This window comes from Neolamprologus multifasciatus, chromosome 14 (assembly GCF_963576455.1).
Source record: "Neolamprologus multifasciatus chromosome 14, fNeoMul1.2, whole genome shotgun sequence".
NCBI lineage: Eukaryota > Metazoa > Chordata > Actinopteri > Cichliformes > Cichlidae > Neolamprologus > Neolamprologus multifasciatus.
Genome location: NC_140452.1, coordinates 30,068,302 through 30,209,502, shown reverse-complemented (window position 1 = coordinate 30,209,502; position 141,201 = coordinate 30,068,302). Strand labels below are relative to the sequence as shown.

Below are 141,201 nucleotides of genomic sequence, written 5' to 3'. Positions count from 1 at the left end.
AACTGTGAAATTTGAGCACATTAGCCCTGTACTGAACTCTCTTCATTGGCTACCTTGTCAGGTTCGAGCAGATTTTAAAGGTCCTGCTGCTCACCCACAAGGCTTTAAACGGACTGGCACCTTCATACCTCTCCGACCTTTTACATCTATACGTTCCATCCCGTGCTCTCAGGTCTCAGGACTCTGACCTTCTAAAGGTTCCTAGAGCCAGAAAAAAGACAATTGGAGAGCGTGCTTTTTCTTTACGTGCCCCGTTTCTGTGGAACACCCTCCCTCAAGATATTAGGCAGGCATGCTCTGTGGAGGTTTTTAAAACTAAGCTGAAGACACATTGGTTCACCCTATCTTACATCTTTTAGTTTTTAAATTTTTACTGTTTTTAACTTGTACTGTGTCTTTTACCTGTATTGCTATGTATCGCTTTTATTTTTTTATTTTAGTTGTACAGCACTTTGTTTGAAAGCGTTTTACAAATAAAGTTATTATTATTATTATTTATAAAGTTTTGGTATTTTATAAGAATGTCATGTTTCTGCATCATCTCTCTCCTGTTAGAGCCTCTTACCCAAACAGCCTGTTTAATGCTCTGATATCTTCACATTATAAGTAAATTATATTGCCCAGTTTTCTGTCCAATAAAAGAATATTTCCTGCATCAGTTTGACTTCCATTGTATGTGAAACGTACAAGGATCAAATCTTTTTAGTTTATTTTTGGGATATTGCCCTTAAATATAACTAAAGCTTTCAGCCAGTGTTCATACAATACTAATAATTGTCTGTTAGACAGTCACAAGTTATAAATGATATGAAACAGAAATATATATATATACTTTGAATTTTAACTGAAATGTAATATTTGAGACAACTGAGTTACATTTCACAACTGAGGATTCTTTTGTTTTCAAATAATGGTGTGTATATGTAGTAAAATGTCAATAATGTAAATCCTATTATATCTGTACCATCAAAATTCATTTCAACAGCTACACTAGCAAACTAGTTTACTAGCTAAACTTAGCATAATTGGCTATGGGGACTCAGGGCATGGCATTTATTAATAATTACATTTCATTATCTATATCTTTACCACACATTTGCCACACAGGTGTAGATAGTGTAGGTGGAGTAAATGCCTAAATTGTACTGATTAGAATATCCTGGACATTCAATGCTAAGATTCAGCATACTGAATTACATAGTGAAGCTGAAGGATGAACGCTAACTTTTTTCCACTCAATCAAAGTTAACATGAGGGTTCCCGATATCCCGGTTAAGGACAAGTCACGTGTAATCACATGGCAGGATGCTGTAAAAGGACCAAACTTCTGTCAGGAGAAGAATGTAAAGATACTGGAATCTAAAGGGTTAAACCCCACAAAATATAATTAAAAATTGATATGAATATTTTAGGCAGAAGTAGTTTTAAAAGACTGACTCATTTAAAATGGAAAACAATAATAATTAAGATTTTTATAGCACTTTTTGGAGAGGGACTGTTTTGGGGCTTAGGGACACGAGTGTGAGTTGTTGTTGTTTTTTTATTTGCCCCTGTAAAAAAAAAAAAAAAAAAAGATGGATCAAAATGAATGTTAGTGCCAATCTTTGACCCATCTAAAGACCTAATTATAATAACAATCAAATATTTTGTTAAATCTATTTTATGGAAAATATTTAAGTTTTTCGTTTTTTTCTGTTAAAAAACCTGTGCAGTTATGTAAAGATACTGGGATCTAAAGGGTTAACCCCAAGGAAATATAATTAAAAATTGATATGAATATTTTAGGCAGAAGTAGTTTTAAAAGACTGACTCATTTAAAGTGGAAAACAATATAAATATATAACATTTTTATAGCACTTTTTGGAGAGGGACTGTTTTGGGGCTTAGGGACACGAGTGTGAGTTGTTGTTGTTTTTTTATTTGCCCCTGTAAAAAAAAAAAAAAAAGATGGATCAAAATGAATGTTAGTGCCAATCTTTGACCCATCTAAAGACCTAATTATAATAACAATCAAATATTTTATTAAATCTATTTTATGGAAAATATTTAAGTTTTTCGGTTTTTTCTGTTAAAAAACCTGTGCAGTTATGTAAAGATACTGGGATCTAAAGGGTTAACCCCCACGAAATATAATTAAAAATTGATATGAATATTTTAGGCAGAAGTAGTTTTAAAAGACTGACTCATTTAAAGTGGAAAACAATATTAATATATAACATTTTTATAGCACTTTTTGGAGAGGGATCGTTTTGGGGCTTAGGGACACGAGTGTGAGTTGTTGTTGTTTTTTTATTTGCCCCTGTAAAAAAAAAAAAAAAAAGATGGATCAAAATGAATGTTAGTGCCAATCTTTCACCCATCTAAAGACCTAATTATAATAACAATCAAATATTTTTTGAAATGTATTTTATGGAAAATATTTAAGTTTTTTGGGTTTTTTCTGTTAAAAAGCCTGTGCGGTTATGTAAAGATACTGGGATCTAAAGGGTTAAACCCCAACTGCACATTCCCTTGGGTTCCTTCCATAAAGGCTTTTTACATCCATGTCATGTAATTATCAGCAGATTGTTAAGTAAAAAACTATGATCATATTAATGCACACAAACATCTCTAGACACATATGCTAATGCATTATATTGCCGGAAAAAAATTAAGCTAACTGCACAGTGTTGCCTTGAGGCATGAATGAAAATTAACAGTTTTACTGTATAAATAAATTTTAAAAAGTAGAACAAACAATCAAATATACTTCTTAACATATTCATGCACATGCAAGTATTTTTATATACATTTATTTCACTATAAACATGTAAAATAGTGACGGAGATGTCTCTCATGTAATGCAGCTTACAGAACGAAGTCTCCCCTCCCCCAAATGAAAGTCACACCACCCCCCCATCATTTTATTGGAAAGAGATGTGCCTGGTACCATTATTTGGAAAAAAAAAAGAAGGTTTTTTTTTTTTTTTGAAGGGCCAGTGTGTGAGGCATGAAAATGTGGTTTGTTGCCTCAAGACAACGCTATGGAGTAGAGGCATAACATTTTTATAGCACTTTCTGGGGCAGGACCATTTTCATTTTATTTAGTTTCATGCTTTTTTTTTTTTTAAACACTATGAAAAACACTGTTTTTCATACTTGTGTTGAAAAAGTTTTGTAGATTTTCGGGAGGGTACTGGAATTCAGGATTCTCCTGGAAAAATCAAGAGGGTTGGCATATATGTTTGGGTGCAGTGTATTTTTTGCATTCAAGTACAATAGAATAACTTTAGTGTTTGGGTTGTTTTTTTTTAAAAAAAAATAGTATAAAAATGCAGCAAGATATTAAAAAAACAGTTTTATTGATTATAAAATAGACTAGATTCATATCAGTATTGGCAGATATACAAATTTAAGATATCAGTATCATAAAAAAGTGGAGTTGCACTATTTCTAATTTGTAATTTGAGAATAGGTTTGGAATTCAGGTTTTTATTGAGACTTGAATTCTTTTTTTTTTGTAAAATTCCTTTTCGATTTGACGTATTTATTGATGGATTATTAATTCACTTTGAAAAATGTATTTGGTATATATGTATTATTTCTATACATTTTACATCAGATAACCACTTAGGTTGCAAGATTCAGATAATTATTTATTAAAAGCTAAGTATTTTAAATGACTTAGACTCGCCTGTGTTACCAGCTGTCAGCTACGTAGAGAAGGATCCTGGTGTGATTTGTCTCTCAGAAACAGTTCATAACTTCCCTTCAACTCATTCATATGACCTAAAAGGTAAACCTGTTTCTCCATCACCTGTTCAGCTCAGCTGAACTTTTCCTCTTTCAGGCGCAAAGTGGGCAATAAACAAACAAGAGAGATGGGTTTTCTTTATTTTGTGCCAAATTAGTTCCAAATCAATAAATGAGTGGTAGAAGCTATGGTTCACAGATGGAAAATGTAAAACACTCCCTTGCCACTCTATTAAGAACATGTTGTTTTTTGGTCAATGTGACGGACCAAAAAGCAACGCAGTTATTGTATCCAATTGATTCCTATGAGTGACCGTGGAGAGGAAAAACTCCCTGGCAGAACCAGGCTCCAGGAGTGCAGCCATCTGCCTCGACTGGTTGGTGGATAAGTGAGTGTTTTTTGTGCATATTACATATTTATTTACTGTGCAAATAATTAAATGACATATTTACTTACCTGAAGCAGATGTGATGTGCATAATTGGCTAAGTGGACTCAGGGCACGGCATTTAATAATAATTACATTTCATTATCTATATCTTTACCACACATTTGCCACACAGGTGTAGATACTGTAGGTGGAGTGAATGCCTAAATTGTACTGATTAGAATATCCTGGACATTCAATGCTAAGATTCAGCATACTGAATTACATAGTGAAGCTGAAGGATGAACGCTAACTTTTTTCCACTCAATCAAAGTTAACGTGAGGGTTCCCAATATCCCGAATAAGGACAAGTCACGTGCAATCACATGGCAGGATGCTGTAAAAGGACCAAACTTCTGTCAGGAGAACAACTGAGATAATCCATCAACAATATAAGGGTTAGTCATTAATGCATCGCCTGGGCTGTAGTTACATCGTAAGGTTTGGGGACATTTATGGTGGCCCTGAGAGGCCAAACGGACTGCAACTTCAGAAAACACTTGCAAAAAGAAAAATGCTGCAAAAAGAAAAATGCTGCAAAAAGAGAAACACTTGCAAAAAGAAAAATGCTGCAAAAAGAAAAAACACTTGCAAAAACAAAAATGCTGCAAAAAGAAAAACGCTTGCAAAAAGAAAAAACACTTGCAAAAAGAAAAATGGTGCAAAAATAAAAACACTTGCAAAAAGAAAAATGGTGCAAAAAGAAAAAACACTTGCAAAAAGAAAAATGGTGCAAAAAGAAAAACACTTGCAAAAAGAAAAATGGTGCAAAAAGAAAAACACTTGCAAAAAGAAAAACGCTGCAAAAAGAAAAACGCTGCAAAAGCACACACAACACAACGGAAATAGGAAAAAAGACAACGGAAATGTTTCTGGGGAGACAATAACCGGACGGACCAGTTGCACGAACCAAAACATGCTAACAAGTGCACTGGGACTGGGAGACACATCAACGAAGTGGAAGCGGAGCGGCCAAAGAGTAAACTTTCAAAAGTAAGTTCTGAATATTATGTCACTTATTTATGTGCAAATGTTTAATAATGAGGAACATTAAAACATTACTGTTGGCCACATGCCGGCAAAGTTATGTGACATTAGCGATGTTTGTACTTTCAGCGTTTACTTTGTTTTAAAGTCTTTACTTTATACGCCGTTCGATAGTCGACCTTAATCTTACAGAGAATGTGATGATTTTGTGGATAATTAAAGTCAGTCATATATCCACAAACACAACAGGCTGAAAGTCAGTAATGCTGCTCGGTTTGCAGTCCTGAATATCACGGCACAAGCAGGATTCACTGCACTGTTAATGTTAGCTAAGTTATATTGCTGCCTCTGTTCGGTGGTGTTGAGCCAAATGGACTTTAACGTGTGTTTGAACGAGCTGATGGTTCACTCATTGTAGCGACTTCCACAGTCGCTAGAGGCCGGGGATGGAGCCCGCCTATTTGCCTGACGCGCTGTCACCTTTATGCAATAATGCCAGAGATGGAATTGTTTGCTTGTTTATTAAAGTGTTTACAGAGTAATGTCATCTCGAGATTTGGACTCTTACAACGTCACAGGCTCTAATGTAACAAGACGAAACATGTTGTGCAGCGGTCAACAAAAACTATGGTTACCCAGCCCTCCTCTCTGTCAAAATCAAAACCAGTGAATGACAGACTGACAACGCCCTCTTAATGTCACCGCTAGCACCCACGTGACTCCCATTACACATCACCATAGCAACCAAACAAATGAAAACCCAGTGATCATCAAAAAATTCAATACATTTAATTATGGCTCCTACACTCATTAAGCTGAAAGAAAGATGCTTTAATCACAGCAGTCACACATGTGTCCACTGTACCAGCTGGGAACTCTTCTTGTTTAGCACTCGTAATAACACTAAATCCTTCTGTTTGTAGCAGTGTATACACCTGAGACTGTCACCTGTTTCTTTCTCTCTGATTGTGGAATAAAAGTATGAACATGTATTTATAAGTTACACTTGTGTTTGAATCCTGCAGCTTATCACACATTTGATTTCCATGTATGACGACTGCAAGTGTCCAGAGTGAGGACAGACTGAGGGACCCACTGCTGCACATCACCTGTGAGGCTTTCCACCCCAGATGATCCACCAGGACAAACTCAGCAGTGTGTGAGGAAGAGGAGGAGGAAGAGCCAGCAGCAGCTGACAGATGGAGAGAATAGACAGACTGTTCCCTGTTTGTGAAGGACTGCTAGGAAAGTTTAACATAACTAACTGTCTGTCCTGAATCAGTCTTATTAGGTAATGTTCAAATAATTTGATCATCCCAGTCTTTTTAGTGTGGGAGAAAGTACTCAGGGCCTTCAAGTTACACACTATGAAAGGCAGCAACAAGTTTAATGTTCAGAAACCTAAAGTATGTATCAGCAGCAGAATGGAGCTAAAAAATAATTGTAAAGGTAAGTTAATCTATAGTGTTACATCATATTCTATAAGGATGTTATGTGTTTGTATACTTTCTGCCCAGTTTGACCCATTTAACAGAAGTCAGCCTGTTTAAGGCTCTGATATCTATTCTGTATGACTTAAAGCAGTTATGACATGGTCTGATTTTCTCACCCAATAAAGGAATATTTCATATATCAGTCTACTCTTCATTCTATCAGAAACAGTTATCACAGCTCGTACATTTGCTTCTTCCACACATATATAAGCATTGAGCCAAATTTAGTAATGCCAACATATTAAAAGAACAATATTTGTCTCTTATATATATAATACATCTATATATACACTGTCACAGGTACTTGTCTTTAAGTGAAGATTTAAGGTGATAGGAAATATAAATAAATGCAACTTGAATCTTTACTGAAGCTCAGTGTTTGACACAGTTCACTCACATGTGCTGTACCAGTGTACCTGCACATGTGATGTGACAATAGAAGTGATTTGATTTGAGAGTTCAAACTCATTGCTGTAATAACTTATGATTAATATAATATTGGCCATATTATATTTACATTACCAAAGTGAGATGACTTTAGTCTCATGAACAACATTAGCTAATTGTTATTTACTAGCTAATCTTAAATGACTGTTGAGTACAGAAATGAAGCCATTTCTGTAAAGGTAAATGGACTGGTTCTTATATAGCACTTTTCTACTCTGTCCGAGCACTCAAAGCGCTTTATACAGCTAATTCATTCACCCAATCACACTCCTTCACACAAGCACTTCTAAGTTTAAGTGCTAAGTATCTAACATTCATACACATTCACACTCCGATGGATGCATCAGAGAGCAACATGGGGTTAGTATCTTGCCCAAGGAATGCATGCCAATCCCAGGCTGCTCCAGTCTGCATATTTGGCATGCAGACTGGAGCAGCCTGGGATTGAACCACCGACCTTCTGGTTAGTGGCTGATCCGCTCTGCCACCTGAGCTACAGCCACCCCATCTGTACTGAAGTACAATCATGTTTTACAGTCCTGTGGTCTCAGCCTCAGATACTTATCAAATCACACAAAGCTCATGTAGAAACAAATGTACAAAATATGTTCTCCTTCATTTCTGTCAAACAAAGCTGTATGAAACGTTTCCAGCTGTTAGTATCATGGTTGCTAGGCAACCTGGGCAGCGCGACGGAGGCTAGACCGTCCCATTTCACAAGCCTCGCACTTCCGGCCTCAGCGGTCTTTGAGTAATGCGGCCCTTGAGGACCGTTCAGGCTGCGTACTTTAAGGCTGCAGACCCTGAATTGGGAAACAGTCCCTGAATTGCTGTATCCCAATTCAGGGCATGCCCGATGGCCAGTCCAGCTATGAGCTATAACTATAACAGCTATAACATGAGCAACTTCTTTCTATTTTACATGTCATTAACACTCACATATTAAACAGCTTTATACTTTCCAAACCTCAATGACACTTTAGCAATAAAACATCTTTGTATCATAAACTTTATATAAAATAGTAAAGTGTGCGGGAGTACCAACCTTCATAATGAAAAGAAAATAAATCTATATGAATGACCTTCCTACAAGACAATGCTCTGGGCGCTACGACCCACAATAACAAAACATTAACGCGACGTTTCTGCTAGCGGCCTGCGCAGCCAGACCCCGCTGTCTCAGACTGATGCGGGTCAAACGTGCGTCTGTGCCCATAAGTGTTACAGGTACTGTCTTACTTCTTTACAACTTAGCATGGAGATAAAACATTGCTATGTAACAAACAGTGGTAGTATTTTTTACCAGGTACTAACCTGCAAATACAGGTAAAGTTCAGGAGCAATGAAGACAGTGCACTCGGTTTGCCTCTCAGATTGCATCGGAATAGTGGGCGGAAGTCCATCCCCCTAAAGCAACTGGGTTGCACCTGCCTTAAAATAACAGTTCCACCTGAGGTGTTGCTCCATTTTTTTGTACCTTCTGTACAGTTCATGTGACAAAATAATATACAGGTTAAATTGGTCATGTTACCAAAGTCATTTTGAATATTAATAGCCACAGAAAATAACTGATAAACAAATTAAATAAATTAAATTAAATGATTAACACAAACGTGGCCATGCATTTTGGGTGTGCCACAATTACCTAATAAGACTGATTCAGGACAGACAGTTAGTTATGTTAAACTTTCCTAGCAGTCCTTCACAAACAGGGAACAGTCTGTCTATTCTCTCCATCTGTCAGCTGCTGCTGGCTCTTCCTCCTCCTCTTCCTCACACACTGCTGAGTTTGTCCTGGTGGATCATCGGGGGTGGAAAGCCTCACAGATGATGTGCAGCAGTGGGTCCCTCAGTCTGTCCTCACTCTGGACACTTGCAGTCGTCACACATGGAAATCAAATGTGTGATAAGCTGCAGGATTCAAACACAAGTGTAACTTATAAATACATGTTCATACTTTTATTCCACAATCAGAGAGAAAGAAACAGGTGACAGTCTCAGGTGTATACACTGCTACAAACAGAAGGATTTAGTGTTATTACGAGTGCTAAACAAGAAGAGTTCCCAGCTGGTACAGTGGACACATGTGTGACTGCTGTGATTAAAGCATCTTTCTTTCAGCTTAATGAGTGTAGGAGCCATAATTAAATGTATTGAATTTTTTGATGATCACTGGGTTTTCATTTGTTTGGTTGCTATGGTGATGTGTAATGGGAGTCACGTGGGTGCTAGCGGTGACATTTCTGTCCAAAGTTTAGTCTTCAGCAAGTGAAACGCATGCTCAATCAGGTTAAGATCAGGTGACTGACTTGGTAAACGGACGTTGCTTTGAAGTGCATGTCTAAGAAACTGGCTCCCTGATTCTCAGGTCCTTCTTAGATTGAAAACATCATCAGTCCTGTTGCTGTACGGTCAAAGTTGCCTGCTGCCGTGATCCATTCCACTTTCCATGCTTTTCAGTTTAAGCCAGTCTCTTCTAGTCCTCTGTCCTGTTTAATCTTTTCTTGTGTGTTGAAAATAAACATTTTAATATTCTTATTGCTTGTCTGGGTCTGCTTTCTGGGTCCAGCTTGAGCCTTGGTTATGATAAATACCATATGTCAAGGGAAGTGTTTGTACTCCTGGTGCTTCATGGAACCTGACATGACAGAAGGTTTATCCTGTGTGGGATAAAAGGTTCAGTTGAGTGATAGCTCTTGGATAGAAGCTGTTCTTTCATCTGGCAGTGGGTGAATTCAGTAACCTGTGCCGTTTGCCTAGAGGGGGGCAGAGGGAAGAGACCAGTGGATGTCCTCCAGAGGCGGCAGAGGCTGGCCAGTGATGTCCTGAGCAGTTTTTATCACCCTCTGGAGAGTTTCTCTGTCTGCTGCTGAGCTGTTCCCAAACCAGACAGTTATACAGTACAACAGGATGCTTTATATTGAGAGTAGAAATGCTCTAATAGATTTGCAGACAGGTGGGGCTTCTTCAGTATTCTGAGGAAATAAAGTCCCTGTTGTGCCTGTTTTATAATAGGAGCACCATTCGTTGTCCATTTAAGGACCTCATTGATGGCAACTCCCAGAAATATAAAGCAAGCACCCCCTCATCCTCCTCACCTCCAGATTCCAGTGGCCTGAGCGCCCCTCTCTGTCGCTTGAAATCAATGACTTCTTTTGGTTTTTTAATATTTAGGGAAAGGTTTTTATAAGAGCACCAATCAGATACTGACTTGATGTCAGATGTTTTATATTATTATTTTGTGGACATCAGATATCTGATATCAGCAGAGATGGAAAGTAGAAACCTAAAGACATTGAAGGTTAAGCAGTGATTCTTTTTTACTGTTTAAAATCAAAACTTTGTGAGTTTTTATTTCAAATAATAGCTGATGAGCTTCATCTCCATATTTTACCAGTTGGTGATGGTAATTCATCATCATTTGAATGTACTAATAACAGAGTTGCAGCAACTGAAGATACATAATTTAAACAATTATTCACCACACATTTATTTAACTCAGCTTTTTAACTAAGCATTACTCCATTACCAATTGATTAAATTGTATATTCTAACTGAGGAAACTTAACTTTTATACTTCTTTAATTGGCGATTCTGTTCTGAGACATGTGAAGTTAGAGACACCAGCAACCATGGTCAATTGTCTTCCAGGGGCCAGAGAAGGTGACATTGAGGAAAATTTAAAACTGCTGGCTAAGGGTAAACTTAAATTGTCATGTTTCGGCTGTGTACAGGCAGGAGAAGGACCCAAACGCAAAACTCACGACAACAAAATTAAACTCAAAAAGCTGCTTTATTGCAGAATGGCATGGAAAACTAAACTAAACTGGGACACGGATAAACTGACACGCAAGGAAACACAGCCATGAGGGAGACTACGACACTGACAAAGAGAAACACAGGGCTTAAATACACTGAGGGATAACGAGGGAATGAGAGACAGAAGGAGAGCACAGCTGGAAGTAATCAGGCTGGACGGAAAGGGAAGCAAAACTAGAAACACTGACATGAGACACGGACCTTCAAAGTAAAACAGGAAACACACTGACTGAACTCTAGACATGTGAACTTAACAGCAACTGGGGAGACAGAACATAGGAACCTGAAACATGGTACAAAAAGGTCACAGTAGACACAACATGGAACACACAAATTACAAAGCCAAAGAACTAAACCTATGATAACCATAACTGAAACCTAAGGAAACAAGAAACAGTACAACAAAGGACTCAAATCATAAACCATAATATAAAAACACAAGATGTCTTCAAAATAAAATAGGGAACATAATGAAACGCAGACATGACTACATGAACTTGACAACATAACAGACATGAAACACATGAAGGGCAAGGGAGACTTAACAGGGGTTGGAAGACACAAGGGGAATCTAATAACAAAGAACTAGAAAAACTCATGAGCTTAATTATATAAACATCCAAATAAACTAAACTCAAAACACTGGGTCACAAGACCCAGGATCGTGACATAAATTCAGTAAAATTATAATTCACATCGGCACTAATGATACCCGGTTACGTCAATTGGAGGTCACCAAAATGAATACTGAATCGGTGTGTAACTTTGGAAACAATATTGGAGTCTGTAGTTTTCACCGGTCCCCTCCCCAGTCAGACCAGGAGTGACATATTTAGCCGCATGTTCTCCTTGCTGGCTGTCTGAGTGGTGTCCAAAAAACAATGTGGGCTTCATAGATAATTGGGAAACTTTCCAGAGGAAACCCGGTCTTGTTAGGAGAGACAACATTCCTTAGATGGAGCAGCTCTTATTTCTAGAAAATTATTTCTAGATAAAATTTATTAAACACATATTAAAAACATGACTATCCAGAGTTGGGACCAAGAAGCAGACTTGCAGTCTTACATGCCTCTCTTCTCTCCTCCCAGCAAAACACCGACTTAAATGAGTCAAAACCCTGGAGTCATACTAATTATCAGAATCCTTGAATCACAGGCCGAGTGCTATGAGATTGACTCTAAGATCACAACCTGATTAAAAACAGAATCTAACATAAACATTCTTGAGATTACGGGATGGCAAAAAATGTACTTTAAAACAAGATCTTCTTGTTTCATCGGGACAGTAAAGTCCCATAAGAAAGAATAGGCGTATCTGTGTAAGAACAGGTATCACTGCTATGGAGTTTAATGTTTTACATGCAGACTCAGGGCTGCTAGTCTCCTCTCGGCATTTAAACATTGGTGATTTAGAAACTCACAGTTCAACAGCACAACACTGTGTTTCCTTTTTACATCAAACATTTCTTTCAGCCATCTGTTTTTATCAGTGGATACATGACTAACTTTTATTCAATAGCCACAAATTACACAAATCCAAGATTAAATCTTTTATTTATCAAAGATATGTGATTACACATTCATACAAGGAGCTAAGTTTCTATAAAAAATAAACAGTGTAAGAAAAACATTATAAAATAATAATAAATGTTTTATAAAAATCATATTCTTTGATGATCACATTACATGTGTCACATCTGTTTTTTGTTTTTTTCATTTTGGACTGAACATGGTAACGCCTGGACCTAAAATATCAGGGCTGATTTTTTTGTCCCTTCCAGGCCGGCAGCCCTCCGTTAAGAAACCATGTTCTGATCTCATTTCCACATTGATACAACCGTGATGAGTTCATTTTATTGCGCTTTCATTGAATCCCTTTGATCTTTATTTAAGGTCATTGGTTGGATACTTATCTGTAAAAAACAGAAACTCACTCGATCAAATTGTTAAGTGGTTGAGCAGGCTTATCCACAGCTGAGCCGAGCATCCCTGTACACCAGACAGTTACAGCAGTTTGCTGGTTTAATTTGTCTTGATGGCTCACACCTGTTGCATAGTGAGTTTCAGTTTCTACCTTCTGGGCAAAGGTTTCTGGTTTCAAAATGTAAAACATGGAGGTTTAAAAATAGCTTTTTTGTAGCAGCCATTACTCAGATGAACAAGTTATAGTTTGTTTGTGGTTGTATTAAGAGTATGTGATGGATGGCTCATGACTGCACAACAAATCTAGCTATGCATTCCCTCTGCTGGACTTGATTTCACTCGCTGTGAGACATGGTTGATGATGAGGTCTCATTTGTTAGTGGAAATTATGTCCAGCTGTTTACTTACATGACATGAATTAAAAAATGAAAGATATGCATTGGAATAGGAAAAAACTTTGCTTTACTATGACTTTGAATTTAAGCTGCATATTTTCCTCAACCATGATTAAAAAAAAATGTGTTGAAAGACAGAACTGGCCAGGTGTGTCGGTCTTTTTAAATATTTTAAAATTAAATTTTTATTTTTTTTTCATGGTGACTCATTAGAAGGAATGACGGGTCCAAAGTCATGTGTGTTTTTATTTGTTTAATATTTGATGCTTTCAAGCAAACAGAAACATTAAAGTTAGAATACAAAAGCAATAATCTCTGGTCCTCCTACAAAGCTGACTTTGGACACATGCAGCATAAAATAAGGCACATTAGATAATAAAGTTGGACAATGCAAAGATTAATGTGGATGAAGTATGAAGTAAATCTGCTTCTGTGTATGAATCGTAAAGAAGTTGTCAATTTAATAAAAACCTCAGAGCCCAAGGGCAGTTTTTTGCACACTGCAACCCAACAATATATTTCCAGCTTCCACACACTCTGTCACAGACGGTGCTGAAAAAAAAAGCAACACACAAAATAAAATATTCAATTAGCATCTTAATAACTGACCGACTGTAGCAACTCAGTATAGCCATCACAAACTGAATGCTTATTTTTGTGTTTACTACCTTTTTGTGCACTGAGCCATGATACAGCCTTTGCAGCCAGAAGCTCCCACTCGTCCTTTGCATCCATCTTGAAACCATGAAGCCAGATCAGAGCCAGAATGGTGGCCCACACTTCACTGCTGGCCTAGTGTATAGAATCAGCAGTCATGTAGTTAAACATTAAATTAAGTGAGGCAGCATGCAGATGTTCGTTAACATGAGTGTGTAATTTTGAAAATTCACTTTTGAAACCATTTTAATGAATATGTTACAAACACCCACTATTACTGTGTTATTATTTATTTAATAGCCCACCTTTTCAGGCTTTGACTTTTCCACCTCCTCGTTGGACTTTCCCAGTGCAGCAGCAGAGCTGGATCAAGCAGCCAGCAGCCAGACGCCTTCTGGAGGGAGACTAACAGCAGCAAAGGGTCTCTGGGTGGCTTCTTAACAGGTGGAAATTCTTCATCCGACAGTGCTAAAGGGGAAATTTAAATACAAGTACATTCATAAAGTTTTTTATGCTGATCACTCTCCTTCTATTTAGTTAATAAAATCATCTTAATTGGGGGGAATTAACAGAGCACTATTTTAGAAAAAGAGTTTAGTTAATTAAGAAAATAGTTCCATTGATTCGGTTAGCATCCACATGTTGTAATCTTTTTTTCCTCACACACAAGGTGTTGAATAATCGAGCTCCACCTTATCTTAAAGACTTTATAGTATTGTATCAGCCGCTCTCTGACTGAGCTGTACTTGTGTTTAACTCCTGTGGAACCAGCTCCCAGTTTGGATTTGGGTGACAGATACCGTCTGTACTTTTAAGACTATGTTAAAAACTAGGGGTGGGTTTTTATAATCGATTTATCGATTAAAATCGATTCTGGCTTGAATAACGTGAAATCGATTCATTAAAATCCTGAATTGATTTTTTAATATAAATTTATTTTGCCCGAAATGCCAGAATCTCTGGTGAAACCTCAAAATTTCAACAACCACCAAACAGAATCAGTGAGATGTCGCCTTTCTCACCTGACGGCACTGACACGGTCGGGGCTGAAAGCCGACAGCTCGCTGATTTTGATCTGTCGGCGGGTCCACGCTTTGTGTTCACGCCCTTTATGCACTGATTCTAAAGCTGTTAGTTTGATGTCTCTCCAAACAATATTGACCGAACCAGCAGCAAAAGAAGATCCAAACTACGCTTCACATAAACATCGTCATGAATTCACTCTGACTTTTACTGTTTTGCTTCAACCACGATGCACAGCTCTCTCTCTCTCTCTCTCTCTATACTTCTAGAACAGTTTCCCGTCTAAAAATATGTTTTCTTGATTATTCGCTTGCTTGTTACACACAAGTCTACCGTTGTTTACAGCACTGTCGGCCAACGTTTTGTTTTTTTTTTCGTTTTATATACTTCCGAAAAGAAAACCTAATTTCTGCCGTTCAACAGGCTTCTGAACAAATATAAACTTTTTAAAATTATGCAAAATGCAAAACGCTTAGCCGTGTCTCTAATAAAACCGCTGTAACTTGAGAGGTAATGTTCATGTGTTGATTAACGGTTTTCTTTCGTTTTTGATGTACTGCAGAATATTTTTATAAAATCCCAGGCCAGGAAAACCACCTTCATGTTTTTCTGTGTTTTATCCTCAGCTACTTTGACACAAAGGCATCTGCTGTGATGCTCACACCTTTGATAAAGTCTTGCGTGTGTCAGCTTCCTTTTTATAGATACAAAAATATGTAAATGTACTGATCTGAATTATAATATTTCTGACTGTCAAAATTTCCCAGATTCAAATCAAATTGAATCGAATCGAATTGAATCGAATTAAATCGAATTAAATTGAATCGTGAATCGAATCGATTCGGGACCTTGTGAATCGGAATTGATTCGATTCTAGAAATCAGTGATGATACCCAGCCCTAGTTGGAAGGTGGTTCAACACTTTCACTGATTTAGTTGAAGCATTTCTGGTCCAAGTATTCTGAAGTTGTCCTACCCTGAGGTTGGTATCGAGGGTTGAGCACAGCAGGCAGACAGAACCTCAGACCATCATCAGCCTGCACAGCCAGCTCAGTGACGTACTCCAACCTGATGGAGGCGCTCTCTCCTGGAGGCAGACTGCCCACACGCAGAGAGAATATATCTGGACTCTCATCACTCTCCTCCAATAGGAAGGCCTGCTGACCGGAGCTCAGAGCATCATCATACTCCTCACGAGCCTGAAGCACAGGTGACACATGTCAGTGACATTCACTGTGTTTACTTTGAAGCTCACTTATAATCAGGTTATATTTACTGTCCAGCTCACCTTCTGTTTCTCCTTCAGCTCAGCTACAATCTGTGTCTGTCCAATCTGAGCACTGAAATGACAGACAGCAGCATCTCCAGGCAGAGGGAAGACAAAAACAGCCTCTAATGGTTTGTCCTCCTTGTTCTCATAGTTCAGAGTGGAGACCACTGTAGCCACATGGTCCCTCACCTCCAGCTCCACCTCAATGCTCTTCAGAGGAACTGATAGAAAAATAATATTAGAATAAACACAAACCATACATCAGGGTATTATTATGTGCCATTACAACAACAACAAAATCTACATTTGAAGTTGTTTTACTTTAACTTCTTTTCCATCAGTACCTGGTTCCTTCTGAAGAGTTAGCAGACCACAGCAATCCATTATCTTACCTGTAAAACAAGAACACTTAATACTGAAAATATACATTTTACACTTTACAAATACTGAACATTCAAAACATATAGTCCCCGTCAGAGATAACGGGTATGTCGACCATGGGAATAAACGTTCTCCTTTAACTACTTTCTTTTTTAGGCTCTGTGCCTTAAAAAAAACATTCATCAAATAAAGGAATCACTGTAAACATTCGCTTCTGCTCGATTTTTAACCGAAACTCGTAACACAAATTGCTCCTGACCGATTTATGTTTTGAGTACAAGTTACTTTGGTGATGTAAGCAGCTAAAAGGGGAGTCACTGTCGGGAACAGCTCGCTGACGCATTAATCAGGTTTTTTTGTAGAGGCCTCGGGTTTTGTTGCAGTCTTGTTTATTATTATAACCAGCCAAGCGTCCCTCTGACCGTGACTTTCACTTTCACATTAAAACACGCCGTCTGTTGTATAACCCTGTGGACTTTCTCTACTGCATGACAGTAGACACACATAAACAGTTAGTGCGGAACGTCTGTGTGACAGCACCCACATGACAGCGATAAGCTTTCAGGTTTTCCTGTCAGTCCAGCTGCTTAACCCTTTAAGACCTACCATAGAACCAAGTCCGCCAGAGCTTATATTATATTTTTACATGCTGTAGTGCCATTTTTGGGAGCATTTCAAGTTGCTATACATCAATACAACCATTACAGCCTATATTTTAATAATATGTAGGAATTAAGTGCATAGTGATTACATAAATTGCAAAAAAGTGCAATAAACTACAAAAAAATTGAAAATCGTTTTTGTTTTTTTAACATATATTTCTAGTTAGAGAAATTTAAGAGGCTTATCCCTCAAAACTGTAAATACAAAAAAGTTGCACAAAATAGTTTCCCACCACAGGAAATTTATTTTGAGTGCCTTCATAGTTTTATTTTTGAAATACACCAATTTTTATACACTGCAGGAAAAACGAAAATAAATATTATAGTGCAAATTTGCAAAAAAGCAGCATATGCATCAAAATAAACTATTTCCAGCAGTGCAATATGAGTCCTAAGTATCCCAGAAACCACACAGAAAGTCATAAAGTCAAACGTAACTTTTAAAAACACCAGTATAGGCTCATTGAGGCCCGGACCGTAAAAAACTACATTTCCGCGAAAGTGACGTCACTTCCGGTTTCGGGCAGGTCATGGCGGACATGCGATAGTTCGCCCTGCCGTCTAATCCAATGTAGGAAGTGTTACAAACAGCTGATCAGATCGGCAAAGCGTGTTTCTGGAATATTATGTTTTTGTTGCTGCAAGCGCTTTTTATGCAGTTTTTGCAAAGCTATATGTGGAAGGAAACTGTGACTTAGGACAAGCTGATGGCATAAGATGTAAGTACAACTCCTCAGGTTTCATATGCAAAAAAAAATATTGCACTAGCTCACGTGGTTGCAGAGCTACCGGGATTTAAAAATAGTTACGCAAAACAGAGCGTGCCCGCTCCTACCGGTTTTAAAGGGTTAAATAACGGACAGACTTACCTCAAAGAATGTACTGATGTTTCCGGTACAGTTTTACTGCAGCCCCCTCCTCTAAATACGTGAAGAATGGTGTTAAAACACGTAATGTTTTCGCTAACAACACTGACCTAACTGAAACAAGACTGCTACCGGGTATGCTCGATTTTCTTGTATGACAGCACCCAGTGGCGTAGTGATGTGTCGGTCGCGAACGAAACGGCCACTGGGTGGAAGAAGTCCAGACGCTTTTCTTTGCAAGCTCCTTTGACTACGATGACCTGGATGACTGAGAACCTTCACAGACATATTCCATGTAGAATACAATTTGTTAATAATAAATTAAACATTTAATTAATTAAACATTTGATGTAATGTATATCTTGTAAATTATTTGTTTTACACTATTTTACAAGGCAGAATCAGCTCACTTTAGTGAAGACAATTAGGACAGGAGAAAAAAATTCTTAAGTAATGTCAGGAAGCTGGTACTTCATTTTAAAACTAACTGCTATTTTTATTTATTTAGAGAATTAAAAGCCAACTCCAGACCACTCCTTGTCCTGATTTGTGAGGGACTGACGAAGAGTTGGTAAGGAGAGGAATCAGAACAGGAGTGCCTCCCCCTGCCCCCAAACACATAATCAGGTAATGTAACTTTGGTAATTTGAGATTAATTCAGGTTTCTTTTGAATTGTTGACACTGTCCTCTCCTCTCTTCTCATTCTAGTTTTTGTATGCAGTGCCAGTTCTGCTCTTTTGTCTGTTCAAGCCAAGAAGTACTCTTAAGACATCACCAGCTGCAACATAGAAGAGGATTTCATTTGCCCTGTGTTTACAGTGACTGCGTCTGTTCGTTTAGGACACGAGGGGCATTGAAGTCTCACCTCAGCAGATCACACAACAGGGCTAAGAAAAGGCAGGAGATCTCAACATTTTTTTTGTGATTTTTGTGAATTTAATGAACTGTTCACAGCATACATTTATTTCACATATTTTAAGGCACTTAAAAAACCATCAGGCTGTATCCTGTCCTTTCCAAAAATGTGACTATGTTACCAACAATTTATCAACCCTTACGTCACACACAAGCAGAAAGCACAAAAACTCAAAAGATACAGAGACATTATCAAGTGGTTCAGGTGTAGCAGCAAGTGATAAAGAGGACAATGAGTTTGTAGATTACCAATGTCTTGAACATAAAATAGCTAGACTTTTTCTATGCATGCAAATATTGTTACATGTTTCTGAAAGTGCTTTGCAGGGAATTATTGAGGAAATTTGTGACATTTTAAAATTTTCATTTCAAAGAATCAAAGAGGTGCTTGCTGAACAGAACATTGAGGCAGATGATAATGTAATTAAAAATATAAATGATGCACTTTTCAAAACCAACCCATTAATTATCTCAACAGAACCAAAAGGTGCATTATCTACTGATTACAAGAGAACTATTTATTTCAAGAATAATTTTCATGTAATTGAGCCTAAAGAGTACACCTACAAAGCGAGAACTAGAAATACATTTGTTTATGTCTCAGTAAACCAGGTCTTGGAGAACTTATTGAAAGAGAAAAGTTTCATTGAAAAGTTAGCATTTGATAAAGAAATTAGTGAAGGTTACAGATCATTTAGAGATGGGCAGTATTTCAAAAACAACAAGCTTTTAGGATTGCAAGATACTTGCATTAGTTTAGCTTTGTATTTTGACGACTTTGAAATATGCAACCCTTTAGGAACATCTCGAAAAATTCATAAAATAACTGCAATAAATAACTGACTCTGGGAAAGTGTCATTTGTTGCGACAAAGCTCTCCTCTTGGTTTATGGAACATTACAGATTATATCAGCTTGACAGCAGCTACAAAGATCTGGAAATACTTGACCCAGAAGATTTGAATGATTACCACCCTTTAGCTGAATACTGCGTAGCTGGACAACTGATGGTGACACCTGTTACGTGCCTCCTGCATTGAAAGTGATGGTATGTATTATTCTTAAATAGTTTTCCGTTGATTACTTTGAATTCGTTAATTATTTAGACTTGCGCCCTTTTTTTTTTGGTTTGTCTTCACAGGCACTGTTACTGCGAGTCCACGTCAGTCCAAAACTTATCAGAAAAATCCAACTGTCCACTGTTCCAGAATCTGTGAAGCAGCTTCAAGATGAACTACAAGCAAAGCTTGGACTTGAAGGTGACTTTGCAATACAATATGAAGACCCAGATTTTGGGAACGCACTTTGCAACCTGATGGATATTAATGAGCTACCTGCTGGACGGGCAGTGTTGCACCTCATTTGGGAGGAAAATGCATCAGCCTCGCCACCACAGACTCCATCTGATCATAGCGCTATCTCATCTATTGATACAGCCAGTGTGAGTTCAGCATCTTCTTTCAGCCCATCCTCATCCACCCAGACCTACATGCGTAGCACTTCACAGTGGCCAAATCCATTTCCTATCCCAACCTTTTCCTATGATGTAGCGTTAAAACTTCGCAAGGGCAATGAGGTATATGAGAAAGCAGGGGCAAATTTAAGTGTAACAAGAGACATCAAGATGGAAATTCTAGACAAGCTGGCACAAGAAATGTTTGCAATCAAAGCCTACCCTGACCGTTCCAAGCTAAGTCAAGCTGGATGTAGTGAAGTTGCAGTCAATCGAAAAAGAAAAGGGGAAGAAGATGACAGTGGCTCAAATAGATTTTCCTTAAAGAAACCAAAGCGAGGTGAAGTCAACTTTATCCCTGATGTCCCAGAAAACTACAATGATGAGTCTCTTGAAAATGAAAGATGCATTTTGGAAGATGAAATGAAGAAGAGGGATAAGAACATGGCACTCATCACCCAAAAGATGGACGTCACATTCTCTCTCAGGAGGAAAGAAGTTGTGGAGATGCAGCCCTTGGTCAAGGAAATGCAGCTCAGATGGCCAGCTCTCTTCTTGAAAGAACAGGTAAGATAATCTCTTAAATATTTAAAGGAAAACTTCCGGGTTTTTTTGTTTGTTTTTTTTCAGTGTGGTCTTATTTCTAGAATGGAAAACGTTGATTTATTCACCCAGACAAATTTCAAGGCATTTGGAGTTGTTAGAAAGAAATTTTAATCCCAATGTTACGAGTCAGTCGTTTTGCAGGAGAGAGCTGAGCCACGGTTATGGGGAAAGGATTCACTGAGACAACTAAGAAATGCCTGAATTAAGCCAAAAACCACTCTGGAGGGTTTTTAATTTAAGGAAATCACTTTAAAATGTGTTTAAAAGCTCCAAAAAGTTGATTTTTACATGATATAGGACCTTTAAAATTTCTTCTGAACAACTCCAAATGCCTTGAAACTTGTCTGGGTGAGTAAATGAACGTGAGCTCCATTTCTTGTGCCCTTGAGAAGCATCTGTTTGTATCACTCCAATATCTTGTAGAAAAGGTTGAAGGCTACCGTTGAGCTAACAATGCTAATGGTAAAATATAAAAAAATAGTTGGCTCTAAAAATATGAAGCTAATTTTGGTATTACCAACAACTCTATTGAAGTGAAATCTATTTACTTGTCAACTTACTGTGTATAATAACGGATTGCTTTTATTTTCCTCTTCTCTGGGCACCCAAAGCGCTTTACAATTCCACTACTCACTCACTCTCATATTAACACATCGGTGCAGGGAAACCACAGTTGTAGCCACAGCTGCCCTGGGGCAGACTGACAGAAGCGACGCTGCCATATCGCGCCATTGGCCCCTCTGGCCAACACCAGTAAGCGGTAGGGTAAAGGGTCTTGCCCAAGGACACAACGACCAGGACAGAGAGAGCTGGGGGATAGAACCAGCATCCTTCCGGTTACAGATGAGCTTCCCAACCCCCTGAACCACGGTCACCGCAATGAGTTGTCTTCACTGGGCATCTAAAATCTTTTGGTGGTGACCCTTGGCAGGCAACAGCCATGAAACTCACAGAACAGGATTGAGAAAGTCACTTGCATGTTATGAAAGTATCCAAATTTGACCACAGGATGTTATTCTTACTTCATTCTTACATAACTATAAAATTAATAAAATTTTTGCATTGAATTTAAAATACAATTTATTGATTTATTTATTTTCTGCAATGCATCCTGTAACAATTGAAACCATTATTTTGTCTTATCAACATTTGATTAGGTATTCTATAGACTTACTGTAAAATCTGCCGATCAGATTTTTCTTTTTTTTTTTTAAATGCGTCAGTTATCATTTGTACCACCACTAAATCCAATCAAGGCCTGACCAATAGATCAACCGAGACTAACTAAATGTTTTGAAATTAAGCTGTTTAACCAAATTTGAAAACAATGTGATTTTTATATAATGTACCTTTTAAAAGTTTTCTTCTATATTTTTTTTTTTTGTTGTTGTTGCTTTGTAGATTTGTGCGGAATTCTTACGCATTACCACCAAGGATCTCATGGGGACCTTCATGACTGCCCTTGACACTTACTCACTTCGGCTGATTAAGCTGTATCGAATTAGAAAAGCTGCTTTCCGCAATGACATGGATTCCCTGTTGCAGAAGTTTGATGAACAGGTAATATATAAAATGTATTTGTGTCTGGTTTATGAGGAACCTAAAGTTCCCACTGTAACAAAAGATACTTTAGTAAATATTTACTAAATTGATGTAAAAAAAATTTCAAAAAGTGTGTCCTGAATGGGATTATAAGCTAACAAGCAGCGCTGTGTGTTTGGCAGATGGCAGGTCATGACAGACAGTTCAATTCTCATCCCACTCATGGCACTTTGTTATAAATGTTGTAATAAGTGTGCTACATTTGTTGCACATCAAAATTACTTAAAAAAACCCTGACAAAACCATGAGCAATTATCTGGAATAACTCATTTCAACATCTTATTTCTTAAGGCTGTATTTTTAGCAACAACACTTAATGTGTTTTAAAAACAAAATGGTAGGTTTATAAATGAGACTGAGTCTTATTTGATTTCCTTGTTTTAGGTCTCAAACATAGTCCAGCATCGACGAACCATCAGTTTGGAAGGGTTACCGATATTTGTTCGCGACGACGAGACCAAACTCTTCTTAACATGTCTGGTGAGCATGCAAATCTACTCAATCTTCAGTTTTGGTTTTCAGAGACTTATATGTACTGTTTTTTTTTATTTTGCATAGGATACAGATCCAGTTGAGAGGGCAACCCGAGGTGTTACGGTGGGCATCCTCACTGTTCTGGAGGACTACGTGGGACCCAACTTGCAGTCCACAGTGGTCAACACTGCCATTGTTTTGGAAGAGGACATTATTCTTGATGATCTGCCAGACCTTCCCACTGCCTTTGCCTACCTGTTTGGCCTACTTTATGGGCTCAACATGGAGTTTCCCAAAGAACTCAAGTACACATTTGAAGCTGTGCAACACATTTTTATGGAGTTGACATCTACCTGTTCCCAGAGGGTTAGAAGCTTCAAAAGCAAGCTCTTAACCAAAGTCTAACCTATTTGACAACATGTTCAACTCAAATGCAACTTGTGTCAAACAGAATGCAGCAATTTGTTTTGATTTACAGTTTTTGGGTTTTGTGGTAAGTTGCTCTGAAAAAGGTTAATTTCTGGCTTTAAGAAAACGGTAAGGTGCAGAAAGTTCTGAATCAATCTCTTCTGTTCTAACTTTACTTAATGTAGCTTGCATGACTGACTGCAGATTTCATGTATAACAAGTTTTTAAAAAATGTTGAAAGTGTTTATTCTAACTTGAACTGTTTTAAACATTTTTTATAATCTGGTTTTAGGTACATTTGTACTAGTTTTATAACAAATGTGGCGCAATACTGAAATTTGTGTTGATACCATTACTATTAAAAGACAAGTGGTGGAAAAATTTGTTTGAAAGTTGTTTGCTGTATGGAAACCAGATAGAAGTTGTTCACATCCTGCCATCTGATGTTTTGAATCTGTTTGTTAGTGACTATATCAAGATAGGTTTGATATTCTGCCTGACAATACCACACCTTTAAGTTGAATGAGTAACATTTGTTACAAAAATTTGACTTTTTTGTGTTTTTGGAAGGACTTTATTTGTGGCTGAATGTTGTCAGTATGTTAAAAATGGCTGATCTCAAAAGTCAACATTGTCAGTGGTGCAGTTGTGTTTGAACACAAAGTTATTTGAAAGTCAACTCTGTAAACATTCATTGGTACAACAGGGAGCACCTCATGGAAACTATAAAAGATACTTTTTCTAAACTTTAGGAAATCGATTGGCAAAACAAACAAAAAAATGTTGTGTAAACTTTAGGAAATGCGTTGCCAAAACTAAAACTAATACCTTGTGTAAACTTTACAAAATACGTTGTCAAAACTAAAACTAATACCTTGTGTAAACTTTAGGAAATACATTGCCAAAACAATAAAATATGAGTTAAGAAAAAGAACAATTATTAATTTTGTAAACACAAAAACATTCGTTGAAGCAACTTTGCTCCTAAACTTGAAATTATAAGTTATCCATCAGAACCTAAAAACATAAATGCAGTGGGTTGCCTTGAGTTTTTAAGTTTTCGCAACGTTTTTTTTTTTTACAGTGTTGGTAAGTAACCTGCTCTACCTCCTGAGCTACAGCCCCCCCCCCCCCCCCCCCCCCCCATCTGCTTTGAAATTGTATTTATTAAGTGATGTTTTACCAGGTTCCATCTGGACACTGCGTAGACCACAGGACACCATCTTTGTACCTATTCACAGCTAAATCTGAGATTTAATTTGAACATGATCGTTATACTGACATGTAACTTTCATTAAAATATAGCCAGCCTGAATACAAAATAAAGTGATTAAGATATATCTGAAAGACTTAACCTGAGGTCATTTTCAAAATATCAGAATAAAAACAAAAGAAAAGAAAAGCAATCATCCTTAAAGATATAAATGGAAATATTATAATTTGAAAAAAACTTTGAAAGATATTTTTGTTATCTTTTTTTTTTCAGATATTACTCTGACGGGGAATAAAATGGAAAAGACCCACCATGTGGAGACACTACGATCTATGAAGAAGGCTAATTTCGATCAAAGATTCTGATGCGTCATCTTAACCTTCATAAAACACATGGAATAAATTCCTACCTCTTAAAACACTGACGTTGGTCCAGTAAATACTTTCCTCCTGCTGTTTGTGACGTAAACGCGCTCGTTTCTAAAACAGTCGCAGTAAAAGGTCCAGCCGAAGACAGAGATGTCCACTTGTGCTCCGCAGACAGCTGTGTAAAAAAACACAGCGCTGAGGGCGGGGACAGTCACGTGGGTGAGGCTTCAGCAGCCAGCCGAAGCAAACAAGTGCATCTACCAGCTGCTGCTCAGCGCAGTTAATATCAATTAAAGTCAGTGAGCAGAGAGGAAGCAACAGCCACATAACAGCAACACAGTGCGGTGTTAGAAAAAGTCACTGTGTTTTGCACGAAGTTTTTTATGTACTGCATGAAAACCCCTAATTTGTTTCAAATACCAAATTCAAGTTTACAATAAACACAAAAATCAGAAATCAAAAACATGAAATTAAAGAAAATTAAATTAGGATGGATATTATGGCACAACACTAAATTCAAAGCAGTATGAAGTAGTTGTGGGCGATATAAACAATATACAATAGAAACGATATAAATTTGGCCAACGATAGAGATTTTGCTCTATCACGATAGCGCATGTTGATGACGTCATCAAGCGGCGCCTGTTTTGGTCGAAAGCCTCACAGCGGCTACAGCCATTATCATCTGCAAATTATGCCGGGCGACAGTCATAGCAAAGAGATGATTTTGAAATATGGGGAAAGCCAAAAACTCCGCTTCACTTCCGTAACATTGATTCATTAATGTTGAATTTTCTCGTAGCTGTTCTATTCCCATATTGTTGCAGTACATTAATAACTACCTTGGATATTGGAGGAATAATCTCAGTTGTTCTCCTGACTGAAATTTGGCCCGTGTATAGCATCCTGCTATGCGATTGCATTTGTCTCTAACCACCAGAATCCCTCACGTTAACTTTCATCAGTGGAAAAACAGTTGGAGTTCATCCTCCAGCTTCACAGTGCTAATGTTATGCTAACATAGCTGTGTTGCTAGCAATCGCGTAGCACAACATTACCAGGTAGTCCAACTTCAGTAACCCTGCAAATGCCACTGCTGTTTAGTTTCTGTCTTAATTTATGTCGGGAGTGGTAGCAAAGCTGTACGTTTTAATTAGTTTCAAAAATCTCTCAGTCAGAACATGGTGTAGTGTTTAGGAGGAAACTAGCGAGCTAACTTCCTGTTAACTTCTAACTCCGTTAAATTTAATAACTTCTGTTTTCATGGATGCCTGGTTGTTAATCTTAATTATTACACCTGGTAAAGCAACAACACTGATGATTTTATTAAAGATGAAAGAATTTAGACTGTTTTTAACTCTCAGTGTTCGTTTGACTTTGGGACCTGAAGCGGAAGGAGTTTTGGACCCAATTACTCCGCAAAGCTCCTCACTACGGCAGCCGTAATGCTCTGACAATCCATCAAAACATCTTTTAACGGATTTCTGCACGCCCAAATCGGTCGAGGTCAGTAAGCACAACCAGAATTCATACATAAGGCACACTCGATTTTTGAGAAAATTAAAGGATTTTAAGTGTGCCTTATAGTGTGGAAAATACGTTATACAGAAGGAAATAATATATCGCGATATATCGTTACCGCACGTGCTTCAAATTATATCACGATATGGATTTCAGGCCATATCGCCCAGCCCTAGTATGAAGTCAGTAAACCAAACCCTCAGAGTTTCTCTTTTGATGCTGTAACCCAACAGGACTTTTCCAGCTTCCACACACTCTGTCACACACAGTGCTAAAAACACAGTTATTACAAGAAAGCATGTGGAAAAACAGCTGATCGTAGCCATGGCACACTGTTAAAATAAACACACTTTATCAGCTATTATCATGGTTTCTACCATTCTGAGCACGGACCCATGAGGCAGCCTTCACAGCCAGAAGCTCTTGAAGTCATGAAGCCGGATCAGATCCAGAATGGTGGCCCACACATCACCGGTAGCGTAAATCAACAAATTAAAGGAAATTAAATTAAACAGAAAAAACACAAAAACATCAGAAAGCTGCATACATTTATCACAGACATGAACGTCGTGATAGTTTGCGACCTTTTATGATTTGTTTGCACATTTCTTTTTCGAGGATCAAATGAATGTACAGCAGACATCAAGAATTTCATGGATAAGCTTCAATTTATCTTCAATTTTGTCCAATCTAATAACAATAATTGTTATGAGGGCTTCTATATCAACTCCAGAACACGGTAACTTATTTACTAAGATGCGTGTGAAAATGTCCCGATTAGACCTCAAAAGGTCCTCGAGGGTTATATTAACTGGAGCAGAACTGAATTTGAATTTAAGTGTCACGGCTAATGGAAAGTATGGACTCAAGCGCAGAGCTCTGGATACAAAGCAGACAGTGCGTTTATTTACAGTGCTCAAATACAGTCTTAAACAAAGAAGGGCGATTGTCCAAAGGTGATTTTCTCCCAATTCCCGAAGGTGGTGCACATGAGTTAGTGATGTGCGATACCACTGATTTCCTTTCTGATCCGATACCAAGTAATATTCAGGGTGGTATCAATGATACTGATCCGATACCGATACTTTGTACAAAAAATTGTATTTATTGAGTCTCAAATTATAGCGTCATAATGATTACAGGACATCAGATTACTTGTTCTTATCACTTAATAATGCAGAGTTCATCATATAGAAATAAAAAAAAACTGAAGTTGTGCGCTATTTGAACACCTTTCCTGCCTACAGCACTAAAGGACTCCGGGAGAGACGTCTGTCTCGCCCTAGCAGCACCTGTCCCTCTCCTCCTCTTCAGTTCACCTCAACATACGCTCGTCATATTCTGTGATATGATTTACTCTGAGGTGTTTGACAAGGTTAGTGATGTTGCCACAACCATACATGCCAACCCTCCCAATTTTTCCGGGAGAATACCGAATTTCAGTGCCCCTCCCGAAAATCTCCCGGAGCCACCATTCTCCCGAATTTTTCCCGATTTTCCACCCGGACAACAAAATTGAAAAACCATATTGCAGAATTCATAGCGCGGCCCAGCCAATTCCAGTTTCCAACAATGGCGGCAGCTACTTAGTTTTAATATTACTCTTATTTCTCTTTCTGGGTCGCAAAAAAACTTCTAACATATTTTCAGATGAGAATGTAGCTGTGTAAACTTCAAATATCTGAGCCGACCGACACATCGTTTTCAAACCCCCGCGGTCTTTCGCTACTCGGGTTAAACATAATATATAAGTCACTTTGATAACTTAAAAATGTTATTGTTTGGCTTTTTCAGTGTTTTATTTGTTCGTGACTAAATCGGTTTGGTTGAGATTAAAGTTATTAGATTAGATTAAATTAAATTTAACTTTATTAAGGTTCCGCCAGGGTTTTCACACAGCTGAATAAACGTCAAACAATAATTAAACAGAAGAGTTTACGTCAGTGCCTGGTTATATATTAGATAGCCAGCAGTGGTGTGCGATACTGCATATTTTGGTATCGATCCGATACCAAGTAAATGCGGGCCAGTATCGCCGATATCAATACCGATACTTTTCAATAAATAAGGTGGATACGTCATTGAATTGCTAAATCCAAATTAATTTTTATAACCTTAAGTGTTTTTTGTGATGGTTCCTTTTTTATTATTAAATAGTTAAAATCCAGGACATAATTAGGATAAAGTTTATAATTAAATAGAAAATGCTTTCTTATTGTGGCTGCTCTGCGATGCGCTGCAGGTGAGATGGACTCACCTGCACAGCATCTACAATCATGCCTCGCCGGCTTAAAACCTGTGCTGTGTTCTGTGTTGTTGTTGATTGTGATGTGTACAGCTGGTAGCAGGAGAGCTGCAGCAGAATGTACTGTTACAGCAGCCATGTGATTATTGTAAGAATAAATCATGCTGTGAAGCATGAAAATGCCATCAGGTCTGCCGTGGCGGTTTACTTATTTTATTTTTTTAATAACAATTTTACAATAAATTGTGCAAACCAGTAAACAAATCAAAACAAGTACTGTTGAGAAACAATAATACAAAATTTACAATTAAAGTTCTCAACAACAATAACAGCTGATAAAAATACAAATAATATGTAAACAACTTAACAACCCCCAACGTGTCTAAGTCACATCATGTGACAGCGCAACATGTCAACACAAGAGGGGGAAGAGGGAGCAAAGTGCGTCTGCTCTGCGCTGACACAGGAGCAGCGAGTCCAGCGACCTGGCTGTTTTGTCTTTGCCAAAAGCACAGCATTACAAACAAGAGTGGAACTTAAAGTAAAGAATCGATCTCACCAGCCTAGTATTGATTCGATACCGATGCCAACTTGGTATCGATATAATCGATATTTGGATCGATCTGCCCACCACTGATCACTACTCTTCAGTGAAAATCCGTGTGTGCTCCTTCCCGAGTGATAAAACCAGCGAGCCCTTTTCTCCGCTCTGTACTTCTCCACCTGAGGGACGAGCAACAACAACAGCTGATGAGAAGGCTAGCCTGGCTATGCTAAGTCACAGAATTGTGAGCACACTAAACTACCGAACTTCAAGTACAATCCAGCTTTGACTGCTGTCTGGACACACCGTTAAATAATAATAGTTTGTGTCATTGTCCAGATGTACATAAGCATGATTACTAGAGGTGGGAATCACCATACATCCCACGATACGATATTATCACAATACTTAACGCACGATACGATATTATTGCAATTTTTAAAAATATTTTGCGATATTCAGATTCTGTACATAAAGGTAAACTTTATCAATATTCATTTTATCTAATATCAAAGTCTCACACTCAGTCTTTCTCTCATTTCAGTCAGTTTTATTGTTAACAAACTTGAACGGTTTGTATTACAGTCTAGTCCAACTTAACTGAATGCAACCATCTGGTACAATTATAGCTATTCTGAACTATGCAATTTCTGAAAACTATGCAGCCCATTCAGCAACTGAAGAATTTGAAAGTAAATTAAAACCAAATATAATTTTACATTAAATAAAAAAGTTTTAAACTTAATTAAAATAAAACATGTCTTAAATTAAAATAAGTAAACTGTCATGGTTATTGCTGCCAAAAAAAAAAAGTTAAACATATTTGGACAGTGAAGGAATGTCAGGATTCTTGCTCAGAAAAAGGAGCTGATCAACATGCTCTGAAGTCAGAGTATGTTCCAGTCCACAAAAACTTTTTTTGTAACAAAATATCGATTTCTGCTGTCCCTGTATCGATACATTATTAGCAAACAAAATATCACGATACTACACAGTATCGATTTTTTCCCCCACCCCTAATGATTACACAGTTACACAATCATACCAAAGCTCTGTCCTGATAGTTTCCACTTTCTCTTTTGTATCAGACATACTGAGACAATATTTGGGATAAATAACCATGAAAACAAGTTATTTATTAAGTTTACACATCACATCATTCTAATCATTGAGCCTATTTGACTTTAATCGTCCACTTGATGGCGCAGTAGAGCCAATGAATCGTCACAATGCTTCGAACCATGAGTCGACCAGTTGGATGGAAAGCTTCAGTTCATCACAAGGCTTCATCTCACATCACTAATGAAAGCTCTTATAATTTGGCTGCTATTAGAGACCATTGATTTAGGCTCTCTTTGGTTACTACATGGATCTTTTTTCAGACAAATTAATGAAAAAAATATAATAAATGGAAAAACAGAGTACAAATGTTTACGATTAACTGGATATTACAGCGCGATTTCAGTGCATAAATACATAAATACAGGTCTGAGACGTAAGTGGTGCAATATTGATAGAGCTCACATGACTCCCTCCTGTTCGTATCCCAGAAATAAACCACGATTCTAGTGCCTCATATACTGCACAGGTCATCGGCACACCTGTGAGATTCAGGACGACATGCTAAGCAGTGCTGTGTCACCGTCAATAATACACCATATTAATGCAAGGTACAATTACAGCTGGGCTCCGCCACGTTTTATTTTAACAGAGGAAATAAATTATGCAGAGCTAGCTGAGTTGGTTGAAATTCAGTTGCTACTTTAAGAGAATTTCATACAAGAATAATTGAAGATGAAATAGGTTATTAAAGCTGTCATCATTGCTTCAGTGCCATATTCTAATGCTGTAACTCAGATTTGAAGAGGGGTTGTTTAGGTGGAGGCTAATCCACCACTTGGTTAAAACTCACAATGATAACATGATTGAAGATAGCGGTCTACAGAGGATTAAAATCAAAATCAAATGTGAAAACTTGCATCAGAGTTCAAATATGCCATTAACTCTGTTATCAAAGTTAGAGCTCTAACAATATAAATGATGCAGGTATAACAAACCTTACTTGATATTACTGATACACACCTGAACTAGATCATCCTCTCTTCAGCTGCACTCAGTTAATTCAACTCAAAAATGTCAAATTCCAGCCATTTCCACTTCCTACTGGTGTCCTCAGGGACCTCTACCATTTCTTATTTGGCTACTTCCAATTGGTCATCTCTCCTACACATTTAATATCAATTTTCTCTGTTATGTTGATGACACCAAACTCTACTCGTCTTTAATGTGAAATGTTTATGTGGGAAATAAACAAGTCAGCAGATGTAGATGATGGTTTTACCATTGTTGTTTTTAATGAACAGACACATGAAAACAGATAATTCTGCAGACACGTGTTACAGTGTTTAATCCAATGTTAAATACCAATTTGGATTCAAGGAAAATAATGATTTTATAACAAAGGGTCAGACTAAAGAAAGCAACACAGTATAGTGTAAGTCAGTATCATTCTGCTTAACAGTGCTGAAGGTGAGGTCACTTTAAGAAAACCCTCAGAGTCCCAGAGCTTCTTTCTTCACGCTGCAACCCAGCAGGACATTTCCAGCATCCACACACTCTGACACAAACGGTGCTAAAAACACAAAACACACAATGATTATAGAAATTGATATGGGGGAAAAGCTGACTATATCATTTTATTTTCATTGTGATGATTACTACCTTTGTGAGCTTGGAGCCATGAGGCAGCCTTCACAGCCAGAAGCTCCCACTCGTCCTTTGCATCCATCTTGAAACCATGAAGCCAGATCAGAGCCAGGATGGTGGCCCACACTTCACTGCTGGCCTAATTCATCAAGTGAAAGACAGTCAGATAAAACAGGAAACATGAAAATTATCATCTTAATTTCTGCAAATAATATAAATGTAAAATAAGACAGTGATATACTTTAAGAACCTCTGATGATGAAAATGATTTCTGCTGCTTTGTGGTTACTGGACAATATCAGACTTTAGTGCAGCTCAGTGGTTGCTCATCAGTGTGAGTGTCTGATATACAGATGCTTATTTTCATGCAGCAAGAAGGCCTTCAGTTAGTCTGACTTTATTCCCATTTGTTTTCTGTTGTGTTGTAATTCTAGTTTTCATTCAGATCATGCTATGGAATTTGTTATACAGTATTTTACATTTGTGTTACTATTTCAATAGCCAAAGCAACAGCCCACCTTTTCAGGCTTTGACTTTTCCACCTCCTCGTCGGTCTTTCTCAGTGCAGCAGCCAGAGCTGGATCAAGCAGCCAGCAGCCAGACGCCTCCTGCAGGGAGACTAACTGCAGCAAAGGGTCTCTGGGTGGCTGTTTGGGCACAGCAGCTGGAAAATCTAAGATGGAATAAAGACAAAACCTGATTATGGTGCTAGATGAGACAACATAAAGTGTATATGACTAACCAATCCACAAACCATTACACCCTAAACTGTTATATATAACATCTTATTTGATTCATTTGAATATCTGTCAAAAATGTAACGTTAAATATAATTACCAAAGCAATTCAATGTGACAAATTGTGTATTTACAACAGCCTTAAAACTGACAACAACCCAGCATTAGACTTTATGAATTGAACAGGTGGAAGTTAGTCGGATTTTAATGAATAACTTTTGAAAGTAATCAACCTGATCAGATGAATACTGACGAAATGATGTTATTTAAGGTCTTGTTCTCATGCTTTATAATAAAAATATGTGGCCAATATGCTAAATCCAAGAGGTCAGAAGACACTAAAGCAAAGAAAACTTAATAACAGTAAATCCTCGCTTTTATCTATTTTATTATTTTATTATTATTGTTTTATTATTAAGGGTCCTAAAAGAGTGTGCCGACCAGCTGGCTGGGGTCTTCACTAAGATCTTCAACACTTCACTGTCCCAGTCTGGCATCCCGCCGTGCCTAAAGTCAGCCACAATTGTCCCACTGCCAAAGCGTTCTAACATTAGCAGCCTCAACAACTACCGATCAGTTGCTCTAACACCTGTTATAATGAAGTGCTTTGAGAAACTGGTCCGACGTCACATCATGTCCTGCCTGTCTGCCACCCACACTCGACCCGCTCCAGTTCGCATACAGAGCTAACAGATCAACTGAAGATACCATTGCTACAACGCTCCACACCACCATCTCTCACCTGGAAGCGCAGGGCCGTTACGCCAGGCTGCTCTTTGTTGACTTTAGCTCTGCTTTCAATACGATACTCCCGGACAGACTAATAGTTAACAACCTGTGTGTAGATAACAACCTGGACCTCAATACCACCAAGACAAAAGTCGACTTCAGAAGGAGGAAGTCTGAGCTGCAGCCTGTCAGCATCAACGGGGAATGCGTGGAAAGGGTCTCCAGTTTCAAGTTTCTGGGTGTGCACATAGACACAGGCCCCCGATGGAGCTCTAACACCTCTGCGGTTTTAAAGAAGGTCCAACAGCGTCTCCACTTTCTGAGAATCCTCAGAAAAATGGACCTGAACAAGGAGCTGCTGACTGTCTTCTACCGCTGCTCCATTGAAAGTGTGCTGACATATTGCATCGGTGTGTGGTTCTCCAGCTGCACCACAGCACAGAGAAAGGCACTCCAGAGGGTCATTAATATGGCCCAAAAAAATCATTGGACATCCTTTTCCCTCCCTGAAGGACCTGTACAGCACTCGCTGTCTCAAGAGGGCACGCAGCATCCTACGGGACTGTAAACACCGAGGTGTGTTTAAGCTGCTGCCGTCGGGCAGGAGGTTCAGGCTGCTGAGGTCCCAGACAAACAGACTCAAGGACAGCTTTTACAACAGGGCAATAGCCCTGATTAATACAAATAGCTGACGTGATTGGCTACCTCCCTGGACTTTTTTGGGGGGGAGGTAACAACAGTAAAAGCAATAACAATAATAATATTTATATTTATAACAAGGTGCAATAATAATTAATGTGCAATAATAACAGTGTGCAATACACATACACTTCTTCTTCTTTTTTTATTACTAAGTTAATATACTGTGTTGTGTTGTTTGTGTTGCGTTGAGATGTGTTGTCTCGTGTCGTGTGTTGTGTTATATGTAGTGCCGACGTAGGACAGTTTTCCAATTTCATTGTACTACTATACTATGTATGACTGTGCAGTGACAATAAAGAGCTATCTTATTAGAATATTAGACTAATAAATTATTCAGCAGGAGAAAAGTGGACTTCTGTCAAAAAAGGCAATAAGTAGAATCAACTGCTACCAGCAGCAGCTTAACAGCTCAACATTGCTCATTTGCTGTTGTAGTTTACTGTATATGTCACGTATTCTCAAGATTGCTGTAACAATTTCTACATGCAGTAGCTAGAATATAGAATAATAATTTGCTCAACTTCAAAAATGTATTGATATATAGGGTGCCTTGTCCTTGATTTTTATATATTGTGACTGTCGTCTGTCTTAAACTACACTAATAACGGCTTATTACTGAAATCGCATCCATCTTTTTGCACTTTAATAAATATAGTGAGGTATTTTTCCCCAGAGGCACTGTATAATCACTCTGTGATTAAATCTGTCTCAGTTAAGGTAAATAACTGCAGAGAAAGCGTGGGGTTATTTCTGTAGACTCAACATTCCTTTGTCCAAATGGACTCTGCCGTATGTGTCCATGCAAGATGACTGCAGCATGGAAATACAAAAGATGTTTTGCTCTGAAATTCTCAGTCTTACACGAGGCACTCCTGTGGCTGGTTATTTAGGGGTTAAAATGACCATAGCTTACCCTGGCATTCCTCACAATATCTTCAAGGTAAAGTATGTTGACCAATATCAGTTAAGGTAAAGTATGCTGACCACGGAACAGTCGTGCATCTGGAGTGACAGTGGGCTGGAGAACAGCTAAAACCCATCTATCCATTCGCTTCCGCTTCTCCTTTTCAGGGTCGTGGGGGCACTGGAGCCTATCCCAGCTGTCATAGGGCGAGAGGCGGGGTACACCCTGGACAGGTCGCCAGTCTGTCGCAGGGCCAACACACAGGGACAGACAACCATTCACATTCACACTCACATTCACTCGCACATTCACACCTAGTGGCAATTTGGATTATCCAATTAACCTATCCCCACAAGCTGCATGTCTTTGGACGGTGGGAGGAAGCCGGAGTACCCGGAGGGAACCCACGCAAACACGGGGAGAACATGCAAACTCCACACAGAAAGACCCCGGCCTGATGTTGGAATTGAACTCAGGACCTTCTTGCTGTGCGGCAACAGTGCTAATCACCGTGCTGCCCCCCAGCTAAAACCCATCCACTCAAAAATCAAAACGATTGTGATGTTCTCAGTGCAGTCATCCAGGCGTGAGTTGCAGCACTTTTTGGGGATGGAAGGTTAGTGCAGAGGTTTCTGTAAAAATGTTTCCACTGTCGCTTACTGTATTTACACAAAACACACATCTTTGTTTCTTTTCTGTTTAGTGTTTCACTTACCTTGTGAAGCCATAGCACAGTGCTGGACTTCTGAGGAAAAACGTTCTAGATTAAAAAAAGAGAAGAAATAAAGACATTACAACAAATCTTTATTATTTTGAACTTGTATGATAGGTTTGTAGCTTAAACCTATTCGCTGGAACGTTAAGGACAATTTAATTACACAGCAAAGCAAGACACGAGTAGGCAAAGTTCTTTATGTTTCTCGTGCACGGGAGAGAACCGGACAAACGCCGTTCCTTCGCTTGACCCCAGCGTCTCTCATCTGCTCCCCCGTAACACTGCTCTTTCATTGAGGTTACATGAATATGCATAGGTGCATTAACATACGACGTATACATACACACAAAGAGTACCTTGCCTGTGCGTTGTGTAAGTATGTGTGTGTGTGTGTGTGTGTGTGTGTGTGTGTGTGTGTGTGTGTTCAGCCGTTCATCTAAACAAAAGGCACTTAGACTAAAACTGACATAGCTACGTTTATCCTACCATAAAACAATAAGAGAAGGTATGCCATCTCCCATGCTCCCATGCTCCCAGGATGTGGGTGTGAATGCCAGAACACTCAGGCCCACGAAGCCTTTGCAGACTCCTAGGGATCGCACATCCTATCACTACACAATCGATTATACACCTCTAAGCATATATGGTTAAATATTTCTAAGCATAAATGACAATCAACAATATAAACCTAACATTGTTAAAATGTAAAGTTTTTAAAAATGCAACTTTTTACACTCTGACTTAGAGCACATTACAAGTGTTTAAAATGAGTGAGTGATTTAAAATTATAATTAAAATCACAAAAAGATGCAACTTTGAATATTAATGTTGGAACTGTATCCTCACCCAGAAATTAAAATTCATGGTTTCAAAAAAAAAAAAAAAAAAAAAGAGTATACACACTTATATATATATATATACGCATACTCTTTTTTTAAAATTTATTTTCAGTCCACAAACCAACAGTCCACAAACCACATGCAGATTGGACCATGGCCTCAGATTTGGAGGTGCTAATCCTCATTCCCACCGCTTCACTCTTGGCTACGAACCGTTCCAGCGCGATCTGGAGGCCATCACCCAAGTGAAAGCCTTTCGCCACTTGGCTAAGCCTAGAAATTCTGTCCATAAAATTTACGAACAGAATCGGTGACAAAGGGAGTCCTGGTGGAGCCCATCACCCACCAGGAACGAGTCCGACTTATTACCGTCTATGAGGAGCAAGCTCTTGCAGCAGTTTCATATGGATCGAATGGACCGTAATAATGGGCCAGACACCCCATACTCCCAAAGCACCCCCCACAGGCACACGACACTCAGAGGGACACGGTCGAATGCCTTCTCCAAGTCCACAAAACCCATGCAGATTGGTTAGGCAAACTCCCATGCACACTCAAGTATCGTTGAGAGGATAAAGAGCACTGGTCCAGTGTTCTACAACCAGGACGAAAACCGCATTGTTCCATTGTTAAAACAGAAATGTGTTTGTTTGCGTCTGTGCTTTTGAAAATGCATGAAGATAAAGATATGTTGTTCTGCCATTTAATTTTTTACTTACTTTTATGCAGACGATCACCAACTGAAGTAAAAACAAAAAAGAAAGAAAGAAAAGGGAGTCAAAATATTTCATAAGAATTTGTTAAAGAGAACAATTAATGGACTGACTTTTTCTAATTTATTTGGATAAAATACAAATACTGCAAATAGTATTTAAAATGTCTGCTATCTTCCTCCATTCAGTCTGGTTGTTCTGTTTTCATGTCCTAACTCTTCAGTCATTATACAATTTGTTACTCTCACCTCCCTGACTTGTCTGCCAGTAGTTTCCTCACTACTCCTCGCCTGCATCCTGTTCTCTGATTGGTTGCTGAAGTATTTCTACCAGTTGCTCACCATCCTCGATTTGCACAATTGCCTATTTCCATTGTTTTCTAGTCTTAAGCTTTTTCCTCTTAGTTCTTTTCCAATTACTTGTCCATCCTGCGTCAAGCACTGTCTGCCATATGTTTGATTTAGCAGTTAAGACGAGATGATTTGAAAACAAAATATAAATGAAGCTACTGGATTCTGATTTTACTGCAGTACCTTACAGTTCATTATAAGTAGTCTTTCAAGTCTATGTGGTGTTCAATAATATTCTGAATATATCAAAATGTTGTAAAAGTTCAACCTTCTTCAGTCACCATGTGGTGTGAATGAGACACGGCGGGTCCAGGGATCATAGGTTTGAGCCATTTTATTCAATATTTGTCACACCACAACACACACCAACCCCTGAGTCCCCGTGTTTTTAACTAAGCGGGCGTGATTAAGGATGCCGTGCGGGTGCGTCCGCCCTCCGGGCACGGCACCGCAGACCACGCCCCACCACACACCACTTTAAGATACTCTCTGTTAATATGTTAATAATGGCAAACAGAAATACCAAAGAAGCATTTTACTTTCAACATTTCAAATAAGTCCAAAGAGAAATGTGTTGGTTTGTTTACATTTATTTTTAAACATATGTGCTGTTCTGCCATCCAGCTTTCACTTATACTTACCCCACTGACTAAACTTCTGGAAGGTACCAACTGTGAAGTCAAGAGTTTAAAAAAAATAAATTAGGGTTAAAACATTTAACAAGAATTTGCTAAAATAACAACAAAAGTACAGATTGTTAATATTACTGTGGTGATATATAAATACAACACAAATATTACAAACAGTATTTTAGGTTTATCTTAGCAGTCTAGTTTTTACATCCTGCGAGGACCTGTAACTCATTCAGAAATTATATTCCCAAATACATTAAGAAGGCAAGTGGAGATAATGTCCCCAACTAATAAAAGCAAAATAGTTTACATAAAATGTAAAACACAATTTCATTTATTTGGACTTTTGACATATCATAATCTTATTTGTGTTATTTTATAGCTCTGAAGTCCTGAATGTTGTAAATGTAGGAAGTAGTAAACACAGTCAAATCCTTCTATGAATAAGTGTAATCAAAGTTTTGACACATAAATTTTTCTTCTACTCCCACTTTTTGTTGCACACTCGTAGTATACAATAAATAATCTAAAATGCTGGATTCTGATATTATGTGGTGCCTCAAAACTCATAACAAAAATGTAAAATGTAAATATGTTCAATTAAATTATAAATGTTGCAAAATGTTGTACGAACCTGATTTTCTTCATTTACTGATGTAGCATACATCCTGTCTACCAAGGTAAGTACTGCAGCTACACTACATACAATATTTAATATATAAAACTTCAAGTTAAAACAGAAATATTTTGTTTCTGTGCCTTCATTTGCATAGCTGTGTATGTGTGTGTGTTGATTTGTCATTCAAATTTTACTTACTTATGGGCAATGGAGCGCTCTTCTTCATTACGCCTACAATGAAGTCAAGCCAAAAAAAAAAGAAAGAGTCAGATTTTTCTGGTATTTGAAGTATAACAGCACTAAGTTGATGTTATTTTGGTGATATGACACAAAGGCAAATATTACAATTGGGTTTTAGAGCTTCCTCTTTTCAGTCTGGTTGTTCTGTTTTCATCTCCTAACTCTTGTGTCATTTCAAGACTTTTTTCCTTTTACAGTTCTCTCATTTCTAATTGGTCACTGCAGTATTTACACCACTTGCTCATTACACTTTTTGGGGGTCAGATTTGTCAGATTACCTAGTTCTATTGTTCAACAGTATTTAGTTTTTTTTCCCCTCAGTTTCTTTTGATTCCTTGAATCATGTGTTTAGTAGTAAATCTCACGTTTTGTTTAACTGCCGTCCCTTTTAAGGAGTCATACTTTAGGATCCACTGAGCTGACTCAAGTATATTCTGCTCTTCACTATATCAAAAAATTTATATGCAAAATAAAACAAAAACCTGCTGACTGTAATAGTATAACACAGTACACTCTTATGCTTTTTTGCTCTTAGCATTTTCATTGTGCTGATTTCACTCACACTCAGAAAGATGTTTAAATCTGTTAAATCTCTGGGACACAAGCACACCTCCATGCACACACACAGTTTCCATCACCTTTCACTCAGCTTTTTACTTACATGCTTTATATGTAACATAGGATTCTGAACAGCAATCTAATGAAACTGTTAGATGAAAAAAGGAGATAAAATACGAGTTCAGGACAGGTTAGTATTTATAGAGTTGCCCTGGCAACAGACTTTTCCGGTGCAGCTCTGCACTATAGACATGCATAGATGTATCTTGTACTATCTTGAGCTTTTTAACTTTCTAATGCTACTGACATGTGCATTAGAAATGTGCTTTGAACCATCTCTGATGTTGTCCTAATCATGATAAAATTCCTTTTATTTATGATCAGCGATCTTTGTCTTCAGAGCTGTGGGGGACACTTTTAGTGTTTGCTTTAAAAAAAAAATAAAAAAAAACCTCACAGGGTGTTGGAAGATTTCTCTGCACAAGAGGTCCAAGAGGAGCATTGTTTTCAGCTTAATGAAGCTTTCATTTGCTGCATCGGTTCATTCTAGTTTGTTCAAATAAGCTCTCAAGTGGATCAACTACTCTTGCGCTGTTCGGCAAAAATTTGCTGAACCACGACCTAGGAAGGAGCAAAGTGCAGACATGTCCTTTGGTGCAGGAGCTTCAGAGATGGCAGTCAGGTGGACTGGGTGAGGACACAAGCCCTTCTTTGAAATGACGTCCCAGGAATGGAATATGCGTCTGCCCGAATGAACTTTTACTGGAATAGATCTGCGGACCAACATCCTTCAGAGGCCTGAGAAAAGCATGCAAACGTTCATTGTGTTCTTCTTTAATGCGTCCATTATTGCGCTTTTATTAGGTTCCCCCAGATCCACGCAAAGTCTCAAGTCGCCCTTATGTTTTCTTGCCACCACTAGAGGACTCAGCCATTCAGATGTGTCCACTGGTACAATTAATGCCTGCTTGGAGCAGGCTGACACCTCTTTGCATATGCTGAGTAGCAGATGCCTCAGTTTTACTTCATTGTTAACCTGAACTTTGTGAATGAACCCTTTAACACATCCAAGATGGTGGGCAGAAACAGAATCAATGTTGTTCACCATGCATGTCTGTTTATACTTTTCCATCTATAATATTAATTTTGAGTGCTTTATATGATCTTTAACTAGGTAGAATAATCCTGACACTTTTTTGTCAGCATTTGTCAGCACTCTCTTCTTCATCTGCCTAAATAAATACTGAGCCATATGCGATGGGTTATGGTACACATCCATTTTTAAAAGTCCCCCATTACTGATGGTGTGGCAGAGGTGTGGCCTGTGGCTCAGCTGCAGCTGCAGGGGAGGGGTGGGGCAGTGAGCTCAAGGGAGCGGTGCCAGGAAGGCTGGAGGGACAGGTGGTGATGATTGTCCTAACGAGGCTTTTCCTTTTTATAGTGAAGCCGGAGACCAGAGAAGCCAACTGGAAAGTTGGTGGACGGGCTGCCGAACAGTAAAAACGATATGTGTGCAACTTCAACAAACCCTCCTGAAAGTGGTCCCAGTAACAGTGTGTTGGGTCCCAGTCTTTACAGATGGAAATCTCAGTGTAAGGCTAGCTGCCCTAAGATTCGATTTTCAGCCAGGTGTCACCCACACACCTATACCAATGGCCCAGTGGTGTTCCAGGGTAGAATGACAGACACTTCTTTTACACTTCCTCAAGATAAAAATGGGCTGCAGTGGGTGAAAGTGGGAACCCATGTTTCTTCCTGTAGTACTGACCCTTGTATGCAAATCCATAATGACATCTTTCACCTTAAACAAAATCCAAGGAGTTCTGGATGTGGTGTGGCTGTGGTGTTTAGGGGTGACTAACAAGTTATTGAAGACCAAAGCCAGAAACTATGAGGCTGAGTTGATCATACAGATAGTGGGTCTTAAAGGTACATCATGTTTATGTGTCTTTTTTGAACCCTACAGACTTTGTGTAGCTTCTACTGGGTATCACCTGCGGTATGAGGTCAATGAGCTTTCTGGGATTTCTTTATCTGGATGATTAAGCATGCATCAAAATTCAAAATAATAAAAACCTAATTTAAAAAAAGACTGCTGAAAACACACTGCCCTTTTGTGTCTCTCTGCCCTTTACATTACCATTGTGGTGATGTCATTCACACCTATATGTACAATATAAATCTATTAAATCTCAGAGACACAAGCATGCCTCCATGCAAAAAATAGTTTCCACTGCCATTCATTCAGGTTTGTACTTACGTTTTCTATATGCTGATGATGATAACAAGCAATCCATTGCCACTATATAGGATGAAAAAGACACGATATCATAGATCGGCAGATGTGTGTTGTACTTCCATTCAGCTTTTTACTTTCTAATGCTCTGTGGAGAACACAGTAGCCCGTAGGCATCTACTGCTTCATTAACTTGTTCACCAATAAGTTGCGCTTTGGTGTTCCTTGGACTAACTCTGATATTCTCCTCATAGCATCATAATAGTATTCCTTTCGTTGATGCTCAGCTATTTTTAGCTTCAGATGTTGGTGACAGTTTTAGTTTTGCTTTTTAAAAAAATTAACTGGACGGGGTTTCTCATTGTTATTCTGATCCAGTAAAAGGACTAGCTGTTAGAATCCCTGACAATGAAAAAAACTCACGTGCTGTTGGAATATTTCTCTGCACAAGAGGTCCTTGGATCGTCTCTCCGTTGTCTATGTTGACAGCAATGAAGGCAGTGAAAGAACTGCTCACTCCTGATTGGACACTGAGCTGCACCACCTTCTCCTTCACTCCTCCACCTTGCTGTCCTCTGTGCTCTCTCTCCTCCATCTCCAGGGAACAAATCAGAGTGCGAGCACCCAACCTGTGGACTGTTAGTCTGCAGATAAGAAGGAAAACACACAGTGTTACTGTGTTATTATAGTATATTAGTTTACCAGTCATTTTACTGTTTTTAACACCACTGTGTCCTCTTCGGGGTCACACAGTGAGGAACATGTAAAAAGGCAGCATCTGATGCAGTCAAAGCAGTCCCTCAGTTGCAGTTTAGAGTCCAGACTGGAACAACTCAGTTTATCTTTCTTTATGGCTGATTAATAAGTGGGGACCAAGTGAATCGTACAGTGATCTGACAAAAAAAACAACAACGATTAGCTCCTCTGATAGTGCCGTATGTTTACATTTGTTCTCATCTTGTTGGATACTGGAAGTTATTCACTCAGTCAAAGGACATTTACTAAAATCTCCCCCCAAGAACAGTGGTTCCATTGGAGCATATGCTAGAATATCTATAACCATAAAGATATCTTGAAAAAGTTCAGAGTAAATATTTCAAGCCCTTTTTGCTTTAGCTTTGATGATTTTAGCTCATGAAAATCAGAAAACCAGCAGTTTGTGACACCCTGAACTCTCGCCTTCAGCCATGCACCAACTACATGAGGAGAGAGGTTAATCAGCAGAGCTGTGCTGCTCTTCACAAGTGGCACAGCACCTGAAACCATTCTGCTCCACCTCTCCATCCTACCAACCACACACCCCTGCTGCATTTAGTTTCAATTCATGGTCATGACCCACAGAGCACTGTGCTCTACATTAAACATGTTGTACCCAGCGTCCTCTGCAGGTCTGAGACTGAAGTGCAGCTGGTTCTCAGAGCGATGACCTGCCAGGCTGTACTTCAGCGTCACACAGCCCTCTGCTGCCTCTGAGCTCTGACACAGAATTACAGTGTTAGAAGTCACGTTAATTACTGTCATCAAATACCTAAACAACAACATGAGAGACTGCTGCTCCTACCTGTCCAGTGAGCTGGGCATTGTAGAGGAATTTCTTTCACTAAGGTATTAATCACATTATTTCATTGTTTTAACATGTCTGACACTCATACTTGAGACAAAATGGTAGGGGGTGTAGTCAGGATGTTGGGGAAACAGGAACTCCAGAGGACCAGTCTTTTGTCTCTTGAGGACTCTGGGAAGTAGCAAGGGAGTGTGAACTTTAAGGTGTGAAACAGCTGTGTACTGCCTTTTGTTCCTGGAGAAGGTATTTAACTGAGAGGTTGACTTTGGCTCAGTGAGACTCTGCTGACCCTGCCCCGTGGTCATGCAGGGGCTTCACAAGCTTGTTTGTATGTTCTTTGTGTGTGCTTGGAAATAAAAGAATGTTAGCTACCGCTCACTGCTCGTCTGCAGGCTTTATTTAAGTGGGAAACTTCCACAACAAAATGGCGCTGCGAGCAGGGTGGTCCGTGTGGTCGCTGAACAACGGTTCCGTGGATGGGCTGATCACCCCTGAGGGAAAAGGTACCTTTGTCCTACCAGCTGTTGAAGCGAAGGAAATGGAGGAGTCACGGAGCCGTGTGTTTCAGTCACCACCGAGATCATCGATTTTGAGGGGACTTCTGCAGATGGGTGAGTTGTAGCTAACTTTGTATACAGTTATGAGGAGTTTTTTGTCTGGCCGAGGGGGGGAACGCTGGCCGACCCCGGAGTTCGAGTCTCCGGGAGGAAAAACCTGGTGGTTTGAGGCCCCAGGCTTGTGTTGGGTACGGCTCATCACAAGGACAGTGGCTCGCGCACGTTGTTGGGGAGAAGCCGGCCCAGACCTGTGTTCGGTCCAAGTACGTCACAGGAACGGCGGTTCGGGTACACTGTCGGAATCCATCTCTGTGTACTATAGTGCACGGAGTGGCGGTGTTCGTTCCTTGGTCCGTAGAAGGCAAGGGCCTCACGGGGGATGCCTCGTGTAGTAAAATGGGATCTAGATCCAGTAGATCGGCAGACGTTCCACCAGGCGGCCAGAGACAAAACTCAATACGTGACTGTATGGTAAGAATTGAGTAAATGTGTAGTGTGTAAGATTGCAGAGAATGGTTGTGTGGGAAACGTTGATGTGTGTGTAAAAAACAGTGAAAAATTGGGTTACAAAATGTTGAAAATGGGGAACAAAAACAAAAAAAAAAAAAAGAGAGAGGAGTGTAGAAATGTGTGTAACAGTTGTTTCCAACTAGAGGGAGAAGGTGGTACTGCAGGCCACCAGCTCCCCTAGGGTGGACACACACGAAAAAATTTTTTTTAGCAGAATTGTTGATAAAATAAGCAAATAGGAAGAGGGTTTGGTGTTTTTCAACGTAGAACAACTACAATCTCTCTGGGTTTTTAAGAAAGGGGAATTCAGAACCAGAGAGGGAGATGTGTTGTTTTAAGCAATGAGAAGAATGATCAAAATGTCTCAGTGTGTCACTTGCAGGTGAAGAGCAGACCCGGATCAATTTTCCACGTGCAGCAGTCGGAAGAAAATTATAGGTTAACACCATTAGAAACACTCAAGCCAAGCTTTGGCTAAATTGTTTTACAGCTTAACTTCCACGTGTTTGTCACCCTGAGAACACAAGCTCCAAGAATCTCTCCCTGAAGACAAGAAATGCAGTTCCAGAACAACGAGATGGATCTCAAGAGCTCACAGCAGCATCCTGAGCAGTGAAGAAAAGGTCCAGCAGCAGCAGCTGTGCAAGACAGCGACAGCAAGGAGAAAAATGGCATCATCATGACTGGATGGATGGATGTGCATTTCCAACGAGCTGCACCTTCACTGTGTGTGAATGGACTTTTGAAAAGACTGCCTGAGTTGGACATTTGCCACTTTTGGCGCAAAAATGGCAAAATGAGACCGTGGAAAACAGGACAAAGCTGAAAGACAACTGACTCTCACTGGACTGCTGCAAGGGGGAGAGATGAGATGAGACCACAGTCAAAGGAGAAGGGGACAACATGGAGGAAGGCTGTTGTAGTGTGGGAATGAAATTTGGGTTTAGGAAAATTGGGAAGGAAAAAACGACTGCCTTGCGTGGAGAATTGAAAAGTGTCTGGAGCACCGCAAAGAGGAGAGGTACACAAAAAATAACACAAACAGAAAAATGCATTAATCCTACTAACACAAACACACATGCAATGAAGCTCATGAAGACCAAATAGCATTTTAAACATTTCTGTTACCATCATCTTGTCCGGTTAGCTTAGTAGGTTAAGAAGTGATACATAGACTAGTGAACTAGTATTATTTTTGGGGAAGGATGATTGAATCAGCGGTGAACAGAATGCTGCGGGAGGGTCAGATGAGTGGGGACTAATAGATTATTGAGTTTCTGGTTTCTGATGTGTGAGGGAGGTCTTATCATGACACACATCTGGGTACATGGGGAAAACAAAAACTCATTTTCTAATAGAATATTGCTGTTGTGTGAGGTGTGTGACTGGTGGATGAAAGTTTTGGAGATTTACTGATGCATTTTCCTTTGGTACCACTTTGAACCTGGCAATTAGTTGTTTTGATCTATCATTCTAGGAGAGTACGCTTAGACAACTTCTAAAAGAGGCCTTCATATTTTTTTGATTTTTAACAGTGCACTGAGATTTTTGTTTGGCAATTTTCTCTTTTTCAAGCAGGCCTGCAAGATCGGAATCGAAAGCGCTATACAACATGTTGATCAATCGCAAGTGAGCTTCTCCAAAATTAAAATGGGCTCGGGAGAAAGCCACTTATTTGGGACAATCAGAAAACAAGTCCCTGTCAAAAAGGATTCAGCGAGGTAATCCAGTCTAAATTCTTTTTTTTCCTTTTTGAAATGACGTCATTGCTGGCAGTAGAAACTTATTGCGACACAAGAGGTTCTGCTATCAGCAATAAACACGGGGATTGACTGGACTGACAAAAACCTGACTGACTTGACACCAATATGCAAGATTGCACCTCCACCCAGAGAGACAAAAGGGTGGATGTATGTATGTATGTTTCTTTTTACAGGAGCAGAAAGGTGACAGCAACATCCTGGGTTGCATGGGCTTTTGAGCCGTGCTGACTTAACCTTTTAATTGCCACTTTCTGTGTCTTTGTGAATTTACCAGCGGTGTGTTATTCATGACCTTGTATTGTTTACAGTGCAGAGGTCACTGTGAGAAAGTGTGCATACAGACGTGCTGCGCTAACATCTATATCACTTTTTTCCACAGCAGAGAGCATAATCATATGATCTAATCACATGATTTACAGCAGGACACACCACTGGCTAATGTTTTTTTCTTACAACAGGGCCTGGAGTGAAGCTACTCTAGGGGAGAAGCCCTGAAAATTTTTAAGAGACAATGCACAACTTTATTGTGTATGTCTAATTGTGCTAAGCTAACATAGGGCAAAAGAGGGTTTTCCGGGGAAGTTTTCATTTTTAAATTGCAGGAACCGTGACATGAGGGATATGGAAGGATTGACTGAGGCGCAGATGCAAACTGTGACTAGGAGAGAACGCTTCAAGTGGACCAGTGAGAAGCAGGGACCATCTGCAGGACAACAGACAAACGACAGTGGGCTTCCAAAGGATTATCACGAGGAGATTTTGAACAGCAAAATCTTAAAAATAAAATGAAAGAGTTTCGACGTTGACGCTGAGGAAGACAACTAAGGTGTACGACGTGCTCTGCCTTAAATCTACAGCTGCGTTGGAACAGAAATCGAGGGATGGAGAGAGCGTGCTAAGCTCCAAAAGTGACAGCGCAAGGAAGATCAGCGTTGGAGTTATGACTCTGTAAATGGCACAGACGCCAGGAGCCATGACTGTGACAGAGAATGACCACCTAATGCTGTTTCACTTTGCCATGCAAAGTACTTTGACACTCTGGAGAAGGCCTTTCCTCTGTATCATTGTTGTTTCCATTTGCATGTGAGAGCTTAGATTGTGGGGAAGATTAAAGATGAACAAAGGGTGGTGGGAGAACAGTGAAGTGAGGATACACAGTGTGAAACTCTTTTAAGTGTACAATAATGTTGATGTGATATACAGAATGTCAGGAAAGAAATTCTGGTTTTAATGTGATTCTTGATTTTAGAATCAAAGGGTGGGATTGTATAGGAATTTCTTTCACTAAGGTATTAATCACATTATTTCATTGTTTTAACATGTCTGACACTCATACTTGAGACAAAATGGTAGGGGGTGTAGTCAGGATGTTGGGGAAACAGGAACTCCAGAGGACCAGTCTTTTGTCTCTTGAGGACTCTGGGAAGTAGCAAGGGAGTGTGAACTTTAAGGTGTGAAACAGCTGTGTACTGCCTTTTGTTCCTGGAGAAGGTATTTAACTGAGAGGTTGACTTTGGCTCAGTGAGACTCTGCTGACCCTGCCCCGTGGTCATGCAGGGGCTTCACAAGCTTGTTTGTATGTTCTTTGTGTGTGCTTGGAAATAAAAGAATGTTAGCTACCGCTCACTGCTCGTCTGCAGGCTTTATTTAAGTGGGAAACTTCCACAACAGCATAAATCAGTGACCTCTGACCCTGGAAAAGTGTTGTGATCGGTGGAGAGAGGACAGTGACAGACACTTCCTTTGGTAAATCCCATGTGACTGAGATGTCGACCACAGTTGGCTGCAGAGCAAATCGCAGTGACTGCATCACCTGACAACAACAAGAATTAGAAAACAATTATGCATTTATGTTTATTTGAAATTATGTCTTCTGTCCAAATAATAACATCTAGAGATCACATGATACCACTTTTTAATGTCCAATACCGATTCCAATATCATAAATTTGGATATCTGCCGATACCAATATGAATCCGATACAGCGTATTTTGTAATCAATAAAACAGTTTTTTTTATAAATATCTTGCTGCATTTTGTATAAGTTCATACTCAAGTTTTAAAAAAACAAGAGACTGAAGCTATTCTGTTATACCTGTGTGCAAAAAATACACTGCACCGAAAATATTTCATAGTTCAGCAACACTGATCAATCTAATAAACTTAAACCTACACCATCCTCCCTATTCTGGTATTTTAAAGAGTACTTACCTACCTAACTAATAGGGTTGCCAACTCCCAGCAAAAAATATTAGGGAACCACCCCCTGCCCTTAATCGATGTAATAAACTTTAATTTAATGCAAGTGTAAAACAACTGCACAGAAATCAATTATTTTTCTACAATAATTAAATAGATTCAACATCTTTCTTCAACAGAATTGCAGACTGCACAGATGGTACCTTCCCAAAGGAAAAGGTAGTATAGCTTACTAGGGTATATTAGACTTAATAGTTACTATATACAATAATGGATTTCTATACATTTAATCAGATGACCACTTTTGTTGTAAGATTCAGATAATTATTTATTCAAAGTTTTTAAATGACATAACAAAGAAAAATATTTCTTTGTGCCCCCCTTCCCTTCAACTCATTCATGTCACCTAAAAGGTAAACCTGTTTCTCCATCACCTGTTCAGCTCTGATGATTCAGTAAGGACATCTCCTGGTTTCATCTTCATGTTTCCCTCTCACCAGATAACCAAACTTGTGGCTCAAGCAAACCTCAGCTGATACTAGAAAGTAATATTAAATAAATTCTAACAACAGCTTATTACGCTTAAACGTGCTGCTGTTGTTTATCCGCTGGTCTCCTCTTTCTAGCACAAAGTGGGCGATAAACAAACAAGAAAGACGGGACTTGCGGTAGAAAAGCCGATCAGCTGATCATTGATCAGTTTCATGTTTGAAGTAATAACAGGAGAGGAAGGGGGAGTGAATGAGAGAAGTAGATGCAACTGTGCAGCAAAGACAGAATAACTCCAGCTTTGTGTCTATTTTTTAATTCTAGCTGAAGTACGGGACAAATCGCTTCCTTTTCACCTCAATATGGAACCAGTCCAGCTGTGGCTCAATATATCAGTTGTTAAGTTTAACGTGAAAATACTATGCAAACATTCAGGGATGAACTTACACACTTGCTTTACTTCTCTGGGATACAGATTACATTTTTTATTTCTCTCCGATATCCAATCCAGTAATTTAGGTCAGTATCGGACCGATACCGATACGTAATATCGGATCAATCCATCTCTAATAACATCATATTGCCTTTTTAATAATTGTTATTATGACTTATTGTCTTACTTTTGGTTGCATCCTGTCAGCCCCTGTGATGAACTGAGCGTGACCTCTTCCTTCCTTGGCCATCCCATTGATGAGAGCAGAGCTGGCCCCTTCCCCAATCCCAAAAGAGAAACACCTGCAACACAACAGCTGTTTTTAAGACACACAGGTTCGGTACGCAGCACATGTCATCATCATTTTGCTGTTTCACCTGTGAGAACCTGAGTTCTTCTTCACCAGATCGATCACTTCTTTGGTGTTCCCCACCTCTCCATCAGTAAAGACAAACAGCTAGAGGGCAGAAATTAAATGTAAGGTCAAATTACACAAGCTAAAAGTAACACATATACACCAGTCAGACATGACATTATGACCACCTGCCTAATATAGTGCTGGTCCCTCTTTTTTCTACCATTATAGCCCTGACCCATCAAGGCATTGAGTCCACTAGATCCATGAAGGTGACTTGTGATATCTTTAAGATCCTTTAAGGAGGTCGCGCCTCTGTGGATCGGACTTGTTTGTCCCACAAATGCTCAATTGGATTGAGATCTGTCAAATTTGGAGACCATATTTCAACCATATTTGCTTTGTGGCAGACCAGGAACACCCAACAATGGCTGCAGATATCATGGTGAATACATAATCAGTGTTATTTAATTTACCTATCAGTTTATTAATATAAACTCACACACTGTGTGTGTGTGTGTGCGTGTGTGTGTTACCTGTCTGGGCTGATTTTGAATGCAGGGCTGGCTGTAAACATGTTTGAGGGGCTCCAGGATCTGTGTTCCTCCAAGATTAGCCTTCATCTCCTCAACTTTCTTCAGAGCCTCCTCCATGGTCTTCTGGCTGTACTCCACACTCTTACTGCCATGAGATACACATAAGTGTCACAGTACTGGCTCTCTGACCCAGTGTTTGTGTTTCAGCTCTTGGTTTAATATTCTTTGATTGTTATTCCTGGTTTTGGTTATCTTTCGTTTGTGCTTAGTGATCTTAGTTCTTCCTCACTTTGTATGTTTCTTGGTCTGTGTTTAGTCTCTGCCCCCATGTTTTCTCTGTGCCTGTCCTAGTCCCCAGTCGCATGTCTAATCACCCTTGTCTCCATGTTCCCTTTGTTACAGAGTCAGTCATGTCTCTGTGTGAAGCCCGTGTCTCTGAGTCTGTGTCTTTGCTTATGTGCCGTGTTTCCTCTTTCCTGCCGTGTTTAGTCCGTGTCCTATGTCAATGTATCCTGCTTTGCTTCCTGTGTCTTGTTATGTCGGATTAGCCCCAGCTGTGCTTCCCTCCTGTTTTCCCGTTCCCTTGTTACTCCCCGGTGTATATAAGCCCTGTATTTTTCTCTGTTAGTTGTCGTTTCCTCCGCATAAGCTGTGTGTCATGTTTGTTATGTCATGCACTCCCAGTTTAGGTCATTCTTCCTAGTTTGAGTTTTTGTTTTATTTCTAGTGCTCATATTTTGTGTTTCTCAGTTTGCTTTTTCCAGTGAATAAAAGCTGCTGCCTTCAAGTTAAATACTCCATCTTAGAGTCCTGCGTTTGGGTCCAACCTGCCACACAGCAAACCTTGACAATAAGTGATTGATGGCTGTTTAGCACTGCCAAATTCTACATTGTAATTTAATGAGTTTCACTCATGCATTTTCAAAACTGCCTGTGAGAACCATAACATAACAGCAGCTTACCTAAATGAGCTGTAAGTATTCTAGAAATGCATTATCTGGTGTAACTAGGGCAGATATCTTATTACACACTTTACACACAAGTGACATCATAGACTGAAGCACAGTTTTATGGACTGAATCACTCACGGGAAGATGTGTTCATAACTGGACCCAAAACTGTAAATGTTGAAATAGCAGCCCATTGGTAAGCTCTTCAACAGGAGGAGCAGAGTGTCCTTCAGGAAAGAGGGAGAAGATGGTGAGGCCACTGTGTGAGAGGAAAGGTTTTATAACTCTAACACCACATCATAAATACCCTGGCACTGCTGATCCGAGATTCCCGCTGCTCACTGTTATTGGTAGCACAGTCCATACTTCCAGATCGATCCACAAAGAACACAAACTCTCCACATGAAGCCATTGAAGACATCACAGACTGGGGGAACTCAGGGTACAGACTCACCATCACCATTGGATCACCCATCAGAGAGTCTGAAACACATGAAAGGACCGAAAAATGTCAAGTTTACAATTTGTTATATATTCCAACTGTTGGGGTACCTAACAGTGTTTTCAGTATTGCACCTTTATTTTGTGTTCTCGTCTTGGTTTACGACTGTGAGGGTTTTGGTTTCTGTTTTACATTTCTATTCCTCCAGTTCATCTTGGTTTGTGATTTTGTAGTCTTAAGCTTTGGTTCCAGACTCCCTCTGTTCTGTGTCCAGTCTGTGTCTGCCCACATCTATGTGTTCCCTCTGTTGCAGTGTCAGCTTGGTAGTCTGTAAGTTCAGTCAGGGTTTCCTGTTTTACTTTGAAGGTCCGTGTCTTATGTTAATGTGTCTGGTTTTGTCCCAGCTGTGTCTCTCCCTCCTGTCTTCCATTCCCTGATTGCCCCCTGTATTCAAGCCCTGTGTTTTCTCCATTATCTCATGCTGTGTGTTCCGTCCGTCCGTCTGCCTGCCAGTTTAGTTTCTGTTTCTGTATTCCCAGTTTAGCCAATTTTCTGTTTTTGTCATTTAGTAATAAATCTTTGTTTTTAAAGTCTGAACTTTTGGGTCCATCATTCCTCCTATCCTGCCTGCACACAGCCTTCACATGACACCACCATGTTTGTAGTTGTGGTTTATATTCACTTATCATGTAAATGATTGTCATTTGGCTTTTGACTTCTCTGGGGGGGTTTTGAGGGTAAAATGAGAATGCAGTCATCTTTGGTAACATTATTTTTGACTTTTTCTAATTCACACAGGGTCAAAATTATGCAAACAGGCTCAGATATGACCAGTTTAAGCATGATGTTCCCACCACAATGCTTGACAGCTGGTACATTGTTCTTATATTTGAAAGCCTCTCCTTCACTCCTGCAAATTTAAGTCAAATGTAAGGAGCTTTTTTTTTTTGTTCCAGAAATGTAAAGTTTATGTTACAATTGAAAATTAGTGATACTTGGGTTGTTCCTGCAGATCTCAACTAATTTCTTAAAATTAAGAGTTTGGCTCTTTCTTCGAACTTATTAAAGTGGTGACACATCCAAAAAAAACCTTTTACATACATGCAGTTGTTTGAACCTAGAATTTGCAGGTGTTTCGTTTATGCAAATCTAAAATTCTCCTCCTTAGATTTTCACTGACTTTCTTTGATTTTTTTCCCCATTGTTATGATTATTGGTCAGGCCAATGAGTGGTGTCGCAACAAATAACTTGATGAGAAAGAGTAACTACAGACGTGAACAAAATTGTTACTACCCTTTGGTCAATGAAAGAAAAACTCACAATGGTCACAGAAATAACTTATATCTGACAAAAGTAATAATAAATAAAAATTCTATAAATCCTAACCAATGAAAGTCAGACATTGCTTTTCAACCATGCTTCAGCTGAATTATTTACAAAAATGATGGTACCCACAACTTAATATTTTGTTGAACAACCTTTTGAGGCAATCACTGCAATCAAACGATTCCTGTAACTGTCAGTGAGACTTCTGCACCTCTCAGCAGGTATTTTGGCCCACTCCTCATTAGAGGTGGGAATCACCATACATCCCACGATACGATATTATCACAATACTTAACGCACGATAAGATATTATTGCAATTTTTAAAAATATTTTGCGATATTCAGATTCTGTACATAAAGGTAAACTTTATCAATATTCATTTTATCTAATATCAAAGTCTCACGCTCAGTCTTTCTCTCATTTCAGTCAGTTTTATTGTTGACAAACTTGAACGGTTTGTATTACAGTCTAGTCCAACTTAACTGAATGCAACCATCTGGTACAATTATAGCTATTCTGAACTATGCAATTTCTGAAAACTATGCAGCCCATTCAGCAACTGAAGAATTTGAAAGTAAATTAAAACCAAATATAATTTTACATTAAATAAAAAAGTTAATTAAAATAAAACATGCCTTAAATTAAAATAAGTAAACTGTCATGTTTATTGCTGCCAAAAAAAAAGGTTAAACACATTTGGACAGTGAAGGAATGTCAGGATTCTTGCTCAGAAAAAGGAGCTGATCAACATGCTCTGAAGTCAGAGTATGTTCCAGTCCACAAAAACTTTTTTTGTAACAAAATATCGATTTCTGCTGTCCCTGTATCGATACATTATTAGCAAACAAAATATCACGATACTACACAGTATCGATTTTTTCCCCCACCCCTACTCCTCATCAGCAAACGGCTCCAGTTGTTTCTGGTTTGAAGGGCGCCTTTTCCAGACGGCATGTTTCAGCTCCTTCCAAAGATGCTCAATAGGATTGAGGTCAGGGCTCATAGAAGGCAACTTTAAAATAGTCCAATGTTTTCCTCTTAGCCATTCTTGGGTGTTTTTAGCTGTGTCTTTTGGGTCATTGTCCTGTTGTAAGACCCATGACCTGTGACTGAGACCAAGCTTTCTGACACTGGCCAGCACATTTCTCCCTAGAATCCATTGGTAGTCTTGAGATATCATTGTACCCTGCACAGATTCAGGACACCCTGTGCCAGATGCAGCAAAGGAACCCCAGAACATAACCGAGCCTCCCCCATCTTTCACAGTTGGCACAGTGTTCTCTTCTTGATACGCTTCATTTTTCCGTCTGTGAACATAGAGCTGATGTGCCTTGGCAAAAAGTTACATTTTTGTCTCATCTATCCACAGGAAATTCTCCCAGAAACTTTGTGGCTTGTCAACATGTAGTTTGGCAGTTTGGTAGTTTTATGATTTGTTTTCAACAATGGTGTCCTCCTCGGTCGTATCCCATGTAGTCCACTTTGGCTCAAACAACGACGGATGGTGCAATCTGACACTGATGTTCCTTGAGCATGAAGTTCAGATCTCTTTAGAAGTCTTTCTGGGCTCTTTTGTTACCATTCGGATTATCCGTCTCTTTGAGTTGTCATCAATTTCCCTCCTGCGGCCACGTCCAGGGAGGCTGGCTACAGTCCCATGGATCCTAAATTTCTGAATGACATGTGCAACTGTAGTCACAGGAGCATCTAGCTGCTTGGAGATGGTCTTATAGCCTTTACCTTTAAGATGCTTGTCTATGATTTTCTTTCTAATCTCCTGAGACAACTCTTTGCTTCCTCTGGTCCATGTTGAGTGTGGTACACACCATGTCACCAAACAACACAGTGACTACCTGGAGTCCTATATATAGGCCCACTCACTGATTACAAGATTGTAGACATCTGTGATGCTGATTAGTGGACACACCTTGGATTAACATGTCCCTTTGGTCACGTTATTTTCATTCTTTTCTAGGGGTACTGTCATTTTTGTCCAGGCCTGTTTCATGAATTTAATTTTTAAATAATTCAGTTGAAGCATGGTTGAAAAGCAATGTCTTACTTTCATTGGTTAAGATTTATAGAATTTTTATTTATTATTACTTTTGTCAGATTAAAGTTATTTCTGTGACCATTGTGAGTTTTTTTCTTTCATTGACCAAAGGATCCCAACAATTTTTTCCATGTCTGTACCAGTTGTAGTCAATCATGATCACAAATGAGAAGTTAACAGGCCTTGGCTTTGTCAAGTTTAAAGAAATTGCAGAACCTTAAGCACCACTCAGTAAAAGATTTAAGTGATTGTATGTACTTAAGCTGTATGTACAGTGGTATGAAAGAGTGTTTGTCCCCCTCCTGAAATCATAGTTGTCTCATGTCTCAGTTAAGGTCAGAGTTCATGATTCAACAATAAAAAAATAAAAAACCCCACTGCTGACAAAAAACAAGACAAAGGCTCACTGTGGTAAATGGAACCATGAATTCTACTAAAACATCCTGAAGGAGAATGTCTGGATATCTGTTTGTGTCCTCAAGCTGGACAATGATCCAAAACACAACAGCAAGTCCACCTGTGAATGGCTTAAGGAAAAAAAATGAAGACTTTGGAGCGGCCTAGTCAAAGTCCTGACCTAAATCTGATTGAGATGCTATCTGCAATCTAAACGATCTAAAAAAAAAAAAAAAAGGGAAATCAGGAAGAGGGCAAACACTTTTTTAGACCACTGTAAACTTTAAACTTGAATGAATGAATTAGAGAAAATCCAAAATACATTCAAACTTATGCAAGCTTAACAATTCTTATTTTTCAAATTCATTAAAGATCTATGCTGGACAATAAATCCACTCTGGAAAAAACCCCAGTTCAAAGATCATTAAAAGTCCAAAATTACCATGACAGTCACGCCCACAACCACTGTATGTTTCTGATCACAAATATAACTCTTGAGCTGAAGAATATGGATAATGATATTTTTTTACTAAAAAGCTAATAACAACATTAATGTTACTCACCCGGCTCAGCAGAGGCCTGTCCTGCCTCCACCACAGCAGTGGGCTGGTGGGCGTCTTTGTAATAAATCAGCAGTTCAACATCTCTGTCAAACTTGTGTCCTGCAGCCAGCTTGACCTGCACACCACAAACACATTCATATTTATTCCTCAGTAAGAAGTAACAACCACACACAGCAGACACATCAGCACTCTACCTACCGTGGCCTGGGTTTGATCAGTGTTGAGGTACTGCAGAGGGTCCAGGGAGCAGTTGGACTCTACTTTAGAGACTGGACGAGGAGAGGACACTCGGGCAGAAAAAGACAGACTGTAGGGCACCAGAGAGGCTGGAACAGAAGTCACCTGGACACCTGCACCTTCACTACCTGCACACAGCATCAGGTAAAATATACTGTAATTAATGAGGCTGCTTACACTGAAATCCTTTACGTTACTAAGAACCTCAAAACAGTTACCTCAAAGTGTTTTATACTCTAAATGCTGCAATAATACAGAGAAACCCCAACATGACCCAATATGAGCAATAATTTGCCAACAGTGAGAATGAAAAGCGGACTTTCAACAGAAAACCTCCAACAGAACCAGTTTCAGCCATCTGCCATGACTCGTTGGTGTTGTGGTTTTTCATTTTCAAAAGTGTCATTGAAGCATTTCTGGTCCAAGTATTCTGAAGTTGTCCTACCCTGAGGTTGGTATCGAGGGTTGAGCACAGCAGGCAGACAGAACCTCAGACCATCATCAGTCTGCACAGCCAGCTCAGTGACGTACTCCAACCTGATGGAGGCGCTCTCTCCTGGAGGCAGACTGCCCACACTCAGAGAGAATATATCTGGACTCTCATCACTCTCCTCCAATAGGAAGGCCTGCTGACCGGAGCTCAGAGCATCATCATACTCCTCACGAGCCTGAAGCACAGGTGACACATGTCAGTGACATTCACTGTGTTTATTTTGAAGCTCACTTATAATCAGGTTATATTTACAGTCCAGCTCACCTTCTGTTTCTCCTTCAGCTCAGCTACAATCTGTGTCTGTCCAATCTGAGCACTGAAATGACAGACAGCAGCATCTCCAGGCAGAGGGAAGACAAAAACAGCCTCTAATGGTTTGTCCTCCTTGTTCTCGTAGTTCAGAGTGGAGACCACTGTAGCCACATGGTCCCTCACCTCCAGCTCCACCTCAATGCTCTTCAGAGGAACTGACAGACAAACAAAATTGTGATACAAACACAACACTCATATATTCTAGTGAAAAATGTTACATTTTAGCCACATGAAACTGTTATAAAAAATTAGTATACATGAAGATTTTAATAATGAAGTGAGGTTCTGGTGAATACAGTCTCTTTATTTTCTATCAGTACCTGGTTCTTTCTCAAATGTTAGCAGACCACAACAGTTCATCATCGCACCTGTGAAACAAAAACATTTAAGGAAAAGGTGATGCAAACACTTTTATATCTGCTGTACAATCTTCCCTGTGAAACTCATCAGATAATGTAATCACATCAATGAATGTGGTTATCTTTACTATTCATATAATAATATTATTACTATTATTACTACTATCCTCACAGGAAGAATGTCCTAGGTTTGAATCCACCACCTGGCCAGGGCCCTTGTGATTGAGTTTGCATTCTCTCCTGTCTGTGTGGGTTCTCAACAGCTTCCTCCCACAAGAAGACAACCAGTTAGTGGGGTTAGGTTAGTCAGTGTCAGTGATTATCTGCAGCCCTGCGACAAACCTGCGAGGTGTCATAACCTGAATTGGATAAGCGGGAGAGAAGAGATGAACGAATCGATGGATTAGTCTCATTAGTAGCAATTCTGATTCAGTAAAAGGACTAGATGTTGTAGTCCCTGATAATGCTAGACTGCTAGATAGGTACTAGATTGGAGATAGTGCTGGTGATGGTGGTGATAGTGATGATCACTTCTTATGGATACGGCTGACAGTGCGACCAGTGCCACGCCCCTCCAACCATGACTTTCACTTTCCTGTGGTCGGAGTTTAAAAACAGCACAAATGTCTCATCACCACATGGATCTATTTCATTTTATAACAGAAACACAGCTCGTAGAACTTCAATGTGACAGCACCCGGATTGTTGTCATACATGTTAAAGTTGTCATGTCAGTGAGCTGTTGACCTGCTTAAACAAACGCACACTGGGAACTTACCTCTAAGAACAGACTGTGAGAGCTGTGTCGCTTCACTGGAGTCCTGTCTTGTAAATACGTGGAGAATATTCTACAAACACAAAGCGCTTCTGCCCACACAGCGACTTTCCCGAAACAGGAAGACTTGTGGCTGTGCTCGATTCTTTAATAAGAGCGCACCGGGTGGGTGGAGCTTTACGCTGCGGTTTGAGATCGGTGGGATGTCTCTCTTTTTTTATATATGTCTCTGAAACGCTGGAAACTCTCGCACTTGTAAAATTATACTGTATTTGTATTTTACTGTTCTCAAACAAACAAACAAAAAACGCTGCATCTACCAGAATGGAACAAGCAACACAGTTTTCATTCAAGTCACATCCAGTCTAATCACAGTCATTTCCTTTTGGTGATGAGTGTATTATGATGGGTAGATGTATTATGTATTATGTATTATGTTAATGCTGAAGCTTTGGACTGTATCGCTTTCATCTGACACTAAAATTATCCCCATCAATACATATTTTTTCCTTCATAGTGCACCCGTCCTGGATCTGATAGAACAGGCAATATCAATGTATGAGGCTGTGTTTTTTTCTTTTTATTTTATGGTATGGTATAATTTTGTTGATGGCATAGGTTCCTGTCTTTCCTGTCTCCTTCAGAAATATCTGTCCATATGAGGCATGAGTGCTTCAGATTATCGACTCGTGCAGAACAATGATCAAATTGAGCTATTCTTGGAAAGTGGATGGTTTATAGTTTGTTCAAGAGCGAGTCAACACAGCACTATTCCCTAAATGTTTTCTCTTAAAGACAAAAATGCAGTGAACCAAGTCTTGCTGTTTGAAAGCGTTAGAAAGCAGCTGAGACAGTAAACATAGTTCCATTTTTAGATTGTGTTTTACTTATTCTTTAGAAAATGAAGGATCGTGTGCTGTTGTGGGACCTTTAAGGAACAATCAGCAAACATTAGCAGAATACAAGCATTTTATTGATAAAACTGCCTAGAAGCTGAAATGAACCTGTTATATTAAGTGTTTGGTTCCTTTCACTGTCTCATGAGCCTCCTGAACTGAAGAAAGTGGAATGACTCCTGAAATTGGCTTTGGTTTGTGAAACAAGTCAAAAGTCACAAAGTATGAACATCATCACCATCTAGTGGCAGAGAAAAAGAATGGGCACGCACACACACACACAGACACACACACACACACAGTAGCTGTCCAATCTTTACTGTGTATTATGAGTATTCTACGGTGGCCCTGAGAGGCCAAACGGACTGCAACTTCAGAAAACACTTGCAAAAAGAAAAATGCTGCAAAAAGAAAAACGCTGCAAAAGCACAGAGGTTTATTCGGAGGTTTATTCCCCATTTCTCAACCTTGGCAGCCCCTTACAGATCTCACGAGAAAACACACTTCTAAAGTGATGTGGAATGATGACTGTGAACATGCCTTACAATCTTTAAAGAGACAGATCTCTGAAGCCCCTGTTTTGCAAAGCCCTGATTTTTCCAAACCATTTGTTGTACAAGTAGATGCCTCTAATGTTGGACTTGGAGCAGTACTGGCTCAGGGAGAAGCTGGTGAAGAAAAACCGATGCTTTTCTTAAGTAAAAAGCTGTTTGACAGGGAGACAAAATATTCAACATTAGAAAAAGGACTGGCAATCAAGTGGGCAATTGATTCGTTGAAATATTATTTCCTTGGAAGAGAATTTATTCTTCAGACAGATCACAGACCCCTGGTGTGGATGCACTCCAAGCAACATCAAAATGCGAGCATACTGCGCTGGTGCCTAGCCCTCCAGCCATACCAGTTCTGATGTTTCCCTCACGACACCTCTCTGCGTAACATTCTACAAAAGCAGCTGTACATGCCCACTCCATTTTTGATGTACCCTCCTATGATGATGAACCTGTTCCAATACAGACTACAAAACAGAGAGAGGCATCTAAGCTTGAAAGGAGAGTGGATGAGGTTGCAAAGCAAGTAGACAAACTGAGCCAAAGGTCCAAGAATCCTTCTCCTGACAGTGAGCTTAGTGCAGCATTAAAACAGAGACAAGAAGAAACTGTTAAACTTCAAAATAAGAAAAATGAGTTGCCTAAGCTACTGAGAGCTCGCTCAGAACTAAAAGTGTTAAAGAAAATAACAGTGATGGCAAAGATTACTTAATGGCAAGAAATGGCAGTGCCAGGAGACCTGTTAAGGTTCCCTCTATGTCAAAAGTGTGATTCTCCTTTAGATGTGGTGAAGAAGCCTATTGCTGCTCGATGTCCAAATGAACCTAACTAGAAAAATGCTGAGTTATTATATTATATATAATTAAAATGTTAATTCATTTAAAACCAACTCATTCATTTTTAGGAAAAATTAATTATTATTTTTTTCCATGTTTACTGTGATGCACTGCATGATGAATTTATTTCATCCGTCAACCTCACCCATCAGAGTTAGGGGGCGGGGCTAACAATGAAATGGTTAAAACGCTGCTTTAGTCCGGAGTCGATTCCTTTAGATGGCATCTCTCAGTACCAAGTAAAGAGATCGTACATGCATACTTGCTAGTTCTTATTTGGCACGTTCGCTCACGAGTCCAGACTTCTGAAGATGAGAGGACACAGCTGACAGGGAGACGGCAGCATCACCTGCCCTTCACTGTGTACTTAAACAACTACCACAGACCTTCCACGGCACAGGAAAGACTGAGTGGACCGACAGTAACAAGTATTAACAACAAAGTTGGCCATCAGATTTCTTGCAGTGATGTAATAAATGATTTTCCCTCTAAAAAAGCTGGAAAACAAAAATGTTAAGAGGAGGATGGAGTATTGAGGAAAAACAAAAGTCAAATGTTTGGATTCCAATCATTCATTTTCAAATGTAATTCTTCCTGTTTTTACCAAAGAGTTTACACAGTTTTACAGTTTTCAGAACAAGTTATTCTACTTAATTATTCGACTGATTTACAAATCATGTTCCCTTATTGCACCTACCTCTATGAAATTACAGTACTGAAGCATTTCTCTGATATTTTTTGTGTTTTATTTAGTAGTTAGAACTTAAAACATATGAACTAGGTACTGTTTTATTTAAGGGATTTTTTCCTTGTTGTTGCACATTGCTCTTACAATTTATTTAAAACTAGAAATAATAAAGCAGTTGACGTGTTTCAGGCTGTGACTTTTAGTATCTGTTGGTACTTCATCACTTTGAATAAGTGTAAGTCAACACCAGGCCGCACTTTCAGCACTTTCAGCACTTTCAGCAGTTTCAGTCTTTCCATTAAACAAATGAACAACAATCCATTATTTTCACCATTAAACAATAAAATATGCTTCTTGACTCCTTGATGCAGGTGCCCACCTACGACCTGGTTTATTAATACTAAGCTAAATAGGAAAGCAACTCACTGTAGTTCTCACAGCTCAGGACAAGCAGACACCTGATGTTGAGTGACTGAATGGAACTAAAACAAGAATTCATAATTATGTTTGTCTGCCATGAACACGTGATGATAAAACTCTGCATATGCAGTCAGGAGACTGATGACCTGTGAAATGAGCTGTTAGAAATGTGCAGATATGTGTAAACATTGATCAGCATTTAACATCCAGGATGGAGCAAAACTTCTGACCTGCATGTATGAGAACCTTTAATCACATCATCTTTGTAGTGAAATAGCTGATGACTCATTAAACGTTTCCATGTAATTTATCCACAGTGAAAAATATTCACTTTGCTGGATCTGAAAATCACGTGTTCATTTCATTAGACACTAGCAATGCTATTAAACTGGACCTTATCATTATCATATAGCACTAAATATGAAACTGAGTCATATCATAACAATCTATATATGTAATATGTGTTTGCCTGAATCTTCCAGCACAAACAGAAAGAGGAGCTGTTGTCTGAGTATCAATGCAAATACACACCAGAAATCGTTCAGTAAAGACAAATTTAATAAATGAAAGCTGGTGAGAGGGCCTTTGATGTTTCTCTTTGGATCCTCCTTCCATTCATTTCTTCAGCTTATCCAATTCAAGATTGGAGCCATCCCAGCTGTTATGGGGCCAGAGGCGGGGGTACAACCTGGACAGGTCAGTCTAACACAGAGAAACAGACAACCACTCACACTCACATTCAACCTAACTGCATCTCTGTGGACTGTGGGATGAAGCTGGAGTACCTGGAGGGAACCACAAAGGCCCGAGTACTGTCTTGCTCTCAGGTGACGGCCGTTCACGCTGCTCTGAACACTCTCAGTTGTCTTTGGATCATCCTGTTGTTTGTCTCCCAGTGTCGTTACTGCTCCTCTCCTTTCAAAGACAAACACCAAATAACACCAAATGAGAGTGAATCACTTCAGAACAACGGGAACACTCCTGGTTATTGTGAGCAAACATCATAACCAGATGAATATATTTACCATTTTACTGGGGGAAAATCTTCTGTGTGGAGTTTCTTCTCATCTTCGCTCTTTTTCCTGACATTTAGAAACAAGAGGCAGAAAAGAAAGAATAAAAGTTAAAACCTCAAAGATTTTTTAATATTTGGGATATTTTAGAAACAACCTTAAACACTATTTACTACTTACCACTTTGTTCATTCTTGCTGATGTTCACTCTCCTCATCTTCTCTCTAAAGGACAAATGACAGTAAAGAGGGAATCATTTTAGTAACTTTATCAACCAGGTAAGCAGAATTTTAGATCTTTATCAATATTATGATTAAAAGCAGAGTGAATACTTATCTTTTTACGAGAAAGGGTTCAATCCGTCCTGTCTTAGGTCTTAATGTCACCTTGTCTCCTCTCTGTTTTCTCTGAAAAACAAAAGACAAATGGGAAGAAAAAAATTAGTAAATGATTTCAGCAACTAGAGGAAGTGTTCACTGAGGAGGAGCTGTCATAATAATATAAAATCAATATATACTTATCTTTTTTTTAATGAGAGTTTACAGAGCACGCTGGCTTTGCTCCTCCCTCCGCTCCTCTCTGAAAGTTAACTGGATAAAGGATAATAACAATTAATAACATCATCAAAACAGACAAAGCTGAAAGAATTGCTGATCAGAGTTGTGACAGAGTCGCAGGTTAGATGGATGTATACTTATCTTTCACAATGAGAGCGTTTGCATAGACGTTTCTTCAGGTCTTTTTATTGTTTTCTCTCTGCAGAGGAAAGTGATGAGACTGATGAGGAAATACCAAATACAAAGACTGACAAAGGGAACTGAAAAAGTCAAACCAAAACCTATACTGGTGAAAAACTATAGGAAACAGAACTACTGAGGCAATGAAACACGAGGGGACCGCGACTAACACTAGGGAGGGACAAAGGGAGACTGACACAATATTTACACACAGGAGGCTGATTATGGGAACTAAGGACACATAGAAACACAGCTGAACCGAATAACAAATGAACAACAAGTCGAAACAAACTCTAATGACAGTTCAACAAGTTTCTAAACACAACAAATAACTTTCAGGATGTTTCAACAATGTGTAAAATGAGTTCTTATCTTTTTTTGTGAGAGGGCCTTCAATGTTTCTCTTTGGATCCTCCTTCCATCCATTTCTTCTGCTTAACCAATTCAAGATTGGAGCCATCCCAGCTGTTATGGGGCCAGAGGCGGGGGTACAACCTGGACAGGTCAGTCTAACACAGAGAAACAGACAACCACTCACACTCACATTCAACCTAACTGCATCTCTGTGGACTGTGGGATGAAGCTGGAGTACCTGGAGGGAACCACAAAGGCCAGAGGACTGTCTTGCTCTCAGGTGACGGCCGTTCACGCTGCTCAGAACACTCTCAGTTGTCTTTGGATCATCCTGTTGTTTGTCTCCCAGTGTCGTTACTGCTCCTCTCCTTTCAAAGACAAACACCAAATAACACCAAATGAGAGTGAATCACTTCAGAACAACGGGAACACTCCTGGTTATTGTGAGCAAACATCATAACAAGATGAATATATTTACCATTTTACTGGGGGAAAATCTTCTGTGTGGAGTTTCTTCTCATCTTCGCTCTTTTTCCTGACATTTAGAAACAAGAGGCAGAAAAGAAAGAATAAAAGTTAAAACCTCAAAGATTTTTTAATATTTGGGATATTTTAGAAACAACCTTAAACACTATTTACTACTTACCACTTTGTTCATTCTTGCTGACGTTCACTCTCCTCATCTTCTCTCTAAAGGACAAATGACAGTAAAGAGGGAATCATTTTAGTAACTTTATCAACCAGGTAAGCAGAATTTTAGATCTTTATCAATATTATGATTAAAAGCAGAGTGAATACTTATCTTTTTACGAGAAAGGGTTCAATCCGTCCTGTCTTAGGTCTTAATGTCACCTTGTCTCCTCTCTGTTTTCTCTGAAAAACAAAAGACAAATGGGAAGAATAAAATTAGTAAATGATTTCAGCAACTAGAGGAAGTGTTCACTGAGGAGGAGCTGTCATAATAATATAAAATCAATATATACTTATCTTTTTTTAAATGAGAGTTTACAGAGCACGCTGGCTTCGCTCCTCCCTCCGCTCCTCTCTGAAAGTTAACTGGATAAAGGATAATAACAATTAATAACATCATCAAAACAGACAAAGCTGAAAGAATTGCTGATCAGAGTTGTGACAGAGTCGCAGGTTAGATGGATGTATACTTATCTTTCACAATGAGAGCGTTTGCATAGACGTCTCTTCAGGTCTTTTTATTGTTTTCTCTCTGCAGAGGAAAGTGATGAGACTGATGAGGAAATACCAAATACAAAGACTGACAAAGGGAACTGAAAAAGTCAAACCAAAACCTATACTGGGGAAAAACTATAGGAAACAGAACTACTGAGGCAATGAAACACGAGGGGACCGCGACTAACACTAGGGAGGGACAAAGGGAGACTGACACAATATTTACACACAGGAGGCTGATTATGGGAACTAAGGACACATAGAAACACAGCTGAACCGAATAACAAATGAACAACAAGTCGAAACAAACTCTAATGACAGTTCAACAAGTTTCTAAACACAACAAATAACTTTCAGGATGTTTCAACAATGTGTAAAATGAGTTCTTATCTTTTTTTGTGAGAGGGCCTTCAATGTTTCTCTTTGGATCCTCCTTCCATCCATTTCTTCTGCTTAACCAATTCAAGATTGGAGCTATCCCAGCTGTTATGGGGCCAGAGGCGGGGGTACAACCTGGACAGGTCAGTCTAACACAGAGAAACAGACAACCACTCACACTCACATTCAACCTAACTGCATCTCTCTGGACTGTGGGATGAAGCTGGAGTACCTGGAGGGAACCACAAAGGCGCGAGGACTGTCTTGCTCTCAGGTGACGGCCGTTCACGCTGCTCTGAACACTCTCAGTTGTCTTTGGATCAAATAACACCAAATGAGAGTGAATCACTTCAGAAACACAGGAACACTCATGGTTATTGTGAGCAAACGTCATAACAAGATGAATATATTTACCATTTTACTGAGGGAAAATCTTCTGTGTGGTGTTTCTTCGCAGCGTGACTCTTTTTCCTGACTTTTAGAAACAAGAGGCAGAAAAGAAAGAATAAAAGTTAAAACCTCTACGATTTTCAAATATTTTAGGACATTATTTTAGAAACAACCTTAAGCACTATTTACTACTTACCACTTTGTTCAGGCTTGCTGACGTTCGACATGCTTCACTGTATATTATAATCTCAAGCGCTTCCTTGCTGGAGTCGGGCTCCGGATGCTGCTCTCTTCCTCCGGAGCCTTCCTCTTAGCACGCTTTGCCGACATATTTAGAAAACGGCAGAGCACCGAAGTGAGAACTGTGCCGTCCGCGCTGTAGTCTGTTATTCTCCAGCGGTTCGTCATCTCAGTGTCCTCTGTTCGGTAAACAGTGGAGATGACTCTGGTGATGGGGAGGCCGTCGACAGTCAGGGTGCGGACACAGTTCCTCCGATCTGCCTTCAGTACAGCAAGATCCGCTTTCTCTGGAAGAACTGGAGTCAGGAAGCGTGGATGAGAGCTGGAGCCCGCAGGCGGCAGCATCATGCCAGCTGGTGAGTCGGTAGGAGGAGAAGGAGTGGTGTTCTCTCTTTGGCTCTGCCTCACATGGACAAATGGTGTCGTCACCTGGTCCCGGTGGAACAATCCTTTAAAAGGTATGTAAGGAAAGTCCTTGGACCCAGTCACCAGGTTATGGTAAAGAGTGAGGACCATGTGGGACATGGAGTCCAGTTGGCTGCTGCTCAGTTCACGGTTCCTCAAGTTAAGGACGACCATCTGAGGTGCAGTGATTGGACTCACCAGCTCAGCTACGAGAAAGCAAAGCGTGCGTCTACGTTAATTATGTGATCACACAAATTAAAGCCTGAATTTAAATTGTCCAGACATGGCTTTACATCATCATAAGCTATTCCACACACAAACAGTAAGAAGCTCCCAGCAGAACTCATTGTTTATGAAAGCCTTCACATTTTTCACGTGGTAAAAGTTTTCATGTGGTGTAAGGCTGCATGGACTTTCACTGAGGTTTTAATACGCATTCACATTAAGGAGTAATATCGTCATATTAGTTGAACATCGATATTTTGAGAATAAAGCAGCTACATTTAGGTGAGAAACCTCACACCTCCTTATTGCAGGCACACACTGTTTCAATCCCAAACTCAGCTAGCGACTCTGTGAACTTTTAAAACTCCATTCTCCAGCTTTACACATTCACAATCTATGAAACTTTCACGTATAACTCAGCGCCAGCAGCCCAAACATGTTAACTCAAACCCTCTACATGCAAAAACGGGCCCGCGCGCTGACGTCAGCGTCCTCCAATGGCGTTTCCAGGGCGCGTGCATTCAATTGTTTTTTTTTCAGCAATTAAAAAAAAACATGGCGCCATCTTTATAGTGTACTGGCACATGTTAAAATTGATGTTAGTCAAGTATGAAACATCTCATCCTAAATGTTAACACTCATGAAGTCCTACTTCCAAACAATAAAAGACAAAAATTTAAGTTGTATTTGTTTGCTAGCACTCTGACATATTAGCCTGCTGTACTCACCATAGCGTTGATCTATCACCTCAATGAAAAGGGAGAGCAGGTGCATCTCGCGACTGAAGTTTGTAGAAGTCATTTTGCAAATCCTTCTTGAAGATTTTCAAACAGCTGTAGTTTGAAAAATCCGAGTTTTCACAGCACTAGTGGGAAAAAGCTCCTGTTTGCGCTTAAACGTGAAACCCGAATTCCAATTTTGCCTCCTGCTTTTATAACTGCACTCAAACACGTCATCATCACCATGACTCCCAGTGTCACCGAAAATCAATTTTATTTATTTAAAATAAAGTTCGTCTAATTATCATAGTTTTTAAATATATATATATATTTCTTTTTATTTTACTGTTTTATTCATCCTTTTTAAAAAATATATTGCCAAACTTTGTCGTTTTAATTCTTTAAAAAATCATTAATTCACCAGTTTACAAAAATGAAGATCGATATCTGAAATTTAAATTAATAAATAAATAATTACAATTGATAATGGACTTTTAGCATTAAAGAATAGTTTTTCAATGCGCTTTAAATGTTATCAGAGCCGATGTTGTGCCAAAAAGTGATCGCAGTCCAAAAAGTGATTTACGGTATTTAAACGTTTGTTTGTGTCATGACATGTGTGAACGGTTGATGTTTAAGGTGCAGTTCATGTGGAAGCCAGAGAAGGGTGGTGTTGTGCGCATAATACAAAGTGATGGCGAAACCTAAAAGACGGTGTCATTTCTGCTCCCTGAAGCAATCTCATAACAGTTTCAATCTATTTCAAGCCAGTTAGCACATTTCTGTTATGAAGTGCAATAATTTTTTGGCAGTAAACTTTTAAATCCTTTTATTATGAATATCACATTCTCAGATTTTCAAGAGAGACCAGACCAATAGGGCAGCAGAAATCACAAAAATAAATAAATAAATAACAGTTTTATAAAGATTAAAATAGTAAAAAAAAAAAAGAAAAAAGACTGGATTGATTATGATGTATAACACAGAATATGTACAATAACAGAGTTATAAACACATCTAGAAAACACGTGATACTTTTATTTCATCTATAACCTCTGTGCAAATTTTGTTGACTGCAAAGTGTTTATGAATATGTTTTTAAAAGCTGGTTATCTGACTGTCAGTTAATAGCAATTAAAAAGAAAGCTGATTTTTATTATTCCTAAATGGAAAAAGTCCATTATGAATTTTTGTTATGAATTTTATTTATCAATCCACCTCCTCACTGCTCTTTCCCGGTGCAGCAGCCAGAGCTGGATCAAGCAGCCAGATGGCTTCTGGAGGAAGACTAACTGCAACAAAGGGTCTCTGGGAGGCTGCTCAGGCACAGCAGCTGAAAAATCAAAGATGAAATAAAAACTGGACCTGATCATGGTGCTGGATGAGACAGAAAGGCAAGATGATAAACCAGTGTATGAATTAGTAACACTGATTATGATGATCATGTTTAGGTGGAAACTAGCGAGCTAACTTCCTGCTAACCTCTAACTCAGTTAATTTGAATAAACTCTGTTTTCATGGATGCCTGGATGTTAAACTTAATTGTTAAACCTGGTAAAGCAGCAATGCTGATCATTTTATTAAAGATGAAAGATGTTAGACCCTTTTTAGCTCTCAGTGATCCCTCAGTGTTCGTTTGACTTTGGGACCTGAAACATGGCAGCTTTTCACTTACACATTTTTGAACCACTCATTCATAGAAATAGTTTCCAGTCAAAGATCTGGACAGATCCACCAAGTTCACAGTAGTTTTACAATTTTCTGCAGTGCAGAAAAAAAAAAAACTGAAAACATCACACCTCTGAAGTAACACATTGTGATTCATGTACAAACAACACACAATTATTGTAGCTTCTTCAAAGCCTCCTTATATTCAACACTTGGGTAGGTGGTGTTATACATGCCCTCACAGCACCGGCACGTCAATCATCCTATTTTCACCTTGTCACCCTCATTAAGCTGCTCTCTTTCCTCTGATTAATCGTTAGTGCTGATTGGCTACAGAAGGCCCACCGCATGCATGGGGGATACCGTGGGCCAGGGCTGTGGCATCTAATGTCTGGTTGTCAGTGTCCTGTGGAAAAACAAGTGATTGTCCTAAAATCAGATGTCCCAGCAGATTGATCTAGTTTGCATGCTGGCAAAATTGTCCACTCTCAAAATCCCAATCACCCTGTTGCAAGTCTATTACAAGACCAATACACCAAGACAAACAGCCATTTATGCTTTTTACACAGGCAGCCAATTTAACCAGGGAACTTGGCACAGATATATATTTTTTCTATCCTCTGTTAAATACTCTGTTAAATAATTCTTGTAGAATTATTTAACTAGAAGAATTGTTGTACCACACATTAAAGTTTCAAATCAGTGAAAAAGCAATACTAGTTTAGGGAGCACAGCAGTTGCAGCCATTTGAAGGTTTTTTGTTTTATTTTGTTTTCTCCGGCAAGGTCATCTGTCAGAGGAGCAAGAGGCAATGTTTTGGTAAGTACTGACACAGAGGTAAGTGACTCAAAGGTAAGAGGTAAGTGAAGCAAAGGTGAAACACAGCAACTGATTTTCTTACTTGTTTAGCAGGACGGTGAAAGAGAGAACTGTGCTGAGAATGATCCAAGAGGCTGATTGTTTGTGACCTTTTGCAAGGTTTTTAAGATGAGCAGAGAGGCAGGAAGGGCAATGGGCTGGAAGGAGTGGGTTTGTTGTATTGGAAACATGAAACATCGGGTGGATGTGAAGGAATGAAGTTAGCTTGAGTTTTTACTAGAGAAGGGCAGATGTTGTATAGTCGATTTTATGAGGTCCTAACCCGCCAGCTCCGTTGTACGTGATGCTGAATGGATGGCATGGTGAGGTTGGCTTAGAATCTAAGATGGACTGGAAGAGTGGTGGTTGGTGGCTGGTGCGATCGTGGCTCAAGAGTTGCAGTTCGTCTTGTAATCGGAAGGTTGCTGGTTTGAGCCCCGGCTCAGATAGTCTTGGTCATTGTGTCCTTGAGCAAGACACTTCACCCATTGCCTACTGGTGGTGGTCAGAGGGCCCGGTGGCGACAGTGTCCGGCAGCCTCGCCTCTGTCAGTGTGTCCCAGGGCAGCTGTGGCTACAATCTAGCTTGCCATCACCAGTGTGTGAATGACTGAATGTAGTGTAAAGCGCTTTGGGGTCCTTAGGGACTAAGTAAAGCGCTATACAAGTACAGGCCATTTACCATTTTACCCTAGAAATCCTTCAAAGGGAGATAGGCCTGAAGTGGAGGAGGTGAGAGAGTTAAAGTTAGGTACATAAATATTTGGACAGAGACAAAATTTTTTCTAATTTTGTTCTGTACGTTACCACAATAAATTTTAAATGAAACATCTCAGATGCAGTTGAAGTGCAGACTCTCAGCTTTATTTTAGTTTAGTGAACTAAAAGATTGCATAAATATATGAGGAACCAATGGCTTTTTAACACAAACACTTCATTTCAAGGGCTCAAAAGTATTTGGTCAAAATTAATAAAACAATGTTCTTTTCTAATACTTGGTTGAAATACCATTGCTGGCAACGACAGCCTGAAGTCTTGAACTTATAAATTTCACTAGATGCTGAGTTTCCTCCTTTTTTTAATGCTCTGCCAGGCCTTTAATGCAGCGGCTTTCAGTTGCTGTTTGTTTGAGGCCATTTCTGTCCAAAGTTTAGTCTTCAGCAAGTGAAACGCATGCTCAATCAGGTTAAGATCAGGTGACTGACTTGGTAAACGGACGTTGCTTTGAAGTGCATGTCTAAGAAACTGGCTCCCTGATTCTCAGGTCCTTCTTAGATTGAAAACATCATCAGTCCTGTTGCTGTTCGGTCAAAGTTGCCTGCTGCCGTGATCCATTCCACTTTCCATGTTTTTCAGTTTAAGCCAGTCTCTTCTAGTCCTCTGTCCTGTTTAATCTTTTCTTGTGTGTTGAAAATAAACATTTTAATATTCTTATTGCTTGTCTGGGTCCAGCTTGAGCCTTGGTTATGATAAATACCATATGTCAAGGGAAAAGTTTGTACTCCTGGTGCTTCAAGGAACCTGACATGACAGAAGGTTTATCCTGTGTGGGATAAAAGGTTCAGTTGAGTGATAGCTCTTGGATAGAAGCTGTTCTTTCATCTGGCAGTGGGTGAATTCAGTAACCTGTGCCGTTTGCCTAGAGGGGGGCAGAGGGAAGAGACCAGTGGATGTCCTCCAGAGGCGGCAGAGGCTGGCCAGTGATGTCCTGAGCAGTTTTTATCACCCTCTGGAGAGTTTCTCTGTCTGCTGCTGAGCTGTTCCCAAACCAGACAGTTATACAGTACAACAGGATGCTTTATATTGAGAGTAGAAATGCTCTAATAGATTTGCAGACAGGTGGGGCTTCTTCAGTATTCTGAGGAAATAAAGTCCCTGTTGTGCCTGTTTTATAATAGGAGCACCATTCGTTGTCCATTTAACGACCTCATTGATGGCAACTCCCAGAAATATAAAGCAAGCACCCCCTCATCCTCCTCACCTCCAGATTCCAGTGGCCTGAGCGCCCCTCTCTGTCGCCTGAAATCACTGACTTCTTTTGGTTTTTTAATATTTAGGGAAAGGTTTTTATAAGAGCACCAATCAGATACTGACTTGATGTCAGATGTTTTATATTATTATTTTGTGGACATCAGATATCTGATATCAGCAGAGATGGAAAGTAAAAACCTAAAGACATTGAAGGTTAAGCAGTGATTCTTTTTTACTGTTTAAAATCAAAACTTTGTGAGTTTTTATTTCAAATAATAGCTGATGAGCTTCATCTCCATATTTTACCAGTTGGTGATGGTAATTCATCATCATTTGAATGTACTAATAACAGAGTTGCAGCAACTGAAGATACATAATTTAAACAATTATTCACCACACATTTATTTAACTCAGCTTTTTAACTAAGCATTACTCCATTACCAATTGACACTCTGTCACAGACGGTGCTGGAAAAAAAAAAGGAAACACAAAATAAAATATTCAATTAGCATCTTAATAACTGACCGACTGTAGCAACTCAGTATAACCATCACAAACTGAATGCTTATTTTTGTGTTTACTACCTTTTTGTGCACTGAGCCATGATACAGCCTTTGCAGCCAGAAGCTCCCACTCGTCCTTTGCATCCATCTTGAAACCACAAAGCCAGATCAGAGCCAGAATGGTGGCCCACACTTCACTGCTGGCCTAGTGTATAGAATCAGCAGTCATGTAGTTAAATATTAAATTAAGTGAGGCAGCATGCAGATGTTCGTTAACATGAGTGTGTAATTTTGAAAATTCACTTTTGAAACCATTTTAATGAATATGTTACAAACACCCACTATTACTGTGTTATTATTTATTTAATAGCCCACCTTTTCAGGCTTTGACTTTTCCACCTCCTCGTTGGTCTCAGTGCAGCAGCAGAGCTGGATCAAGCAGCCAGCAGCCAGACGCCTTCTGGAGGGAGACTAACAGCAGCAAAGGGTCTCTGAGTCGCTTCTTAGCAGGTGGAAATTCTTCATCCGGCAGTTGTGAAGAGGAAAATTTAGAGGAAAAGAGGTAGTTACATAATAAAATGCCCTTCCTGGGTGGAATTGAAAGCAATATTTAAAATAATGTGCTGAGTTAAGTAAGAAAATAGTTCTAATGATTTGGTTCCACATGTTGCAATATATGTGTCATATTTAGAGTTGTTATTATTTCTAATTGAGCAATTAAAACAACAATATTTAACAAAAGACAGCAGCTCTGACAACCAGATATATTTCATAACTTTTTGGATATTTGATGATTTCTTTTCTCGTGGAACCAGTTCCCAGTTTGGATTTGGGAGACACACACCCTCCCTACATTTAGGATTAGGCTTAAACCTTTCCTTTTTGATAAAGCATATAGTTAGCACTGGATCAGGTGACCCTGAATCCTCCCTTAGTTATGCTACAATATGTCTAGGCTGCTGGGAGATTACCATTATGCATTGAGTATTTCTTCTTCAGTCACCCTTTTCACTCCCTATGTGTTTATACACCTCTCTGCATTGAATTATTCTTCCTCTCTGGCTCTCTTCCACAGCGTGTCTTTGTCCTGTCTTCCTCCCCTCACTCCAGACTGTCGCAGCAGATGGTGACACTTTCATGAGCCTGGGTCTGCTGGAAGTTTCTTCCTGTTAATATGGAGTTTTTCTTTCCCACTGTCACCAAAGCGCTTCCTTATATGGGGTAATATGATTATTGGGAGTTTTCTCGGGATTTTTTTGTATTATTGTACCTTACATTATAAAACACCTTGAGGCAACTGTTGTTATGATTTGGCCTTATATAAATCAAATCAAATTGAACTGAATTTAGTTATGGCATCTGACAGTGGACTCCTCTTTGTTCTGCTAGACTTAAGTGTAGCGTTCAATACTATTGATCATAACAGTACACATATTAAAGGAAGTGCACTACAGTAGTTTGAATCATATGTATCCACATGTATCTAACAGATTCTAATTTGTGATTGTAAATGATGAGTCTTCTTCACATGCACAACTTAATTACCGAATTCCACCAGGTTCTGTCCTGGGTCCAATACGTTTTGTGTAATACTTGCTTCCTTTAGGCAGAATTATTAGAAAACAATTAATACATTTTTATCACTTTGCAGATGACCCTCAGCTTTATTAACCATGAAATCAGAAGACACAAATCAACTAGTTTAACTACAGAAATGTCTTACAGATATTAAGGCCTACGTAACTTTTAATAAGTCCTAAAAAACCTAGAAACATGGTGTCTAACCAGACACTTATTTTGATGGTATTAACTTGGCTTCCAGTAAAGTGTGGGAAATTTTACCAGGATATGTCATTCAATGCACATATTAATCAAATATGTAGGACTGCCTTATTGCAATGTGTATAACAAACAAAAACATTATGTGTATGAGTGATACTAAAAAATTAGTTCATGTATTTATTACTTCTAGGCTACACTATTGTAATTCATTATTATAGATCACTTTTAAAAATGTCTGAAAAATCCTCAGTTGATCCAGAACGTTGCAGTAAGAGTACAAACAGGAACTATGAAAGACAGAGCATATTTCTCTCATATTAGCTTCTATTCATTGTCTTCAGAATTTAATTTAAAATCCTTTCCTTCATAAAGAGTGAGGAGAACTTTCAATGAAAACGTTTCTTTATGATAAAGCTCATAAGTTTGGGCTGGAGCAGATGACGAAGTCAAAACAGATACCTTCATCCATGCTGTAGAAACAGCAAAAATCCATGAGACATCTGTCTTCTGTTTTTTCAAAGGAAACACAACAGTGAGCACACCAGATATTCTTAGTTCTATAATTCTAATCCAAATGCAAACAAAATTAAAACATGTATCTTTCATTGCACACTAAATTCAGTAGCAAGGTTAACTGATGTGCAATCTCATTGCACTTGTCTGACTGGAATTGAATTATCTTAATTGCTCATGTGTAGCATGAGCAACTCATGTGACATTGTAAAAGCCAGACTAAATCTGTCTGTGTCCTCATTCAGAAGTGCAACTCAATTAACTTGCAGTAATCCCAATACTGACTAACTACTAGAAGACAAAACCAACCCTAGGCAGTACTGAAATGTTTGAAATCATCCTATATATTTTACAACAAAATAGTTATTGGCAGATAAAACTGCTAATAGCCATTTAAAAGTAATAAATTAATGCTTGGCTTATATTTTTTTTATTGATATAAGATACAGAAGCTATTTAAGCTTTATTTTTGGAGATCTCCAACCTGTAATTAAACTATTTGAGAGAAAATCAATCTTTACACATCTTTACACAGCCTGTAACTGGGGTTTTCCTGGTGTGATAGACCCCAGCCTCTATGGATCTTGTGCTCAGAACTTGTTCCTGTGCTGCCATGATTAGTGCCTCTGAGCTGCCTTTCAGTCCAGCTTTGTCCAGCCCCTTGTAGAAGTGGCTGATCTGGATGTCAGCCACTTCCTCTATCTGCTAGTTGTTCATACTGTGCAGCGGACTGTCCTTCCATGATAGTTCCTCCTCTTGCTCCTCTTTCTTTGGTTTCTGCTGCCTGAGGTATTCACTGAGCACATGGTTGGTTTTGGCCATCTTCTTGGTGTACTCGTGGATGTTCGTTGTCTCATCCTGGACTGTGGTACTGACACTCACCAGTCCCCTGCCTCCTTCCTTCCGCTTAGCATACAGCCTCAGGGTGCTGAACTTGGGGTCGGAATTATTCATGCAGGGTCAGGAGTTTCCTGGTCTTGATGTCAGTGGCTTCTATATCCTTCTTTGGCCAACTTATTATCCCAGCAAGGTACCCGATGACCGTCAAGGCCTAGGTGTTGATAGCCTGGATCTTGTTCTTACCATTTAGTTGACTCTTCAGGACTTGACTGACCCTCTGTAGTTACTTGGTGGTTGAGGCTTTCTTAGCGGCCTCTATATGGTTGCCATTTGCCTGTGGGATTTCCAGGTATTTGCAATGTTGCATTCTCATAGTTTGATCCAATTAGTCTTCTTTACTATTTGACTACACCTCTCAAATCCAAATGACATTTCAATGTCATTACTGTATATCCTGGTGATTGGTGAATCAATGTCACGTTCACACTTGGCATACAGCTTGATGTCATCCATGTACAGGAGGTGGCTGACGATTGCTCTGTTCCATAGTCGGTATCTGTAGCCAGTCTTGTCAATGATCTCACTGAGGGGGTTCAGGCATATGCAGAACAGCAGTGGGAACAGTGCATCTCCTTGGTAGATCCCGCACTTGTGCTTTGGGCTTGAAGTTGGCCTCTACTGTTGTACACCACATCCCTATTGAGTTTCTGATGAAGGCTCTTAGGGTCCTGTTGAGCTTGTATAGATCTAGGCATTACAGGATCCAGCTGTGGGGCATCGAGTGATAGGCCTTCGTATAATCAATCCAGGCAGTGCACAGGTTGATAAGCCTAGTGTTGCAGTCTCGGGTGACTGCTCTGTCAACCAGTAGCTGGTGTTTCGCTCCTCTGGTATTCCTGTCTATTCCTTTTTGTGCCCCGCTCATGTATTGATCCATGTTCCTATTCATCTTTGCCACTATGATGCCTGACAGGAGCTTCCATGTGGTACTGAGGCAGGTTACTGGCCAGAAGTTGGATGGGACAGGTTTCTCCTGGAGGTCCTTGGGAATCAGGACTGTCTGGCCTTTGTTTAGCCATTCCGGGTGTCATTGACTAGCAGCTGGTTCATTTGTGCAGCCAGACGCACATGGAGTGCAGTCAGCTTCTTCAGCCAGCCAATTTTACACACACGTGTGTGTGTGTGTGTGTGTAGAAGTACTTGTACTGTGTTTGCAACTGTAAAAAACCTTGTACTCACCGAGCGAAACAGGGGAACCATAGTGTGCAGTAGGGCTGCCACGATTAGTCGACTAGTCACGATTACGTCGACTATCAAAATCGTCGACGACTGATTTAATAGTCGACGTGTCGTTTGAAGCTTTGTAAGATCCCAAAAGACGCAGAAATAAGTAGTAGGATTTAAGAGTGTAATAACGGACTGAAACAGAAGATGGCAGCACTGCATGTACAAGGATGCCAGCTGCCGTTAAACCCCGAAGAAGAAGAAGTAGCTCTGTCCCAGAATTCATAGCGCGGCCCAGCTCAGTTTCCAACACAGGGTCACAAAATAAACGTTTAACATATTTTCAGGCGAGACTGTAACTGTGTAAACCTCAAATATCTGCTCAGTTTATCAAGACACCACATATTTTCAAAAGCGCTCCGACGTTTTCGGAGACGTCTGTTACCCACTAGCTCGATAGCTAGCCGGGGGCAAGGCTCACTAGAGCCCGTGAGAACACCGGACTCCCTGGCAAATCGTTTTCAAACCCACCGCTGTCTTTCGCTACTCAGGTTAACTTAGATAACTTAAAAATGTTATTGTTTGGCTTATTTCAGTATTTTATTTGTTCCTGAGTAAATCGGTTTGGCTGAGATTAAAGTTATAGTTTTTACACAGCTGAATAAACGTCAAGCAGACAACTGATTATCAGAAGTGTGAGATGCTTGAGAATATACTCCGGTGTCCGTTATATTTTAGATAGCAAGGAGTTTATTAAACGTCACCGAAACAATCTGCAAATTTCATTAAAATGTAATAAACTATTATCTTGTCTTTATTTTTAGTTAGCACATACCTTAAACACTTAAAGCTGTAAGCTAATGATAGTTATATAAGAGCAGATGCTGCTGGTGCAATAAGCTGTACGTTTTACATCCAATGGATGCATGATCTGATTAGTCGACTAATCGCAAAAATAATCGGTGACTAGTCGACTAATCGCAAAAATAATCGGTGACTAGTCGACTATCAAAATAATCGTTTGTGGCAGCCCTAGTGTGCAGCCACTAATAAGATAAGATAAGATTTAAAACAAAGATTTAAGCACCAAATAGGGTCAATTGAAAATGCCATTTGAAGTCTCCAAATATAGAGCTTCTCTTTTTTATGTAATATACATATAAATTCCCCACTAGATTTGAGGGCAGTCTAGCCTTCAAGCTCAGGTGCTTTACATAGTATCTTTGCTATTCCCAGGACTGCGCTCTTCTGGACAGAGAGCTCAAATAATGTTCCTGGGATCTGCTGGAGCCACTCACCTATCTTGGGGGTCACTGCACTGAGTGCTCCGATTACCACGGTTATTATACTAAGTCCTATAAATCTAACATAATAATATAATAGCTCTGTCTTTGGTCAGCAATTTCCAAGGCATCAGGTATGGACAGCTTGCTGTACTACTCAGGCATCCCTGTCTTCATCACATCTTTCTGCAGCTCTGATAGTTGGATTAGTTCCCTCCATAATGCCTTGATCTTGGCCTCTAGACTTCTGGTACATGTACTGCTCCTGGTGGCTATTCATCTTGTAGACAACCATCTCACCGATAACTGCTGCCGTGGTGTAGATCATTTAGTTGATTTCAGTGATGGTCACAATAGGCATTGTCTGCACTGCTGCATTCATATCTTCTAATAGACCCTCAGAGTGTACTTCATGTAATCTTGTCACTGAGGTCACGTTTCTCAGCTTATCTTTCAGCTCCTCTCTCCTTCTGTCATACTTGGGGCTTTCTACCTAATTTCTGAGCCACCGAGCATTCCTGTTATGTGTTGCATGCTTCTCCCATATGCTCTTTCAGTATTGCTCAGTCTCAAGCCTTGGTGGTGCTTTTCTCATATTGGTTCCCTGTCACTGAGATGGTTCAGTGGACAACAGCTGGTTTAATCTCTGCCTTCTATCTCTTTGGTATACCACTTCAAACGGCTGACCAAGGCTGTGAGTTGTTGCTTGGTAGTTTCCAAGGCCTCAGGCATGGACAGCTTGCTATACTTCTTAGCCACCTTTTTCATTGCACCTTTCTGCATCTCTGATTGTTGGCACCCGAACGTGAAGGATAGACCACCCCCAGGGGCGAGAGGGGAATTTTACACACACACACGTATGTGTGTGTGTGTAAAATGTTATCAGTTCAATACATGCAACCTTTAAAATTTTAATATTCGCTGGTCTCACCCCGTATATTGTACTTATTGAGTGTCTATTTACCTATGGTGTGTGCTTTATAAGTTCCAGTTTACACTTAAGTTTTGGCATGTTATTCAACAACTACCACTTGCCTGTTAACCTCTGGTTCCTGGAGAGTATGGTTTTCATGCAGACCACTGCAAAGGAATAGCAGAAATATTTCATAGCAGGAAGAGGACCCCAATGCAGATATTTATTGATCTAGACTACACGAAATGATCCAAGTTATAATAATGATAGAATTAGTTTGTACAACAGTTGTTTTACCAAAAAAATTAAATTTTTTTTGCAATAGTTTAAGATTAAAATTCCGACTCATAAACAAACAGAGTGCCATTTACCTGATAACCTCTGGCTCCTGTACATTGTGCCTGCCATGGTCAGGTGTCTCGGTGTCATGCAGCACACTGCAATATGGTAAATACTGATGATGAGAGGGTGTAATGCATTTACAGTGCTACAGTCCAAAGGCAGTTGTCAAACACTTACATTGCCATTTCAGACTGCACAACTTCTCCACCAGTTGAGTCCTCATTGGCTTCTGTAATCTAAAACACCAGAGTATTAAAATATAAAAGAAATGGAACAACAAATGACAAACAAGAACAGAGGACAAGTCAAAGACAAGAACCAAAACAGCCACACCTAAAATGAATGAAAGCATAACCACAGAAGATCAGTCTTTGGGTAGGTAGAACTTAGGATAACTGAGGGGAAAATAAATAAATAAAGGAAAGGTTAAGGACATTAACAAAAGACAATGAAAAAGCCAAAACCCAGGAAACTGGGATTACAAGAACAAAATGACCCTAACCCTAAAAAACTGTTAGACCACAGTTCAAGCTTGCTCTACTGCATTTCTGTTATTAACAGTGAATCAACTGACGGGGCATTATTTAAGCATAGCCATCTGGCATGGGGATCAGATGAATGTCTCAAATCCTTTGGGTAAAAGCACAGCATTTATTATTCTGAGCAGTAACATTTTAAAGATGTCTTATACAATACTAGGGTTACTGGAGCGCCACTGAGTTACAGTAATAGTGACAATTATGCCATATCAGCCACCCGAGTGGAACATTTGAATACCTTTGGACGGATATAAAGATTGGAGCGACCCAGTAGGTTTCTTGCTCTAATTTCTTGGGGCGTTTCCTCTTCAAGAGGAAGAATGAGCCGCTGTCCATTCACTTTGCATAGATCGAACTGCAAAGGTATGTCTGCAATATTGTCCCGTAGTGCCTGCCTGAATTCAGTGGCATTTAGGTTTACAGGAACGACCACCCGAGTAGCAGGAGTGGCATCTGTAATCAAATTTAAACCAAATTAGCTGGCAATGCCATTTAGAACTTTCCCTAAAAATGGAAAAGGGTAAATTGTCACATTGTAGTGTCTCAACATCAACTTATTGGTGCAAGGAAATAAAGATTACAAAGGTGCTAAAAATCTAATGCCAAATTCTACAATTTGTAAACAACTGACACCATGATGTAATTCTCTTTTTTCAAACCCATCACTCCAAATAATTAATATTAAAATAAATATTGATTACCCCTATGAGATCGGTAGTGTGTCAGTGTCGGATTCCTTAGTACTGACACCTTAAACGTTAACTGGCGATGTCTGGTTCTCCCGCCTCTTGGTCTGCGCACTGGTCCACCCCCGTGCTGTTGGTGGAAAACTCCAAAGCTAGCATTAGACCATGAGATAATTTAAGTCAAACTAATGACACAGAGACCCCCCCAAGAAAAAAAAAGAAAAGAAAAAAAACCACCCCACACACTCAGAGTAAGGAATGAATGTTCAACACTTCGGTGTTTATTGCATGCATTTTTCGATTGTCTCGCAAATTAAATGCTCCCTGAAAATATGGGATATGCTACATTTATAAACTAAAATCTTTATGCATAAATGCACATAAGAGGGATTAAAATGACTGTCATTTGAAGTCGTCGATCTAGGATAGACATTTATAATTACAGAATTTGTTGTTAAATGCTGTCGATTGAATTGTAACAGATAATTAGTAAACGAGCCATTTATTATTTAAAAATGTAAAAGTTATTTCGTTTTGCAAGAACAAAAAAGGCGCAAAGCTAAAAGCTTGCTAATAGAGTAACCACCACCAAAGCATTTCACCTTTGTAGAAGAGATGTCCCCTCTTCACTGTCATCTTGATTCAGTAGCCGGTTAAATTGGGCATTCATTCTGTCTCTGATATCATTGACTCTCCGTAGAAATGCAGCGCTCTGTTCAGACATGACTGTCCACAAGAAGTCCGACAAAAGGCTGGGCAGATATATATATAGCATCCCGAAAATTCAAAGTACGGCGGGAGAAGGTACATTGTTTGTGATTGGATCAGCAAGACTGAAGGTTGTGGGGGTTTTTTAATCCACCCCTTACCACAACCTGTGATCAGAATTTGTGGTAACCAATCACAGTCAACCTCATATTTGTGTTGTCTCAATCAAGCTATGTGCGACAAACTACATACAGGTGAATGGATGCGAACTCTCTGCACCAACAAAAAACACATTTGACCGTAAGTACCGTAGTTAATCTCAATTACTGTTCGACTTTGCTAACTAAAAGCTAAGCAATGATTCAGAAACATTGCTTTATCCTTTTAAGCACATGTTACATGTTAGCTTTGTAGTAAGCGAAAAAAAAAGTCATGCTAACCTTGGTCCGCTAGGAATCTTGCCAACATGCCATTTTAGGTGAGGCATGTTAATAAGGTCTTTAATATGGTACTCCGTTTAGCCACTTTATATTATTTAAAATACGGTTTTATAACACTTGTTACATTAGCCGGATTAGGCTACACGGCACTGCACTGCCATCCCAGATAGCAAGACGACATTGAATCGATGTTGATTTTTTTTATCTGATCAGGTGAGGTAAAAAACTATAACTTTAATGTCAGCCAAACCTATTTACTCAGGAACAAATAAAATAGTAAAAAAAAAAAAAGGCAAACAATATCATTTTTAAGTTATTTAAGTGACTTATATATATTTAACCAGAGTAGCGAAAGACGGGGGTGGGTTTGAAAACAATATGCCGGGAGTCCGGTGTTCTCACGGCTCTAGTGAGCCTAGCCCCCGGCTAGCTATCGAGCTAGTGGGTAACAGACGACTCCGAAAACGTCGGAGCGCTTTTGAAAATATGTGGTGTCTTGATAAACTGAGCAGATATTTGAGGTTTATACGGTTACATTCTCGCCTGAAAATATGTTAAATGTTTATTTTGTGACCCAGAAAGAATAATAAGTGTGATATCCTAGGATTAAGGAACCACGGAGACCATGTTTAACTTACAGTTACTTCTTTATTAAGAGACCCGGGGCATGCGCCCCACAGACTGAAAACTCTCCAACAACTGTTGCCCCCTGGTGGACAAATCCCTGCCACAACATAACATTCCTCCCCCCTTAAACTGAAACTACTCTGTAGTTTTAATCACTACAGAAAATACCCATAAACAAAAACTTCCCCTTTATAAAAATGCAACAACCCCGTCCCCAGCCTTTATTGCAATTTCACTCTGTAATAATGAACCTTTAGTCCAACAGTCTTAGGTTAACCTATAACAGTTCACAGTTATCTCCTTCTTATTATCGTAATCACGGCACAAAGTCTCTCAGGTGCTCCGGCGGTCTCTTGGTTCTTTGCGATCGCCGTAACCCAGTGGCAGGTGATTCCTGTGAATCACTACTCTCCATATGTGGCTTCACCACTGGTGTAACTTGCACCTCCATGTGTCTCTCATCCTCGTCTCCTGTCTCAGCGCTGATGTTTGGGGCTGCCTTTGGAGGCTCACCTGGGTGGCCTTCAGGCATTCCTGCTGCCAGGCATGGCTCCAGGCGGGCAAACAGCTGATCTACGTGACGCCTCACCACTGTCCCATTGCCCAGCATCACCAAGTAGGAAACAGGCCCCGTCATCTCCTGTATAAGTCCTGGTATCCATTTGGGTCCTCTGCCATAGTTTCTGGTATATACTGTGTCTCCAATAACAAACATGCGCTCCTTAGCATGTCTATCATGATACAGTCTTTGGCTATCTTGTTTTGCTGTCACTTTCTGTTTCAAGTCAGGGTGTATGAGATCAAGAGTACACATCAACTTCCGGCCCATCATCAACTCAGCGGGAGACTTCCCTGTTGTGGACTGTGGTGTGATTCTGTAACTAAACAGAGCCCTGTTTAACTTGGTTGCCAGTGTGTCTCCAGTACTCTTTTTCATGAGTTCTTTGAACGTTTGCACTGCTCTTTCTGCCAACCCATTGGATGCTGGGTGATATGGAGCGGAGGTGACATGAGTGATTCCGTTCTTGGCCATGAACTCTTTAGTTTGTGCACTTACAAAACACTGGGCATTGTCTGAAACCACCATCTCAGGAAGGCCGTGCGTGCTGAAACAGTTTCTCAGGCAGTCTATGGTTGCAGCTGCTGTAGCGGATGGAACTGGATACACATCTAACCATTTGGAGTGGGCGTCCACTATTACTAAGAACATTTTACCCAAAAACGGGCCAGCATAATCGATATGTATCCTTCTCCAGGGCTTTTCTGGCCACTCCCAGGGGTGTAGCGGTGCCTCTTGCGGCCTGTGTCTATGTTCTTGACATGTACTGCAGGACCTCACCTTGTCTTCAATGTCATTCTCCATATGCGGCCACCACATGTAGCTTCTGGCCAGGCCCTTCATGCGGCTCATTCCTGGGTGTGACTGATGTAGCTGTTCCAAAAGGGGGCGTCGACCTCGTTCTGGTATCACCACCCTCGCCCCCCACAGCACACACCCATCCTGCACACTCAGCTCCTGTTGTCTCTGTCTGTAGGGCTGAAAATTAGGATGCTGCGTAGTGGGCCATCCTCTCAAAGCATACTCACGCACTCTGGAGAGTATGGGATCTTTGGTTGTCCATCTTTGCAGCTGCTCAGATGTCATCACGCCCTCCTGGTCCTGATCTACCATCAACACTTGGTCCTCAGCTGCTACCTCTTTAGGGAGGTTCTCTGGAAGAGGGAGACGACTCAGACCATCAGCATTACTGTTATTTTTGCCTTCTCTGTATTTAATGACATACTCATAGGCTCTTAATAACACCGCCCATCGCATGATCCTCTGTGACGCCATCTGAGGGACGGCCTTCAACTCATGGAACAAACTTATCAATGGCTTATGATCTGTGATAATCATGAACTTCCTGCCATACAGGTACTTATGAAAATACTGTACACCAAATATTACAGCCAAGCCTTCTTTATCCAGCTGTGAGTAGTTCTTTTCTGCTGCATTCAGGGTACGTGATGCAAACCCAATGGGTTTTTCCTGACCATCTGGCATGCGGTGAGCTAGTACTGCTCCCACTCCATAGGGGGATGCATCGCAAGAAAGAATTAAATCTTTTTGCTCATCATAGTGTACCAATACACTGCTTGACTGCAACAGTTCCTTTGATTTGCAGAAAACCTTCTCCTGTGCTGGTCCCCAACACCATGGTTCCCCCTTTCTCAGAAGCTTGTGCAGTGGGGCCAACAGTGTGGACAAGTTTGGCAAGAACTTATTATAGAAGTTCAACAACCCCAAATAAGCTTTGAGCTCTGTCACTGATTTTGGGGGTGGCGCCTCCTGCACTGCTTTCACTTTTGCTGGCACTGGATGTAAACCGGTCTTATCCACCCGATGTCCTAAAAATGTCACTTCCTTCTCCATGAATTGACATTTGCTCCTTTTTAAGCGCAGGCCCGCCTCCTCCAAGCGCTGCAGCACTCCATCCAGTGTTTGAAGATGTTCTTTGTCATTCTTTCCCGTCAGGATGATGTCATCCAGATACACTGCGACATTGGTCAGACCTTGCAACACACTCTCCATGGTGCGCTGAAAAATGGCAGGACTTGAACTCACACCAAATGGCAACCTGGTGTATGTAAACAAACCCCTGTGTGTGTTCACTGTGACATATTTTCTAGATTCCTCATCCAGTACAACCTGTTGATATGCGTGACTCATATCTAACTTGGTGTATTTTTCTCCTCCCGCCAGCCCCGCTATCATGTCCTCCATTCGTGGAATGGGGTATTGTTCTACAGGCGACACCTTGTTAACAGTCAGTTTGTAGTCACCACAAATTCTGGCACTGGAGTCTGGCTTTAGTACGGGTACGATGGGTGCGGCCCACTCTGAGAATTTCACTGGTTGGATGATCTTCTCCTCCAACAGTCTCTCCAGTTCCTGCTCCACTTTCTTTTTCATAGCAAACGGAACTGATCGGGGCTTATAGAAGCACGGTTTGGCATCACTGGCTACATGTATCTTTGCTGCAAACCCCTTCAGCGTTCCCAACTCATCCTTAAACACTGTTTCATGTCTGGCCAGTATCCGCTGTAAGGCATCATCTCTGCCTTCTATCTTGTGTACAGGTTGCCAATCTAATTGGAGGGCCTTAATCCATCCCCGACCCATTAAACTAGTTCCAGCCCCTTCAACCACCACCACATCCAGTTTTTTTTTACTGTCTCTGAATTCCACCTGCACTTGGGCTGCTCCCCACACGGGTACCTTGTGGCCTCCATACGTTCTCAGTTTGATTCCACACTTGCTTACTTTGGGCGCATTACTGCCTTCAAAAAGTTTTTTAAATGACTCCTTCGACATGATAGTGTAGCCACAGCCTGTGTCTACTTCAAATGTCACATTCTGTCCATTTACTTTTAGCTTCTGTCTGATTGGTTCCTCCCTTGGGATGCTAATCTCCTCCTGCACATTATACATAGTCACACTTGCCTTTATGTGGTGCATTTCAGCTCCTTCTTCCTCACTCTCCACATTCTCCTCTTCCAAGAAATGGGCTTGTTTACCTTGTCTGCCACGCCCTCCTTTTTGTTCCATTTTCATTCGGCAGACCCTTTTTATGTGTCCAACCTTTCCACAGGTGTGGCATTTTTCTGAAACAAACCTGCAGTCCTTGGCCACATGATTTAGCCCTCCACATCTGTAGCACTTCCTGACAACCTGTTGTGACGTCGAGCCGCCGTCCTCCATCTTGTTCACCGCTCCTAGTCCTTTAGTGAATCGCGACTGTTCCGTCATGCTTTTCAAATCCACAATGTCTCTGTTAGCAGCCTCCATTGCTTGAGCAAACTTCAGCGCCTTTTCAAATGTTATCGAATCCTCTGCTAACAATCTGCGCTGTATCCTGTCGTCGCTTATTCCACATACCAAACGATCCCGCAGCATCACCGTCAGGGAGTCTCCAAAGTTGCAGTCCTGTGCGAGCTTCCTCAGCTCCGCTACATAATCGCCCACACTTTCCTCCGGCCTTCTATTCCGTGTGTTAAACTTCCACCGCTGCACAATTTCACTCGGCTTAGGGTGAAAATGATTGTTCAACAATCCCACCAACTCAGCATAAGACCGATCCCCTGGCTTGACCGGACTGAGTAGGTTCCTAATCAGGGCATAGGTCTGTGCGCCCACGCAACTCAACAGTACCGCTCGCTTCTTCTCCTCCTCCTTAATATCATTCGCCACAAAGAAGTAATCCAAAATCTCACAATATTCCTCCCAGGATTGCAGCTCGCTGTCGAACGGTGCCACCGAGCCCAAAGTGGTAGCCATTATTCCACACCGAGGGTTACGCTCTGCTTCCAACAGATGCTAGCGCTGTACCACTTGCCAACCTCACTTCATAAGTCACTTATCACGGTGTAACTTCACAGCAACACCTGGCTTTTATCCTCGTCGCCATATGTGATATCCTAGGATTAAGGAACCACGGAGACCATGTTTAACTTACAGTTACTTCTTTATTAAGAGACCCGGGGCATGCGCCCCACAGACTGAAAACTCTCCAACAACTGTTGCCCCCTGGTGGACAAATCCCTGCCACAACATAACAATAAGAGTAATATGAAAACTAACTAGCTGCCGCCATTGTTGGAAACTGAGCTGGGCCGCGCTATGAATTCTGGGACAGAGCTTCTTCTTCTTCGGGGTTTAACGGCAGCTGGCATCCTTGTACATGCAGTGCTGCCATCTTCTGTTTCAGTCCGTTATTACACTCTTAAATCCACAACGAGTAAAGAAATGAATAAAGAACAGTATATGCAGAAAATAAATAATAAAGTTAAAAGACAGCATGGTCTTCAAGAACCCAGAGTACAATACAAAAATGTCGTTTTATTTACAACAATATATAAAACAATGTAGACCATGTTCATTTTGTTAATAAGTTGGGGAAAAAAACTAATGACAGCATTTAAAATAAACAAAGATGAATAACATAGATGGGAACAATTGACAATGGAATTGGAACATTATCAAAAATGATTTTTCAGATATGCAGAGTAGAAGATGTGGAGATTCAAATTTTTAACTTGGGTGTGTGTTTGAAATATGAAAATATTGGTTGACTTCGTTGACATACTGTTATTAAAGATAGAAATATGTATGAAACGTAGATTCAAAAGCTCTATTAACAGAACTATAACCTGTTAGAATCTGACATTTATTTCAGATGTATTCTGTAACTGTTCACAGTCCCAATACTTACAGTGATGACAGTGGTTCCAAAAGTGCTCAGTCACAATTTTCGGAAGACTAACATGAAATTTTTTTGATTTATTTAAATATATAAACCTGTTGAAAGTAATAATTTACATTTTTGTCTTTGTAGGATCACAGTACAAAGTATGGCCTGGAGGATTTTCATCTCAAGGTGCAAGAACATTCTTAATGACTGTACACGGCGGCTGCTGATGGACGATGTTGGGCCAGATGTGCTACAGTTAGCGTTAAGGAGGTATGATCAAAGCATGATGGAAAACATTTAACATTTTAACTTGCATAAAATGTTTAAGGGGAATATGGCCTGAAAATATAACATGAATTAAGAAGTAATTTTTTGATATCTTTGAGGTTGGAGACAATGCAGAGAAGCCTTCGGTGGGCAAGAGGAAGACTGATCAGTGTAACTGCAGCAGATCAACTTCTGCGTGACTTGGCTGAATTGATTCAGGAGGTCGAACTGTCTACTCAGCATGGCCAACAAGGTAAGCACATATTGTGTCGATTCCTTGACTCATCAAAAGTGTGAAATAAATTATGACTCTGTCTTAACCTATTTTCCAAATACATCAAACGCTTATATATTTTCAGGCTCTTTTGGATACCAGTCACCAGTGGTTTTCAACAGAGGTAGAGGCAGATCCCTTTACCTTATCACTCAGGAACAGCTTTCATTCCTGAAGTCATGTGGATTCACTGCACCTCAGATGGCTGATATTTTGAATGTTTCACTTCGTACAATTCGAAGACGTCTGCGGTCAGTGACTTTTGAAACCAGTGTGACTTTCAGTTCTTTTGTGACACACACCCACTGTTTATTCAAATTAAATGGTATTGTGAAATTGTAAAAATTAGTATATTTGAATGTGCACTAACTAGTCAAGTAATGATGTGTGTTGTTATGGCAGTGATAAAATACTCATGTTTTTTTGTCTGATTTCAGACAGTATCATTTCACCCGTGCATCAATGTATGCGGAACTGACTGACAGTGCGTTGGATGAACATGTGCAGGACATTGTCGCTGGCAATGAACAAATTGGTCCTGAGACTGTCAGAGCCTCCCTGCGAGTACGTGGACTACGTGTACAGCGAAGGAGGGTTCGAGCAAGCATGCTACGAATAAATCCTGGAGCAGCTGCCATAAGAGCAGTTTTGCGGAGACCAGAACGAAGAACATATCAGGTTGCAGGTCCAAACTCATTGTGGCACATTGATGGAAATCACAAGCTGATAAGGTAACCAAGCACACTGATTTGTTGAACACCTATTTTGACCAAAGTGAAATTCAGCACTACATCAAATATGATTGTTGAACAGTAAGAGAGCCAGGCCCTGGGATGGGCAGTCCTCTAACACAACTGGTTATGTTTAAAGGGGAAAATGAGAGAACACAGACAGCGCAAGCAACGTACAGAGAAAAATTCAAACTTGACATGCAATAGTGCCATGTAAATCAATTAAGAGTGTGTGTTTCCATTGTTTCAATAACAAAGCAGAAATAAGATTTTTCTTCTTATGGACCACGGTTTTAGGTGGAGGATAGTCATTCATGGGGCTATTGATGGATACAGTCGTCTTGTGGTCTTCCTTCATGCCTCAAACAACAACCGTAGCAGTACTGTTTTATCAAGTTTCATCAGAGCCGTGGTATCCTCTGGTGTACCCTCGAGGGTCCGGACAGACAGAGGAGGGGAAAACAATGCTGTCTGCCTGATGATGAACATTTTCAGAGGCTTTGATCGTGGAAGTGCCCTAAGAGGAAGGAGTACCCATAATCAGAGAATTGAGAGGCTCTGGGGTGATCTGTGGCGAGGAATGACCAACGTGTACTGTGATTTATTTCACCACCTGGAGGAGGAAGGCATCATTGACATTGACAATGAAATGCACCTTTGGGCTCTCCATTACATCTATCTCCCAAGGATCAACAGAGATTTGAAAGACTTCACTCAACAGTGGAACAATCATGGCTTGCGGACAGAGAGACACTTGAGCCCATTACAGATTTTTGTCCGAGGCAGCCTCCAGCAACAGGGCCGAGCCTCAACTGCCATGCAGGACATCTTTCAGACCAGAGCAGCTGCTGCTGATGGGACTATTGGTGGGACAGCTGATGGTAGTGTGACAGCCACTGAGAGTGAGATGACTGCTGCTCAGGGCTCAGGTGCAGATTCTGGTGGTGGTGGTGCTCATGGTACAGATGAGCTGGGATTGCTGGTCGACTGGCCTGAGAGGATTACTGTGACAGACATTGAATTTACTCTGGACGAAACGGTGATGGAGCAAGTGGTAGAACTATTTGATCCACTAAGTGGCACAAGAGGGAGTCATGGTATTGAACTCATCACTGGCTTAATATACTTTCTGGACTCCACATCACTGAGACAGTTCAATTAATGACTGAAACATAATAGCAGCAAGTGGAAAGACTTCAAAATATCTAGGTGACTGGATACATATAATGTGAAAAGTTATGATACGTGTTTACTATGTACCATTGAGTAGTGGTGTAAATGCTGTTAAAATGTTCTGTGTAGATTTCATGATGTAGATGACTGATTTATAATAAGTTACATAATTTCATGAATATATATAGTTTGTGTTGAAATGTCTTTATTTGAAATGTACATGTGTAAAGTGTAAGAGCTAGTGTCTCGTGAGAATACCCTTAACGAGAGTACACGAGACTTTGCATGGACCGCGAGGGAGCAGATGTCTCTCATGAAGCGATTTTAAGCTAAAAGTTTGCTAAAAGAAAAAGCAACACAAGGTGTCAATATAAAATTGTACTTAGTAGTCAGTATAATCTTTTAGTGATATAAGTTTGCATATTATAGAATACTGCATGATGACCTTTTTATGACTTAGACTGTTGTCCACTACAAGACTTGCTTTATAAATTCTTTCTCACAGTGATAATAGCTGAACAAGCTGTTATTATTTCACTCCTGCCAGGAAGAGGAGAGCTGGACACTTTTATCTGCAAGAAGAGGGGCCACGTCGTTCAGAATAACACACACACACACACACACACACACACACACACCTGAACCACTCTTATCTTCACTCCCTACACACTAACATTCCTCTGTTAATGAATAGACGTATTCACTGTTGTATTACTTTTGTATATAAATAAAGACAAGTGCAAGAACAGAGCGCACATCACAGAGCCCCCACTCTGGTGTGAGCGTTCTGTGATCGCCCTTGCAAGTAAAAGCTGCAGCGTCTGTGTGTTTCTACCTTTAGATTCTAAGCTGAAGAAGTGTCTTTAGAATAAATCTCTTGACACAAGGACTTAAGGACCTCTTTTCAGGACAAGCAGCCAACGAGGTATTTGTCATTTGAGAAATGTTGTTATTTGTGTTTGGACTTAATATGTGTACTGTAAAGTTGCTAATTGGTTTGTACTGTTCGCTTGTGACCAGTTCTCATGGCATACTGGTGATGGTGAAGCCGAGGAGAGAAGGCCCAAGTAATAAACGCCCGTTTCAAAGAACCGACCTGTGTCTGTGTTGTCGTGAAGAGAGTTACAAGTGGAGATATAAGAACGAGCTGTGTGACACTGACAATAAAAATGTTGAGTGATTTTTAAAGTGTGTAAGATGGAAGTTGTGAAGTTGAAAGTTTACAACTGAAACAATCTCGATAAAGTCAACTTGAATAATCTAAAAGTTACAGCTGTTGATATTGATAAATACAACTATAAAGCATTGACAGTAAATAATTAAAAAACTATAGTAGGTCTTGAAGTGGCTCAGTATAGTGTAGTAGATATAAAATGGTTTAGCGTGTGTTTGATGTTGTGACAGTTCACAGCAGAGAAAAAGTGTTAACATTAGCGAGCAGATTATGTTTTGCTTTGTACAGATTATGCTTTGTACAAACATAGTTCTGAAAATACTGGACTCCGGTGTAAAATGTGAATAAAAAAAGAGCAAGCAGTGATTTGCAAATGTCAAAGGCAAAGTTTATTCACAGTAGAACATAGAAAACATGTCAAATGTTTACACAGAGACTACGTCGTTAAAAATAAGTCCATTTTAATTTGATGGCAGCAATATGTTTCAAAATATGTTTCAGTTGGGATGGGGCAAGAGAAGGCTGCAGGGATATTTTAAGAGTAACAGGTCAGTTACATGATTAGATATTAAAATAGCATCTTAGAGAAGCAGAGTTGCTCTGGAGGAAATATGGGCAGAGGTTGATCAATCTGCAAAAAACCCCATTAACAAATCGTGCAACAATTTCAAAGTAATGTTCCCAAGTGTAAAGTCTTAAAATATTCCATCCTCTAGAGGCATAAAAATATATTTTATCAAAAGATTCAGTGACTGAAGAAATCTCTTTGCAGAAACAATGAGGCTAAACGCCATGATGTCAGTGATCTTCAAACGCTCATAGGAAAGTTATCATCATGGAACATTAAACAGACACGATTCTGTCATGGAAATCAGTGCATTTCCTGTATCCTTTGGGGCAACAGACCTGAGTCACACTTTTAGAGAAGTACCTGGTGTGGGATTATAATATTATTTTATGCCATGTTAGACCCCTAACTAAAGATTGTGAATTATTATGTAGTTTTAGTTTGCATTATTCTCCTGAATTAGAAGAAGGTGATAACGATTACATTTGGTAAACTGATTTGCATTACATTAGACTGTTGATTTATTGTGAATGAATGATATTGTTTTATGATGCATTATACTGCTGAGTTATAAGAAATACTGTTTGCAGAAAGTCATCGCCTTATTTGTCTGGTTAGAAGAGAACAGAGCATACTGCCCCATCTCAGCAGGAGCAGATAAACAGGGAGCCAAGGTCGTAGCTTAGGCGCTGTGTGAGAAAGAATGTGAATGTTTAGGCTTTTATGATTAGGTGGGGGCCACTAGAGGCTATAAGAGTTTGATCAAGGCTCCACCATTTTGAGATCTGATGCTGTCTGCTGTATGGTGTCCATCTCCCACGCGTGTGTTCATTAAATCATCGTTTGACTTGACCCGGCCGGACCAGTGTTGTTATTTTGGTTTTCCTCTTGTATCCATCCCCAATATTTGAATCCGTAACACTGGTGAGGTGGATTGAGAGGAATATCCATGATGCATGACAGTTTGTTCACTCACTTCCTCTCCACCACAGCTTCCGAAGTGCAGCCAATCACAGAGCTTGCTCTCCTGATCCAAGAAGAACACATCAAAGTGCACTGCACTCACCTGAACTGACAGAACATCTGTCATTAACATTTTGATGCACACACAAGCTTGCTCACAAAAAACAGCCTTTTGATCTTCCAGTTCAGCAAATGTATATATGTCAGTGTCCAGGTATTTGTGCTCCTCCACCACATCATATCAGCGGGTTCAGTATCTTATACTTTTGTCAAGATAATGCACACTGCAGCCGACAGTTATCAGAAAGAAGCCATAACCAAGTTACATGGATTCTTTTTGTCATACAGGTAAACTAGTTATGTTATGTGCAACACTGTCATGTGCCACTCTGGTTTTATGTTTCAAATTCGTGTAAGACATCCAGAGTACTCTGATGACATTGACAAGGACATCTCCAGATTACATGGGAAACTATTATTTCATGTTCTTGAGATTACTTATTTACATCACTTTTGAGAAAACGTACATACAGGTCTGATTCAAAACTGCATATCTATTTTTTTAATGCATGTTGAAAGGGCAAAAATATTCCTGAGATACTGTTAACATTATTAAAATTGAAGGCTATTATACAGTGGTATTACTTTAAACTGAGTAAAACGGTATTTTGATAAAAGTTAAGGTCTCCGTTTGTTTCAGAAAAAGCATACTGTCATTTATTTGCTTTTATTATTTATTTATATGCCCTCCGCGGACCATCTCTGCACTGCGTGGGTGATTAGTGGGTCCCTGCACAGTAAGTGCTGCACACAGGGACAAGACACACTCAGTTACGATCGGATCTTCCCTGGGCAGGGGGAGGTGGTGAACTGTATGCCACTTTTTCATTGGCATACATTAAGTACAATGTTTTATTGCCTACGGTGGGGCAGGTCACATACTGGGTGAAGGTGGGCAGTGTGGAGTCATGATTAAAGTCCCCTGATATTAGAAGAAGAGCTCTCGGAGATTGCGTTTGCAGTCTGCGGACCACAGAGAGTCACAGGCTGCCTCCACGGATGCTAACAGCTAATAGCTCAATGTCTGTGTTGCAGAGTTGTTCTTCCACAGCGATGTGCCCAGGGATACCACAACCGTCTTTAACAAACACTGCCAGCCCCCCTCCTTTTCCTCTCTACGCTGTCTCTCGTCTTGTCCGCCCGCAGCAGCTGGAAGCCGGGCAGCCTACTCACAGAGGGAGTGCCGGGATACTGCCACTGTGACCGGGTTAGCGTCATTAGCTCCTCAATCATATCAGGGAGCGATCTCACATTTGCAGTGATTACAAGAAGGAGAGATGGTGTGTAAGGTGTCCTTCTCGGGAGACATCACCCCCGTTTCTTCCCTCACTGGGGATGTAGGGTCTGTCTGCCGGTAGCGTAGCTGCAGGGCGCAGCGCTAACAGCTGATCCCTAATGTAAACAAAGGAGCAATGCACCGAGTGTCCAAATACGGGTGAAAAAAGAGGAGACAGAAGAAGAGAAAAGTCAACATAACTAGCACAAAGCGGTAATGCATGATGGCAGAATCTGATTGCTAAGACATAAGTTAAAGCTTAAGAAAAGTAAAGAGGAAAATAAGAAAGAAGCTCAGAAATGAGCAGAGCAAGCGCTGCTCATTTCCTGTTAGCTGCCATAACAGGTAACACAGTTAAGGTTTCAGAAAAAGTATTCTGTCGTTTGTTTGCTCGATCATGCCTTAAACACATCAAAATGCATAGTGGGATTATAATACAAGTGAATACTGTGACAAGCACTGGTACTGAATAGGCCAGGGGTCGGCATGCGGCTCTTTTGTCCTTATACTGCGGCTCCGGGTGGTTTGGGAAAATAAATTATAAGTATTTAGCTGAAGTGTATTTTATTTGTGTTTAGTTCTTTTTTTAACTTGTAGTTCTAAATTGGAAGACTATTGTGATTTTGAAATATAAAAATAAAATTATATCTTATTATTTTTTCACCGCTCAAAATAAGCGTCACACTCGAGGAAGCCGGTATACCCGCCGAAACGCCGTGCATTTATCGAGACTTTCGACCCCAGGTAGGCCAGTTATGGATCTTCGGATCCACATTATGTCAGCAGCTCCACCGTGAACTATGTTAAAACAAACACCGCTCACGCCTCACAGATGACAGCTTACAGTCCTGCATGAAGATGAAAGCCCCGATCTGCAGACGCTGTGCGCAGAGGTTCAGGACCATAAGTCTTATTGTAAACATATCACGGCAGACCCGATGATGTTTGCATGAACATGCTTTTCAGCATCTCTTTACTGACCACTTTTCACACACGGTTGTTGTACGCATACAGCTGGCTGTAGCTTTTCAGCTCACAGCCCGACAACACAACAGCAGAGAGAGCACAGACTTTAAGGTGGCGAAGCGAGATTGCGGGTGCCGCTCAGGTGTGTCCGCCTCCCCTGCAGCAGCGCTGCAGACCACGCCCGCCACACACATTAACCAGGTAAAATACATATTTAGGCAGAATTTTGCAAATATCTATTTTTTCTTTTTTAGCAGCATAGTGCTTTTTTCCAATTACTTTTTAAAAGTCAGGTCAAGGCTCCAAAAGCCCAAAGGCGATATAAGGGTGGTGGCTCACAACAGTTTTTGTTTGCTACATGCATCATTTTAGTTCAGCTGGGTGTCTTTCCTTTTGTTATATTTCTTTAAGAGTTCAAAATGTGTTAATTACATAAATAAAATGTAATTTTCTCTGTGGATTTTCTTCATGGATTTCATAAGAAACACATCTTATTTGCTCTGTGGATTCTTTTAAAAAGCAGTTCAAAACTTTTCTGTTCAAACAAGCCTTTTGTTGATGTACGTATTTTATATTCTTTACATTATTTACATTTGATCTTTTACATTGTGTATAATGTCTATTGGTTGTATTGTTTATTTTAATATTTGTGTACAGCGCTTTGTGACTGCCTGTCTGTGAAAAGCGCTTAATAAATAAACTTTACTTACTTACTTTAGTTGTTCACACAAAGCATAAAGGTAAAAAAAAAAACCAAACAAACAATATATACAGTGTTATCTTCATTTTAGATTTCAAAAAGTATTTGCGGCTCGCAGTGTTTTCTTGCGTGGAAACCGGGTCCAAGTGGCTCTTTGGGTGTAAAAGGTTGCAGACCCCTGGAATAGGCAATCACTTAGCAGCAAGGTGAATCGGTGATGCATTAGTGTGGTCTGCACTTCCTCTTCTTTGATTGGGTGAAATGAGTTGAAAGTAATTGGATGAGGGAACCATGGGGAGTGCCCTGCATAATTTCAATAAAACGCCGTTTTAAACGCCGTTACAGCTGGCACAGAACGCCGTAAAAAAACGCCGTTCAAAGATGCATAAAAAGGGCGTTTTCTGCCGAGCGGCGTAAAAAACGGCGTTTCCGTCTGTCTTTGAACGCCGCTTTTTACGTCACTCGGATGGTCGCCGTTTGTCGGAACAGAACGCCGTTTTTTTCGGCGTTTTGAATAATTAAACGGCGTTTTTACGCCATTTCTTAACCAAACGGGTTAGAAAAGTGGCGATTTTTGGCACTAATGGCTTGCCTGGCGCGTTTGACTCGCGAATAAAACCACGCGCGTGAGTTTTTGTGTTGCATTTTGTGCATACGTGCGTTTCGCGTCTACCGCTCGAGTTGGAAAAATCTGAACTCCAGCGTCAAATCGCGCCGCGACAACCAATCAGGAGCCTGATGACGTGGCTCTGACCTAGGTCAAAGGGGCAGATCCAGCCAAAGCCCTTGATTCTTCATTCAGTATGGAGGAAAAGCTCATCAGTGCCGTGGCTAATCACCCGGAGCTATATGATGCTAGCTACTACTTCTACCGAGACAGGAATAAAAAGGACCTAGCTTGGAGACACAAGTGAGGAGCTCGGGCAACCTGGTAAGTTCATTCCTTCTTCTTTTTAAATTTCAGACTGACCCGATGAAGCCGTGCAAAAGCTAGCAAGCCCGCCTACTGTCCCGCTATTTTCCCACTGATGTACAAATACCTTTCCGCTAACAAGATAATGCGTTTATTCAGAGGACATCTGCAGGAGAAAGTGGAATAGCCTCAGGGACACATATAATAAGGAGAAGAAGACAGAAGGAGAAGAGGAGTGGGTCTGCAGCAGGATCGGGGAGAAGATGAAAGTTCTTCGCGGTCATGGGGTTTCTGGACCCCTTCCTCACCCCACGGGAGACAAGCGGCAATATGGTGCGGACCGTGGAGAACTTCTCCCCCGAGGACCAGGGACAGCCCGAAGAGGCAGCAGGGGAGTGTCAGTCAGAAGGTATGTTTACATTGAGTTAATGTAGGCAGTTAATTTATGCGTGTTGTCATACAGGAATATATTTGTTTATTAATAAACAGTATTCAGTAGTCCGCTGTTCATCCGTCACTGCCTTTTCGCTGATTTTTTTTATGGCACCGTACAGCTTTCAACGATGCGCATTGCATTCTGTTTTGGAGGAAGGAAGGTTCAGGGTTTAAGTAGTCATCATCATGGGCTCATCCGATTAGAATGAGAATAAGCAGTCAATTTACAGGTTTTGTCGTTTTATTGAATAATGGGTAAAGGAAGGAAAGACACACATGGACTGCTATCTCTAAAAAGGACAAAGTATGATTTAAGTAACTTGAAACAATACATGAACTCAGGAGACTTAAAGAGTACTCACCTCAGCTGCCGCCCCATGTGGGAGTGAAGAAAGAGTGAGGGGTAGGTGAGTGCAGTCCTTATATAACGAGTGACACGTGAGTGCAATTAAGGCCAAGCACCACACCCAATCAAAGGTGAGGAAAAGAAACAAGGTGCATTTGGTGAAGTGAATGTGCTGAAAGGTGAGCCTTTACAACAATAACCATCACGTCGAATAGAAAAAAACAGCACAAAAACACTCATAACTATGACCCTCATTCGGAAATAGACACCTGCACCGGGAGCAAAAAAGTGGCGCCGCAGACGGAGAAAAAGCGCAGCATAATACTTTTACTTTTAAAATCGACAAAGGTTTGCACTTTGAGAATCAACTTGTGAGAACTGTGACTACTGTTCATGTGCTGCAATAAATGAGACCACTGTATATAATAATGTATATAATAATATAATATTCTCTATGACTATTGTCTTCAACCTGTTAACATTTAATATTGTCTTGATAGAGTCAAGTAATCATGCAGCAGAGTCCTCCCCTGTCTCTTCTCCTGGCTCCCCAGTCCCTGGTCCCTCAGCTCCTGCTGCTGCACCCACAGGTATGAACATCAAGCACTGATAGCTTTTTACTTGCTTGAATTCCCTTGTGATCACCTTTACTAAATATCTACAACCAATCTGTTTATATCATGTTTTTTTCAATTTTGAAAATGAAAATCTAGTAGCAGCCTTCTCATTACTTAGTGTTGTTTTGTGCTGTGTTTTACAGGCCCACAGAGGAGGACAGCTCGAAGGCGGGCGAGGGACGGGTCCCAGGACGGTCCATCGGCGGTGGAGCTGGCCATCCTGGAGTCCCTAAAGAGGCCACGCCCGTCTCCAACAGAACATTTCCTCCTCGGCCTTGTTCCTATTCTGGAGAGCATGCCGCCTCAGACACGAGAATTCGTGAAATTTCAAATTTATAAATTAGCTTTTGAAAACAGCACAGCTGTGTTAAATTTGGAAACATTATACCCTAATGATCAGTAGTTTTCTGATGAGGCAGCAGCTCTCCAGGGCAGAAACAATGTTCTTATTTTTCTCCTCCTTCTCCCTGAGGCTCTTCCACTCGAAGCTGGGTCCTTTTTATTCCTGTCTCTCTGTGAATAGTTAAATTTCATATATTTATGATAAATGTTTTTGTTAATGAATTTATATATTTTTTCAAATAAACATTTATAATGACAAATGTCTCTGTTCTACTACACAGCAAATATTGGCACCCGACTTGACACAAGTAGAATTTATTTCATATTATACTAATGACAAAACATACTAATACAGTGGGATGCAAAAGTTTGGGCAACATTGTGAAAAGTAATTATTTTCTTGTACAAATCATTGGTTGTCACAATAAAAATAGTCAGTTAAATATATCATATAGGAGACACACAGTGATATTTGAGAAGTGAAATGCAGTTTACAGAAAGTGTGCAATAACTGTTTAAATCAAGCAGGTGCATAAATTGGCGACACAAAAAAAGAGAAATGAAATAAATATTTATTGTATATCAGTGTGTGTGTCTCCTATATGATATATGTAAGCGACATTTTTCATTGTAACAGCGATTCATACAGGAAAATAATGACTATTAATAAGGTTGCCCAAACTTTTGCACCACACTGTATACAGGAACATAGTGAAGACAAGTTACTTAAGAGAGTAAAAAGAGGTTAGTTTATTTTGGAGTAGAGCTCCATTTATTAAGAAAAATTTAAAAAGACAGGAACACTCTTTAGAGGTTTGTGGGTGGCTCTTAAAAGAGCCGTTGTGGGGAAGTCACTCGGACTTCAAACAGGCCAGGACAGCCTCTCTGGAGGAGTTGTTTGCTGGCAAGGAACCTGGACAAAATTGTTTAAAATGAGTATTATGTGTACTGCAGTTACAAAATACATTATTGAAATTCCAAAATTCCAAATTGCAAAACATAAATCTTACATAAAACATTTTGTAATTATAAGGATAATTACATGATATATATTAGATATAATCTAAAACAGTCTGCGGTGATTATATACAAATATTCAACTATCCCAGAATTAAACCAGGTCTAAATAAAAAGGAGTGAGTATCACTACAAAGGTTAACTCAGTGGTCCTAATGCTACAGTTTGATATCAGCAAACACCGAGCGCATACATTGATATGACACCACAGCCATGCTATCATTGCAAACACTGATAACAGCATAAATCGAATTAAATCGGGACTTGATGAGACCTGAGTATCACTAGAAATATTATAAACAGTCGTCTACGTACCACAGTTTGCTATCAGTAAACACCGAGAGCATTCACTGTTAGCATAGCACATCCATGTTAGCAGTGTATAAATGGTGCATGTATTAGCACAGGTATCAATAAAGGACTACCGTATTAAATACTTTTACTAACCTCAGGCAGATGGACAGGCGCTCTGCAGGTGGGATTGAGCGCCTGTAATTGGTGTCTAGGCGGGCGATTCTGGGACCGACCCGGGGAAGCAGGTCCTCAAACTGGCCGAGTGAAAGACGGTGATATCGCTGGAATCGGCCTTCATCCAGGCGCAGCTCCTGGAGCAAATGGTGAAACTCACCAAACTGCTCATGCCTCTGGAGGACCTGATGGACCCAGGTACGGCGAGGGCGTCTTTTACGCCGCTGCTCTGCTCTCCACAGTACATAGAGAAGGGAGACTCTCTCTTCAAGCACTAGCTCGACAGCTGCCATCTTGCAAAGATACCGTCTGGCCAGTGTTGCTAACTCCTTAGTAAGGAAAATCGCTATTGGCTGTCCTAAAAGTCGCTAGAAGTCGCCAAATGACGTCATCACCTAATTTGCATAATTTGTCATGCTAATGTAATTGTAACCTACGTTGTTGGAGAGAGAAATAACGTTGTGGAAAAGACATAAAGTGAGTAAAAAACGTCCTAAATGCAGTTAGAATTTATTTAGAACTACAAATTAAATTTATTTTAGCAATTATTGTTTTTTAATGTCACAATTCCAACCCTGCTCCTTTATCCAGGCCTGGACTGGCAAAAGTGACCCGAAATTGGCACTCTGGTGGAGTTACTTTGTGTGTGAGAGTGTGTGTTTATAAGTAGTTTTAAACCTTGTGATCCACAAAACAGCCTAACAGTAAAAGAAGAACTCATGCGCGATTCATTTGCAGTTTGGACGCACAGGTGTGAACGTCTCCTGCCCTGATAGCAGCTGGGGGAGGACTATCCTCCACCCGTGAGCGCTTTGGCACGGGTGAGGCGCCCACGGCAGCACCGCTGCTTGTTGAGAGTGAGAGCGATACGCGTTTTCACGTCAAAAAGTCGTCATAAATAAGTCTCCAATAATACCAGAAAAAGTCGCCAGATTTGTCGCTAGTCGCTTTTCAGAAAAAGAGTCGCTAAGGGGGTCTGAAAACTCGCTAAATATAGCGACAAAGTCGCTAATTTGGCAACACTGCGTCTGGCACAACTTCCTCCCACATTCCTCCCACATTTCCGGTTCACGCGGATGGATTTTTCTTGGCCACGCGATTTATTTTGTTCAGCGGAGATGCTTCTACTCGGCAGCCATCTTGGAATCTCCCCTACCCTGGCTGTTTTGTTACCATGGATGCAGCTTTACAACGGCAAGACATTGCACGTGACATTCTGTGTAACGTCACAAACACCCTACCACTGTCAGACCCGTTCGTTTTTTAGACGTCACTTTGGGAGAATACAGCTTTCGGTGCATTAACTGCATTTTTGTTTGCTTAAACAGGCAAAAATTATAACTTTACACGATAGCGCAACGAAAATCATCGCTTTATAGAAATGAATGTAAGTACAAGCTTCTTTTTACTTCTCTAAACATACTTTTCACATCTCAAAATCCTGAAGAGAAAACGTAGATGCTAAAAAGTAAAACAGATAAACACTGTTGTAACAATAACTGAGATATGAAGACAGCTCATCACTTTTTCTGTTTTCATGCTTTCTGTTGTTGTGGCATAAAGTTAAAATACTTTGGTCATTTAAAAAACAAACCTTCTAGGATTAGATGTGTGATGGTGTAATGTCGTTTAGTTTATTACAGTAAAATTGTGAATCTATTTTTGTAAAATAATTTTTAAACATTTCAAGTCAACTCAGCTTTTTTTCCTTTAATCTGATTGTCTAGAGATATACAGAGGACATAGAAAACACGGAGAGAAGGACACCCACTCCACCCACTGAGATTCTTCGACCTGTAGAGGACTTCGTTTTAAATCGGATCCGTAACCGGATTTTCAATGGTCACTTGGAATCCAGGGTGGCTGTTGGAAACGTAACAGCCTTCAGAGAAACACCTCACAGATGTCAGATTCCAGTGAGGTCAAAAAACTACAGAGTAACAGGTCAGTTCTTATATCGACGCAGTAAAGAGTCAGAATGTCAGACATTTAAACTCTTCAGACTTTTAATCAGCTGTTGTGTGAGAGATAAACCCTCCAACCAGAGTTTACACATTGCTAAAACACATTGAATGTTAAGGTGTTGCCATGGTAAAATATCTATAGAGGTGAAAAATTTGACATTTCAGCTTCACTTTTTATCCAGCCTGTGATTTGGTTTTATTTGAATACAAATTTTGGTAAATGGTTAATTAAGATTGATTATGTTGAATTGAAAACTTGTACTTTAATTTAATAAACACACTTATAGACATACATGGTTTGCTCTCCCCTTTAAAGTGCACTTTTGTCTTGGTCAATTCTCAGCTGCAAACAAACAGAAATGTGAGTAATAAATATTTCATGATCTAATCTGTGCAGACAAAGAAGTTGCTGGTGTGAGGCTGGTGACAGCCCAACATACGGTTAGGGCATTGGAGCAAACAATTAAAAAAATTGCGCCCCAAACCCTTGCAGCTCGTCGGAGGCTAATTCCTTCCCGAGCTCCAGCTCCGGCCCCCTCTCGAGTTCCAGCTCCACGAGCTGGAACTCGAGAGGGGGCTCGAGCAAGGGTTGTTAGGCACCCTCCAGAGGTGGACTTTGAAGGGCTTATTGTGGGGTACCTCCTGTCAATTGAAAAAAAGTTACGGGAGAAGCTACAGCCAGTCTCGAATCCTTCAGAGACTCTCTGTCTGAGCCTCAGCCTGCTGAGTCAGGACGACTGGTAAAATGATTTTCTACTGTTAGCATTAATTATTTTCAATTTAATGTGAGGATATGAGTTTTAAAACTATTTGATCTTCCTACAGGCAGAAAAAGATAGAGGGGCTGCGATACATCCGCACCCTGGCGCAACATCACCCAGTGGAGTTGGAGTTAAACCTCCGTAGAGTTTGCTTGGGGGTGACACAAGAGGTATACCAGCTGTTTTTCTCTCTACATCTGTGTTTTTGCCACCCTCTTCTGTCCATGTTTGCAAGCGTGCCCTGTCTCATGCAGTTTTGTAACAGGTTTGATTTCTAACTGCTGAAATTTTCCTCTGATTCTTTAGATTAAAAACAATCTCCCTTGTGTGTCCTGTGCGGCACTGGACATCGTAATATATTTGTGTGCACACCTCAGAGAGAAGATGGACAAAGAAGCTGAATTGACCTGTAAGAGTTTACTGCAGGTGTTTGCAAGGGCAAATACCAATGTGTTAATTCAGCAGCATGCCAAGGAAGCTCTGACAGCTCTGGTTCAATGTTGCAGCCCGAGTCGCTTTCTAAACAGCCTGGTGACTGACGGTTTGAAGTAAGTTCACACCTGTGAAGAGTATCTGTGACCCCAGCATCACAATCAGATCAGGTGAAAATCAAACACACTGAGTGGATTTGTCTGTGTTTCCTTTCCTCAGACATAAGAGCGTTCTCGTGAGAGCTGGTGCCGCACTGGGGCTCCTTATAATCAATATATTTACAGAAGCGGAGAAAGTTCTGTCTGCAGGACAGATTTTCACCAAATGCTTCCTGTTGGCTGTCAGTGAACTGTGTCAGGATGCCTCCTCTGAAGTCAGGTCAGTGTGAACTTTTAACAATTATAGGCTGATATTTCTATTTTGACTTTCTTTTGATAAATTCTCTGCATTTACTTAGAAACTAAAGTGCTGATTAAAAATGCTTCTCTCTGCAGAGCTCATGGAAAGGCCATCCTAAAAGACCTGGTCAAACAGAGGAAATTCAGAAAAATGTGGATAGAAAGCGTCCCGGATAAATCCCGCTGGGAGGTGGAAAGAAGACTCAGAGACGTATTTCAGAAATAACAGACACAGGTAAGCCGCACAGCACACATGAGCAGCCTTCAAATTAAGAAACCACTTTGAAGGCTGCTCATTTCTGTGTGGCATTTTCAGAAATTTCCCACATCACGTCAGCTTCAGGTAAGTATATATGTCATTTAAATATTTAATATAACATTCACAGTAATTAAATATTTAATATGCACAAAAAACACTCACTTATCCACCAACCGGTCGAGGCAGATGGCCGCCCTCCCTGAGCCTGGTTCTGCCAGAGGTTTCTTCCTGTTAAAAGGGAGTTTTTCCTCTCCACAGTTGCTCATAGGGATCAATTGGGTACAATAACTTTGTTGCTTTTTGGTCCATCACATTGACCAAAAAGCAACATGTTCTTAATAGAGTGGCAAGTGAGTGTTTTACATTTTCCATCTGTGAACGGTAGCTTCTACCGCTCATTTATTGATTTGGCACCAATTTGGCACAAAATAAAGAAAACTTTAAACAACAACAAATGTTCTCGTCTTTCTTCAAGTCATTTTCAATAAACAAATTCAATAAATCAAATTGCATTCAGAGTTATTCTTGTATTTCCTCGCGTAATTAGTGGCTATCTAGTCAGTAGCCTAAAGTGCAATATGTTAGCTACTAATAATATCTTTGTATTGTTTTTGTTTGGACCGATGCTCACAGGCTTGCTCCTGTTTGTTGTTGAGGAAAAATTATTTAAACATCGAAACCAAACCGATTTTCTGAGATTTATTTTAAGAAATTTCAAACCTCTGCAAAGGGATCAATAAAGCCATCGTGTGGATACAATCTTGTCTATTCAGTGGTTGGGAGTGAAATTCTCACCTTCATGTAGGCACCAGCTTGATAATTAAGTGTGTCAGCAAGACCAGGTATTTAAGGAGCGGCTGTGGAAGCAGCCAAAGTAACTGCTGTTTCCCTTTCAAGCTTCCTAGTTTTTCCTGGAGTTCAGCCTTCAAGTTGATTCTTCCCTCCCTTAATTCAATTGACTTATTTGTAAGCTACATGTACGCTCACTAACAAAGCGAAATGAGCCAAACCTAATGGTGCTCTTTAAATTTGAAGAAAATCCAGTTCACTTTCTTTTCTCATCAGTCCTCTCAATTGTGTCTTGTAGCAGGTTTTTGGCTTTAACACATCAAAGATCTGATGGGTTGAGTTGGCCATAAGGCTTGTCAAAGTTTAATGTTGGTGGCTTATTGGGAAAAACAGTCCTGACAAAGTCAATCAGCCCCTCATCCCAAACATTAATGGATGATGCATGCATGAATACTCACCAAACATCATCTATAAAAAAGGATCTTTGGCTTTTAAAGATCGCGATCGTGGCTCAAGAGTTGGGAGTTCGCCTTGTAATCGGAAGGTTGCCGGTTCGAGCCCCGGCTCGGACAGTCTCGGTCGTTGTGTCCTTGGGCAAGACACTTCACCTACCGCCTACTGGTGTTGGCCAGAAGGGCAGATGGCGCGATATGGCAGCCTCGCTTCTGTCAGTCTGCCCCAGGGCAGCTGTGGCTACAACTGTAGCTTGCCTCCACCAGTGTGTGAATGGGTGGATGACTGGATGTGTAAAAGCGCTTTGGGGTCCCTAGGCGGGACTAGTAAAAGCGCTATACAAATACAGGCCATTTACCATTTACCATTTAAAGGATTCCTTCAAAAGCAAATATTGCATTTCCTCACTTGGTCCATGACTATATTTGGGACAGTGTAATATCATGCCTGGAGTGATGAAAGTAAACTGGTTTTATGCTGCTAGTCTTCCTGCACAGTATATTTCTTTCCTAATGTTCTGCACAGTTTTCATTACAAATACCGATATTTTGTTCTGATGTGCACTAACTGGTGTATGTTCTGAATCACCATAAAGTTGCTAATAGCAAGAACACAACACAGCCGGGGGGTCTGCCACTCTTTGTTTATTCAGATCTCTTTTCACACAATACTCTTGTTGCTTCTGAGCCTCTCGTTTTACTAAAGGTTATGATGGAGCAGCAAGACTGAACCAGTGGCTGGATAACATGAGAAGGAAGGAGTGGAGACCTGCACAAACATCATGTCTCTGAAGTGCTTGCTTTAAAACAGAATGCTTTCTAAGAGTGAAAGTTTAAGAAAATCTAACTGTAATATTTAACATGCCCACTCTCCTCCCCCCTTTGTACTAATTTAGGGAGCACAGCAGTTGCAGCCATTTTAAGTTTTTTTGTTTTGTTTTTTTTCTCAGGCGAGGTCATCTGTCAGAGGGGCAAGAGGCAATATTTTGGTAAGTACTGACACAGAGGTAAGTGACTCTCCAGGTTTATTAAAGAAGGAATCAGAGTTTGGCAGTGCTGCTAAAAATTCAAAATGATTGAATTTAAAAAATAGAATTTCTTTCATTTCAATATTATAAAACCAGACTGTTTATATTCAGTGTTATTTATGCCATTTAAATTTAAATGCTCATTTTTGTTTTGTGTGTGTTGTTGACAAATATTAAGACTAAGACACAGATTATTTTCTGTCCCAAGGAAGGTCGATACGTTGGCCTTTACCCAAAAGCAGACTCAATAAAAAAAGATCTTTTCACGGGAATACAAAGTTTCGTTTGTTACAGGAATCTTAATCACATGAACGTGGGTGAGAAACACTGGCAAGGACTCCAGTGTAACAGAGGGAAAGCTTGGTTAATAATGGGCAGGACACACTGGGAGCAAAGGTGAAGCACAACAACTGATTTTCTTACTTGCCTATGAGCTCCTGGAGTAAACCAATGTGCCAGGTTGGGGAAGTTTCACTCTTGGTGTTTCTAATTTATATGCAATTGACTGAAGCATATACATATTGAATTATTCACAGGACTTTGTACAAAATATAAATGTCTTCCATGTGTTATATTGTGGTTTGATGTTTGCATATGTGGATGTTTTGTTTCTCATTTTTTTGCTTCCTCCAGACTTGGGCTATTCCAGATGCTCACCTGAATGGTAGAGAATAAAAAGAAGCCAGTTGCTGTTACAGGGGTTGGGTTCTTTGGTGTGTTTTGATGGGTGCACTCATGCTTTCATTAATAAAGATTACCAGATGATAAATATTTTTGCAGCCTCGTGCCATTTTTTTTGAACCTATACGTGACTGCTGGCCAAACTGAAATAAAGTCTAAGTGAAGTAAATAAACTGCCTGTGGCTTCTCAGGAAGTCCTGCATTTGGGTCCTGTTATTCACTCAAACCTGACAATAACACATCACCCTGTTTTACCCACATCTGTAAATTTTCAGGCAGGGACGGAGACATCCTGTTACATTTACTGAGATCAGCAACAGACTTTCTGAATTCAAACCTCAATAAAAATGTGAAAATGACTCAGCTTTTTCTTTTTTTGTTTTTACAGCATTATGGACTATAAGTTAAAGCAATTACTGATGCAGTGAATGATGGTCAAAGGATTGATCTTTACACAGAGCATGTCTGTCCCTTTTTATTAGCCCATTACAATTACTCCCCCATCACTTTAAAAAGGCAACAAAACATGCATGTAACATTTCTTCAGAGATGTAATTCCGTTTTAATTATATAGCGCCAAATCAACACAACAGTCACCTCAAGGTGCTTTATATTGTAAAATAAATACACTAAGTAATACAGAAAAAAACCCAACAATTGAATGATCCTCTTTGAGCAAGTACCTGGCAACAGTGGGAAATAAAAACTCCCTTTTAACAGGAAGAAACCTCTGGGAGATCAAGGCTCAGGAAGGGGCAGCCATTTGCCACAACTGGTTAAGGGAGAGGGGAGCAGGACAAAAGAAACACACTGTGGAAGAGAGACAAGTTAGTGTCACAATCTAAATGTTGAAGTTGGTCGACATTTTCAGATCAGACTTATGGTCTTTAAGCCAAGTTTAAAATTTGTTTTGAATCCTTGGTGTAGTTATTGATGTCATTTCTTTTTCTGACAATCTGTTCTTAAATTGTCTTTTATTTCTCACAAAAGTGAAAAGACAGATTATGGAAGAAAGTCGAGCCAAAGAACAGAGTTGGCTCTTAGAAACCAAACCTCAAATATATTGATACTTTTACACCAATATACAATTTATTTCCAAAATACTTTGTTACAACAAAGAAATAAAAAACCAAACATAGATTTCATAACTTTTTATGCTAATCATTATTTGAAAAGTTATTACAAAACAGGCCGTTTTTGAAAATTCATATGTAAATATAACTACAGTCATGAATAAGCAAACATGAATGAAGACTATGTGCTGTCTTAAGACGTTCAAGGATCAATCAGTGTCAGTTAGCAGAATGAAAGTGTTTTATGGATAAAATTGTAACTCCTGCGAGAGAAACAGAATGATGTTCTGTATGGTCAAAGGAGCTTGCAAAGAAAAGCGTCTGGAGAACAGAGAAGACATTAAATTGTCTTAGAAATGAACTTTTAAAGCAAGATTGGAATATTGTATATGAACAAACAGAAGTTAATAAAGCTTACGAAGGATTTTTAAGAACATTTAACACATTACTTGAAAAAAACTGTAACTGTAATTGAAATCAATAGGTGGCTCTTCTGTGTTGTGGCACAACACAGAAGAGCCACCTCCACAGGACAAGACTCAGCTGTCCATCTGCATCTTAAGGATAAAGGACACTCTTTCGAGGATGCCAATGTTCACATTTTGGACAGAGAGGACAGATGGTTTGAAAGAGGAGTGAAAGAAGCCATCTATGTCCACTGTGAGCGACCATCTTTGAACAGAGGCGGTGGTTTACGACACCAACTCTCTGCCATCTATAATCCGGTTTTGAGATCCCTTTCCAGACGCCTTAACGCCCACTCACATCCTGGGCCATCTGACCTCAGGAATTCGCATGATAAGGTGGGGCCAGGTTTCACAATGAACTGACCAAATCCGCACTTAAAATGTAAGTTTTGAAATTTAAGCTTAACTACTGATTTTATCTACTGTTCTGATTTTATCTGTTTTGATTTTATATACTGTTTTGTTTGTTTGTTTGTTTGTTAATTAGTTAGTTAGTTTGCTTGTTTTAATCAATTTTAAATCATGCTTTTTATTTGTTTTTGTTTCTAATGTCTCTGTAAAGCACTTTGAATCACCTTGCTGTTGAATTGTGCTATACAAATAAACTTGCCTTGCCTTGCCTTACCCGAAACTCTGGCTGATTGGGACCCACACCCAGTTCCACACCTTGGCTCAGGCGATTAGAGGATCATCAGGGGGTCCTTTTGTCCCTCTGTGGGGGGATACTCCCACTAGGTTTATATCTGGGACTCTCCACCATTTGACCTTAGAACTGAAGAAGCTTCTCGGATGAGAGGTGAAACGTCTTCAAGTAAACTTAAAGAAGTCCAGACGCCTTTCTTTGCAAGCTCCTTTGACTACGATGACCTGGATGACTGAGAACTTTCACAGACGATGTTCTGTATGGTTTTCATTTCAATTTGGCCATAAAAATATTACTTTCTAAAAAAATAGAAGCTAAGATAGACTACTTTGTTTAGAAGATGTTGTAAACACTGTAAATAGTTTTTTTTTTTTTTAAAAAAATTAATAAATTCAATGAGGACCATCTTGAAAATGTCCTGAACTGAAGCCATTTTCAGATCTATAACAGGAAGGGAAAAGACTCTTCTTAGATTGGTTTTGGTGTTTCTGTGTATGAACATAATCGCCATCTAGTGGCAGAGAAAAGGAATCAAAACACTTTCTGAATGAGCTGCCACAGCAGTGGTCCAATCTTCTACTGTGTTAGGAGTATTCAGACAATTTTGACATACTTTTTTTCCACAATGGTAAAACCAAAATTAGGTACATAATTCATGACAAATAAACATGTAAAAGGGTTCAATGATATAAAACAGCTCTGTATCAAAGGCAGTGTGGAGTAAGTAGACCTGCTTCTGTTCACTCTGAAGATGAAGCTACTTTAAGAAAACCCTCAGAGTCCCAGAGCTTCTTTCACGCTGCAACCCAGCAGGACATTTCCAGCATCCACACACTCTGACACACACAGCCAGACGCCTCCTGCAGGGAGACTAACTGCAGCAAAGGGTCTCTGGGTGGCTGCTCAGGCACAGCAGCTGGAAAATCTAAGATGGAATAAAAACAAAACCTGATTATGGTGCTAGATGACAAACAGAACTCTACATGATAACCCAGTGCATAAAACACCGCACTGTAAACTATGCAACAGATAAATATTATGTTTTTCACTTGAAATTTACATCTTAAAAATGTAATCATTACATAAGAGCTCCACATCAAACGCACAGGACACTCCGAGGGACACGGTCGAATGCCGAGGCCAAAAAACACATGTAGACTGGTTGGGCAAACTCCCATGCACCCTCCAGTATCTTCATGAGGGTAAAGAGCTGGTCCAGTGGTCCACAACCAGGATGAAAACTGCATTGTTCGTCCAGTATCTGAGGTTCAACTAACGGATGGATTCTCCTTTCCAGCACCCTGGCATAGACTTTCCCAGGGAGGCTGAGGAGTGTGATACCCTTATAGTTGGAACACATCCTCCGGTCCCCCTTCTTAAAAATGGGAACCCCAGTCTCCCAATCCAGAGGTACCGCCCCTGATCGCCGCACAACATTGTAGAAGCGTGTCAACCAAGATAACCTTACAACATCCAGAGCCTTCAGGAACTTCCCTAGGGGCCCTGCCACCAAGGAGTTGTTTAACTGCCACAGTGACCTCACCCGCGAGATAGACGAGTTGCCTCTCGTCTCCAGACGCTGCTTCCTCCATGGAAGACATGCCAGTGGGATTAAGGAGGTCCTTGAAGCATTCCTTCCACCACCCGACAGTGTTCTCATTCGAAGTCAGCAGCACTCCACCCTCACTATGCACAGTGCAGGTAGATCACCTCTTTCCCCTCCTGAGTCGCCAAACGGTTGGCCATAATCTTTAGGCGGGATGGTTTAGTGGTTACCACCACAACAGGCACCAACCACCCTGCAACCGCAGCTCTGATGATTTGAAATGGAGTCCCTCAAGTCTCCCAAATGAAAAATATGCACATATTCTTGTTGGACAGGAAAATCTACTGATATTTTTGTTTTAGTAGTACAACTTTGCTTAGTCCAGGTTGAAAATAAAATGAAAGAGCATCATTTTTCCAAAATTATAGAGCCTCATTCATTTTGATGTCTGAAAACTTCAGGGAGTTTTCTTGGTTTTTGAGATGGCATCAGATTTCAGTGCGTAAAAAAATATAACATGCCTGAAAGTGGGTTGACAGAGCATTTTTCAAAGGAACTTATTTTGAGTAGTATTTATTATGAACCTAAAATTTCACAGCACTCATCATATGTGCCCACACTTTGTATGATAACATTTTTTATGAAAATGATGGATGGTTGAGCAGAAGACCCGTGTTGATTACAAATTGAATGACCCATGAGTTAACTGAGCTGGACTTGGTTTTACTGACAGTTTGAAGTTACTGTTTAACAAGCAGCTAGCAACTTGGGTAGTTAAAAACAAAAACTACGCATCAGCTTAAGAAATTACTGAGCTGTGCTTAAGTTAACACTGAAGCTGGCTCCCTAGACTTCAATGTTGTGGTATTTGTTTTGGTAAAAGAACATGATCCTAAAATAGTTTTAACAGGAGTTATAGTGAAGAGAGGCTGCAGCTTAGCAGAAATCCCCCATAATCACTTTGATAGATTGTATAAATGATCATTTATCATTTGCAATAAGCCAATTTGAATTTTATTTATATTCCACTACTTCACAACTGTGATTGCTTTAAGTCACTTTGCATATTAAGATAAAGACCCTATAATATTAGAGAAGAAAAACACAACAACCAGATGTTCCCTATGAGCACGCACTTGGCAACACTGGGAGGGAACGACTCTGTTTAAAAGAGAAGAAACCTCCAGCAGAACCAGGTTCAGGGAGGGCAACTATCTGCTGCAACTGGTTGGGAGTGAGGGGAAAGACAAGGATGCAGAGGGAGTTAAGTATCTGGACTCTGTGTTTCTAACATTTTTAGGGTCGAGCACAAAAACTCGCTTTCGCCTGAAATTAGAAGCAAGAAATTCGAGGTCATCCAGGCCTTGATGTCTTTAAGACATGACTGTACTTTAACTAATTGATTTGTGTCACAGGGCTTCATGGAGACATTGTTAAGAAACCAAATAGAAATCTAAAGATTTTTAACGAGAATCTGGTAAACATAGACAACAGTGCATTTAACTTACTGTAAAACCTCTGTGTTTCTTCCTACTAAACTCCAAAAATGCTTTATTTTAAAAAAAATTATGCAGTATTGCCAGTGACTATATTTTCAAGATTTATCGTGCTATACTTTGTTTCTATCGCACACACTGACAGAGGATGGTGACCTTTAGTCCAGACAGACATGCTGTCTTTACTTAACCCCAGTTATCAGGCTGAAGGAGTCCTGACAGGATCTCGATTCCTTTCTGCTGCTGATGGATTTGCCTCTAAAAGTCAAACAGGCTTTGTTTTCTTCTCTAAACAAACACTATGACAGTGTGCAATGTACAGACAAGTCTGCCATTCTTTACAAAAGCAGGCTCTGAGGACACAAATTAGTTGTTGTTGGTGATGTTCCTGTGTGTGTCAATCTGTCTGTTCTTAGTGTATTTTATAGTAAAAGTGTCAGATTATTGCACAAAAGTGTTTGGACTTGAATTCAAACAATGTCTCCTTGATTTCACACAAACTGCAGACTGAGAATACTCTGTCATGTCTAATATGTTTGTGATCAGTAATGATGTTATGATACCCCTAATCCGAGAAATGATCATTGGGAAAAAGTGAAACATGTTTAGAACTAAACATACAGCATTAGATTTGGGTATTATTAACTGTTTTCCAGTAAGTAGAGTTACGTTTCTGAAAATACTGTTTTAAATTCAACACGTGGAAACTCACAATTCAAAACAGAAGTGTTGTTTGTGTTAAACTGTTTTACCCAGCGTCCTCTGCAGGTCTGAGACTGAAGTGCAGCTGGTTCTCAGAGGGATGACCTGCCAGGCTGTACTTCAGCGTCACACAGCCCTCTGCTGCCTCTGAGCTCTGACACAGAATTACAGTGTTAGAAGTCACGTTAATTACTGTCATCAAATACCTAAACAACAACATGAGAGGCTGCTGCTCCTACCTGTCCAGTGAGCTGGGCATAAATCAGTGACCTCTGACCCTGGAAAAGTGTTGTGATTGGTGGAGAGAGGACAGTGACAGACACTTCCTTTGGTAAATCCCATGTGACTGAGATGTCAACCACAGCTGGCTGCAGAGCAAATCGCAGCGACTGCATCACCTGAAAACAACAAGAATTAGAAAAAATATACATTTATGGGTTTTTTTAATCATTCTGTCCTAATAATAAAATCATGTTGTCTTTTCATGATGACAATTATTATGACTTATTGTCTTACTTTTGGTTGCATCCTGTCAGTCCCTGTGATGAACTGAGCGTGACCTCTTCCTTCCTTGGCCATCCCATTGATGAGAGCAGAGCTGGCCCCTTCCCCAATCCCAAAAGAGAAACACCTGCAATACAACAGTTTTTGTTGTGTACACAGAGGACATGTTGGACATTCTGGTAATTGTGCAGATATAACAGTTTTTTTGTAGTTTCACCTGTGAGAATCTGAATTCTTCTTCACCAGATCGATCACTTCTTTGGTGTTTCTCACCTCTCCATCAGTAAAGACAAACAGCTGGAGAGAAGAGTTGGCACATAAGGACATAACATCAGACCCAGAAACACACAACTAGTTCTGAGAGCTGAGTTAGGTTTCAAAAACAAAAATACTTTCATGGTAATACACAATAAACAAGCAAACAAAAGAGCAGAACTGTTTCCTGGACACTACACTAACTTTGTATAACTGTTCAAGCTGGGCGTTTAAAAAAAGTGCATTAATAGTCAGTGTATATGTCTGCGTTACCTGTCTAGGCTGATTGGGAATGCAGGGCTGGCTGTAAATGTATTTGAGGGGCTTCAGGATCTTTGTTCCTCTAAGATTAGCCTTCATCTTCTTTACTTTCTTCAGAGCCTCCTCCATGGTCTTCTGGCTGTACTCCACACTCTTACTGTCATTACACAAACACCAATACACAAGTACATGTACTTCATATCAAAAACAGACTTTTGTTGGGCTGACTGATGTGAGGCAGAGACTCACGGGAAGATGTGTTCATATTTGGACCCAAAACTGTAAATGTTGAAATAGCAGCCCATTGGTAAGCTCTTCAACAGGAGCAGCAGAGTATCCTTAAGGGAAGAGGAAAAAGATGGTGAGGCCACTGTGTGAGAGGCACATCATGAAATTAAACATTTCACAGTAAACTTATTATGAATACCTTTGCACTGTGGATGCGAGTCTGGCGAGGAAATCCGTGGTTCCTAAATTCCATACTTCCAGATCGATCCATTAAGAACACAAACTCTCCACGTGGAGCCATTGAAGACATCACAGACTGGGGGAACTCAGGGTACAGACTCACCATCACCACTGGATCACCCATCAGAGAGCCTGAAAATGAGAGACAGAAAAAAAAAATTACATAAATTTGCTTTTTACTTTTTATTCCGACACATAAACTGTTTGTTAAAAAGTAAGGATAATGAAATGTGTATTTGCAAACGAAAAACTTTCACTCACCCGGCTCAGCAGAGGCCTGTCCTGCCTCCACCACAGCAGTGGGCTGGTGGGCGTCTTTGTAATAAATCAGCAGTTCAACATCTCCAGGGAGCAGTTGGACTCTACTTTAGAGATTGGACGAGGAGAGGACACTCGGGCAGAAAAAGACAGACTGTAGGGCTCCAGAGAGGCTGGAACAGAAGTTACCTGGAAACCTGCACCTTCACTACCTGTACACAGTATCAGACTGATTAGAAGTAAATCTTTTGTTACAGTATCAACTTCTAGATTCACAGAAAGATTAATTGAACCTCGTGTTCTGGTTTTCTTTCTATTGTTAGTTGATTTTAATACATTTCACTTCAGTTTTATTTGTATAGTACCAAATCAAAGTGAAACAAAAGTCACATGAGAGTAAAAGAATTATAAATTTAATTCTGGATTTGACGGTGAACCAATTAGGAGAAGCCAGTATGGGATAAATATGCTCTCGTTTTCTAGGCCAAGTCAGTACTCTCGCTGCAGTAATAAATGCATGAACTAGTTTTTCAGCATAACTTAGTTCAATTGTTGTTTGCCATCTGGCTTCAACAATAGATAAAGCTAAGTATCATCTGCAGGGCCATATATTTGGATGTTGACTTTTAATGTTCCCTGTAAATCCCCCTCATATACACATTTACATAAGGGGGACGTAAACCCAGGTATGACAAGGTGCAGTAATAAAAGCTTGTATACATATTATGTTAGGTGCCTTTTTCATGGGCACCCAACTCAAGGGAGGAACCAGTGTTGTGTCTACACATGACAGACAACTTAGCAAAGTGGACACAATTTTAAACTGTATCTTTAGGCAGCCTGTTGCAAGTACACATCAGTTGTTCCCATTTCTTTAGCTGAAACAAAAAAAAAAAAAAGTCAAAAAATAACACACTTTGACATTTATAAAATAATATTTTGGCACCAATAAGATGATTGCCAAAGTGCTATTAGATAAAAACTTGACATATCTGGGTAAGCTGTGCAGTGTGTCCTTAAAACATTGTGCAAACCAGACAGGTGAAGAAGTGCCAGGCCTAACAAACTATCTACAGCACATAATGATTTGAAAGTCATGTCCTTAAGAAATAGGAAAAAGATCCAGCGAACAGCTTGTTATGGAAATGTTAACAATAACCTGCAACACACCCAGTGAGCTTGATTTGAAGTGGGTTTAATAAACACATTGCAATGTGGAGAGAGCATCCCAGTGAAACACCAGGACCATCTCTGAATTGTGGCCACCGCCCTTACATCTTATATACAGAGACACAGACAAAGAACATTCCTCAAACTCTTACATGTTGGCCCCTCTCATTGGGGAGGGGGGGGGGGCTATACCTCCTCCCTCACCGAGAGAATTATGGCCTTGTTTTCTGCTTAGCCATCACCTAAGGATTTACATCCCTGATAAGCAGAAGGAGCCTCACTATCTGTTTAACGTCTCTCATTACAATGGCCTCACTGTGTTAACTTTCCACATGCATGTAAACTGGTGACAGGAGTGCTCTTACTTTGGTAAAGTGAGAAAGTGATATTACTATAACTAATGTGATATGATTAAATATGTGATTAATACATGAGAAAAGAAATCTGCCACCACATTCCACCCTTTGTGATACCACAATTAAGAATCACATAAAAACATGGGGATTTCTTTTCTAACTACTGAACATAACATCAGCACAATTGCGTACTCAAAGAAATTCCATAATGTGCATCTTCCCTATAATCAGAAAGAAAAAAACAAATTCACACTTCATGGTCATCTTCGCTCCATCTGAGCCTCCACCCTTTCTTCAAAGGATGGCAGTTATATCATAAAAGAAAACACAATATGAGATCATATATAAAATGAAACGGTTTTCGTTGTTCATCTGCAAAAGAAAACTTTAACCTTAGTTACATCAAGCTGCTCTTTCATAAGAACCTGTTGTTTAGATAAGGAAGTCTTTCAGGATGTGATATATTTTCCACTTTATCATTAAATTCATCAACCCATGTTTCCAAATTTATTAACGGTTTCTGTAAAAGACGCTCATTCCCAGTGTTATTAGGGATTGAGGCACACATGCCTCACCAAACATCACACACTCCTTTGTGCCATTTGCTTTGCCCTGTCCAGATGTTTGCCATAAAGGACAGTGACTATATCTGTACCTAAGTGAATACCACAAACATAAACTAACTTCAAAGTTAGTGCTTCCCAAAGTCTGGGGTAAAACCCAGAAGTAGCCATGAATTTCCACACAGCCAACATATATCAAACAGTTCTGAGCTATATTTTACAACAGAATTATAGATCTTTCCTCTCTGTCTATGCAGTGTACTGTACTCTTTACTATTGTAGGGCCATCAGCCTGTTTAAAAGGTGTAAACCCTCTCAAGGGCATTTGCAATTATCTTTACTGTGCCCACATCAGTGATTGGGGAAACCAAACCAACCACATTTAACTCTGGAAGAACAACCTCATTCTTTAGGGTCTTCCAGCATGTTTGAGGCCGATCAAAATCCCTCAATGAAATGTGATGAACCCAAAATCCTACCTTCACGGTGTCAAACAATGTGTGAAAGTTGAGTACACATGTCAAAAGAACTCACAACTGTTGTTACTATGTTTACTCAGACAATGAAGGCCTAATGAACTGATCAGGAAGTGACATGCTAGAAAATCAATCTACCTATCCTACAAAATGCGCACAAGTTGCTATAAACTTGCATGCTATAATTACTCCAATCACTTTTACTCATGCTCAAAACTCTAACAGAGTTTGTGATGTTCGGAGAGTTTTGTAAATGCATATCATTTATAAAATGATTATTAACGTCACACCAACGACCTCCTTAACTTAAAAACATACTAAGCTTTCCAGGAAAACTGATTGGCTGTTTAAGCAGGTGTTATCTGCATTCATTCGCTGATCTCTCTTGGGTGGCACAGAGTCTGCTCTGCAGTCGTTGAGTTGGAGCTTGGCACGCCCTTGTTGGAGGAGGGCGCTCTTTTCACCCCTCACCCTCTCATTCCAATGCAGCTTTATGGTTATTGCTGTGGTTCTGGAATCTTCTCATGATGACTAGTAGGGCTGCCTGGGCTGTCAGCTCTGCTATGAATGGTCCCTGATTCTCGCTGGGTCTCTGAAGACTTCTGATCAGCACCCAGACTCAGTCAGGAGATTCCACCCTTGGGATGATTTCTTCCAGCAATACTCTGGCTCCTGCACCTGTATCTCTTTACTAGGAGGAAAAACTTCTAACCATTTGGAAAACATGTCAACCATCATAATAATAATAATAATAGTGGATTGCATTTATATAGCGCTTTGAGGGTCTCGAAAAGCGCTATATAAATTCCACTATTCATTCCCTCTCACATTCACACACTGGTGGAGGCAGCTACAGTTGTAGCCACAGCTGCCCTGGGGCAGACTGACAGAAGCGAGGCTTCAAACCACATTTTCCTTTCAGTTCAGTGAAGTTTACTTATAGAACATCAAAATCTTATCTGAACATGGACTTAACCCCCCTGTAGAGGTTTAATACCTGTACATGAACTGTTAATCCCATAAATCACAGTAAAAAGCCATGGACAAAAATATTATGAAAAAACTCATGGAAAACATAGAAAGCATTGTTTCATGTTAAACCTAGAATCCCTCCTTTTGACACATGGTCCCTCCCATGAGTCAACTCATCAGAACTAGGAGAATAACAAAAAGGAAAAGGTTAGTTACACAAATTCTTAGACAAAATCAGGGCTTCTCCTCCAGAGTAATTTCGCTTCAGCCCTGTAAACCCTGTGTTAAAGACTAAAATCAGCATTAATGTCATGTTAAGTGGGTCTAACTCTTGGCTCTGCCTGGAGCCTGCATCCACACCACAATTACCTAGAAACCAAAATCAGTGAGTAAATACAAACTTCACACTTACAAACAACTGTAGGGTCATAGGAGTAATAAGGCATCCCACACCACAGACACAAGTGTGCCATGTGCAGTTTATGTCCCCAGATTATTAAAAACACTACTGTTGCCATAATTTACCCAAATCATGAATCACCCCATGTGTTTAATCAAAACTACCGTAACCAGTGACTTTTCTTAAGTAATGTCACTCACGTGCTTTCACACTATGAGCTCAACAGTGATATGATAATGAGCCCAACAGTAAGATGTTCTGCAATCACTGCACAACCTTTCACTTATGTCTGTCTGTGTCTGTGCCGAATCCTCCACAAGCAGTCTTTGAGAGAAAAAAAACATTAGGAAAACATATGAAGCATCCTGGAGGTTGTTCCTGGATCAACAGATTCCAGAGGTGCTGCAAAAAGATCATAAAGTTAACACTCTGCTGTAAAAGAGGTAATACTGGTTTCAAACACAGTATGTTTGACACTGTATTCACATTTTCTCCAACATTTTCTCAACAACATAGTGTAATTGCATAACCAACATATAACCTGTAATCACAGTTGCCTTCACACATAAACCCAGTAATCCTGTGAGAAAAAAAAATAACCAGTTGTGTGTCCTACTACAAATCACAGAATCAGATCACATGATGAACTCTCTGCTGTAGAAAAGAGAATGTAAATGTTAGCGCCAAGCAGGTGTATACACACTTTCTCACAGTGACCTCTGCATTTGGCAATACTAGGTCATAATAACACTCCGCTGGTAAATTCACAGACACAGAAAGTGGCATTTAAAAGGTTAAATCAGCACACAACCTAGGATGTTGCTGTCATCTTTCCACTCCTTTAAAAACAGAGAAACACACATAGATACATCCACCCTGTCGTCATGTAGAGGTGCAACCTCACTACTTTTAGCATTTATCCACCTCAAATAAATCTATGGTCAGAGCTTTGTGACTTCCTGCACATGGCGGGCCCAATTCATGCATTCAACGGACCCGTCTGTGTTTTGATTAAAATTTTGTTTCCTAATGAAGTCAGCAGTGGGTGGGTGAAAGCCGTTCATCAGAGCATAGCTTAACTGCTGCTGATGTGGGCTGGCCTTCTCTGCACGCTCTTCAAGGCCGCTATGTTTTCTGCCAACTTCTAACATTTGACATTTTCCAACAATACAGTGTGTTACCATAACCAACAAGCAGCCAGTAAAAACTGTTTCTTTCACACGAAATCAGTAAAACAAAAAAGTAGCAGCGTAAGGGTTAAGTTTGCAAGGCCCGCCCACACTCATGTAAACCTACAGTCTCTCCTCCTCTGGTCTCTGTCATCCTTCTGCTTCTGCAAAAACAAGCAAACAAAAACACATACATCCACCCTTTTTCACTGTTTGGGTGGATTAGGCATTAGAAGTGACTAATCCTAAAATAGTTACTGTCTTCTCAATTTCAAGTCAGTCACATTTAGTCCACATCATCAGTCCAGCCACAGTCCTCTGCATTTGCATTTATACCAATCACATGCATTCATCTAGTCACATGCATTCATAACAATCATTGCTGATAGTGGAAAACCGCGCACAAATTTAAATATCCACTGACAGCAATATTTCGTCATTCCAAAAACAAAAACAATTCTCATTGCTTTGAAATGGATTGAATCGCTACAATCCTTTTAAACACAGGATTTACCATCTAATATGGTCAACGTCCTATGTAGGTGAATTTTCTCAGAATCCAATTGTAATCTAGAGAAGCTCACCTTATATTTGCTCTCAATTAAAGTATTTTATAACGCTTTTGCCCCCCATCTTGCAGGCCTGCTTTTAAATCATCAACACACAAAATATCACCCCCAGAGGGATGATACCTGGCAGGTTTTTTTTCCCTAAGTGCACTGTTACAAAAAAACCCAAAACATATTAGGCCTGGTTCCAGACATGTCTAAGTGTAAAAAAAAACAAAACAAAAAAAAACAGTCTTTCTCTCAGGTTTAGGTTGTTTTTCTTTTTCTAACTGGCAGAATCAGCCTGGTACTAAAACAAAAACCCCAAAATCTACCGGAAAAATCACAGGAAAAGTTTTGCCTTCAGGTGAAATAACAGGCTGTAGGGGTTAGAACCTGCCATGCAGTGCTGCAGTCACTGCTTCTGGCTTTAATTAATAACTGATGCTTACATGGTCTGAAATCAGACTTAAGAGTCACTACCTTTGTTCATTTTCCTCACATCATATTTACTGGTTGCCCACAAGTGCTCCAGAATATCACACAATTGTGGAAAGTCTGGGGCCAACCAACATAGTTCCACCTGCTAAACACAAACTTTTTTTATTAGTAGCTGCACAGTTCAAACAACACTAATGTTCACCATTAAAAGCTTCCTAAACACTTCATATCAATGTTTTATCACTGGAATGTGGATTTCTTCCCCCTTTTTTTCTTCCCCAAACATAAAACGTGTAACATGCTGTCAGGTATTTCACAAAACAGGTTTGTTCTCATGTAATCAGATCTGGGTGCAAGCTTCACCCATACATCAGAAACAGGAAACCAATTTCAACCCTCTGCTACATCTTATCCATTTGTTTTATAATCCAGTCATCCTTCCCTGATCTAGTAACAATAAACTAATTTGCATATCAGCTAAAAACTCACTAAGCTGACAGGACAACAGAAATGCATGTTCAAAATATTATCACAAAAGACAATTTCCTTCATACAGTAAATTACTTGTCCTGCACCAATCAAGCAGAAAACATCACACAATTTACTATATTAACAACTAAATTTATTGTCAAACCAGAATCTTTTTTTTTCCACAAAAGTTAAACTGTTGTCCTGTAACCTAGAGAGTTAACTGTCAGCATTTGATAACAAGTGTCTGTGAAATTTGCACAATTTTAACACTGACGACAGATAACAAACTGATCTTCATTGCATGTGTGTGTGTGTTAGTAGGCAGGTTTAATGGATGTGTGTGCAGTGGAGCTGCAGATTCAGCAGGGCATGTCCTTAAAGCTGCCTTTCCTTCACATTTCTCTGTTTGTGTGTGTTTGTGTGCGTTTTATTTTTACTTTTGTTGCGATCCTACGAACTCTTTATCAACCTCCACAAGACAGCCGGCCACAGTTTTCCAACCCAATTTTCATGTGTTCTCACATTAACAACAACAGTCTTCATTTTTCCTCCATGCTCTCTTCTCCCCACTTCTCACAGCTTCTGTCTCTCTCCCACATCTGCAGCAGTTCACAGTTGTGGCGTGTCAGGGACCCAGTGGGCCGTTCTTCTTCAGCTTTGCCTTTTGTCTTTCACTCTTTTAAGTCTCTTCCTTTGCCATTTCAGCTCCCAGTATAGCAAACGTGAAACTCAGACAGTCTTCTCAAGTCCATTCACACACAGTGATGTCGCTGCTGTACCTCCGAGCTTGTGATTGGGAGCACATACTTCCATCCATGCATGGTATTTGTACATGCTGCTGAACAATTCAAGGTTTAGGGCAGTGTTGCTGTGTGTTCACATTGTTGAGTCTTGAAGTCGACGCAGTTGCTCTCGAACTGCATTTTCTCTTCAGGGAGAGATTGATTGTCCTCAAAGCTTGTTCTTCATCGTAAGGTGTACATGGAGTGAAGCTGTGTAATATTCAGCCAAAACACAGGCTGGGTGTGGTTCCAATTATGTTAATCTATCATTTTGCTCCGGCCGCTGTGCTTGTGGAGGACGTTGATCCAGTTCCGTAGCCACCTGTACTAACACACTAAAACATTTATTTAATATCATTTTCATCACTGCTCATTAACACTTTCCCTCTCTTATTCTTCTATCCACATTTTAACACATCTCTTTCCATCACTCTTGGTTATACACACACCCACAGCACTTCTCACACACACACTTCTCTTTACTGCATTCCTCAGTTTCTACACACTTCATACTGTACGTATTCTTTCCCATATTTCTGAAAGAGAAAAAAAAATCATGCAATCAAATCCTGGATTTGCCCGGACCACCTGGAGGTGGCCGTACTGCTGACCTCAGCTTTGTGGACAAGCGTGTTCACCGTCCAGCCTTTTCCTTATGGTGCAAAAGTGTTAAACACCATAAACTAAGGACAGAGTCCTTCCCACAACAGTCCTGAAATTAGGTGTCGTATTCCTGAGGTTTCCCTCCCAGTGGTCCATCCAAAACAAAAACAAAAAAAACAAAAGGAAAAAGAAAACGACAAAAGCAACAACAACTTAAAAAAAAAAAACTACAAACAAACAAACAAAAAAAACCCTCTTATTCCTATCAACATCTTTCTCTTACACAACACATACTTCACCCATTTGGAGTTTTCACCCAGACCACCTCCAGGGACACAACCTCCCCACGGCTCCTGTAGCCGCTTTGCTGAGCTCAGCACCCATTGCAGCCGGGCGTCCCCTCTGCAGTAGTGATGGGTCGTTCGCGAACGAAATGGCTCTTAGAGCCGGGTCTTTGAAGTGAACGACGCGAGCCGGCTCCTTATTGGGAGCCGTGAGGGTTTTTTTTTTTTTTTTCCTTTCTCTCACCCTCTCTCTCGCCCTTTTTTCCGCTAAACTCCGCATGCGCGCCTGTACTTTGCGCTGGGCAGAGGGGGGAGGGGCGTTAGTTACACTTGCAGTAGCACAGGAACCGAGCCAGAGAGAAAGAGAGCGAGGGACAACAACGGCACATTAGAAAGGTATAGTAATCATCCACTATTTTCAGTTGCAGATTATAAAGGATTCAGAAATCATGCAGGCCCATATGACAGAGAATGTGCATCTTCTTTTTGTTTTAATATTTTAGTTTATATTTAATTGTGTTGTGGTTTGCAGTGTTTTGTGTTGTTTCACGTTAAATTTGTTTAAAAGGAAAAAGCTGAAAATTTAAATAGTTAAAAGTTCAAAATGTAAATAGTTGTTTTTTGTATTATATGATTTATTTATTACATTTTATGTGGAGTGAATAAATAAAGTATATTTATGGTGGCCCTTAGAGACAAAGCTCGTACAAACTCCAAAACACGTACAAACTCCTAAGCATGTACAAACTCCAAAACACGTAAAAACTCCAAAACACGTAAAAACTCCAAAACACGTAAAAACTCAGAAGCATGTACAAACTCCAAAACACGTAAAAACTCAGAAGCACGTACAAACTCAGAATCACGTACAAAAGACAACAGAAGTGCTCCAGGATGCTAGGGCGCAGTGTTGAGCTTTTGTTACCTAGTGGCTACACAAGCCAGGAAGTATCAACAACCGGATTTGGTGTGTGGTAGTAACAGGTAAATGAACTTTTTTTAAAAATTATTTGAATAAATATGAGTGCTTGTCTATAAATACACAAACAATACACACATGCTTTCAATTGTGTAATTTAAGTGATCTGGGTAGCTCTGCTTTGGAAGTTCAGTAAACGCTAGAAATGTGTTTTGAAGTTTGTACGTGCTTTTTGGAGTTTGTATATGCTTTAGAGTTTGTACGTGCTTTGTCTCTAGGGGCCATATATAAACATATATAAATAAAACCACTTTTTTTTACATTAGTAATTCCTTTTCTGCATAATTTTATATTATTGTTAATGATTAAATAATTAAAGCAATAAAACAACCTGAAGAGCCGGTTCGGAGCCGAAAGAGCCGGCTCTTTTTAGTGAGCCGAGCCGGAAGAGCCGGATCTCTAAAAAGAGCCGGAAATCCCATCACTACTCTGCAGCCTTTGCTTCGGTACAAAGTGCTAAAAACCATAAACCCAAGGACAGGTGAGTCCTTCCCAAGGACAGAAAAGTCCTTCCCACGACAATCCATAATTTAGGCATCGTTTTTTTTGAGGTTTTCCCTTTTTGTGGTCCGCTTGAAAACTCCCCCCAAATCAAAACAGCTCACCGTTGCAGATTCTTTTCCCATTTCTTTCCTCATAGTTCATTAAATTCCTGCATGTGTGAGTCGCTGAAGGCCTCTAGCGGTTCCCCCTTTTTTGAAAACAAAAGAACGGTGGGACTGGGACAATTTTCCCCCAGGATGGCCAGTCACCGCATACCTGCGATTCAGCGAAACTCAAGTGAGGAATCCTGTTCGACAACGCCAAATTGTTATGGAAATGTTAACAATAACCTGCAACACACCCAGTGAGCTTGATTTGAAGTGGGTTTAATAAACACATTGCAATGTGGAGAGAGCATCCCAGTGAAACACCAGGACCATCTCTGAATTGTGGCCACCGCCCTTACATCTTATATACAGAGACACAGACAAAGAACATTCCTCAAACTCTTACATGTTGGCCCCTCTCATTGGGGAGGGGGGGGGCTATACCTCCTCCCTCACCGAGAGAATTATGGCCTTGTTTTCTGCTTAGCCATCACCTAAGGATTTACATCCCTGATAAGCAGAAGGAGCCTCACTATCTGTTTAACGTCTCTCATTACAATGGCCTCACTGTGTTAACTTTCCACATGCATGTAAACTGGTGACAGGAGTGCTCTTACTTTGGTAAAGTGAGAAAGTGATATTACTATAACTAATGTGATATGATTAAATATGTGATTAATACATGAGAAAAGAAATCTGCCACCACAAGCTAACAGGACCCGAGGGATGGATCTGGGTCTTTAGTTGATCCATTTACTGTTCATTGAAGCTTCATCAGAAACGCTCTCAAAAGGAGGGTGGCTATCAAGAAGCCATTCTTATAAAAGGGAAAAAGGGTTCGAGGCATACGAATTTACACAAGAGGTGGACTGAAAATCAGTGGCAACAAAGGTTATCTTGACAGAGAACAACACAAAAGGCAAGCAGGATCAAAAGAAAAGCTACAGTTGTCCTACCCTGAGGTTGGTATCGAGGGTTGAGCACAGCAGGCAGACAGAACCTCAGACCATCATCAGCCTGCACAGCCAGCTCAGTGACGTACTCCAACCTGATGGAGGCGCTCTCTCCTGGAGGCAGACTGCCCACACACAGAGAGAATATATCTGGACTCTCATCACTCTCCGACAATAGGCAGACCTGCTTACCGGAGCTCAGAGCATCATCATACAATTCACGAGCCTGAAGCACAGGTGACACATGTCAGTGACATTCACTGTGTTTATTTTGAATCTCACTTATAATCAGGTTATATTTACTGTCCAGCTCACCTTCTGTTTCTCCATCACCTCAGCTACAATCTGTGTCTGTCCAATCTGAGCACTGAAATGACAGACAGCAGCATCTCCAGGCAGAGGGAAGACAAAAACAGCCTCTAATGGTTTGTCCTCCTTGTTCTCATAGTTCAGAGTGGAGACCACTGTAGCCACATGGTCCCTCACCTCCAGCGCCACCTCAATGCTCTTCAGAGGAACTGACAGTCAAACAGAATGAAACATCCAAATTTACAACACATCTTAACTTGGTCAAACCAGTTAAATGGACTGGTTCTTATACAGCACTTTTCTACTCTATCTCAAAGCACTTTACACAACTTGTCTCATTCACCCATTTGCACAAGCACTTTTTTCTATACTCTTTCTATGGAAGTGCACAGGCAATCATGCGCCAATAGATGCATCAGAAAGCAACTTGGGGTTGGTACATGGCCCAAGGATATTTGGCATGCAGACTGGAACAGACGGGGGTCGAACCTCCAAATTGGTAAGTAACCTGCTCTACCTCCTGAGCTACAGCCCCCCCCATCTGCTTTGAAATTGTATTTATTAAGTGATGTTTTACCTGGTTCCATCTGGACACTGCGTAGACCACAGGACACCATCTTTGTACCTATTCACAGCTAAATCTGAGATTTAATTTGAACATGATCGTTATACTGACATGTAACTTTCATTAAAATATAGCCAGCCTGAATACAACATAAAGTGATTAAGATATATCTGAAAGACTTAACCTGAGGTCATTTTCAAAATATCAGAATAAAAACAAAAGAAAAGAAAAGCAATCATCCTTAAAGATATAAATGGAAATATTATAATTTGAAAAAAACTTTGAAAGATATTTTTGTTATCTTTTTTTTTTCAGATATTACTCTGACGGGGAATAAAATGGAAAAGACCCACCATGTGGAGACACTACGATCTATGAAGAAGGCTAATTTCGATCAAAGATTCTGATGCGTCATCTTAACCTTCATAAAACACATGAAATAAATTCCTACCTCTTAAAACACTGACGTTGGTCCAGTAAATACTTTCCTCCTGCTGTTTGTGACGTAAACGCGCTCGTTTCTAAAACAGTCGCAGTAAAAGGTCCAGCCGAAGACAGAGATGTCCACTTGTGCTCCGCAGACAGCTGTGGAAAAAAACACAGGGCTGAGGGCAGGGACAGTCAGGTGGGTGAGGCTTCAGCAGCCAGCCGAAGCAAACAAGTGCATCTACCAGCTGCTGCTCAGCGCAGTTAATATCAATTAAAGTCAGTGAGCAGAGAGGAAGCAACAGCCACATAACAGCAACACAGTGCGGTGTTAGAAAAAGTCACTGTGTTTTGCACGAAGTTTTTTATGTACTGCATGAAAACCCCTAATTTGTTCCAAATACCAAATTCCAGTTTACAATAAACACAAAAATCAGAAATCAAAAACGTGAAATTAAAGAAAATTAAATTAGGATGGATATTATGGCACAACACTAAATTCAAAGCAGTATGAAGTAGTTGTGGGCGATATAAACGATATACAATAGAAACCATATAAATTTGGCCAACGATAGAGATTTTGCGCTATCACGATAGCGCATGTTGATGACGTCATCAAGCAGCGCCTGTTTTGGTCGAAAGCCTCACAGCAGCTACAGCCATTATCATCTGCAAATTATGCCGGGCGACAGTCATAGCAAAGAGATAATTTTGAAATATGGGGAAAGCCAAAAACTCCGCTTCACTTCCGTAACATTGATTCATTAATGTTGAATTTTCTCGTAGCTGTTCTATTCCCATATTGTTGCAGTACTACTACCTTGGATATTGGAGGAATAATCTCAGTTGTTCTCCTGACTGAAATTTGGCCCGTGTATAGCATCCTGCTATGCGATTGCATTTGTCTCTAACCACCAGAATCCCTCACGTTAACTTTTATCGAGTGGAAAAAAAGTTGGAGTTCATCCTCCAGCTTCACAGTGCTAATGTTATGCTAACATAGCTGTGTTGCTAGCAATCACGTAGCACAACATTACCAGGTAGTCCAACTTCAGTAACCCTGCAAATGCCACTGCTGTTTAGTTTCTGTCTTAATTTATGTCGGGAGTGGTAGCAAAGCTGTACGTTTTAATTAGTTTCAAAAATCTCTCAGTCAGAACATGGTGTCGTGTTTAGGAGGAAACTAGCGAGCTAACTTCCTGTTAACTTCTAACTCCGTTAAATTTAATAACTTCTGTTTTCATGGATGCCTGGTTGTTAATCTTAATTGTTACACCTGGTAAAGCAACAACACTGATGATTTTATTAAAGATGAAAGAATTTAGACTGTTTTTAACTCTCAGTGTTCGTTTGACTTTGGGACCTGAAGCGGAAGGAGTTTTGGACCCAATTACTCCGCGAAGCTGCTCACTACGGCAGCCGTAATGCTCTGACAATCCATCAAAACATCTTTTAACGGATTTCTGCACGCCCAAATCGGTCGAGGTCAGTAAGCACAACCAGAATTCATACATAAGGCACACTCGATTTTTGAGAAAATTAAAGGATTTTAAGTGTGCCTTATAGTGTGGAAAATACGTTATACAGAAGGAAATAATATATCGCGATATATCGTTACCGCACGTGCTTCAAATTATATCACGATATGGATTTCAGGCCATATCGCCCAGCCCTAGTATGAAGTCAGTAAACCAAACCCTCAGAGTTTCTCTTTTGATGCTGTAACCCAACAGGACTTTTCCAGCTTCCACACACTCTGTCACACACAGTGCTAAAAACACAGTTATTACAAGAAAGCATGTGGAAAAACAGCTGATCGTAGCCATGGCACACTGTTAAAATAAACACACTTTATCAGCTATTATCATGGTTTCTACCATTCTGAGCACGGACCCATGAGGCAGCCTTCACAGCCAGAAGCTCTTGAAGCCATGAAGCCGGATCAGATCCAGAATGGTGGCCCACACATCACCGGTAGCGTAAATCAACAAATTAAAGGAAATTAAATTAAACAGAAAAAACACAAAAACATCAGAAAGCTGCATACATTTATCACAGACATGAACGTCGTGATAGTTTGCGACCTTTTATGATTTGTTTGCACATTTCTTTTTCGAGGATCAAATGAATGTACAGCAGACATCAAGAATTTCATGGATAAGCTTCAATTTATCTTCGATTTTGTCCAATATAATAACAATAATTGTTATGAGGGCTTCTATATCAACTCCAGAACACGGTAACTTATTTACTAAGATGCGTGTGAAAATGTCCTGATTAGACCTCAAAAGGTCCTCGAGGGTTATATTAACTGGAGCAGAACTGAATTTGAATTTAAGTGTCATGGCTAATGGAAAGTATGGACTCAAGCGCAGAGCTCTGGATACAAAGCAGACAGTGCGTTTATTTACAGTGCTCAAATACAGTCTTAAACAAAGAAGGGCGATTGTCCAAAGGTGATTTTCTCTCAATTCCCGAAGGTGGTGCACATGAGTTAGTGATGTGCGATACCACTGATTTCCTTTCTGATCCAATACCAAGTAATATTCAGGGTGGTATCAATGATACTGATCCGATACCGATACTTTGTACAAAAAATTGTATTTATTGAGTCTCAAATTATAGCGTCATAATGATTACAGGACATCAGATTACTTGTTCTTATCACTTAATAATGCAGAGTTCATCATATAGAAATAAAAAAAAACTGAAGTTGTGCGCTATTTGAACACCTTTCCTGCCTACAGCACTAAAGGACTCCGGGAGAGACGTCTGTCTCGCCCTAGCAGCACCTGTCCCTCTCCTCCTCTTCAGTTCACCTCAACATACGCTCGTCATATTCTGTGATATGATTTACTCTGAGGTGTTTGACAAGGTTAGTGATGTTGCCACAACCATACATGCCAACCCTCCCAATTTTTCCGGGAGAATACCGAATTTCAGTGCCCCTCCCGAAAATCTCCCGGAGCCACCATTCTCCCGAATTTTTCCCGATTTTCCACCCGGACAACAAAATTGAAAAACCATATTGCAGAATTCATAGCGCGGCCCAGCCAATTCCAGTTTCCAACAATGGCGGCAGCTACTTAGTTTTAATATTACTCTTATTTCTCTTTCTGGGTCGCAAAAAAACTTCTAACATATTTTCAGATGAGAATGTAGCTGTGTAAACTTCAAATATCTGAGCCGACCGACACATCGTTTTCAAACCCCCGCGGTCTTTCGCTACTCGGGTTAAACATAATATATAAGTCACTTTGATAACTTAAAAATGTTATTGTTTGGCTTTTTCAGTGTTTTATTTGTTCGTGACTAAATCGGTTTGGCTGAGATTAAAGTTATTAGATTAGATTAAATTAAATTTAACTTTATTAATCCCTCGGGAGGGTTCCGCCAGGGTTTTCACACAGCTGAATAAACGTCAAACAATAATTAAACAGAAGAGTTTACGTCAGTGCCTGGTTATATATTAGATAGCCAGCAGTGGTGTGCGATACTGCATATTTTGGTATCGATCCGATACCAAGTAAATGCGGGCCAGTATCGCCGATATCAATACCGATACTTTTCAATAAATAAGGTGGATACGTCATTGAATTGCTAAATCCAAATTAATTTTTATAACCTTAAGTGTTTTTTGTGATGGTTCCTTTTTTATTATTAAATAGTTAAAATCCAGGACATAATTAGGATAAAGTTTATAATTAAATAGAAAATGCTTTCTTATTGTGGCTGCTCTGCGATGCGCTGCAGGTGAGATGGACTCACCTGCACAGCATCTACAATCATGCCTCGCCGGCTTAAAACCTGTGCTGTGTTCTGTGTTGTTGTTGATTGTGATGTGTACAGCTGGTAGCAGGAGAGCTGCAGCAGAATGTACTGTTACAGCAGCCATGTGATTATTGTAAGAATAAATCATGCTGTGAAGCATGAAAATGCCATCAGGTCTGCCGTGGCGGTTTACTTATTTTATTTTTTTAATAACAATTTTACAATAAATTGTGCAAACCAGTAAACAAATCAAAACAAGTACTGTTGAGAAACAATAATACAAAATTTACAATTAAAGTTCTCAACAACAATAACAGCTGATAAAAATACAAATAATATGTAAACAACTTAACAACCCCCAACGTGTCTAAGTCACATCATGTGACAGCGCAACATGTCAACACAAGAGGGGGAAGAGGGAGCAAAGTGCGTCTGCTCTGCGCTGACACAGGAGCAGCGAGTCCAGCGACCTGGCTGTTTTGTCTTTGCCAAAAGCACAGCATTACAAACAAGAGTGGAACTTAAAGTAAAGAATCGATCTCACCAGCCTAGTATTGATTCGATACCGATGCCAACTTGGTATCGATATAATCGATATTTGGATCGATCTGCCCACCACTAATCACTATTCTTCAGTGAAAATCCGTGTGTGCTCCTTCCCGAGTGATAAAACCAGCGAGCCCTTTTCTCCGCTCTGTATTTCTCCACCTGAGGGACGAGCAACAACAACAGCTGATGAGAAGGCTAGCCTGGCTATGCTAAGTCACAGAATTGTGAGCACACTAAACTACCGAACTTCAAGTACAATCCAGCTTCGACAGCTGTCTGGACACACCGTTAAATAATAATAGTTTGTGTCATTGTCCAGATGTACATAAGCATGATTACTAGAGGTGGGAATCACCATACATCCCACGATACGATATTATCACAATACTTAACGCACGATACGATATTATTGCAATTTTTAAAAATATTTTGCGATATTCAGATTCTGTACATAAAGGTAAACTTTATCAATATTCATTTTATCTAATATCAAAGTCTCACACTCAGTCTTTCTCTCATTTCAGTCAGTTTTATTGTTAACAAACTTGAACGGTTTGTATTACAGTCTAGTCCAACTTAACTGAATGCAACCATCTGGTACAATTATAGCTATTCTGAACTATGCAATTTCTGAAAACTATGCAGCCCATTCAGCAACTGAAGAATTTGAAAGTAAATTAAAACCAAATATAATTTTACATTAAATAAAAAAGTTTTAAACTTAATTAAAATAAAACATGTCTTAAATTAAAATAAGTAAACTGTCATGTTTATTGCTGCCCCAAAAAAAAAGTTAAACATATTTGGACAGTGAAGGAATGTCAGGATTCTTGCTCAGAAAAAGGAGCTGATCAACATGCTCTGAAGTCAGAGTATGTTCCAGTCCACAAAAACTTTTTTTGTAACAAAATATCGATTTCTGCTGTCCCTGTATCGATACATTATTAGCAAACAAAATATCACGATACTACACAGTATCGATTTTTTCCCCCACCCCTAATGATTACACAGTTACACAATCATACCAAAACTGATAGTTTCCACTTTCTCTTTTGTATCAGACATACTGAGACAATATTTGGGATAAATAACCATGAAAACAATTTATTTATTAAGTTTACACATCACATCATTCTAATCATTGAGCCTATTTGACTTTAATCGTCCACTTGATGGCGCAGTAGAGCCAATGAATCGTCACAATGCTTCGAACCATGAGTCGACCAGTTGGATGGAAAGCTTCAGTTCATCACAAGGCTTCATCTCACATCACTAATGAAAGCTCTTATAATTTGGCTGCTATTAGAGACCATTGATTTAGGCTCTCTTTGGTTACTACGTGGATCTTTTTTCAGACAAATTAATGAAAAAAATATAATAAATGGAAAAACAGAGTACAAATGTTTACGATTAACTGGATATTACAGCGCGATTTCAGTGCATAAATACATAAATACAGGTCTGAGACGTAAGTGGTGCAATATTGATAGAGCTCACATGACTCCCTCCTGTTTGTATCCCAGAAATAAACCAGGATTCTAGTGCCTCATATACTGCACAGGTCATCGGCACACCTGTGAGATTCAGGACGACATGCTAAGCAGTGCTGTGTCACCGTCAATAATACACCATATTAATGCAAGGTACAATTACAGCTGGGCTCCGCCACGTTTTATTTTAACAGAGGAAATAAATTATGCAGAGCTAGCTGAGTTGGTTGAAATTCAGTTGCTACTTTAAGAGAATTTCATACAAGAATAATTGAAGATGAAATAGGTTATTAAAGCTGTCATCATTGCTTCAGTGCCATATTCTAATGCTGTAACTCAGATTTGAAGAGGGGTTGTTTAGGTGGAGGCTAATCCACCACTTGGTTAAAACTCACAATGATAACATGATTGAAGATAGCGGTCTACAGAGGATTAAAATCAAAATCAAATGTGAAAACTTGCATCAGAGTTCAAATATGCCATTAACTCTGTTATCAAAGTTAGAGCTCTAACAATATAAATGATGCAGGTATAACAAACCTTAATTGATATTACTGACACACACCTGAACTAGATCATCCTCTCTTCAGCTGCACTGAAGTTAATTCAACTCAAAAATGTCAAATTCCAGCCATTTCCACTTCCTACTGGTGTCCTCAGGGACCTCTACCATTTCTTATCTGGCTAGTTCCAATTGGTCATCTCTCCTACACATTTAATATCAATTTTCTCTGTTATGTTGATGACACCAAACTCTACTCGTCTTTAATGTGAAATGTTTATGTGGGAAATAAACAAGTCAGCGGATGTAGATGATGGTTTTACCATTGTTGTTTTTAATGAACAGACACATGAAAACAGATAATTCTGCAGACACGTGTTACAGTGTTTAATCCAATGTTAAATACCAATTTGGATTCAAGGAAAATAATGATTTTATAACAAAGGGTCAGACTAAAGAAAGCAACACAGTATAGTGTAAGTCAGTATCATTCTGCTTAACAGTGCTGAAGGTGAGGTCACTTTAAGAAAACCCTCAGAGTCCCAGAGCTTCTTTCTTCACGCTGCAACCCAGCAGGACATTTCCAGCATCCACACACTCTGACACAAACGGTGCTAAAAACACAAAACACACAATGATTATAGAAATTGATATGGGGGAAAAGCTGACTATATCATTTTATTTTCATTGTGATGATTACTACCTTTGTGAGCTTGGAGCCATGAGGCAGCCTTCACAGCCAGAAGCTCCCACTCGTCCTTTGCATCCATCTTGAAACCATGAAGCCAGATCAGAGCCAGGATGGTGGCCCACACTTCACTGCTGGCCTAATTCATCAAGTGAAAGACAGTCAGATAAAACAGGAAACATGAAAATTATCATCTTAATTTCTGCAAATAATATAAATGTAAAATAAGACAGTGATATACTTTAAGAACCTCTGATGATGAAAATGATTTCTGCTGCTTTGTGGTTACTGGACAATATCAGACTTTAGTGCAGCTCAGTGGTTGCTCATCAGTGTGAGTGTCTGATATACAGATGCTCATTTTCATGCATCAAGAAGGCCTTCAGTTAGTCTGACTTTATTTCCATTTGTTTTCTGTTGTGTTGTAATTCTAGTTTTCATTCAGATCATGCTATGGAATTTGTTATACAGTATTTTACATTTGTGTTACTATTTCAACAGCCAAAGCAACAGCCCACCTTTTCAGGCTTTGACTTTTCCACCTCCTCGTCGGTCTTTCTCAGTGCAGCAGCCAGAGCTGGATCAAGCAGCCAGCAGCCAGACGCCTCCTGCAGGGAGACTAACTGCAGCAAAGGGTCTCTGGGTGGCTGTTTGGGCACAGCAGCTGGAAAATCTAAGATGGAATAAAGACAAAACCTGATTATGCTGCTAGATGAGACAACATAAAGTGTATATGACTAACCAATCCACAAACCATTACACCCTAAACTGTTATATATAACGTCTTATTTGATTCATTTGAATATCTGTCAAAAATGTAACGTTAAATATAATTACCAAAGCAATTCAATGTGACAAATTGTGTATTTACAACAGCCTTAAAACTGACAACACCCCAGCATTAGACTTTATGAATTGAACAGGCGGAAGTTAGTCGGATTTTAATGAATAACTTTTGAAAGTAATCAACCTGATCAGATGAATACTGACGAAATGATGTTATTTAAGGTCTTGTTCTCATGCTTTATAATAAAAATATGTGGCCAATATGCTAAATCCAAGAGGTCAGAAGACACTAAAGCAAAGAAAACTTAATAACAGTAAATCCTCGCTTTTATCTATTTTATTATTTTATTATTATTGTTTTATTATTAAGGGTCCTAAAAGAGTGTGCCGACCAGCTGGCTGGGGTCTTCACTAAGATCTTCAACACTTCACTGTCCCAGTCTGGCATCCCGCCGTGCCTAAAGTCAGCCACAATTGTCCCACTGCCAAAGCGTTCTAACATTAGCAGCCTCAACAACTACCGATCAGTTGCTCTAACACCTGTTATAATGAAGTGCTTTGAGAAACTGGTCCGACGTCACATCATGTCCTGCCTGTCTGCCACCCACACTCGACCCGCTCCAGTTCGCATACAGAGCTAACAGATCAACTGAAGATGCCATTGCTACAACGCTCCACACCACCATCTCTCACCTGGAAGCGCAGGGCCGTTACGCCAGGCTGCTCTTTGTTGACTTTAGCTCTGCTTTCAATACGATACTCCCGGACAGACTAATAGTTAACAACCTGTGTGTAGATAACAACCTGGACCTCAATACCACCAAGACAAAAGTCGACTTCAGAAGGAGGAAGTCTGAGCTGCAGCCTGTCAGCATCAATGGGGAATGCGTGGAAAGGGTCTCCAGTTTCAAGTTTCTGGGTGTGCACATAGACACAGGCCTCCAATGGAGCTCTAACACCTCTGCGGTTTTAAAGAAGGCCCAACAGCGTCTCCACTTTCTGAGAATCCTCAGAAAAATGGACCTGAAGAAGGAGCTGCTGACCGTCTTCTACCGCTGCTCCATTGAAAGTGTGCTGACATATTGCATCAGTGTGTGGTTCTCCAGCTGCACCACAGCACAGAGAAAGGCACTCCAGAGGGTCATTAATATGGCCCAAAAAAATCATTGGACATCCTCTTCCCTCCCTGAAGGACCTGTACAGCACTCACTGTCTCAAGAGGGCACGCAGCATCCTACGGGACTGTAAACACCGAGGTGTGTTTAAGCTGCTGCCGTCGGGCAGGAGGTTCAGGCTGCTGAGGTCCCAGACAAACAGACTCAAGGACAGCTTTTACAACAGGGCAATAGCCCTGATCAATGCAAATAGCTGACGTGATTGGCTACCTCCCCGGACTTTTTTGGGGGGGAGGTAACAACAGTAAAAACAATAACAATAATAATATTTATATTTATAACAAGGTGCAATAATAATTAATGTGCAATAATAACAATGTGCAATACACATACACTTATTCTTCTTTTCTTATTACTAAGTTAATATACTGTTTGTGTTGCGTTGTGATGTGTTGTCTCGTGTCGTGTGTTGTGTTATATGTAGTGCCGACGTAGGACAGTTTTCCAATTTCATTGTACTACTATACTATGTATGACTGTGCAGTGACAATAAAGAGTTATCTTATTAGAATATTAGACTAATAAATTATTCAGCAGGAGAAAAGTGGACTTCTGTCAAAAAAGGCATAAAGTAGAATCAACTGCTACCAGCAGCAGCTTAACAGCTCAACATTGCTCATTTGCTGTTGTAGTTTACTGTATATGTCACGTATTCTCAAGATTGCTGTAACAATTTCTACATGCAGTAGCTAGAATATAGAATAATAATTTGCTCAACTTCAAAAATGTATTGATATATAGGGTGCCTTGTCCTTGATTTTTATATATTGTGACTGTCGTCTGTCTTAAACTACACTAATAAAGGCTTATTACTGAAATCGCATCCATCTTTTTGCACTTTAATAAATATAGTGGGGTATTTTTCCCCAGAGGCACTGTATAATCACTCTGTGATTAAATCTGTCTCAGTTAAGGTAAATAACTGCAGAGAAAGCGTGGGGTTATTTCTGTAGACTCAACATTCTTTTGTCCAAATGGACTCTGCCGTATGTGTCCATGCAAGATGACTGCAGCATGGAAATACAAAAGATGTTTTGCTCTGAAATTCTCAGTCTTACACGAGGCACTCCTGTGGCTGGTTATTTAGGGGTTAAAATGACCATAGCTTACCCTGGCATTCCTCACAATATCTTCAAGGTAAAGTATGTTGACCAATATCAGTTAAGGTAAAGTATGCTGACCACGGAACAGTCGTGCATCTGGAGTGACAGTGGGCTGGAGAACAGCTAAAACCCGTCCACTCAAAAATCAAAACGATTGTGATGTTCTCAGTGCAGTCATCCAGGCGTGAGTTGCAGCACTTTTTGGGGATGGAAGGTTAGTGCAGAGGTTTCTGTAAAAGTGTTTCCACTGTCGCTTACTGTATTTACACAAAACACACATCTTTGTTTCTTTTCTGTTTAGTGTTTCACTTACCTTGTGAAGCCATAGCACAGTGCTGGACTTCTGAGGAAAAACGTTCTAGATTAAAAAAAGAGAAGAAATAAAGACATTACAACAAATCTTTATTATTTTGAACTTGTATGATAGGTTTGTAGCTTAAACCTATTCGCTGGGACGTTAAGGACAATTTAATTACACAGCAAAGCAAGACACGAGTAGGCAAAGTTTTTTATGTTTCTCGTGCACGGGAGAGAACTGGACAAACGCCGTTCCTTCGCTTGACCCCAGCGTCTCTCATCTGCTCCCCCGTAACACTGCTCTTTCATTGAGGTTACATGAATATGCATAGGTGCATTAACATACGACGTATACATACACACAAAGAGTACCTTGCCTGTGCGTTGTGTAAGTATGTGTGTGTGTGTGTGTGTGTGTGTGTGTGTGGGGGGGGGGGGGGGGGGGGGGGCTCAGTGTGTGACCCCATAAAGACTTCCCTAAACCTGCTGGTCTGGAGGTTCAGCAGTTCATCTAAACAAAAGGCACTTAGACTAAAACTGACATAGCTACGTTTATCCTACCATAAAACAATAAGAGAAGGTATGCCCTCTCCCATGCTCCCATGCTCCCAGGATGTGGGTGTGAATGCCAGAACACTCAGGCCCACGAAGCCTTTGCAGACTCCTAGGGATCGCACATCCTATCGCTACACAATCGATTATACACCTCTAAGCATATATGGTTAAATATTTCTAAGCATAAATGACAATCAACAATATAAACCTAACATTGTTAAAATGTAAAGTTTTTAAAAATGCAACTTTTTACACTCTGACTTAGAGCACATTACAAGTGTTTAAAATGAGTGAGTGATTTAAAATTATAATTAAAATCACAAAAAGATGCAACTTTGAATATTAATGTTGGAACTGTATCCTCACCCAGAAATTAAAATTCATGGTTTCAAAAAAAAAAAAAAAAAAAAAAAAGAGTATACACACATATATATATATATACAGTGGGGCAAAAAAGTATTTAGTCAGCCACCGATTGTGCAAGTTCCCCCACTTAAAATGATGACAGAGGTCAGTAATTTGCACCAGAGGTACACTTCAACTGTGAGAGACAGAATGTGAAAAAAAAAATCATGAATTCACATGGTAGGATTTGTAAAGAATTTATTCGTAAATCAGGGTGGAAAATAAGCATTTCTGGTCCAAATATTCTGAAGTTGTCCTACCCTGAGGTTGGTATCGAGGGTTGAGCACAGCAGGCAGACAGAACCTCAGACCATCATCAGCCTGCACAGCCAGCTCAGTGACGTACTCCAACCTGATGGAGGCGCTCTCTCCTGGAGGCAGACTGCCCACACTCAGAGAGAATATATCTGGACTCTCATCACTCTCCTCCAATAGGAAGGCCTGCTGACCGGAGCTCAGAGCATCATCATACTCCTCACGAGCCTGAAGCACAGGTGACACATGTCAGTGACATTCACTGTGTTTATTTTGAAGCTCACTTATAATCAGGTTATATTTACAGTCCAGCTCACCTTCTGTTTCTCCTTCAGCTCAGCTACAATCAATGTGACAGCACCCGGATTGTTGTCATACATGTTAAAGTTGTCATGTCAGTGAGCTGTTGACCTGCTTAAACAAACGCACACTGGGAACTTACCTCTAAGAACAGACTGTGAGAGCTGTGTCGCTTCACTGGAGTCCTGTCTTGTAAATACGTGGAGAATATTCTACAAACACAAAGCGCTTCTGCCCACACAGCGACTTTCCCGAAACAGGAAGACTTGTGGCTGTGCTCGATTCTTTAATAAGAGCGCACCGGGTGGGTGGAGCTTTACGCTGCGGTTTGAGATCGGTGGGATGTCTCTCTTTTTTTATATATGTATCTGAAACGCTGGAAACTCTCGCACTTGTAAAATTATACTGTATTTGTATTTTGCTGTTCTCAAACAAACAAACAAACAAACAAAAAAAACGCTGCATCTACCAGAATGGAACAAGCAACACAGTTTTCATTCAAGTCACATCCAGTCTAATCACAGTCATTTCCTTTTGGTGATGAGTGTATTATGATGGGTAGATGTATTATGTATTATGTTAATGCTGAAGCTTTGGACTGTATCGCTTTCATCTGACACTAAAACTATCCCCATCAATACATATTTTTTCCTTCATAGTGCACCCGTCCTGGATCTGATAGAACAGGCAATATCAATGAGGCTGTGTTTTTTTCTTTTTATTTTATGGTATGGTATAATTTTGTTGATGGCATAGGTTCCTGTCTTTCCTGTCTCCTTCAGAAATATCTGTCCATATGAGGCATGAGTGCTTCAGATTATCGACTCGTGCAGAACAATGATCAAATTGAGCTATTCTTGGAAAGTGGATGGTTTATAGTTTGTTCAAGAGCGAGTCAACACAGCACTATTCCCTAAATGTTTTCTCTTAAAGATAAAAATGCAGTGAACCAAGTCTTGCTGTTTGAAAGCAACTGAGACAGTAAACATAATTCCCTTTTTAGATTGTGTTTTACTTATTCTTTAGAAAATGAAGGATCGTGTGCTGTTGTGGGACCTTTAAGGAACGATCAGCAAACATTAGCAGAATACAAGCATTTTATTGATAAAACTGCCTAGAAGCTGGAATGAACCTGTTATATTAAGTGTTTGGTTCCTTTCACTGTCTCATGAGCCTCCTGAACTGAAGAAAGTGGAATGACTCCTGAAATTGGCTTTGGTTTGTGAAACAAGTCAAAAGTCACAAAGTATGAACATCATCACCATCTAGTGGCAGAGAAAAAGAATGGGCACACACACACACACACAGACACACAGTAGCTGTCCAATCTTTACTGTGTATTATGAGTATTCTACGGTGGCCCTGAGAGGCCAAACGGACTGCAACTTCAGAAAACACTTGCAAAAAGAAAAATGCTGCAAAAAGAAAAACGCTGCAAAGGCACAGAGGTTTATTCGGAGGTATATTCCCCATTTCTCAACCTTGGCAGCCCCTCTTACAGATCTCACGAGAAAACACACTTCTAAAGTGATGTGGAATGATGACTGTGAACATGCCTTACAATCTTTAAAGAGACAGATCTCTGAAGCCCCTGTTTTGCAAAGCCCTGATTTTTCCAAACCATTTGTTGTACAAGTAGATGCCTCTAATGTTGGACTTGGAGCAGTACTGGCTCAGGGAGACGCTGGTGAAGAAAAACCGATGCTTTTCTTAAGTAAAAAGCTGTTTGACAGGGAGACAAAATATTCAACATTAGAAAAAGGACTGGCAATCAAGTGGGCAATTGATTCGTTGAAATATTATTTCCTTGGAAGAGAATTTATTCTTCAGACAGATCACAGACCCCTGGTGTGGATGCACTCCAAGCAACATCAAAATGCGAGCATACTGCGCTGGTGCCTAGCCCTCCAGCCATACCAGTTCTGATGTTTCCCTCACGACACCTCTCTGCGTAACATTCTACAAAAGCAGCTGTACATGCCCACTCCATTTTTGATGTACCCTCCTATGATGATGAACCTGTTCCAATACAGACTACAAAACAGAGCGAGGCATCTAAGCTTGAAAGGAGAGTGGATGAGGTTGCAAAGCAAGTAAACAAACTGAGCCAAAGGTCCAAGAATCCTTCTCCTGACAGTGAGCTTAGTGCAGCGTTAAAACAGAGACAAGAAGAAACTGTTAAACTTCAAAATAAGAAAAATGAGTTGCCTAAGCTACTGAGAGCTCGCTCAGAACTAAAAGTGTTAAAGAAAATAACAGTGATGGCAAAGATTACTTAATGGCAAGAAATGGCAGTGCCAGGAGACCTGTTAAGGTTCCCTCTATGTCAAAAGTGTGATTCTCCTTTAGATGTGGTGAAGAAGCCTATTGCTGCTCGATGTCCAAATGAACCTAACTAGAAAAATGCTGAGTTATTATATTATATTATATATAATTAAAATGTTAATTCATTTAAAACCAACTCATTCATTTTTAGGAAAAATTAATTATTATTTTTTTCCATGTTTACTGTGATGCACTGCATGATGAATTTATTTTATCCGTCAACCTCACCCATCAGAGTTAGGGGGCGGGGCTAACAATGAAACGGTTAAAACGCTGCTTTAGTCCAGAGTCGATTCCTTTAGATGGCATCTCTCAGTACCAAGTAAAGAGATCGTACATGCATACTTGCTAGTTCTTATTTGGCACGTTCGCTCATGAGTCCAGACTTCTGAAGATGAGAGGACACAGCTGACAGGGAGACGGCAGCATCATCTACCCTTCACTGTGTGCTTAAACAACTACCACAGACCTTCCACGGCACAGGAAAAACTGAGTGGACCGACAGTAACAAGTATTAACAACAAAGTTGGCCATCAGATTTCTTGCAGTGATGTAATAAATGATTTTCCCTCTAAAAAAGCTGGAAAACAAAAATGTTAAGAGGAGGATGGAGTATTGAGGAAAAACA

At 39.9% G+C, this 141,201-nt stretch overlaps 11 protein-coding genes and 3 long non-coding RNA genes across 18 annotated transcripts in view; 4 read left to right on the top strand and 10 right to left on the bottom strand.

Moving 5' to 3' along the window:
* The window catches only part of LOC146504355 (von Willebrand factor A domain-containing protein 5A-like), a 6,504-nt gene extending 6,345 nt beyond the window's left edge, over positions 1 to 159 (bottom strand). The window contains exon 1 of the mRNA XM_085184397.1: positions 129 to 159. Within this exon, the coding sequence (XP_085040523.1) occupies positions 129 to 159 (31 nt within the window). The remainder of the gene's footprint in view (positions 1 to 128) is intronic.
* A 13,731-nt stretch (positions 160 to 13,890) lies between these two features.
* Positions 13,891 to 18,262, bottom strand: LOC146504354 (von Willebrand factor A domain-containing protein 5A-like). Of its 2 annotated transcripts, XR_014868620.1 has the most exons (5): positions 18,085 to 18,262; positions 16,477 to 16,564; positions 16,191 to 16,393; positions 14,185 to 16,101; positions 13,891 to 14,014 (listed from the first exon to the last, which is right to left on the bottom strand). XR_014868620.1 is itself a non-coding variant. In XM_085130331.1 (4 exons), the coding sequence occupies exons 2-4, from the start codon at positions 16,554 to 16,556 to the stop codon at positions 15,835 to 15,837; spliced, it is 510 nt and encodes a 169-aa protein (XP_084986457.1). In that variant the 5' UTR covers positions 16,557 to 16,564; positions 18,085 to 18,254; the 3' UTR covers positions 15,097 to 15,834. The 2 variants fall into 2 exon arrangements, 1 of the variants encoding a protein (XP_084986457.1); XM_085130331.1 differs by lacking the exon at positions 13,891 to 14,014 and having other exon boundaries at positions 15,097 to 16,101; positions 16,517 to 16,564; positions 18,085 to 18,254.
* Positions 18,263 to 19,886: 1,624 nt separating this feature from the next.
* Positions 19,887 to 24,626, top strand: LOC146504353 (uncharacterized). Its single transcript, XM_085130315.1, has 5 exons — positions 19,887 to 20,044; positions 20,138 to 21,016; positions 22,457 to 22,615; positions 23,042 to 23,137; positions 23,216 to 24,626. Exons 1-5 carry the CDS (start codon positions 20,042 to 20,044, stop codon positions 23,534 to 23,536), a joined length of 1,458 nt encoding a protein of 485 aa, XP_084986441.1. The 5' UTR covers positions 19,887 to 20,041; the 3' UTR covers positions 23,537 to 24,626.
* A 98-nt stretch (positions 24,627 to 24,724) lies between these two features.
* LOC146504352 (uncharacterized) lies at positions 24,725 to 30,491 on the bottom strand. 2 transcript variants are annotated; one of them, XR_014868633.1, is made up of 4 exons: positions 29,446 to 30,491; positions 27,019 to 27,063; positions 25,162 to 25,295; positions 24,725 to 24,786 (listed from the first exon to the last, which is right to left on the bottom strand). It is a non-coding gene; the product is annotated as an uncharacterized LOC146504352 (long non-coding RNA). The 2 variants fall into 2 exon arrangements; XR_014868634.1 differs by having other exon boundaries at positions 24,725 to 24,780.
* A 1,329-nt stretch (positions 30,492 to 31,820) lies between these two features.
* On the bottom strand, positions 31,821 to 57,949 carry LOC146504351 (von Willebrand factor A domain-containing protein 5A-like). Its single transcript, XM_085130337.1, has 23 exons — positions 57,822 to 57,949; positions 57,611 to 57,658; positions 57,243 to 57,445; positions 56,931 to 57,153; positions 56,447 to 56,613; positions 56,249 to 56,363; positions 51,774 to 51,949; positions 51,605 to 51,693; positions 50,517 to 50,661; positions 50,003 to 50,082; positions 49,813 to 49,927; positions 48,171 to 48,317; positions 43,672 to 43,683; positions 43,483 to 43,586; positions 42,534 to 42,754; positions 42,135 to 42,176; positions 39,275 to 39,307; positions 38,467 to 38,496; positions 37,482 to 37,502; positions 35,924 to 35,968; positions 32,655 to 32,809; positions 32,152 to 32,275; positions 31,821 to 32,062 (listed from the first exon to the last, which is right to left on the bottom strand). Exons 2-23 carry the CDS (start codon positions 57,651 to 57,653, stop codon positions 31,983 to 31,985), a joined length of 2,370 nt encoding a protein of 789 aa, XP_084986463.1. The 5' UTR covers positions 57,654 to 57,658; positions 57,822 to 57,949; the 3' UTR covers positions 31,821 to 31,982.
* Positions 57,950 to 62,355: 4,406 nt separating this feature from the next.
* LOC146504350 (uncharacterized) lies at positions 62,356 to 66,115 on the bottom strand. The gene is made up of 7 exons (XM_085130336.1): positions 66,069 to 66,115; positions 65,897 to 65,957; positions 64,158 to 64,287; positions 63,009 to 64,074; positions 62,841 to 62,897; positions 62,601 to 62,730; positions 62,356 to 62,517 (listed from the first exon to the last, which is right to left on the bottom strand). Exons 1-4 carry the CDS (start codon positions 66,097 to 66,099, stop codon positions 63,958 to 63,960), a joined length of 339 nt encoding a protein of 112 aa, XP_084986462.1. The 5' UTR covers positions 66,100 to 66,115; the 3' UTR covers positions 62,356 to 62,517; positions 62,601 to 62,730; positions 62,841 to 62,897; positions 63,009 to 63,957.
* LOC146504349 (uncharacterized) lies at positions 66,064 to 67,756 on the bottom strand. The gene is made up of 2 exons (XM_085130328.1): positions 67,471 to 67,756; positions 66,064 to 66,723 (listed from the first exon to the last, which is right to left on the bottom strand). Exons 1-2 carry the CDS (start codon positions 67,541 to 67,543, stop codon positions 66,113 to 66,115), a joined length of 684 nt encoding a protein of 227 aa, XP_084986454.1. The 5' UTR covers positions 67,544 to 67,756; the 3' UTR covers positions 66,064 to 66,112.
* Positions 67,757 to 71,433: 3,677 nt separating this feature from the next.
* LOC146504348 (uncharacterized) lies at positions 71,434 to 74,995 on the bottom strand. 2 transcript variants are annotated; one of them, XR_014868626.1, is made up of 4 exons: positions 74,702 to 74,995; positions 72,836 to 72,979; positions 72,542 to 72,665; positions 71,444 to 72,424 (listed from the first exon to the last, which is right to left on the bottom strand). It is a non-coding gene; the product is annotated as an uncharacterized LOC146504348 (long non-coding RNA). The 2 variants fall into 2 exon arrangements; XR_014868625.1 differs by lacking the exon at positions 74,702 to 74,995 and having other exon boundaries at positions 71,434 to 72,424; positions 72,836 to 73,217.
* A 6,495-nt stretch (positions 74,996 to 81,490) lies between these two features.
* LOC146504347 (uncharacterized) lies at positions 81,491 to 92,627 on the top strand. Its single transcript, XM_085130312.1, has 7 exons — positions 81,491 to 81,590; positions 87,733 to 87,858; positions 87,975 to 88,108; positions 88,215 to 88,380; positions 88,567 to 88,860; positions 89,158 to 90,395; positions 90,921 to 92,627. The coding sequence occupies exons 2-6, from the start codon at positions 87,749 to 87,751 to the stop codon at positions 90,020 to 90,022; spliced, it is 1,569 nt and encodes a 522-aa protein (XP_084986438.1). The 5' UTR covers positions 81,491 to 81,590; positions 87,733 to 87,748; the 3' UTR covers positions 90,023 to 90,395; positions 90,921 to 92,627.
* On the bottom strand, positions 90,980 to 100,982 carry LOC146504345 (uncharacterized). 2 transcript variants are annotated; one of them, XR_014868623.1, is made up of 3 exons: positions 99,858 to 100,973; positions 98,671 to 99,306; positions 90,980 to 92,696 (listed from the first exon to the last, which is right to left on the bottom strand). It is a non-coding gene; the product is annotated as an uncharacterized LOC146504345 (long non-coding RNA). The 2 variants fall into 2 exon arrangements; XR_014868622.1 differs by lacking the exon at positions 90,980 to 92,696 and adding an exon at positions 97,060 to 97,378 and having other exon boundaries at positions 97,451 to 99,306; positions 99,858 to 100,982.
* On the top strand, positions 96,936 to 98,653 carry LOC146504346 (uncharacterized). The gene is made up of 3 exons (XM_085130333.1): positions 96,936 to 97,062; positions 97,935 to 98,024; positions 98,195 to 98,653. The coding sequence occupies exons 1-3, from the start codon at positions 96,936 to 96,938 to the stop codon at positions 98,452 to 98,454; spliced, it is 477 nt and encodes a 158-aa protein (XP_084986459.1). The 3' UTR covers positions 98,455 to 98,653.
* A 16-nt stretch (positions 100,983 to 100,998) lies between the features above and the next one.
* On the top strand, positions 100,999 to 103,659 carry LOC146504344 (TOG array regulator of axonemal microtubules protein 1-like). The gene is made up of 7 exons (XM_085130317.1): positions 100,999 to 101,265; positions 101,606 to 101,822; positions 102,240 to 102,582; positions 102,668 to 102,773; positions 102,910 to 103,151; positions 103,255 to 103,413; positions 103,530 to 103,659. Exons 1-7 carry the CDS (start codon positions 101,260 to 101,262, stop codon positions 103,657 to 103,659), a joined length of 1,203 nt encoding a protein of 400 aa, XP_084986443.1. The 5' UTR covers positions 100,999 to 101,259.
* Positions 103,660 to 112,482: 8,823 nt separating this feature from the next.
* LOC146504343 (von Willebrand factor A domain-containing protein 5A-like) lies at positions 112,483 to 128,873 on the bottom strand. Its single transcript, XM_085130314.1, has 13 exons — positions 128,250 to 128,873; positions 126,398 to 126,531; positions 125,959 to 126,016; positions 125,388 to 125,590; positions 125,076 to 125,298; positions 114,319 to 114,527; positions 114,017 to 114,189; positions 113,839 to 113,927; positions 113,602 to 113,746; positions 113,291 to 113,370; positions 113,086 to 113,200; positions 112,809 to 112,967; positions 112,483 to 112,723 (listed from the first exon to the last, which is right to left on the bottom strand). The coding sequence occupies exons 7-13, from the start codon at positions 114,179 to 114,181 to the stop codon at positions 112,616 to 112,618; spliced, it is 861 nt and encodes a 286-aa protein (XP_084986440.1). The 5' UTR covers positions 114,182 to 114,189; positions 114,319 to 114,527; positions 125,076 to 125,298; positions 125,388 to 125,590; positions 125,959 to 126,016; positions 126,398 to 126,531; positions 128,250 to 128,873; the 3' UTR covers positions 112,483 to 112,615.
* Positions 128,874 to 133,056: 4,183 nt separating this feature from the next.
* Positions 133,057 to 138,374, bottom strand: LOC146504342 (uncharacterized). The gene is made up of 6 exons (XM_085130323.1): positions 138,266 to 138,374; positions 137,954 to 138,176; positions 136,750 to 136,794; positions 133,891 to 134,045; positions 133,388 to 133,511; positions 133,057 to 133,298 (listed from the first exon to the last, which is right to left on the bottom strand). The coding sequence occupies exons 1-6, from the start codon at positions 138,326 to 138,328 to the stop codon at positions 133,219 to 133,221; spliced, it is 690 nt and encodes a 229-aa protein (XP_084986449.1). The 5' UTR covers positions 138,329 to 138,374; the 3' UTR covers positions 133,057 to 133,218.
* Between the last annotated feature and the right edge of the window lie 2,827 nt (positions 138,375 to 141,201).

What these genes read in the sequence shown, in the direction of transcription:
- LOC146504342 (XM_085130323.1), bottom strand. Translation starts at nt 138,328, where the DNA reads ATGTATGACAACAATCCGGGTGCTGTCACATTGATTGTAGCTGAGCTG. An exon ending in CCCTCGATACCAACCTCAGG is followed by an intron (nt 136,795 to 137,953) that starts GTAGGACAACTT and finishes TTTTTAATCTAG; the next exon opens with AACGTTTTTCCTCAGAAGTC. An exon ending in ATGGCTCCAAGCTCACAAAG is followed by an intron (nt 133,299 to 133,387) that starts GTAGTAATCATC and finishes TTGTGTTTTTAG; the next exon opens with CACCGTTTGTGTCAGAGTGT.
- LOC146504347 (XM_085130312.1), top strand. Translation starts at nt 87,749, where the DNA reads ATGGCCTGGAGGATTTTCATCTCAAGGTGCAAGAACATTCTTAATGAC. An exon ending in CTACAGTTAGCGTTAAGGAG is followed by an intron (nt 87,859 to 87,974) that starts GTATGATCAAAG and finishes GATATCTTTGAG; the next exon opens with GTTGGAGACAATGCAGAGAA. An exon ending in TACTCAGCATGGCCAACAAG is followed by an intron (nt 88,109 to 88,214) that starts GTAAGCACATAT and finishes ATATATTTTCAG; the next exon opens with GCTCTTTTGGATACCAGTCA.
- LOC146504351 (XM_085130337.1), bottom strand. Translation starts at nt 57,653, where the DNA reads ATGATGAACTGTTGTGGTCTGCTAACATTTGAGAAAGAACCAG. An exon ending in TTCAAAATCAGCCCAGACAG is followed by an intron (nt 50,083 to 50,516) that starts GTAACACACACA and finishes TCTGCCCTCTAG; the next exon opens with CTGTTTGTCTTTACTGATGG. An exon ending in GAGCGCTCCATTGCCCATAA is followed by an intron (nt 38,497 to 39,274) that starts GTAAGTAAAATT and finishes TTGACTTCACAG; the next exon opens with TTGGTACCTTCCAGAAGTTT.
- LOC146504344 (XM_085130317.1), top strand. An exon ending in AAAAAACTACAGAGTAACAG is followed by an intron (nt 101,823 to 102,239) that starts GTCAGTTCTTAT and finishes TAATCTGTGCAG; the next exon opens with ACAAAGAAGTTGCTGGTGTG. An exon ending in CTGCTGAGTCAGGACGACTG is followed by an intron (nt 102,583 to 102,667) that starts GTAAAATGATTT and finishes ATCTTCCTACAG; the next exon opens with GCAGAAAAAGATAGAGGGGC.
- LOC146504343 (XM_085130314.1), bottom strand. Translation starts at nt 114,181, where the DNA reads ATGGGTGATCCAGTGGTGATGGTGAGTCTGTACCCTGAGTTCCCCCAG. An exon ending in CTCGCATCCACAGTGCAAAG is followed by an intron (nt 113,928 to 114,016) that starts GTATTCATAATA and finishes TCTTCCCTTAAG; the next exon opens with GATACTCTGCTGCTCCTGTT. An exon ending in TTCCCAATCAGCCTAGACAG is followed by an intron (nt 113,371 to 113,601) that starts GTAACGCAGACA and finishes TCTTCTCTCCAG; the next exon opens with CTGTTTGTCTTTACTGATGG.
- LOC146504354 (XM_085130331.1), bottom strand. Translation starts at nt 16,556, where the DNA reads ATGGATTGCTGTGGTCTGCTAACTCTTCAGAAGGAACCAG. An exon ending in AACTCTTCAGAAGGAACCAG is followed by an intron (nt 16,394 to 16,516) that starts GTACTGATGGAA and finishes TTTTTCTATCAG; the next exon opens with TTCCTCTGAAGAGCATTGAG. An exon ending in AGCTGAAGGAGAAACAGAAG is followed by an intron (nt 16,102 to 16,190) that starts GTGAGCTGGACA and finishes CCTGTGCTTCAG; the next exon opens with GCTCGTGAGGAGTATGATGA.
- LOC146504350 (XM_085130336.1), bottom strand. Translation starts at nt 66,099, where the DNA reads ATGTCGAACGTCAGCAAGCCTGAACAAAGTG. An exon ending in CAGCAAGCCTGAACAAAGTG is followed by an intron (nt 65,958 to 66,068) that starts GTAAGTAGTAAA and finishes TGTTTCTAAAAG; the next exon opens with TCAGGAAAAAGAGTCACGCT. An exon ending in GCCTTTGTGGTTCCCTCCAG is followed by an intron (nt 64,075 to 64,157) that starts GTACTCCAGCTT and finishes TCTCTGTGTTAG; the next exon opens with ACTGACCTGTCCAGGTTGTA.
- LOC146504353 (XM_085130315.1), top strand. An exon ending in CTCTCTTCTTGAAAGAACAG is followed by an intron (nt 21,017 to 22,456) that starts GTAAGATAATCT and finishes GTTGCTTTGTAG; the next exon opens with ATTTGTGCGGAATTCTTACG. An exon ending in AACTCTTCTTAACATGTCTG is followed by an intron (nt 23,138 to 23,215) that starts GTGAGCATGCAA and finishes TATTTTGCATAG; the next exon opens with GATACAGATCCAGTTGAGAG.
- LOC146504349 (XM_085130328.1), bottom strand. Translation starts at nt 67,543, where the DNA reads ATGACTTCTACAAACTTCAGTCGCGAGATGCACCTGCTCTCCCTTTTC. An exon ending in GGTGATAGATCAACGCTATG is followed by an intron (nt 66,724 to 67,470) that starts GTGAGTACAGCA and finishes GCTTTCTCGTAG; the next exon opens with CTGAGCTGGTGAGTCCAATC.
- LOC146504346 (XM_085130333.1), top strand. Translation starts at nt 96,936, where the DNA reads ATGGGGTTTCTGGACCCCTTCCTCACCCCACGGGAGACAAGCGGCAAT. An exon ending in AGGGGAGTGTCAGTCAGAAG is followed by an intron (nt 97,063 to 97,934) that starts GTATGTTTACAT and finishes TTGTCTTGATAG; the next exon opens with AGTCAAGTAATCATGCAGCA. An exon ending in TCCTGCTGCTGCACCCACAG is followed by an intron (nt 98,025 to 98,194) that starts GTATGAACATCA and finishes TGTGTTTTACAG; the next exon opens with GCCCACAGAGGAGGACAGCT.